General features: G+C 43.2%; 7 protein-coding genes across 10 annotated transcripts; 5 read left to right on the top strand and 2 right to left on the bottom strand.

Annotated features, from left to right (window-relative positions):
- The first annotated feature begins 1,295 nt into the window (after positions 1-1,295).
- On the top strand, positions 1,296-5,694 carry nkx3.3 (NK3 homeobox 3). Its single transcript, XM_071526611.1, has 2 exons — positions 1,296-1,801; positions 2,932-5,694. Exons 1-2 carry the CDS (start codon positions 1,495-1,497, stop codon positions 3,450-3,452), a joined length of 828 nt encoding a protein of 275 aa, XP_071382712.1. The 5' UTR covers positions 1,296-1,494; the 3' UTR covers positions 3,453-5,694.
- A 12,696-nt stretch (positions 5,695-18,390) lies between these two features.
- Positions 18,391-26,100, bottom strand: slc25a28 (solute carrier family 25 member 28). Of its 3 annotated transcripts, none has more exons than XM_071526594.1 (5): positions 25,622-26,100; positions 22,119-22,347; positions 21,121-21,177; positions 20,206-20,535; positions 18,391-20,157 (listed from the first exon to the last, which is right to left on the bottom strand). In XM_071526594.1, exons 1-5 carry the CDS (start codon positions 25,961-25,963, stop codon positions 19,943-19,945), a joined length of 1,173 nt encoding a protein of 390 aa, XP_071382695.1. In that variant the 5' UTR covers positions 25,964-26,100; the 3' UTR covers positions 18,391-19,942. The 3 variants fall into 3 exon arrangements, with proteins under 3 accessions (XP_071382695.1, XP_071382696.1, XP_071382694.1); XM_071526595.1 differs by having other exon boundaries at positions 18,391-20,162; positions 20,214-20,535; XM_071526593.1 differs by having other exon boundaries at positions 18,391-20,535.
- Positions 26,101-31,821: 5,721 nt separating this feature from the next.
- pyroxd2 (pyridine nucleotide-disulphide oxidoreductase domain 2) lies at positions 31,822-39,727 on the top strand. The gene is made up of 16 exons (XM_071526623.1): positions 31,822-31,939; positions 32,566-32,585; positions 32,745-32,838; positions 33,027-33,100; positions 33,269-33,424; positions 33,670-33,823; positions 33,967-34,028; positions 34,115-34,212; positions 34,312-34,453; positions 35,593-35,727; positions 35,813-35,885; positions 37,328-37,481; positions 37,585-37,736; positions 37,931-38,037; positions 38,474-38,594; positions 38,874-39,727. The coding sequence occupies exons 1-16, from the start codon at positions 31,822-31,824 to the stop codon at positions 38,942-38,944; spliced, it is 1,731 nt and encodes a 576-aa protein (XP_071382724.1). The 3' UTR covers positions 38,945-39,727.
- A 531-nt stretch (positions 39,728-40,258) lies between these two features.
- On the top strand, positions 40,259-51,242 carry LOC139650040 (uncharacterized). 2 transcript variants are annotated; one of them, XM_071526571.1, is made up of 16 exons: positions 40,259-40,422; positions 43,793-43,875; positions 43,975-44,055; positions 44,477-44,533; positions 44,647-44,847; positions 45,121-45,234; positions 45,918-45,963; positions 46,178-46,268; positions 46,362-46,503; positions 46,659-46,763; positions 46,960-47,053; positions 47,264-47,297; positions 47,505-47,579; positions 47,801-47,903; positions 48,001-48,122; positions 48,278-51,242. In XM_071526571.1, the coding sequence occupies exons 1-16, from the start codon at positions 40,365-40,367 to the stop codon at positions 48,411-48,413; spliced, it is 1,542 nt and encodes a 513-aa protein (XP_071382672.1). In that variant the 5' UTR covers positions 40,259-40,364; the 3' UTR covers positions 48,414-51,242. The 2 variants fall into 2 exon arrangements, with proteins under 2 accessions (XP_071382672.1, XP_071382671.1); XM_071526570.1 differs by having other exon boundaries at positions 47,502-47,579.
- A 2,733-nt stretch (positions 51,243-53,975) lies between these two features.
- Positions 53,976-77,730, top strand: loxl4 (lysyl oxidase-like 4). Its single transcript, XM_071526569.1, has 15 exons — positions 53,976-54,072; positions 55,344-55,680; positions 56,471-56,772; positions 56,896-57,110; positions 64,228-64,266; positions 64,419-64,632; positions 64,715-64,892; positions 69,020-69,174; positions 69,265-69,432; positions 69,996-70,158; positions 70,253-70,496; positions 71,613-71,728; positions 72,006-72,142; positions 74,570-74,681; positions 74,769-77,730. Exons 2-15 carry the CDS (start codon positions 55,365-55,367, stop codon positions 74,837-74,839), a joined length of 2,430 nt encoding a protein of 809 aa, XP_071382670.1. The 5' UTR covers positions 53,976-54,072; positions 55,344-55,364; the 3' UTR covers positions 74,840-77,730.
- Positions 77,731-94,029: 16,299 nt separating this feature from the next.
- On the top strand, positions 94,030-109,848 carry crtac1b (cartilage acidic protein 1b). Its single transcript, XM_071526622.1, has 14 exons — positions 94,030-94,214; positions 96,578-96,774; positions 97,234-97,370; positions 99,780-99,936; positions 102,073-102,207; positions 102,556-102,698; positions 105,635-105,771; positions 106,824-106,906; positions 107,233-107,333; positions 107,448-107,616; positions 108,766-108,911; positions 109,101-109,143; positions 109,283-109,426; positions 109,721-109,848. The coding sequence occupies exons 1-14, from the start codon at positions 94,030-94,032 to the stop codon at positions 109,846-109,848; spliced, it is 1,905 nt and encodes a 634-aa protein (XP_071382723.1).
- Positions 109,849-123,805: 13,957 nt separating this feature from the next.
- golga7bb (golgin A7 family, member Bb) lies at positions 123,806-136,436 on the bottom strand. Its single transcript, XM_071526624.1, has 5 exons — positions 136,425-136,436; positions 130,427-130,552; positions 129,131-129,283; positions 125,139-125,240; positions 123,806-123,892 (listed from the first exon to the last, which is right to left on the bottom strand). The coding sequence occupies exons 1-5, from the start codon at positions 136,434-136,436 to the stop codon at positions 123,806-123,808; spliced, it is 480 nt and encodes a 159-aa protein (XP_071382725.1).
- Between the last annotated feature and the right edge of the window lie 3,425 nt (positions 136,437-139,861).

Here is a 139,861-nt window from a genome sequence, read left to right as displayed (position 1 = left end):
GTGTGTGTGAGGGCAGAGAGAGAGAAACAGAGAGAGAAAAGACTGACTGAGAGAGAGAGAGAGAGGGAGAGAGAGAGAGAGAGAGAGAGAGAGAGAGAGAGGAGCCATCTTTCCTTACCACTTGTAACCTGACCATCATCATGACCACACGGTGGCGCTACTCACCTGTTTCAGCAACAAGTCTCACTGGCTCTAAGTGCTGATCTCACCGATACATCTCACCGATACATATGTTATATTTTTACACCTCTGTCACATTAAAATAATGCATATTGTGCGTAATGGGTCTTGATGACATTATGGTGTTATTGATATTATGGTTTCGACCATCTCATTATGTGCAACAGTTTACACTTCACAATAAGCGGACTAAAACTAAAACTATAAGCGAGGAAGAATAGGCTTATTGGGCTAAAATGCAACAATCACTTAAATTAAATTTAAGATTGATAATTTAAATACAATTTAGGAAAAAATAGGATCAAATCATGGTTTAGATCAAATTTAGAAATGTACATTCTAATTGTTTTCCCTTCGTCAGAGGAATCAAGTGGTCGCTGTAATATGTTATATTATACTTCATGTGTAATGGATAAATGACAAATGGCAATGGTGTGCAATATATACATTTGTAAAGTTCCCACACGTGAAAGTGAAAGTCTGTTCCCAATTGCGTTACGCACGCTTTAAGACACTTTACGCATTGGATTTTCTTACCGCAAACTACATGAAATGAATGCCAGAGACACAGAATGTGCGTTTTACTAAACACACAACGACGGAGACAGCACCATTTTTGCAAGACTTGTCAACAATATCGACTCTGGTGTATTTTCTGAATCATGATGAGTCTTGCTGTCTCGCTGCTGTTGGAGTCTCTTCATCTAACATCAGACAGTTGGAGATGGTCAGTGTTTATTTAACGAGCAGAACAGGGTCAAAATGAATCTCCCGGACTGCAGGTCGATTAACAAAATTAACTGGTACCCTTACTAAAAGTTATGTTTTACATACTAAAAGTCATATGCTATATGCTGTGACAAACTGCTTATATTGAGCTACATTTTATCTTTTTAAATCAATTCCTTACCGTTGCAACAGAGGTAAGTCAAAGTCACCTTACCTCGGTGAAGTAGCCTATCTGCAAAATCAATCTTCCTCGTCCTCAATTAAAGTGCAGCGCACAAAGACAAGCAGGGCGGTACGGAGGAGGGGCCAGAGAGAAGAGACAGCCTATCAAAGGTTTACTGGAGCTGCTGGACTGAGAATATTGTAATATGGACTTGACAGCTCCTGACACATAGGCTGTTGATTAGCAGGCTGGAGCTGCTTCACCACAATTAAATTACAGCAATTAGAACATTGGAGCAAAAGACAAGAGAGCGGTGGACAATTGAATCGACAACAAGGGCGTTTTTGTTTTCGGGTGGCTGATCTCTTGATGCCTGCACATAAATCATACGGTGAACAAATATCCCTGGTTTTATCTTAACCATGACATTAAGCTTTTCGTCCTTCTCCATCAACGACATCCTCACCACACGACCTGATGCCAGAGGGAAGCCGTCCAGTGCCGGGAAGACAGCGGACACCTGCGCCGGGCAAGGTGGGCACGGAGGAAGAGACGGCCAGGAGAAAGGTACGAGAGTCCCTGTTCTGTCTCATCAAGACGCGGATAGGAGCCGCATCCACCTGGAAACGTTTCCTCCTGAGCTCAGTCTGTCTGCCGGGAAATCCCGACCTGAGACCTGCAGTGAGGAATCTACAGGAGAGGAGACGGAGTACGCTGCGCACAGAGAAGGTGGGCAATTTCTCAATTTTCTCCTATCCCGAGACAAATGAGGAATCAGGAGGAGTAGTCAGAAGTTTGTGGATTTCCACCGCAAAATTCGCTTTCACTAATCTGCCAAATTTTGTTTGTTTCCTATGTATTTTCACCTGTTTGGAGATTTTTTTTTTGCAACAAAAGGCAATGTCTAGAAATTAGGCAGATCACTCCACTATCAACATAAAGTCTCTTGATTCAAGAAAATGACTCAAGGTAAATCTGCGTTGGAAACATGACAAATTATCTCACCTCAGTGGCAGATTTTTTTTCCGCCTGTTTTGAGAAAATTAAGATTTGAATAATCAATAGACTAAATGCCTTGTTAATATGGATCATTTTGAAAACGTTTAGAGAAGGAGTGACATTTCTTATTTTATCCAACTGGGAGATAGTAATTAATCCAAAGGAGCATTCATTGAGCTTGCGGGTCCAATCATCTTTAGGCCCTGCCACAGGCGCAGAGGGGCCTTTGAGTTATGACTTATGTCACATTTCATTAAGTGCTATTTAATTTCATTTTTACTACCATATAGGCCTACCACAAGGGAACAAAATATTTTTTCTATAACATAATAGATAAATACATAAAAACTTAGATTCATAAGATCACAGTCTGCTTGAGAAAGGTGATAATGCACATGGGACAGTGGAGGAGCCAGATTCCTAACAACTTCATGTAAATCAAAGTCTTGACGAGTCTATTGAACTGCTGTTGATGCGTTGAGTCATAAGTGCTTGGGGGGAAATCGCTTCCAGTAGCGTACTTGTTGTGGGACCTTAATGAGGATTTCTTTATGTAAAAATGGTCGCCTGTTTACCATTTCATATCAAGGCCTCACATCGGGATATATAGGCTACTACTGGGCAGGATGGCCTATAGTGGTCACCGGACACCGTGAACGAACGACCCGGAGTCAAGCCCCGTGTCCGTAAACATCAGCACCTTGCTGAAGTGCCCTTGAGCAAGTCAGTTAGTCCCTAGCAGCTGCTGGAGCGCTGCCTTTTTGTTGATCCTGCACTCTGATCTCCTTGACAGAGAAAAGACAATTTCCCAATAAGGAGATCAATAACGCATCACATTATTGTTATATTATCTTTCACAGACGGTGCAGACCAGTATTGTGTGAAGCAGAGTAAATGGCAGAGCAAGGGGGCAGAGGAAGAGGAGGAGGGAGACCGCGACAGGGAGACGGGCAGCTTCAGACCTGACGAGCAGCAGTCCAGGTCCGGCACCAAGAAGCGCTCCCGGGCGGCCTTCTCTCACGCGCAGGTCTACGAGCTGGAGCGCCGCTTCAACGCGCAGCGGTACCTTTCCGGGCCGGAACGGGCCGATCTGGCGGGGGCTCTGAAACTCACGGAGACCCAGGTGAAAATCTGGTTCCAGAACCGGAGATATAAAACCAAACGGCGTCAGATGGCGGCCGAGCTGTCGGCGTGCAGCTCACCAAGGAAAGTAGCAGTCAAAGTGCTGGTGAGGGACAATCAAAAGCAGTACCACCAGGCCGATGAGCTGCCCATCCCCGTGACTCTGCCGCTGTACCAGGCCTACCACTACTACCCCTACCTGTACTGCTGCTTCCAGCCCTGGAGCTCACACAGCACGGCATGTGGAGGGATGTACTGAGGCCAGCGCTTGATTTAAGTCTCTTAACCTCGGACAATAAAAGACTCTGTATTCATTGTGTTGCTTCCAAAGACAAGGGCCTATCTTTGTTTTCCCTCCCAGTGACAACAGCTTTACGGTCTAAGCAGGGGTAGGAGGGTAAACCCACCTCAACTCATCTTTTTATGTGGAATTAAGGTTACCCACTTTTTCAGTCTGACATCGTATCAAACTGACGGAAGTTATATGATTTTTTTTTCTGAAAATATATTTGATTTCTGATTATATTGGTGGTTGTTTGCCGTATCATTGCCTGGAGGTGATCTGATCCAACCTTTTACCGCATCACTGACAAGACAACAACTTGGCCTAAACCTTTGTGGTTCAATAATGACTGGCTCACAAAATGCAGATGTCACTCAAAGTGACTGTTGGCTGAGATTTTCTGTGAGTAATCATCCATGAAATTTCTAAAAGTAAACACTACATAAACTATCTATCTAATACATTTGTATTATTAAAGCCCTAAATTCGACTGAGACTAGGCTATTTTGGAATGATTAATTCGAGGAAAATAATAACAGGCTATATTCCCACTTTATGACTTTCGTGAGTTTGAATAAATTTGGAGTTGTTTAAATTTTATTCTGTGATACACATGGGGCAGAATTTCATTCAGGTTCATTTAGTAACATTTTGAAAAGGTGATTAGTAACGTCAAAATATTTCTTTAAGTAAACAGCCAGTTGAAATGGATTTTTTCCCCCAACTTTTTGGAAAGGAATTTTATACCATGTGACAAACACATTGATAATTTGAAAATTATTTTGATTAGAATGGACATTATTATTCTAAATGAATAGTTGGAATAATTGGTGAACGTCCCACACTTCAGACCCGCTGAAGTTGTTTCAATGTAGGCTACTCCAGATAGGCTACATATTTTAAAGTCATGCCGTGATTAAATTTTAGGTTAACAGCTTCCCCAAGCAAGACTGGGTGCTTGAGGAACTCCACATGTTTAGAAGATGATCTATATGTCAGTCTGTTTTTTTTATGATGGCCAATAATAATCTATTTTAAGCGTCCAGACAGAAGAGAAAGGAAGCCTGGATTTATACAAACCCTATGGGAGCAAGTAGCCTATCAAGACGCGCGAGAAGTCCGTCCGAGGCTCTGACGTTTTTAGTAGGTATTTATGTATTTATGAGACATCTTTATTGATCAGGTCCACCTGTGTAAGAGAACTAAACACCTACACGACATTCTTTTTATGCGAGGTTATAGGCTTAGTGAAACCAAAGAAATGTGGAGAATAATAGTCTGTTATGGTTTTGCCTATGGTTTATTTTAATAAAATACAAAATGAACAAAATTATTGACTCAGTCTTAAGCCTCATCAGTTATTGGCAGGCCTTGTCTAAACCCTCATATTCTGCACAGTGTTAATCAAATGTGCAATTTATAAGCTGGCATGGAGTTTTAATATGATTCATATCCAAAAGTGTCAGGTCTATAGGCAGTCTAGTCTTGAGGTCATTTACACATGAAATCCCTCAATAGTCTGATGAACAACATAACTGCATTTGTTGTATACTTCCTGATTATGTGATAACCATGATCTGAAACAATGACAAACCTCACTATCAACTTCAACTATTCATAACACCTGAAATCATGTGCATTTCATAGATCTAATATTTATCGGGTGAACATGTGCTGTTGTGTTTGAGCAGGTCTGGGGTTTTGTTGTGTGAAGAGTCATGGGTAGGCCTGCCTGGTCCTACTGTGTGCTGCATGAGTCAGAGAGGGTCAATAGACCGTGGAGATGTTGCACCATCCAGCCGGGCTGCACAAGACAGCACACATTAATCATGCCTTACTCAAAAGACTACACCCCCATCCCACAGGGATATACACAGCCACGATACTTGATAGGAAAATGAAAACAAACATAATTTTTAAATGAGGTTTATGCTCACCAGCCAATTGATGTTAACTGATAAATATGTGTGGTAAATGGAGCCTGCAGGCTACAGGGGAAGACTCTACTCTAGGTACAGAGATTAGAGTTTTCTTTGTGGCTAGAATTACATAGAAATTGCTAAAAGTAAAGGTTTATGTTTGTTAGTGTCATATCATTGCAGATGTACAGATATCAGCTGACTGTATAGGTAAGGGTATACATTATGTACGAAAATGTTTACAGTTGGGTTAGGTTCTGTTCATATGAGCTCAGCAAATACCACAACGACATTAAAGAGGCCGCTATACTTCAAAAGATCATGATGTAAAATGGATGCTTTAACTTCACTCTTCCCACAACAACCTGTTTGGCAGAGAGGATCACCTTGTGCCCAACACTGGCACCAGCCCAAACCTCATTTATCTCTCTTAGATCAGAGCACCACTTAAAGCTATCACAAGTGGCTGGCACCGAACACAACAGGTTTCTGGGAGGGAGTGAAAACATGTTTCTTTGTCCGTTCAACTGTGACTAACAAGGGCATCCGTCAACCTAACCATTAAGTCTAATTTTGCCCATTAACACAGGGTGTATCAGTGGAATTGGTAATTGGCCATTCAAGACAAAGATTATCGCTACAGAATTGAGTTTTCTCTGAGTTGTTACAGAAATGCGTTCCAACTCTGAGTTGTGCCAATTGTTATTGATTGTTCACATTGTGTTTGTGAATATTTTCATTGTTGTCTACCGTGACCAGATAATACCCCTAATCTGTGGTGCCACATGGATCTACATTTCCATAGATACTTAATTAGAGACACAACCCATGGTGATTTTTCTGGCAATCCATACACTACCAGTCAAAAGTTTGGACACACACATCAGAACTATGAAATAACACAAATGGAATTATGCATTGACCAAAAAAGTGTTAAACAAATATAAACAAATCAAAACTATTTTATTTTAGATTCTTTAAAGTAGCCGCCTTCATGGAAAGTCAAAGGCTTTGGAAAGAAATTCATACATAAGCATCAACATCACTATTTATATTTGTCTAAAAAACAAATTTCAAGCATTTAAGCATAAGCTTTTAGATTAGCTTTTTAGCTTTTAGAAAATGGTTTTAAGATAATGAAAAACATAGTACATTCAATCAGATGTGTCCAAACCTTTGACTGGTAGTGTAAGTAAAGTTCAGCACTTGTTTTGCAGTGCCGCTTGTCTTTTCCTCTGACAGAGGGAGCTCCCAGTAGCACCTCACCTTCAATTCAATGCACCAACCATGAAACTGGGTCAGTTGCCTCACACCACCTACCTATAGGAAACTTCAGCCCCCCCCCCTCCCCTTATTCTCTCTCCCAGGCTTTCCTCTCATCTGATCACTCTGAGGTCTAGTGAGTTCGCAGCCCTGCCATTTCTCTCACTGAATTTGCGGTGGGGAGCAGGGTTAGTCAGCCAACAAGCCTCTGTGTTTATGCATGAATATGTAATGCACAAGTATGTAAACATTTTCCTCTGAGAGGGAGTTTGTGTTTCGCCTTTGCTCTCCCTGCAGCCTGGCATGAATAGACTCATAAAGCAAAGAGAGAGAGAGAGAGAGCGAGAGAGAGAAAAAAAATGAGATGGGCCAGACAGTGGTGCTGAGGAATATTCTCCTTCGCCTCTTTAAACAATTATCTATACCAGCCTGCTCCCAGATCTTAACACAGCATTAAAGGGCATGAAAGGGGACTTATTGATGCCAGTGGAAACAGTTAATCTCCTGTTGTCTTTCATGTCTTTTGCTCTGGAAGCATATTTCTCAGATGAGTGGAATGAGTCGAGGGTGGGGCTGAGCTACAATGCATAGCGCATGAATGACAGTCCGCACCTCACCTATGCTTGACTGCTCTTTTAAAGACACAGACCTACTGACAAAGAGATCTCACCAGGCTCCCGAGGCGCAATTATACACATGCATTTCCTGCATGCCTATTGGAACAGTAATTATTTTCTCAAGGGCCCTGTTGATTTCAAGCGAGATCACCCCCACATAACGGCTGCTGGCACCGACACTGTATGAAAAGATTTCCACGGCAGAGCTCACGCGGCATCGAGACTGGGAGAGGCCGCCCCGTCACGATCCTGTCCACATAACTCAGATCCTGTTATCAGAAAGAGGCTAACAACTGTTAAATGATTTGGTTTGGGAAGAGGGGATGTACAAAGCAGCGGGGTGGTGTGTGTGTGTGTGTGTGTGTGTGTGTGTGTTTTGCTGGCGTTAATGCGTTGGCCCAGGGCAGACACAGGGCAGGACTCAGGAAGGAGAGGGGTCATGGTTAATACCTCTGTTTAAAGACAGATCTGCTTCCCTTTGACCCGGCCTCCTAGCTGTATTATCTCTCTCTCTCTCTCTCTCTCGCTCTCCCTCTGTCTCTCTCTCTCTCACACACACACACACACACACACATACAACACACACACACCGCAAATAATCCCACCCAGAGGACTCTTCAGGCCTGTTCCAGAAACTATTAGCAGATAGCATCAGTGCATGTAGGAATGTAAACATTTACAGTAAAGCTATAAGACATCAACTCCCCCTGGGGAAGACACATCCATCACACACCGACCACATCAAGCCTCACAAGCCCCCTTGCTTTCAAAAGGAATTAGACATCGCACCTTTGCACACAATTTGAGCTGATTCTGTACAGTGAATCCACATTGTTCTGTTGAGCCTGTCAGTAAGTTCACTGAAACAGTTGTGCATTCATACATCAACGTTTTCAGTGTTTGAACTACAGAATCAACTTGACTTTTTTTGTACCATTTTCTGTACCAAATTCAAATGATTATATGAGGACTGGATTACAATTCATATGTCTCTTGGCCAAAACATTAAATATTCTTGTCGTTTTAACTTTCAGGGGTTATTCCAGCTGAGCATATTGTAGCACCCAGCTGTAATACTGGCATGTAGTCATAGTATTGTGCGTGAAAAGACTGACAAATCCAGTAATCCCAGCTCTGTGTTGGTTAAAGCAGGAGCAGGGGTCATGGAGAGGATCAGAAAGGCCGGACAGATGAGCCCACCCAGAATCCATAGAGAAGAGGCTCATCTATAGGAAGTGGCACAGGTCTAGTCTACAGCGAGTGTGTGTGTGTGTGTGTGTGTGTGTGTGTGGGTGTGTGTTTGTGTGTGTGCATCCATTAGGAGTAGACTGAGCAGATACAGGATGTAGGAGGTTGAGAGTTTGAGTGTATTTGGAGGCAGATTTAAGAAAAAAGGCAAAAGCAGAGTCTGTGAGGGAGTAGAAAGGAGAAAGGAAGTAAAAAAACAAAATTACCTGACCACAAAATCTGTTGCCAGATTGTTGTGGTCTGTATTAGGCTACTTGATTACAATTTTGCACGCACGGTTTATAATTTGCTTTGCACCGTTTGGAAAAAATATGCCCACAAATTATGCATTTGTGAATATAAAATGAAAATGAAACTGCAAAGCTATTGAAAATGTGTGTATCAAATAATAACTTGGAAATACAGACCACAAAACTGTAGCAACTAATTCTGTGGACGGTTTATTTTTCCTACATCCTGGCACTTCGCCGGCTCTGCAGCACACTTACCCTTTTTTTCAAAGTCTAGCTCAGAAAAAAAATGACACAAGAGTGTAATTTATGTTAGAGAAAGTTGGATGCTGGATGTTCACTGATGTGTGTATGTGTATGTGTTTGTGTGTGTCTGTGGGAACAGAGTGTCTCTTGGTAGTTGAGGGTGAGTATTTGTTGAGCCCCTCTGTCCATAGATGGACAGCTAAATGGGCCGATGTCTTCTAACCTGCTACATTTCCCTCCTCCGACTGCTCCCCGCTCTCATCTCTCCCACACACACACACACACACACACACACACTCCTCCAGAGCAGGCCAAAGGAATCCAAATGTTTTAATTAGTGGTGATAAGCAGAGACAAGGAGAGCATTGAGCAGCTCTGACAAACAGAGAGACGTCTCCTATCAGTGGGCTGATAAAGGAACTACTCAGGCCCCACTTACGGCCTCTCACGACTGGCAAACTGCCCTCCTCCTCCTCCTCCTCTTCCTCCTCCTCCTCTTCCTGCTCTACTCTCTCCTCACCTCCACTGAGGGAGACTCTCATCCCTCCTCTGTGAAAGAGAGAGTATCCAAAGTATCCCTGTCTTTCAGTCTCTTAGGCCCACATTCTGCTCTCTAGACCACATCATTAAACCGAACAGCAACAGAATAATGCACAAGGCCACAGGGGCAGGACGGAGACTCAGAGCAAAATGAATGTCCTAGCCTTGAACCGACGCTCTGTCTCAGGAGGTCTGGCCACATACTGGCACACACACACACACACACACACAGGCCTGGATTTCACCTGACACATACTAAGGATACATTGTACATTGGAGAGCATATTATTAGTAAGTACTCCTCCCTGATGCTCTCAGAGAAGAGAAAGTTCATTTTAGGACATGAGTTGACAACAAGTTTACAATCTTCACCTGAATTAATCTTTCTTCAACTCTTCAGTCCTTTCTTCGACGAAAAAAAAAAAACATTCTACAAGAAGTTTAACATTCAATCTATTGCTAGAAAAGTGGAATGGCTTCAAAAACAAAGCATTGCTGATATACTAGTCATTACAGTTGTTTGAGACAAGTATGTAATGAAAAGTAATGAATTGAATGGAAGAATAATCAGATTCTGCATGGTTTTCACCACAGCAGTTTGTGTTGACTGGAGCTGGAAGGCATAGCAGCTAAGCTTATTTGACAGGAAGGAAAGACAGCTTTCTTTTCAAGATCAAGTTCAAAGGGCAGGAGGCCTGTTTCTTCCCCGGTGTCCCTGACTGCACCTGTGTTGCTCAGGCAGTCACACACACACACACACACACACTCACGCACACACGCACACACACACACACACAAAGAATCTTGTCCACATCACTTCCACACCACTGACAGACAACTTTAGTTTTGGTCTTTGGCAGCGTGTATGAATGTGTGTGTGTGTGTGTGTATGTGTGTGTGTGTGTGTGTGTGCGCGCAGACTTGCGTGTGAAAATGCGCTGGATGTGCACAGTGGGTGTGTGTTGCGTTGCGGTTGCTGTCTGAAGGGCTTGTCAGGAGATTTTATGACCTTGTTTAGCTTTTAAAGGAATTTGTCACAACATTGGAGACAGAGGGAAGGGCAGAGAAGAGAAAGTGCCGGACACCTGCGTTCACCCGTAACAATGCCGCAGTTCATCAGACCCTGCCAAGGCTTAACTCTCCAAGGCCCAAGGGATGAGAAGTGCGTGTGTGTGTGTGTGTGTGTGTGTGTGTGTGTGTATGTATGTGTGTTTTGCTTTGATCATGAAAGTACCGTGGCAGAGTGAGGTATTCATTTGGGGATCCCTCCCTAGGCAATGATGGTAATTGATATATGCACACTGTACTCTACACACGCAGAGTAAATATGTCCGCCAGTCTCTTTGGTTTCTTCCAGTATTCAAGTTCCCATAAAGCTGTCCCTGATGCTTACTTATCGCCCATTGACAGAGGTGTGACGAGGTCAACTTTGCTCGAGTCCCAAGTCAGTCTCAGGTCTCAAGTCAAGTCCCAAGTCTAAACGCAGAACACCAGTCAAGTCAGAACAAATCAAGAGTCCAGTATTAATTTAATGTCTTAAAGGAAACTAAATATCTAGGACTTTTCAATGCAATATGGTTTTAATAGGATAAAAACTTGGTAAGAGTATCATGAGTTTGATTTCTATAATCAGTTTCAACTTCAATCAATTCAATCATTCCATACAAAGTCAGAAAACAGAATTTAAAGTTGTCTGGAAGAACTAATCTCATCACTTTCAATCTAAATAATTCACACAAACATAAGATCTTTTGTCAAGACTTTAGACACCTTTTTGAGTCATCAAATTACAAGTCAAGTCCCAAGTCACCAGAATTCAAGTCAAGTCAAGTCTCAAGCAATTCAAATTGTGACTTGAGTCCAAGTCATGTGACTCAGGTTCCCACCTCTGCCCACTGATCTTATAGTTTCTTCATCATCGCCATTTGGCTTTGTCTGCCGTTGTCTGGGGATACTAATACATCAGTTTCCCCCTTCTCTCTCCCTCTCCCTGCACCATCATGGCGAGGCCCATTAGTAGTGGCGTTTCACTGTAAACACTTGGATTTATTGAGGGAAGCCGTCTATTCACTGCAAGCCTTGCATGATATTCTTTTATTGTATGCGAAGTGAGAAGGATCCTGTTTCAAATTCTCACATACACACATGCAAGCCGCACGCACGTTCTTTATGTTGTCTCGTGTCTCCTGCAGGCTTCACATCACACAGCCAAATACTCATATTTAAGGCAGCTGTCTTCTATTCCATTTCAGCTCTTTCCCACAAAGGGAATGGTGTGTGTGTGTGTGTGTGTGTGTGTGTGTGTGTGTGTGTGTGTGTGTGTGTGTGTGAATTTGTATGCTGCTATTTCTGTGTGTTAATGATCATCTTGTATCCTTGGTGGTGGTGGGAAGAATTTGTCCTCCCCAACTTGTTCTCTTAAGTGATGACAGGAACCGTATCTCCCCCGCATCCTAATTCTCCACAGCGCAGCACAATGGGAGACATTCAAGCCACAACTGGCACAGTAAGTTGTAATCACTCTGTAACCCTTCCTGTATTTTGGTAGCTTGGCACTCATCCTGAATTTACATTTCGCTATGCTTCATAATTCAGTCTGAAGCTGCCATTCTCGGAGTTGTCTTGGAGTCAAAGATGAATGAAGGGTATTATTCATATTGATTCAAATTGATAAAACCTGGCCGCTGAACATTCTTCACTTGTTCCTTAACTGATTATTGCGTAACAGAAGCTGACTGGTGATAGCAAGATTTCATTCTTGCTCTTCCCTCAGAAGACAGCATGGCCAGACCCTGAAATGTTTGATACAATTTCAAACGTGGGCATGGTTCGACCCTTGGGGGGCAGGGGGACACCAGGCTGAAATTCCAGTATCACTTAGGCAAAGGAAAAGCACACTTTTCTCAGAAACATCATTTATATCAGATTGCATGAATTCCATTATCCCTTTGCCTGCGGTCAATAATGGAAATGAAACATGATCAAAATCAGAGATAGCATCTTCATTCACACCTCTAATCCACTCACGGTTAGCTTGTCTGCAGATAGTTGCACACTACATGGGCTCATGTGCTTTGCAGAGTACCAGTGCAGAACAAAAGTCAAAGCCATTTACATCAGCCAAGAAAAGCCTAATGCAATCTCTTTTATTTACTGAATTTATGCAGTGACAGCTTGTTTGCCTTACACTACAACCTCACTCACCAGAGCTTCTCTGCTTTACGCCGTGGTCTATCCTCATCTCTTGGCTCCTCTCCTCTCCTCTCCTCCCCTCCCATCTGCTCTAGCTCCCTTGAGTGGGAGAGCCTGAAGCAGCCAAGGGGATTACAACAACAGCTCCTTTATCCAGCAGCACCCCCAAGGAGCGTGAGATCACAACCTGTATGTGTCTGTGTGTATCCCAGTGAGTTAGACAGAGAGCGTGTAATCACACCTCATCCATTAGCTGCTGGCAACCGTGGAATAAAATGGACATTATGGCGTAATCCTGTATCACTCTCTAATTCATGCTGAGTGGTCTAGTCATGATTTGGCTTAATATATGGAGAGAGATCTGACAAGAGAGGCAACAAAAGAGCCATAAATATGTAGAGAGGGAGAGGAGGCGAGCGAATGAGGGAGAGTTGTGGAGGACCAGAGCCCCTTCAGGCGTTCACATTCCTAAGTACCCTTGGAGTGTGTGTGTATGTGTGTGTGTGTGTGTGTGTGTGTGTGGGTGTCTGAAATAGACCCTTCCACAGGTGCTTGCTGTGAGGGGCTCTGACCTGAGGCTTGAGTTTCCAAAACATGGGCTTACATCAATACGCAGGGGAGTGTATGTGTGTGTGCCTGAGTCCTTCATCAGCATGTATGGGTCTTTTCCAGCAAAGACACGTGTACAATGTGTGTGTGTGTGTGTGTGTGTGTGTGTGTGTGTGTGCGTGTGAATACCGCTCACTTTGAATATCCAAATAAAGTCAGACATGATGGCCTTGAAACGGTGATAATATTCAGTAGAGGGAAAGACGGGAGAAAGTTTTCAAGATTTGTTTAGTTAGCAGCAAAACACTCTCTCTCTTTCACACACACACACACACACATACGGAAACGTAATGCATTCACTTGAGAAAAAAAAATTCTGCTCTGTTTTTCTGTATTAACGAGATAATTATCTCAGAATTCTGAGAAAAGTTTTCATGGAAAAAAAAAAATTCTGCTCTGTTTTTCTGAATTAATGAGATATCTCAAAATCCCAAGAGAAGCTCTCATTCCTAATTGAGAGCTCAATTTCATGGAAGCAAACATGTCCCGCCTGTTTAGTTTAATCCAGTTTTATTTTGCTTTTGGTTTGAAACATTGGGAGATACATAGATAGTATGTAGTATGTAGATAGTAATATAGATGGTATTGCAACCGTAGGCTACTCCATGCAGGTGAGAGCTTCTCCCAGGATTTTGAGGTATCTCATTAATTCAGAAAAACCGAGCAGAAATGTTTTTTTCCATGAAAACTTTTCTCAGAATTCTGAGATAATTATCTTGTTGATTCAGAAAAACAGGGCAATTTTTTTTTCTCAAGTGAATGCATTACGCTTCCATACACACACACACACACACGCATATATACACATGCCCACACATGGCGGTGAAGGTGTGCACACTCTGTAGCAACTCATAATGTGCACACACACCCACAGGGTAAATACCTCAGGGTAAATATGATTGACTGTCTAACCTGTGCCACTCTGGCACTGACAAATGCATCTCTCTCTCTCCCTCTCTCTCTCTCTCTCTCTCTATCTATCTATCTATTTATCTACCTGTAAGAATGATCATTTATTAGAGTAATTGTTTGCCAAGAGAGAGGGTAATTGCTGAGATACGATCATTACACATTATCGTAGTGACAGACAACTTACCATAATACCAGACTTCCATGAGTGTTGAAGGATGAATTGGTTGTCGTTTGATATTTAAATTAATCATCAAACACAGTTCTGCTTTTGTTTTGAGTGTCTAGTGACATCATGTGGTTATCCTCTTTGCTCACAAAACAGAAGAGAAGAGAAGAGAAGAGAAGAGAAGAGAAGAGAAGAGAAGAGAAGAGAAGAGAAGAGAAGAGAAGAGAAGAGAAGAGAAGAGAAGAGAAGAGAAGAGAAGAGAAGAGAAGAGAAGAGAAGAGCAACAGTTATACAAGTGATCAAAGGGAGTGACTTCAGACTATTGAGATGCACCCCGAGTATTTCTGTCCCTCATGACACTGTGTGCTTCCCACTCAGACCAATTACGGATAAATATAACACTTGCATGCTCTCTTTCTTTCTTTCTCTCTCTGTCACACACACACAACACACACACACACACACACACACACAGAGAGAGAGAGAGAGAGAGAGAGAGAGAGAGAGAGAGAAAGAAAAGGGCAAATGAGCTCAGGGCCAGACTAAATAGTTTACTCTACAGAGGCTGCTGAGATTTGGAGTGGGCAAGCTCAGTGACACACTCACACACAGATACTGTACTCAGACAGAATTAAAGCAGGAATAGCAGTGCAGTTGAAACTCACCTCTGTCCACTTTCTACTGTTTGAACTCATTCTCTCCATACTTTCTAGACTCTGAGCCATTTCTATCAATGGCACCAGTGAGTGTCCTACTAAGGCTAATCCAAACAGCAACCTACAGACCCTCCTGTGTTGATGACAGACACACACACACACACACACACACACACATACACACACACACACACACACACACACATAGACCCTTAACTTTCCCGCTCTTCTAAACCCTGTCAGTCAGTCATGAGCAGCATCACCAGAGGCACTGTGGGCAAGCTCTAGCTGGCTGAACAACAGTCAGAGGATCAGGAGAAACACACACGCACACACACATGCACATACAATATGCGAGAGAGTGAGAGTGAGAGAGAGAGAGAGAGAGAGAGAGAGAGAGAGAGAGAGGGAGAGAGAGAGAGAGAGAGAGAGAGAGACGGCTCATTAACACTCCCTGTTTGAACAGGTGTCTGGCTGAGAAGACATGGGTGCGACTGTGCATGTGTATAATTTTGTGTGTGTGGACATGCAGAGGCGGAGTGGGGGAGTTGTCACTCCTCACAGCGACCTATGGAAGCGTTAAACCTGCTTCTCCAAAACTGAACTGTTCGCTGATGCTCACTCTACCCAAAGGATTTTGTTGCTTATGCAGAGTCTAACATACAGTATATCCCCCACATGTGAACATTCAAAATGATGTCATCAATTATTCCAATCCATAACAAACCATTGGCCAGCCTTGTATACAGCTTAGTTAATTTACAGACAACACATCATTGCATGAGTTCTGTAATGTAAACATATGCACTGATCAAAATGAGCAAGAATAAAAAGCCACTGGAAATACTTGTTTTGTCCACAAGTAAGAAGATCAGTTTGCAGTTTTGGACTTTCTGGGATTTTTACTGCAAAATTGCAGGATTAGGTCAGTATAGTGCAGGAATTTGTAAAATGCCATATCAAAATGAAACTCAACGTCATACATTCATCATATTCTACAGTTGAGAACACTAAAATTGATTCCTGTATTACCTGTGTGCACAGTATTAGTCAAAGGTCGACTGGCAAAGTTGTTTTGACTGTTTCAAAGTCAAATTAAAATTAAAATCGACAAGGAAATTAAAATCAAATGGTGACTGGGGTTGTGGGAGGACATGGAAAACTCTGAAAATGGGCTTTATTTTAATTTATTAGTTCCATCTTAACATATGAATTATATATCAATGGGAATTAGTCGTCAAGACGCCTGTGCACAGCCACTTATGATCAGGTGCAGGTTGGTCGCAGGAATAAGACAGTCCATATAAAAAAAAAAAATCCAACCACACAACTTTGTTGTTAACTTACATCTTTATTTTCTTAAGATTAGGCTTGTTCGCTTCTCAAGCCTAATCTTAAGAAAATAAAGATGTAAGTTAACAACAAAGTCTAACAGTGTGCGGTTGGATAATTTCTTTATATAGAATTATATATATATGTATACGGGTGTTTTAATTCATTCCTATCTGTGTGATAGTCTATTGTAATGTTTGAACAGGTCTAAAGGGATACAGTGGCACACATCATCTAGTTGTATCTGGAAATGTTGATTTTTATCATTAATCCATTTCATCTTGGCCTCAGTGTACCTTTGTTATTGTTACTGTGTTATTGTTATCACTTTGATAGTCTGTTATGATTTCTGCTCTGATGAACAGTGAGGCAGTAGTGTCAGTTATCCCTTCTTCATGCTTGCTTAAGTTTGTTAAAGTTTGTTAAGAAAACAAGGTTTTGTCACGGGGACAGTTTGATGGATTCTGATCTATCATTAATTCATGACTCAACCTGATTTGTGAAGCTACTATTTTGCCAAAATTCTCAAACTCCATTTCTGCATGGAGAATATTTGTTTATATTATGTAACAAGAATTTCAGCATTTTATTTTTTTATTTGAATCAATGGTTTGCTTGCCATCTTTTTCTCAGAGTAGATCATGCCAATTCTGTCTCCCTAAATTTTGGGGTAAAAAATATCTGTTTGACACTAACTGCCTGTCCTCACCATAGTGCAAGTCTTGCCAGCCCTACTTGTGTGAGCTCACCTGGAGAGGTTTCACACTTGAATTCATGGGAATACATGTTTCCAATCAATGTACCTGGCAAAAGGCTTCAGTGTTTGAAGATGACAACTGCAGCGCCGACAGTTCTGACACAGGGCAAAGCTAACCTATCCACTAAAGAGGCAATGAGCACCTTGCAGATGAGACCTGCAAATGCTCTCTGCTGGGGTGTCATTTTTGGCAAATTCATGAGGTGTAGGGGCCATGCACAAAGTGTTTCTATCAAGATCACTGGTACTGATGGCACAGAGATGGTCTGTCCCATCTGAGACCTGCTGGCTTCAGACAGTCAGCACCAGGATCACAGCACAGACTGGATGGCAAGTCAGTACAGGTAGTTTTATCTCTATTTTGAATTGATGACTCATTTATTCTTCAAGGTACAGTATCCACACTCTAGCACACAGTAGCAACACTTAAAAGTTATTATCATTACTCTCATCATATAGTGGGATCGCTGAAAGAAATGTCATTATTACATAACTTAACTGAAACAAAATAATTACGTTACCTTATCCTTGTGGGCAATTGGCACTCCAAAGCTGTGTCAAATAATGCAAATAAAAACTGTACTACAAATTAAAAATTCTGCTACATTTCTAACCCTTTCAAACGCAAACACTCTTACAAGCTTTCTAAAGGTGTTTTTAAGTAAGCATGCAATCCATCTTTTTTTCTTTTCTACACCACCAATTAGATTTTGCTCTCCATGGTTGTCATAAAATTTTACTTAATCGTACATCATTTGCTCAGTCCCAAAGCTTCCTCCTCACTGAAGCTCTCAAGCAGCCATTCACAGACAGCCAAGCTGTTTGTATGCAAGTTATGTGTGTGTGCAAGTACAAACTGTGTTTTCAGTCTAGAGGGTCAAAGTTGACATCTGCACCTGTGTTTAAGCCTAAACAACTGTACCTGCCTCCAAGTGAAAATAAATACCTGAAAACAAACACAAACTCTCCATGTGTTTCTGGCCATACAGATGTGGCTCCGGGGATTGCCTCCTTTTCACCCAACCCGCTCCTTGATTTCTGATTAGCAGGGAAATTAACAAGAGAGTTCAAATCTTTTATAGTTTACCAGAATAGAATGGAAATGTGACCTTCTTTTAATGATTCGTCAATATGCATAAAACAAACATTCAATCAAGCATCTTCACATGGTTTGCAAAGCATGCACATTGTTCCTTGGAAAAAAAATCAAACAAAGGGGGTTCCAGCATTTATGAGCAGTAAGTGGAGGCTCACTGCTCAGTCTTTATTGAACAGCGAGTGTAATGCAGTGTCGGGAACAATCAGACATCAATCAATAAGAATGACAGCTTCCATTTATGTCAGTACCCTGATAGCAGGGGTAAAGAACAACCAATAGATCAATCAACCAAGTTCTTTGTTGAGCTATGCTCTGCCAAATTGAAACAGGAGACATAAATGTTGAGTAGTTGAATATTCTGAGGACTGATTAAACACAACAATGGAAACAAAGGAAAACTCAACAAATTTGTTGGAAATAAAATACCATTCTAGGAATCAAATAAAAAACAAAATAATAAATTAAATAAAATTAAACTTCAGATACCTCAGAGCAACTGAACATTTTCCTCTCTAGGTATATCATGGGGAACAATCATAAACTCACAAATGTAGTTTGGTGAAGGGCAATGAATTTATTAAATTATTAATATCCTGGTTTTATCTTCTTTCACCCTCTAACAGAAATCTATGGCCAAACCAAATAGAACTTCCCAAGCCTGACCCACGGTCTCTCTTGTTAATCTAAGAAAGACATAACAAGTCTGATTTCTCACATACAAAATTGCACAGTTCAGTTAATCAAGACATAAAATGCTCTTCACCTCTGCTCGCATTGATCAAAGTAGCCAGGTTGGCAGGGTTCCTAAGAATCATTTCCAAAATCTGTCAACAGAAACTACAGTAGAAGAACAGGTGTCCAAGTAGATCTAAGTCAGCAAATGCATGTGTGTAGGATTAACAACAAAACATTCTCAGCTGTAAGATGTTTGCCTTTGAATCAGAATGGCTGTAATAATTTAATCTTTGGCAAAAAAATGGGATCAAATCAATAAAATTGACATTTTTTTCCAAAAGAAATGAATCATTTCACATCTTAAGGAGACCCCTCCTTAGTGGCCCAAGCTGGACATAAGAATAAACTTATCTTTTAGTTTGATTAGTGTGAGGATATTCTGTTTTGAGATCTTCAATAAAGGCAAGTTCTACTTCCAGAAAGGGGTCGGATCTGGAGTCAGTTATGAGTTTTCACTCACACATTCAAGGTTCGGTTGGGTGGAAAATAAATCAGATCCTAGAACAGCAAGACCACTGAAAACCCCAGAACTACAAAAAAAAAAAAGTTAAAGTAATACTACTGCCCCCTGCTGACTATCTTTCCAACTCACAACTGCTGTGTTCTTCACGTTCACCCTCGGCTTGGATAAACTTAGTGGTCACTTGAATGGCTGACAAAAAACAAACAAACAGATAAACTAGTACTATAATACTGTGTAAAAAGCTTCTCCTTGTAGAGAGAAACAACAAAAACTCACACCACACCCAGTCTCCCAACAGTGTAGTAGAAATATAACTAACTGTACTGCCAAACAGTATATGAAGATGTCTTTCTTATTGGGTTTGTCTGATAGGGGTGAGACAACTGAGGTGGAGATTGGTTAGACTCTATGTGCGTATCGACTTTATCTCCCTACAGAGAGGGCAGAGCGACATGACGGGAGAACACACCAAGGAGACTCGTCTACATCTCAGCCTCCCTGTGCTGCGATCTCCTCTTGTTGTGCTGGTGCTTGGTGAGTCCGTACTTGAAGAACTCGTAGACTGACCAGCTGATGGCTGTGGAGGGCATCTGGTAGATCACCCTAGCCTGGACTCCCTTGAAGAAGCCCTGCAGGCCGCCCAGCCTGTACACTGTCCGAAAGGCGTGGGCCAGGCCTGAGATGCGTCTGTGGGCTCCTTGGCTCTGGCCCTGGCCCGGACCAGGGCCGGGACCTGGGCCTTGGCCGGGGGACAGGGAGCTGAGGGTTAGGGACTCCTGGGTGTTGAGCAGGGTCTTGCAGACGTCCAGAGGCGTGGTGGCTGCTGCTGCGATGGCCCCGGCCAAAGCTCCGGACACCATGTGGGACGAGGGATTGTATTGTCTGTGGGGGTTGAGCAGCTCCTGCAGGTACTCATAGGTCATGAAGTGGAGCGCCTGGAAGGGTATGTTCATGGTGAGCTGGGTGGTGTAGCTGCGGTAGAAAGCTGCAGCGCCTTCTTTCTGCCACACGGCGCGCACACAGTCCAGCACGCCGCGGTAGGGAGAGTTATACATCTGCATGCGCTGCTTCACAACTGGGGAGAGGTGGATAGATGTGTAGGTGGAAGAGAAGGCCGGCCAGGTGTGTACGCGTCATTGGGTACCGTGGTGATGAGAAAAAAATAGGAGGGAAAAGAAAGAAATTAGTGAGCTATTAGCAGCAGTAAAAACATCCTCCAACTACAGGAGCAGCTTCTAGTCAAATGAACAGGAGAGAGAAAGATGTAGTATGTCATCTTAATAGGAGCCTATCCTTAAGACAGCTGCATCCAACAGCTGCACACCATGACTGTGACCGGTGTCCTTCTACTGACATGCTAAGGCAGGTGGACTAGAGGCAGCTGTGAAAGTGTATATGTGAGACTGCACAGTTAAGGCCACCAAGTGCAGATGGTTGGCTCAGGAGTGGCACCTGCAAGTTTCTTCTTTGAAACTCCTCACAGGAGTTGGACAAAGCCAACTGTCATCATAAAAAAATCCTGCCTTGTCTCTAAAGACATTAACGCATACAAATATAAGCATAAAACACACACAAACCTCACTTCACTCTATTCTTGTCATATCCTCCTTTCAATATCTCCACTTTTCCACATTTCCTCAGTACAAAGTATTGCCCTTACCTTCAGCTGGGTTCATGGCTGCATCATGAAGCAGTGTGGCCACACACCCAGCTGCTCCTGAAAAACACACACTTCAAAAATGACCACACAAAATCAGAAAAGATAGATAAGGATCACAGAAGAGGAGGCAATAAAGAGGGAGAGAATGAGAATGCATAAAGCATTTTCAACTGCCATGGTAAGGACCCCTTTGCAGTGTTTAGAATGGACTCAAATTAATCTCTTTCACTGCCTTACCCCTGATAGGTGAGGACATTATGCCCAAAAGAATACCCCATGATAGCAGAATTGGTGAATACATTTAGCAGTTTAGCAACGATAGAAACTAGAGAGATCACTCCTGGTTGAGATCAGGAGGCTAAACCTGAGCATAGGGAGACACCTAGTGGACAAGGCAGTTCATTGCTCCATTGGGAGATCTTTACCAAGCCCATGAGCTAGAAAGACTGGACCAACAAAGGAGAGGAGATGAGACGGGAGAAAGACGACTTACCCAGCCTCCCACTAAACTGGAAAAGAGGGAAGAGAGAGAGTAGGGAGAACATGGAATAAGGAATAGCCTGACATTCAGAGCACGTTTTCCAAGTTGAATTTCTTCCTATTTTGTGGCTGAAGCCGCTTTGATAAAATTGACCCTAACACGACAGTCCATTGTTTAACTTTTCCCAAAGCCAGTGACAGATCTACAGTTGACGCTGGCACTTCCTCATGGCCTAACACTCTAGCTATGAAAAGGCTCTATCACATATGATGACCTGCCAAGGTTTTTAGAACTGGTCAGGCGGTGTCTGGTCTATATATGGATTAGGCTGAGTCAGCAGCTCCATAGAGATCATATTGAGGGGTGCATGGGATGGGGCTTGGCGTTGGTCAACTCAGGGCTACAGTTCTAGATATCAACCTACTGTCTAATGGGGATCTCATGGTTAAGATAGCCATACAGCAGCTGTACAACTGTATGACATTGTTTGCGTGTGTATATGCATGTTTTATGGTACCATTAGCCAAATGACTGTTAGCCCCTGGGTGAATGACATCACTTAGAGTCTTTTTGAGTTTCTCATAGCAGGCGAAATAGAGGGCATGGGCAGGTCCCGCCCCCACAGCTGTCGCATTCAGCCCTCTCATTGGCCGCCAGATGCCCTCGGTGGTTACGATTCGCCGGAGCGCATCCATCACGTTCCTGTAGCGGGCCGCGGGGTCGGGCTGGAGGCTCTGCATGCGTGTCTGGAAAAGGGGAAAGGTTGGAATGTAGAGAGCCAGTCTGATGTTCAAAGTCAACATTGTGCTTTCTTACCACCCGCTGAGGTCTGAAAAATCACATTAGGGCTAGGTTAATTGAACGTGGCCTGAATTCAGTATAAACATTAGAATCCAATGCATAGAACAGTCTGTTATTATGTCTATTACATATACTGAATAGACTAGACTGTGAATTTGGGGTTAAATAAAGGAAATGAGAGTGTTCAACATTGTGTGCATGTGTGTGTGTGTGTGTGTGTGTGTGTGTGTGTGTGTGTGTGTGTGTGTGTGTGTGTGTGAGCATAGTTGAATGGGAGGAAGTATGCAGTTACAATCTCCAAGGTCACAGAGGGACATAAGCTGACTTCCTGTAAGCCTCTTTTCCCACTGACCCTGAGGCACACCTTTCTCATCCTGACACATAAACACACACTGAGAAAAATTATAATATTATATTACATTAACATAAAGCACATGTGCTAGGGATCAGGGTTTCAGTTATCTGCTATTTGGTAAGGGCCGCCTTGGGTCTGGGTGAGGGGGTCTGTCCTCGGAGCAACTAGCCGCATAACATGAAACACCAAACTTCCAGCTGAATTGACAAACTTATAGCCCGCTGGGTGTGTGTAGTGGACTATCAAAGTGTAAACAGGACCTCAAGTCACTCTATACAACAGCTGTGGAATGAAGGGGCCGATGAGAACTAGCTTACACTTGTATATGGGTATTTGCTTCAAGTTACTTCACACTTCAGGGCCAGAGCTGCAGTTTTATGCCGCCAGACCAGCACACAAAACCATAGCACATCTCTGTGTAAGCTACCGAAGAAAAGCTTTTCAGCAAATTGCAATCTCACTACCGTACTCATTCATTCATGGCTGTCCCTAACTGCCCTGGAAGTGACCTGCCAAAAGGTTTTAATAATGTAGCCATGTAAAGCTAGTAGACCTTTTACCAGGTATGGATACGCTGCGTCTATGTTGTGTGTTTGCATACCCAGAAAGTGCCTCCTAACAAGGACCTTTGCACTGAATGTAAACACCACTTCCACCGATTTCCCCAGAAAACTATGAGGCAAAGGGTGCCACATTTGGCTTTTTTCCCAACTATTGGAAATTCCATTCCTGTGTTGTGCAGTGTACACTCTGACCTACTTACAAATGCAACATGCAATTTTTTTTTCTTTTTTTTTTTCAAGTTTTTCATTTTAAATCAACAATTACTGGGATTAACAATATGCAAGAGAGGCATGGAAGCCTGTACTAAACCCTCTTGACACAACAATCTCTCAAGTAAAAATGTTATATAGATACACTTTTGAGCACAGGAAGAAAAAGTCTGTATACAATAGAGGTAGCCTATTTAGAATCGCTCTAAATGGGGAAAAAGCACTGATGCAAGAAGAAAGGAGAGCAAGCAATATGCTGGACAGATGCATCTTGAATATTTCTCAATTTTCAGATTTTGTTCTTTTTACAAAATGTGCTGCACCTTATCTATCCATTTTCTGTCCAATGTCACGGCTATTTCTGTACATGAACGTGTCAAGTTGTGTGTTTGTGCACAGCTCTTGAGCACAGCACACTAGACTTCGTTTTGCTGAGTCACAACACTAACTGTTCCAAATCTCCCGAGGCTTGCACTGAGAAACCCTGAGACCCATTAGCTGTGTAACAGGCACGCTGATAGAACATGAGAAGGATCTGTAAATGTCGACCTGGTCCAGGTTCGGGGCCGGTCTATTCTACTTAAAGTTAACCCAGGCAGGTTGCAACAGAGGTAGACTGCAGGTGGAAGAGACACGGATGAAGCCTGGGTATCTCAATAGCTTTTCAGCCTGACATAGACAGCTGACTGCACTGAGCTCGCCGTCTCTCTCCATCTCGCTCTGGCCCTGTGTCTGCGTTATACAATGGCCACCACTGCACAGCCACAACTAGCTGACATCATATGGCAATAGAAAATGCCTTGTTACGTTTAAATTAATTTATTTAACAGGGACAATGGACAGTTAGTAAATGTCCCAGAATTAGCAAGAAAGCTAAATTTCATCTGCAGTCCCTGGGCAGGTGATACAAAGACAGGCAAGTTTTACAAAATACTTTACAACAAAAGTTAAAATTGCAGTGTCCAGTACATAAACATTATAAAATACAACACATAAAAAAGTGCACTGTGCTTGGTATCTTAAGGGAGCTAATGGTCACATGATTGGTTTGATTTCAGCCATGATTTTAGTTGTAATTTAAAACTGGTAAAATTGATCACAACACTACCAGGTTGGTGCTTACACCTGTAAGACCCATTTCCAGTGAAGGCACGCACCTGTATAGCTGGCATCATGTAGGCCAGGCTATCACTAGCATCAGAGACTACCTTATGAGTAACAGTGGGGGACCACATGATAACACTGGCCCCAGTCAAACGGCATGACTCCCATGTGATCAACAGACCATTACAAACAATCAGTTATGGACGTGTGTGCAGCCATAGGCCTACTACTCAGTAAAGGCAGTGCAGTCCTGCGATGACCTACTACACTTTCTTTTGCAGTATAAGGAAAGAAGCAACACCGTCATTAAGGACTGGATTGACCATGGCCAAATTGTCTCAAAACTGTGCTGTATCTCAGTTTATTTGGCTAGAAATAATATTGGCAACCAGGGTATAAACACGCGCTAATCCAAGAACATTCATTCAGCCCCTTGCTTTTTGTAAACAGAGTAGTTTCGCTCCACCACAATACTCCCAACTGTTAGCTGTAACTCTACACTGTGCCACTGATGCTGTTGGTGCAGTGGGGTTACCAACAGGTTTCTGTTATTATGTGTCTGACTTGACATGCATGTTCCTTTCCGCATTGCTTACACATTACATAACACTATGACCAGCGAGGCTTTGACAGCAGAGTCGGTCGATGATGGATGATGCGCAGGCTGACCGTAGGGCTCGGGTGGTTGACCAAGCTAAAGGTTATCTTAGCTAGACAGTAGCTAGTTGAGGTTAACTTGTAATAGCATGCTAGCTAGCTAGCAGGGAGTTGAGACGTTAGCCGAGCTGACTGACCTTGCCCTCACTGCCGCCAGGCTTGCAGCGTGACTAGCAAGCAAGCTAACCAGCTATGCTAACTAACAAATTGGCTACAAGAATTAGCCATAATAAAGCTAACGTCACAGCATAGGACCAGTCTCTGAAAGCACGGAGAACAAACATTAAAAGTTGTGGGTTAGCTAGCTGGATAGCCACTAAGCTATGCTACCTTGACACAGTCGATGGGGAACATAAGGCAATGCTCCATGATTCCAGCCACGGCTCCAGCCAACATGTGGGTGCTAGTTGAAGCTCCCTGTGGCAAACCCTCATAGTCTGGTTCAGAGTCCTCTGTCTGATCCTGTGCACCACGGATACAATGAACAGTCTGCAGTTCTGTCTCGCCTCCGATCCGGGGTGTCAGACTTCCCACGATACTTTCCGAAACTCCCCAAAATCTTCCCCCAATCCATCGAACTTCTGCCCCGGCAGAGGCACCAGCAACCCCGGGATCATTGCCTGGTGTCTCCGCTGTCATCCGACGCCTCCTCACAAAACCATCTGCTTCCATGAGAAACCAGGTAATATGTTAAGTCTTTGAGCACGCAGACACGGCGTCTTGTGGTCGATTTAAATTCCAAAGTTTTACATTCCCTTGAGTTGATTTCCAGCTGCTTGTTTGCTACACCATTCCCTCGCCCGCCTCTACCACTCCAAGCCAAGGCCAAGGCGGACAAACACACACACACCGAGCCACACCGCAGGCCGCAACGCAGGAAATGGACTCTGATTGGTTACGATGACAAGCCCCGCTCATGCGATTGGATAATAGACATGCCACTTTTCAATGCATTTTGGTCAAAACATGCAACCCGGACATCATGCAGCCAGGGGCTTCAGATTTTGGTAAAACGCAGTAATGGTGCCTTTGGTAAAGCTGTAAAATGACATAGAACATATTATATTAAAACGTGTTGAGAAAAATAAACAAACACGAATAGAGGCCCCTTGTATAAATATGGGTTTATTTGTATTTCTTCCACAGTAGTGCTGCCTTTCCATTCTTATTTGAAAATGAAAAGTGCTGTAGCCTGTCTGAAACACTCAAAATGGCTAACGCAACTTGCAGTGAACCACAAGCTCACACAGTTTTGAGAATATTATCATAATAACATAATCGTCCCACGGTCCAGATCAGTGTTCAGAAATTGGTGGGATGGACTCAAATAAGACCACTTTCATTTCTCCACCAAAAATACACACTTAATGTACCAAGTGTTTTATTTAGTATGTAGGCCCTATACTCTTAAAAAGCAGTGTCATTTATCACATCTGTGTGTCTCCTTTGGGACAAAATACCTCTGTGTTACAAACACAAGATATAGTATTAACAACGTTAAAATGTAAAATGAAAAGTAACACCAATATGTGTCCCAAGGAAGAAGACACACAGGCCACTCAAATCAGTTTGCTGTGCTTTGTTTGGGCATTCAGAAAACATGACACAATCAATCAATCAATCAATCAATCAATCAATCAATCAATCAAAGGCCAAATGAATCCTTCATTTTGTGCAGTTCATGACCTCCTACATTGGAGTCACTGTGTATCTCATTTCTTTGTCTTCCCTTTTCTTCTTCTTTATCTTCTTCTTTATCTTGTCTTGGTATGTTGTGGACAAAGGCTAAAATTACAATATGTCTTAGGACATCCCCAAGTGTTCATTCTGCATCATAACATCTTTTATGGACTGCTAGGAGAGAGAAGTTGGTGATTTGATAGGAATGCTGCTGTCTACAAGAGCCGTCAGATAAATGTCTCCAGGCCGAGCATCTTCACCACTGGACCTCTCTGCCTGGAGGGAAAGGAGCTGATTTCTCCAGAAAATGAGGTAATTGTGTTTTGGTCCGGAGCTGTTTTAACATAATTTAATTTTCTCCTTTATTGCCTGGGAGAGCCTTCAAGGGGTGCAGTGTTGAATTTCTGCCGACAAAGGGGAATGAAGTGTTAATTTCTGCTTACAAGAACAAAATCTCCTGCTTCTGATCTAGTTATGGTTGATTGGCTGTTGTCCGCAGACGTTCCTTAAAGGAAAACCAAGCAGACAGCATATCAGAGTCATTTCTCTTCCCTGAACCTAATGCTACTCTAATACACCAAGGGAGAGGCATGTTAGGTCTAGCAGGAAACCCTAGATCACAAATAACACCTCGCTTCATTCCCTCTCCTTAGAGAGTGCACAATCCATATAAGCCAGAGGAATTATTTTACACAGGCTAAGCAAAACATGGTTGAAAATTCACATTATACTGAGAGAAAATGAGAAGATAACCTGCTTATGTTCTGCTGTGTTTGGTTGTTTTCCTACAACTAGTTAACACCCTTCCTTCCTTAAACCCCAGGGGACAGCCTCCTGCCTGCTCTGTCTGCTCCCTGGACTGCTGCTTAGGCCCACAGCATGATCAATGGCCTCTTATCATATTAAAGCACAGTAACTGAACCACTTAGAATAGTGAGACATCTAATGAGACATCTTCAACAACAGCACTAGGAAAACATTTTGTGTTAAGAGCCCAACTTAAAACTCTTACGGTGGGCCCTTACTATGAGACAGCTTGTGCCCAACCCTACCCTACCCTGCCCTGACAAAGACAGAGTCAACTGTTGTTTTTGTTTATAGGCTATATATTTTCCATATCTGTGTGAAAATATATAAAAGTCACACATGAAACCCACATGTGAATTCAAAGCACATATGTGAACAATATGTTTTCATATGTGAACAGTTTTTTTCACATTGTGTTCTCACATTTTGTGACTTGTGTTTTTACTTCAGATGTGAAAATTTCAATTCACAGGTGAAAAGTGTTTTATCTCATGTTTTCACCTGCCACTATATATGACAATATTTGTTTCACATGAGAAAACCTCCCATGCAAAGAGACAGTTCACAGGTGAAAACATCAACATGTGTCCAAAAAGCGCATGTGCTTTGAATTCACATGTGGGTTTTCATGTGACTTTTTTGTAAGGGTAACACAGCTTTTCAATTTGAACCAATTTGCCCTTACAAAAAACATGACCAAATTGAACATGAACAAATTCCTGTCATAAATTAACTAAAAAAACATAAGGGAGACTCTCTGGAAATAAGAGAGTGTGGTCAGATAGGTTTTTACTTCTAAGTAATATCAACTAAATTACATGTCAACATCAGCACACTTCATAAACAATCTATATTTTATGTGACTCATGCACAAATAACTCAAATACTTACGTAACTCTCTGGATGTGATTTAGCCTATTGTGACTTTAGTAGGGCAACTTTGAAGTTGTAGTGTGAGCTGTCAGTCAGTGGAAAACCATGGCAGCCACAGTCAGGCCAATAGTCTGCTTAGGAACAGGTTTTAGTGGAACAACTATGCCACCAAGAGGAAAGCTGGATAATGGCAAGCATTGTAATTCTCATTTTAAATGTGTCATTAAAAGTGTTAGGCTGCTGGATGTGAGTTGATTTGATATGAATTGGAAAGTGCAACACAAATGCAATTCAGTGAACTACTCATTAACACTGAGATATGATTATTCAACTATTTTTTCTAAGTGATTTCATCATTTTTAGAGCTTTCTAACACAGTCTACCTATGATGTACTCTAAACACGATTGCTAGATTGGTTTCAGCTCCATGATAAGAAGGCCCTTTGGGAGGACGATTTAACTCATGACAACCTAGTAGTTATGTGGAGACCCACCACCCCCTTAATAGATTAAAACACACTGATTTAGAAGATGGCTAGCCTAGTCCTCAGTCCTCAGTTGAGAAATCAAATAGAGTCAGAGATGAAACAGTGACAGACTTCAGATCATGAAGATGCAGGGTCTTGTTTTTAAGTTTTTCTTTCTGAATAAAAGTGAGTCAATTAAACGATACTGGTAGTGTGAGGGTTTTGCTCTTATCAGTTTTTCAGCACAACATCGTCGTTTTGATTAACTTTTATGGGCTTGCATGAACTCAACTTTTGAGACTCAGTGACAATTTATTTTTGCCCTTGAGGTCAGGCCTAAAGCTCTTGCCTCATAACTAAAACTGTAACATCACTCTGTACAGTAAATGCTGGAAAAGTGTTGACATTTATAGGCCTCATGGCTTACATTTACTGGTCAAAGTATAGGATACACTCACATGTTAAGCATGCCATCAAGACACCCGGTGGGCCTATACCACATTTTAACATGACCACTGAATGACAAGTTAACACAGAGGGGTTAACTGTGGAGTTAAATGGATGCTAGCCTATTATTAAAGACTGTCACAACTGAGAAGTAACTGACTCTTTTTTTCCTCTCAGCTTTGAATTTTCAGAGTATGACATCCACTTTTCCAAGAGCTGAGGAATATACATGGGTGTTGTGGCCCACACACACACACACACACACACATTTCTAAGGCCTGTCTATTGTTTTGCCAGAACATGCAATGTATCTCTATAAAGAAAATAATTAAAGCCAAATATTAGCCTAAGCTGGGGCAAACCACAAGCAAACATTTATATGGATTTATAGGGATAATTAAGTAGTTGCTTGTATGTTTCTTTTGCTGCGTTGTTTGCACTGCATGACCTTTGAAGTGTCGCTCCATCATTTCACTCTCTCTCTCTAAGAGTAAACAGAAAAATGAAGACAAAGGATTTCTGCAGAGCTGCCTTTTTAAAAGCTGGAGGAGGCAGAGAGTAGGGAGCTAAAACATGCTCACAAAACTCAGCAACATGGGGAACAGAGTTAGAGATTGCACAAGAGTCTGGAGAATTTTGCAACAGGACATGCTCAGACAGCATGTATAATTTATTCTTCCAATATCCCAAACATTTCTCTTTCTTTCTTTCTTTTGCTATGGCCAAAAATTCTGACACATCCCAGACTTTTTAAAAGTAAAAATGCATTTCCAAACGAATTCCCCCATGTGAAAGAATATACAGAATGTGAAATCTGTGTTGTGATATGTGTGCTGAGATTATTCAATAAGAATACAATCATTGATATTAATAGCTATGGAAGGTAGTTTGGAGGTAGACATGCATTACTCCAAATATTCAAGGGATATTCACTAGCCAATCCAGTCCTTTGGTGTTTCTTTTAGCTGCATAACCTGATATAGGATTTGTTATTGACCACTTTTTAATTCCAATGGGTAGGAATTGGTTTGTTCAAAAACATTTGGCTGACATTTGTTTTTATTAACAAATATTTGCAAACTGGTTCTCTTGCTGTAGCATCTGTAGCATCTCCCTCTGAGGCTGCTGAGATTCTGACTCAGATCAGATTTGGCTAGCCATATACTGTACTGAATGGCAAGAAGGAGAAGTGGATTAATACCTAGTTGTTCAACTATGAAGAATGATGATGGCTGTAATCTCTGTTTAACCCATTTTTTTTTTACAGATTTGTGAAATTTAACAGTGTCAAAGATCACAAGTCAAATTGTAATGGGAGAGGAAAACAAGTCATGGCTGATTTGAGATTTGGCCCTTTGTGATGATGATGATGATTATGATGAGGATGATGAGGATGTTGATGATGGTCTTAAGGCATGTCTGTCACAGTCAAAACACTGAATTAAATAGTAGACTAACGTGTCAAAGGTCTATGTGACAGAGATTGAATGAGTTGCCAAGATGGCAATAAAATATAAATCTGTGAATTTGTATTATCTGCTCCTTGTTAATTTGCATTGTGGACAATGGACATACAGTAAGCTACAGTATCTATGCAAATGTGTGCCTTGCACAAAAATATTGTGTGCATAAAGACCCTGAGAGCTGCAAAGGGGCTGCATGGTTGAAGGAATAAAAAGTAATCCTCCTTGATTGTTTCTGGATTTCAATTTTCTTTCAAATTTATTTACATATTGGGTGAAAAAACATGCAAAAATATGTTATTGTTTTTTTTGGGTTTTTTTTACTTTTATTTCAAAGTTATTGTGCACTTGTGCATCACTATCTACATTTCAAACTCTTATCAAATTTCAGTTTCAAGTTTCAGCTTGCTGTGTCTCCTCAGGTGATGCCTCATCCTCTGAGCTCTCTAACTCTTCATCTCCTGTCAGAAAAGGGTCAGTGAATCCAGATGTAGAGTGTAGGCTACATTATTTTATAGTGTAAAAATGACTAGACTTCTCTGAAAACTGGATTGAAAAAAAAAAGAAAAATCATTTGACTGTTTCTCGGGTGCTCACATGCAACAAAAAACAACAGAATATGAAACTAAAAAAAACACCTAAATTAAATAATTATCAGAGTGACAATGGGTCAAATTTCCCGCGCCACTAATGCAGATTAGTGGAGAAAACCGGAACCAGGTCTGCGGGGCCCTAAAGGCAGGAGGGAAAATGGGAGGGATTGGCCTATGAGTTCTGCGTCAACACTTTCGCCATGGCCGCAGCGGTGTGGACGGAGCGCGGCCGGAGGGCAGTGACAGCTGTGGGCACGGTGACCAGAGCCAGCCACTCCGCTGTCAGAGCCCAGTACGACGCGCTGGTGATCGGAGGAGGTAGGAGGACTATGGGGAGTTTGGAGGAAAGCTGCAGAAAACACAAAGAGAGTCTGCTATACTTATGGCAGAACAACCCGCGCCACTTTGTTGTAATGTTATTGATACAACGTTGCAGTTTAGAGGGAGTTTGCAAACGGAATTATGAGGAATTTCTCCCTCATTTCTAAAAGCAGTTTCGTCTTTGTAGTAGAATTAAATAGTCTCTCTCTGTCCTGTATTTCCAGTGGCATGCAGGCTACAGTATTGTTAAACTTTGGACTCGTTCAACTTCAACTTGGACAACGTTCAACTTCAACCTGTAGAAGAGACTGCAGAATAGCTTGCACATAGTCTGTTATGTTATTGCACGGTTAAGAAACACTGATAAGAACATGCATTGCAGACATTTAGGAACGCACTTACAGAGCACCAAGTAGGCTAATGCATCCAAAAGTGGCAACAAACATTAAAATTCCCCTTTCAAGTCTCCTTTCCCTACAAAATCATGAGTATAATTATTCAAGTCGGAATTTGAATTATTAGAACAGGCTCAGTGACCTTGAATGTTAGGATTTAAACATATTTCTGTAGGACGCTCAAAGTTTTCTTGAAACATATCTGACTGACTATATATTTCATTGCAGGGCACAATGGACTGGTGGCGGTGAGTTCATGCATTTGTATCCTAACACATTTGTTGACTGAGGTTAGCCACAGGATAAAGGTTGTGTGTGTGTGTGTGTGTGTGTGTGTGTGTGTGTGTGTGTGTGTGTGTGTGTGTGTGTGTGTGTGTGTGTGTGTGTGTGTGTGTGTGTGTGTCCAGGCCGCCTATCTTCAGAGGGGAGGAGTGAAGACAGCAGTGCTGGAGCGCAGACATGTACTGGGAGGAGCAGCTGTTTCGGAGGAGATCTTCCCAGGTACAGTAGCCTCAAACACGGTCCTGATGGTGGAATAAACAGGATGAGTTTGAATATAGGCCTACCAGACTGCAAACAGGTGCTTAGGGAATGAATGAATGAATGAACACTTTGGGTGTGTAGTTTGGGTAATACATTCATTTTTCAGCATAATGTGAAAGTGAATACAACATGTTTTATATTCACAGGTTTCCACTTCTCCAGGTGTTCCTATTTACTCAGTTTGTTAAGACCCCACATATCCGCAGACTTGGAGCTCAAGGTAAAACACACCACACGCCATTACTAGCCTGCGCAATGCTTCCTTATGAAATGTAACATCACACAAATTCTTAATTCAACTGATGTACAGAAGGCTCGGTGTTTGTCTCACCTGTGGATGTGTGCGCACAACTGTACATTTTGGTTGTGCCTTTATTTACGTCTTCAGAAACATGGGCTGAAGGTGTACATGAGGGACCCCCATGCCTTCACCCCCATGCTGGAGGAGGGGGTGAGAGGTGCCCCACCAAGGTCTCTCACCCTGGGCTCAGATCTGGCCATGAACCTGCAGGAGATTGGAAAGTTCTCACAGAAGGATGCCAAGGTATTTCAGGCATTATCTACAGTCACAGAAGATTTTCAACTTTATTGCCCTTGATGCCCAATTTTACACCCTAGTGCGTATGCCTTTAAGCTCCTGTCCACCAGTATGAACTGAAAAAGCACTTTGATGCCTCTGCTTGACCTTTCCTTCCCACCAGTGTCTTATCCTGCCCCTTTTCTCACACAACTCCCCACCCCCTCAACCCCCACTCCCTTATCTTCACCCATTCTTTGACGCGCACCCAGGCGTTTCCAGAATTCGTTGCACACCTGGAGAAGCTAGCAGGGGCCATCCACCCTCTCCTGGATGCCCCGCCTGTAGATATCCCAGGTGTCACTGCAGGATCGCTGAGCAAGAGGCTGACTGCAGCCAAAACGCTGATGCCTATTGTCAGATGTGGTGTGTGTGCGCTTTGAAAATACATTTTGATGTACTGGCTATCAAACAAATTATTTACAAATGCACTCATGCACAAAGATAAACAGCATTTTGAATCCTGCAGTAACTTGAGTGATGATGAGAAATGTTATTTGTGTCGAAAGGTCTGAAACTGGGCAGGAACATTCCAGACTTCTATGAGATTATAACTGCACCGATAATGAAGGTTTGTTATGACTGACACATGGCTCAGCATTACTTGCTACTCAGTAATAACTCCATCAGGGCTAACTGGCTGTTGTGTGTCTTTAGATTCTCAATCGGTGGTTTGAGTCAGAGCCGCTGAGAGCAACGCTGGCTACTGATGCTGTGATAGGAGCTATGACCAGTCCCAGTAATCCTGGTAGTGGGTGAGACGCACACACATGCACACACACAGATTTGATTACACAGAACATTATGAGCACTCCAAATAATCTGATCAAGCGTTTTACGGTCTTGCCCTGAAGGTATGTGCTCCTGCATCATGTGATGGGGGAGCTGGAGAAGGAGAAGGGAGCCTGGGGCTATGTGGAGGGAGGCATGGGAGGCGTGTCTAAGGCTATCGCTAGCTCCGCCCGCTCCTACGGTGCTGACATTTTCACTGAAAAGGTAAGGTTTTGATTCATTATATTCACCTATGGATGATTACTATTTGAACTGATGCAATTCACCATTTTGCTAAGTTCCTTAGAAGTGGATAAGATCAATCATGTGCCATGGAGTGCCGAGTATGCAGGTTTTCATTCCATCCAAAGTCCACACCAGATGATTTCACTGATTAGCACACCTTCAACCTAACCTTCCCTGCGCTCAGCCCCGGACAAAACGTAGCAAAAAACGTTTATTTAAACGGAAACGGTGGTGCGTTGAACACCCTGTTGTGTTACGCAAGCATTGCAACTATGGCAGCTGAGAAGGCCATTCTTTGCGTTCTTTAAATATGTGTTTAATACTACAAAATACGCTCGATGTTACACTCACTGCCCCTGCCGTCCAGAATAGCAGAGAACATCCCAATTGAGTGAAGGGGTTTGTGGAAACTGTGGTTCCTAATTATAGTGATCCAACATTTGCCTCGCATTTCAGGATGAAATGGCAAACATTTCAGATGAAGGATAATCCACTTCTTACCTTCGAGACTGCGTTAAGATCTATATGAGCGAATTATTTTATTATGAGTATTAGGCCTATCATTATTGCTGATCACTGTTGTTGTGATATGATATTGTAATATTTACCATTATATATTTAGAGGAGTAGAGTGGAGTAGAAAAGTTTATGAAAGTGTCACTCCACAATGGTACATACAGCAAAAGATACAAACACGTCTTCTAATTAGTTCAATTGTTGCAGACACCAAGCTGCAGCGGACGCATTTGTAAAGGACTTTTGTTGGATCCATTGTGCGCACTGCCTTTTTAATATGGCGGGGTTTATATACACGTCGCTGCTGATCGGGTAACACCCCTGACACACCCACCAAACGAGAGACAACGTACCGCAAAGCCCGTTGCACACCGTTTTACACCGTTTCGAGGAAACATGACGTTTAACCCGGAAACCGTAGCAAAACGGTGCACACCGTTTTCAGATTGAACATGCCCCTGGTGTAGTCTTTGGTTGGAATGAAAACCTGCAGGCTCTCTGCCCTCCATGGCACACGGTCAGAGACTTGGTGTAGGCTAATGAAGACGGTGTTCTAGGGTCTGTACTTTGGTCTGTGTGTGTACAGTGTGTCTCTTTGGCAGGATGTGGAGCAGGTCCTGGTTGGCTCGGATGGTGCTGCCAAGGGAGTGGTGCTGAAGGACGGCACAGAGATCCACAGTAAAGTGGTTCTGTCCAATGCTACCCCATACGTCACCTTCAAGAACCTCACTCCACAGGTAATAAAGACAAGTAAAACACCACATGTAAACACAGTGACGGACAGCATGATTTATTCTCTGACTCCATGTTTTTTCATTGCAGGGTTCCCTATCTCCAGAGTTCATCAAAGCTGTAGATCAGATAGATTACACCTCTCCTGTCACCAAGATCAATGGTATACCACTTCACATTTCATTTTCCATTTACCTATGGCATAATTTACTTGTTCTATTCTATTCTATTCTATTCTATTCTATTCTATTCTATTCTATTCTATTCTATTCTATTCTATTCTATTCTATTCTATTATGCCTGATTATTATTTTATGTCATGATAATCCCAAACCATGATCTCATGCTAAATTTGCATTAGCTGGCAACTATCAGGTTTTGACTGTTAAAACTAAGGAAAGTCACGATCAAAAGCCCTCCAGAAATTCTGAGATCCAGACTGGCCGAATAACTAATAAGCTATAAGCTATAGTGAGATGCAGTCTTTTTCTGTAAAAAGTTGAATGATACTTTTCAATACTACGATACTGTTCAATGATACTTGAAAGAACCAGCATTTAAAATAAGCCGTTGAGCTCATTGTCTCATCTAGCATAGTTTCTCTCCTTATAAGCTTTAAAGGAAAAATCCACCCTAAAACACTTTTACACTGTTATAAAGCAACTATTGGCATTGTACCTTGCATTTCTGGGTCCATTTTGTGGTTTGGTGTGTTTGTCTTATTCCTGTGGATAGTTTGCTAAACACAGATAATGTGATGTCACATCAAGATATTTCCATTGTAGCTACAATGGAGTTTAATAGGAGAAAAATGTTCAACTATCTGAAGCATCAATGGTAAACGTCAGGTTTTGGTGTCAGTCCCTCAATCAAAAAGCAAGGGCTTCTTTCTCTTTTTTCTTTATTCTTTCTCATAAAATAACTCCTGGAATGCACTGAATGTCAGAGATTGATGATATATAACAGTGTAAAAGTATCTGAGGATGGAATTTTCCTTTAACTAGCACAACGTGTATAAATGAAACCGTAGCCACGGCCTAGGCTGAAAACACAAATTTCAAGGTTTTGAATATTACAAAACTGTAGAAAGCACACTTATCTGATGCTTAGAAGTTACAGTAACTTGTTGAAAGTTTCTCAACTTCCCTGCATTGCCCTTCATAGCTCCCTGCTTGCTAATTGGAATAAAGCCTGGGAGGGAAGGCTTTATTAGTCAGGGACTGCTTACTCCCAATTGATGACTTATTCATTTTTACAATAGCCTAGTTTTGTTTTTTAGAATTAATTTTTAATAGTCCAAACTTTGTTATTTCAAGCTAATGGAATTGCATACTGTTAAACATGTCATATTTGCATGCATGCTTTGATAACTATCCTAATTGGAATTGAAACTGGTAAACTGAAACTGAACCACTTTATTCGGCACTTTATTTGGCACTTTATTTGGCACATAATTTGGCACATAATTTGGCACATAATTTGGCACTTTGCCATACCAAATAAATACATAAATAATAAATATAATCCAAATAAGTAGTACATAATCCCAGTGCAAACACTGAATGTATCTTGTATGTTTTTCCTATGGTGACCCGTCTCTAACAGTGGCAGTGGACAAGCTGCCTAACTTCCTAGCATGTCCCACACCAGATGGGAAGCCGGGCCCCCACCACCAGTGCTCCATCCACCTCAACTGTGAGAGTGTGGAGGTACTGGAGACCGCATACAAAGACGCCATGAATGGACGTCCCTCAGCAAGGTACACACACATTTACGCACTTGTATCGGAGCACTGTTACACCACACACACACACACACTCCTCAACGCCATCATCACACATCATGTTCTTTTATCCCTGTAGGCCCATGCTGGAGATGACCATCCCCTCTGTATTGGACCCTACTCTGGCCCCCCCTGGGTGCCACGTAGTGTCACTGTTCACCCAGTTCACCCCCTACCATATAGAAGGCAGGGAGTGGACCGACCAGGACCGAGAAGCCTTCGCTGACCTCGGTTAGAATGACAAAATGGTCCAGAACTTTCCATAGGACAAAGAGTGGCAAAAGCTTGCTAATGCATGTTGCTCAGGCACAATCATCCTAGCAAGCTCTACTTCAAATTGATGTTGATGTTAGTTTTTCTTTTAGACGTTTACTGATTAACCTGTTACTATGATAAAGCATGCGTACGTTTGTCTATCTCTTTAGCATTTGACTGGGTGGAGCGCTACGCCCCCGGGTTCAAAAGGTCCGTAGTGGGCCGGGACGTCCTGGCTCCCCCTGACCTGGAGAGGATCTTCGGGCTTACTGGAGGGGTACGTACTGTACGTGTGGTAACGATGAGCAGGGATTTGAAGGTTGATGTAGAGCTGATTTGCTTACCGTCACACTCTCCTATTCTCTGGATAAGGAAGTAATTTGCGTCCTCGGCAGCCTTCCTTCTTTTGCCATCCACTCAGGAAACACATCCGTTGCGTAAGCAGTTAATGGTTACAGACACTTTAACTGCATCCCATCAGTCAGAATCAAAGTTCATATCAGCTATGCAAAGTGACTCAACTGGTTGTTATGTGGTCTTACTACTGCTTATTGCACAGGACTTTATGAACAACTGGCAGGCTACGTTTCTCACCGGCAAGATCAATGGGTCTCTATCAGTACTGCAAACACCAAAAAACAAATTATACCAGGAAAAGAGAAAAGAAAACACGTAAGCCTCGATTAAACAAGCTCATGTTCTCTCATCTACAGAATATCTTCCACGGATCAATGTCACTGGACCAGCTGTACCTGGCACGACCTTTGCCCTCTCTCTCTGACTACCGTTCACCAATTAAAGGGCTATATCTATGTGGCAGTGGCTGTCATCCAGGTTTGCCTTAATGCTTTACAACATATCCTCTGTAGTGAATGTAGTTGTGAGTGTGGCTGCTGGTTGGCTGTACGTATCTAGGTGAGTGTAATCGTATGTTACTAGTGTGCAGTTAGTGAACCTTTGGACCTTTCGGATTAGATTTTATCCTGATGACTGATGAGGAAATGAAGTCAGTGTGGTGATGTCATGTGACTGAGTAGAACAATTGCTCTACTTTTCATACTTGAACTAGAGTGGATGGATCCTCACCTGTTTGTGTGTTTAATGGTCTGTCAGGTGGTGGTGTGATGGGATCCTCTGGCTGGAACGCTGCCCTCACTGTCATGGCTGACCTGAAACGTAGCTGAGACATCAGACATCAATCGGTGTTCAGCCTCCTCTGTGTCAAATTTGTGGGAATTTGACTGGTGTAAGCAATGATATGTAACAATCACTCCAACTGTTCCTCTGGCCAGCTGTCTGTCCACCATATTATGTAAACCAATTTTATTTACAAAGATATCTGTCCAGGGCATAGAGGACAAGAGGTTGATTTAATAATGTGCCCGACACGGGATGAGACAGAGAGAGATAGTTAGAAAGCATGAAAAAGGAAACAACATCTCTGTGTGTCGAGTTTCAGGCTCCTTGTAATCCGTCCATACCAAAAGCTCATCAATGAAGCGTTGGCACTCCTGATATTAAACACAACTGGTGCATTAATGCTAAAATCCCTGTGTGACACCGGTGACACTACAGTCATAGTTCAGTCATAAACTGATTCGGCAGCAAATCAATTAAAATCATTATACGTCAACATCTATGTATCTATGCATTTTTTTAAGAATTGATACTTATCTCGATGTTTGAAATAAATAACATTTTGAAAGCTCTGGTCTATGAAGTACATGTAACACTCCAGTGAATTAAACTAAGCTACACTACACTAATACACTAAGGATGACCAAATCTTCATCTGTGTAGTTTATAGCTTAATGATGGAAATTATACATATTTGTACAACTTTTTTTTTAATTGATTAAATCCAGATGAAATTCTAAGCAGCTGTGTTGCATCTTCATTTTTAAACTTGAATAAATGCATGTTCTGTTGAAAGTTAAAACCATGAATTATGGTAATCTCCTGGCATGGATGTGAAATATTAGGATACCAGGGAGGAATCAATATTCTACATATTTATTACAGTTTTGTTGGATATAGACTACGTTTTTCCACAAATTCATGGCATGAACAGAAAACCTTCTGTTGATATTTCTTTATTGACATGTTTTGACTAAAGGATGACAGTAAAGTATATGACATTAAAGGCCTCAAAAAGTAAAAAAGCTTTAAAAATGTGTTTTTAGCAGTGATATAGTTTTTAGCCCATATGTACTTTGTATGATTTCTATATTCTAGTGTCTGTTAATTGTTGCAATATATATTAGGCCTACTATTACAAACTGGTATGATGATGATTATTATTATTATTAGCCGCGATAAGAGGTTTATACACGTGATCCAATTTCCTCCGATATTAGGGAAGTTCGTGAGCATATAAATACCTTATCGCGTAAGATAAGCGCCATTACCCGCAGGCGACTGAGTGCACTGCGCCTTTAAGACGCTGGACAGGGTGGTTCCAACGTCGACGTTTGACGCTCAGGAAGCGGACTAAACCACCAAGATTCCCGCAGATTCGATATCGATTGTCCCAATGTTACAAACGTGTTTGCACTAATCTAAACATTTTTTAATTTTGGGCGATATTTGAGACGATAATGCTGGATGGTTGCGCTCATGAAATTCACCAGGGATATATGCAGACTCTTGGGACTCGGGAGCGGTAAGAAACGTCCCACTTCTCGAAACTTTCAAAACTCACCCTAGTCCAAAGAAAGTTAAATTGATTCCGCAAGTGATAACGAAACTCGTGTAGCAATGTAAATGTGCGAAGCGTTTCACACAGGGGTTATCAGACGTTGTTCGTGACAATGTTTGAAGTTTCTCTTTGTCGTGAAGTTCAAAATGTATTCTTGGTGAAACAATGAAAGTTCCCTTCTTGCGAGTTACACCCTGTTTGCAGCACTTGGAAGTTTGCGCAGTTAGTGTAATGAGGTTGTTGTATTAGACTATCTGAAACACATTGTTCAGTTTTAAAAATGTATCAAACAAGTAGTAAAACAAGTGATTAGTCTATGTATGGCCTACTTTTCAGGAGATGTCCATAGCCCAACACTAATACATAAGAATGTTGTGGGCATGTTTAATGCATTCCCTGTTGCATGCTGGTATGAAAACAATGCCTCAGATAGGTGGCAAAAGCCTTTTCGTGCAGAATATACCCAGTGGTAAATTTGGGATTATTTAGAGAGTCCTCATGCCCATACTTGGTTCTCTCTTCATATTTGTTTAATTTCCGTGTGATAGAGATTGCAGAGCAGGTTAGGTCACTGACTCATATACAGTAAACCACATCAGTGTCAGCAGCTCAACACCTGTTGAAGCACCTCTGGTTTTAAATGTATCTTACTTGTATAGGAACTGTGTATCTTAATCTACTGCTATTTTTGTAGTTTTCTTTAATTTCCATATTTTCAGATTATTTTCTCTCTTTCTCTCTTGGCTGTCTTTCCTTCCGTGTGTGTCTCTCTCTCTCACTCCCACACACACACACACACACACACTTACCTCTCCCCTGCCAGATGTCTCCTTTTTCCATCTCCTTTTCTTTCCCTCTCCTTTCTTAATATTACTGTACTTCTAAATTCTGTACCTTTGTTGTTTTGTGTCTAACTGCCCTGTCTCCAACTTTTTGGCCAGGTTTCCCTTGAAAAAGAGATTTAAAATGTTTAGTGGGATCTACCTGGTTAAATATAATAATCTAAAAATGAAAATTACGCACATTAATGGGGTTATGCTTTTCCACAGCAGATAACAGATTGAAGTTTTGTGGTTCCTACTGGCAAAGAGCAGTCTTTCATGCTTCCCTCCACAAATTTGCCATGGCATGTCTAGTAGCTGTGTTTACAAGGCAACTCCTTGAGTCCTTGCTGTCCTTTGTAAAGACTGGAATCCATGCACAACAGTTGTGCCTTGCAGCCCCGTTCTGTGTTTTATGAAGAGTGATGATTCAGTGATTACCGCATGTATTAGACTATACAAATACAGATTTAATGCTGTTTCAATACCCGGCTGAATTTCAGCCAACATAATCACTTCAAACCACTGAAGTATTTTACTTGACTCAGATATTTATTACATGTTTTAATGACGAGGTAATGTTTTTCCAGAGCTGTGTTGAAGCATATTAGAGAAGAGGAGGTGTGGAGTAGTGTCATTGGTTAAAGTGCCAGTACATGATGATACGCTGTTGTATTTTGCATTCCTGTGGAAAGAGCTCACCTTTCAGCTCGGCGCTAATTTAGCCAGTCTCCTTCAAGGGGACCAACAGAGACTCTTTTGTTGCCTTTGTCCACAGATCTTGGATCATTTATTTGTTAAGAGCACATTCCATTATACTAAAGATTTAAGAAAAGGCCTGATTCAGCTAATGGGGATTGAGCTGTGCTTTAGGAGTGCTCTTGTCTTGACATTTGAGTAGTGAGCCAGACGCGGACAGCTGAAATTCCTTCCGCTGTCTATGTATGGTTGAAGACACTATCTTCTTGCCGAAGTGGAATGGTAGCCTCTTTACCGACGTCAAAGTCAATCGCAGTTCCCTATTTCCAGGCACAAATAATTACATTAGCGTGGGGGGAGGGCTACGTTGTGCAGCAGGGTAGGATAGTGACGATTGTTGATTTATGTAGCCATATGCTGGCACTTCTGTAGTGCATGTCATTTGTACAGTCCAAAATATCAACCAAAACCCCAATACCTTGTAGAGAGAGAGGGAGAAACAATAGGATGAGAAAGTGAGGAAGTGCAGAAGCTGATTGTGCTGTGATTTACGACAGGAAAAGTAATATGCAAGACACAGATCTTGCGCTCGTAGAGAGACTTCCCATTGGGCAGCGGCAGCAATCGCTGTCTCATGAGATGAGTCACAGTCAGAGTATGAATGTGTCATTGCTCAGGAAATCTTCGCTGAACAGATGGAAACCTGACACCACGCTGGTCCCTGCGTGGTCCAGTGTTGAGCTCCCTTTTGTTTTGTCATTTGTCTGCTGCCATCGGGCCTACATCAGCTGCAGGGTTTCAGATGCATCTCCAGCTCCCTGCCACAGACACCCCCCCCCCCAATTCAGGCCTGTGCCTGTTTGCTATGTCCATATTCAGCCATTGAAGTTTCTGAGAAAAGATACTGTGCTCTGATACAGCCATGCCTGAGAGAGAGAGTCAGGCTGCATGTAAGGCCTGCAGCAGTGGAAAACTCAGCAGAGTAAACATCCCATTTTAGACTAAATAAGCACAATTTGAATCAATCTCACCCACGCACTTTTCTGTGCTGTGTGCATGTTTGCCCTATGTTCAGCTTTTCTGATTGTGCTTTTACAAGGGACCATTACATCATCTTTTCCTGTCTCCACCCAAATTCATTGAGGATTTTGCCTTTCTGCTATCAGAGGTCATAGCACTTAAATGTGAATAGAGGAGGACCACGCTTATTTGCCATTAACCAGACAATCGATATTTCCTTTGTTTGCCATGTTCATCCTCTTATGAAGTTCATAGTCTACTTGCAAATGTACAGATGTTAAGATATATTGTCACTTCCGTCTGGTGCAGTGCAATTATTGAAAAGCATTAACTGTCAGACATGAAGCTCTGGGTTGAATTGCACAGTCTGTACTATGCTCCTAGTTACGCTCTCTTTTTCTTTTTGAGAGTCTTGTTGCCTTTCTTCTTCTTTTCTTCAGTTGATGGCCAGTGAACAATTTTGATTCATATGCGGAAGCAGAGAGAAGAGCCCAGTTCTGTCATCACATCAGTGATAATGATACCCATCTCATCTCATATTTCATACACACTGAGCATTATGCACTTTGCTTTCGAATCACAGGAACTAAGTTGGAGTTTGTTCCTCTTTGTGGGGATAAAAAACCCACTAGCTTTCTTGCATAATGTCTTACTGCCTTACTGAGATCTTTGTTTGTGTTGTTTTGACTGCTGGCATATTTGGTCTCCAAAAATGAACATGAATTGGGACACCAGAAGAAGGTGTAATTGGGTCCCACAAGGCTGATGGGTGCTGCTGTGTTTATTCCTAATAGGCCCCGCTGTCCAGCCACAGGAGGAGCAGATGGACTGTGGTGCCGCAACCCCTGACCCCACTGATGATGCCACTCTGTCACAGGTAAACAAATGGTGTCAGACTGACAGGGCATTCTCAGTACTGTAAGAGTGGAAGGTGCAATGTGCAACTCTGTGTGTGTGTGTGTGTGTGTATTTGTAGGACACATTAAATGGAGAGGAGGGTTTGAGTGAGGAGGAGAAGGTCAAACGGCGTGCAGAGCGACGCAGAGCCAAGAGGAAGGTGAGCACACATAATATATAAAGGGACAATAAGTAATCGATCTTGACTTTTATTGGCCTCTATCGGTGACCAAGGAATTGCAACAACATACAACATAAACAGGTCTCAGGTAAAGCTTGTGGTGGCCTGTAATTGAGACAAAGAGGAAAGAGGTAATATGACAATGCACAATACTGTAATAATGATACTGCTAATGATACATGCTCCATCTTTGAGCAGTTGAAAGTGTGTGTGTGTGACAGAATGGGCTGGAAAGTGAGTTTTAATAGCCAAAACTCTCCGCAACTGGCAAAGTAATCGTTGAGTCATTGGTATTAATCAACAACCCTATCAAACCCCTGCAAATATATTATGGTCATTTTGCTATGTGACAGTAAAAACCATGCATTTCCTGATGTGTGAAGTACTGAATCTGTTTCAGCGCCGTCGGAAACGTAAGAAACAGGAGCAGGTTAAGCAGAGTGAGGGTGCTGAACAGGTAACGCATGAAGTCATCAGACAACACGGCCTTTTGGGAACTTACATTGGTACTTTTCTCTGCATCTGGTTTTGCTCTGAACAGCTGAATGTTCATACGGTCTCGCACATTAGGATGATGAAGACGAGGATTGTGGTGCGGAGTCTGAATTGGATGAGAGCGAGTCAGACGCAGACGTTGGCGGTGAAGAGGAGCAAAAAGAGGAGAAAAAAGTGGAGAAAACAGCCATCTCTTGCAAGAACGGCACTGCTCCAGCCATGGGTCCTTCAGGAATTAAAGGGCTTCAGAAGACCCAAGCCAGACCCAGTGAGGAGGTATGTAATGAATGAACATGAAGAGAAAGTTATGTTTGTGTCAGTCTTTTTCAACCATGTCCTATTGAAGCTCAAGAGTATGCAGGTTGTCATTTCATCTTAACACTATAGCAGCTGATTTCACCGATTAATTGCGCCCTCTCTAGTTGAAGGTGTGCTACTCTGTGAAATCATCTGGTGTAGTGTTTGGTTGGAATGACAACCTGCGTACTTGTGGGCCTTGGTGGCACATGATTGCCAAACCACCAATGTCTGCCTTCCTGTCTCCCCCAGGAGCCGGAGTGGGATGTGAGCAGTGCCTTCTTTGCTAATGCTGCTAGCCATATCAAGCCCAAAGGCTCAAGTCGCAAGTCCAAAGAAAACAAGGAGAACGAGGCCAGGAGAGAGGTGAATGGATGCTCTTAGATGTTGTGAGATCAGAACCATCCACTGTTGTTTGTGTGGCAGCAGTGTTGGCTGACATGGCAGGTCCAAAGTCTGATATGAGAAAAAGTGGACTCTGGACCGTGAAAGCATTTAAAACAGTTGCTGGAATGCTTGTGCCTGTTGATCTACTTCAGCTCAGCTGTGCGGTGAAGCTTAGAGCCTGGTCACTTGTGTCTTTGATTACATAAGGCTAATGAATTCCTTTACTTTGGAAATATGTCAGATTGTCACTATTGTCATTATGTCATTTGTCACTAGCAAAAGCAAGTAGATCTTTACATAACCCAGAAACTTTTCAGCAGATGCTGGAAAATGCTACTCCCTTTGATGAATAAATTTGTATCGTCTAGTATCGTGTCATGATGTACGGATGTGTTTGTACGGATGTTGTATAAGTGGGTCTCAGGAGCAATAGGATCTTGTCTATGTATGACAGTCATAAACCCTCATATGGAAAGCACATGATGAACTCATGATAATCAATACATTCGAATAGTACATATTTTCTCTACACCCTGCTTTTAGCAAACCAAGTCAGTGGAAGCAACCAGAGCAACTAATATCGAGAATATTGAGAACTTGATGATCAAGTAAAGTATCATGGCTGTGAATATGAGTTGATGAAGATAATGATTTTCTTTCAGACAAACGGATCTGACACCATGACTAAGAAAAGTGCTTCACTGACAGGTAAAGTATGCAAATAGAATTGTAAGAGGGCACATAAAAAGGCATTTAATAAGTTATTCATTAAAATGGACACAAACCGCTCTAGAGGAATGATTGATTAATTAATTAATCTCCCATTCCTTTGTGCAAACATATCAGCAGACAATGTGGTCAGTTGAACCTTTTGCTACTTTCTCACTAGAGAAAATTATTTACAAGCATTTTTGTCCTGCAGAAAAAGGGATAAAGCTGGTGCAAGAGGGGCAGTACTCTCAAGCAGTCAGTATGTTTACAGAAGCCATCAAATGTGATCCCAAGGATTACAGGTACATCATCTGTGGTCATGATTTGTTTATGGCACAGGAGTATGGGCAGCTTTGACACCCAACTTTATGCATTTGTTTTATCCATTCATCTAGGTTCTTTGGGAATCGTTCCTATTGCTATATCTGCTTGGAGCAGTACCCTCAGGCCCTGGTGGATGCGGAGCGCTCTATTCAACTGGCCTCGGACTGGCCCAAAGGACACTTCCGCAAGGGCAGTGCTCTCATGGGCATGAAGGTGGGCACGGGCCACAAGGGTCATGGTATATACAACATAGCATGTAATGAAAGGAATACCCACTGGTGGATTGAATAACTTCACACTTCGGTCTCAGTGGTGAGTTATGTTAGTTATTTATGTGTTGTGTGTGTGTGTGTGTGTGTGTGTTGTAGAGGTACAGTGAAGCAGAGAAGGCTATGGAACAGGTGTTGAAGCTAGACAAAGACTGCGAGGAGGCTGTCAACGATCTCTTTACCTGCAAAGTGCTGCAGTTAATGGTAAACACACCTCACTCATAAAGCAAGTGCCAAAAAGGTTTCCTGTAAGGTGCACTTGACAGTAATTATAGCTTCCTCTCTTTTATATTCTTTCCTTTGTTACAAGCATGTTGTTGTTAAACTGGTTAGTTTGATTGTTAAGGCGTCATTCTGTTTTAATGACCGTTCATTTTTTGTCTCTCTGCACTTTCCTCAGGAGCTTGGTTTTGAAGAAGTGCAAAGTGTCCTACTTCTGGAGAAATATTCTACTATACAGGCTGTTCTGGCCTCTTATCCTGATGTTGCCAGGGGTAAGAATGTGTGTACATGTTTTATAAGGAGAGGGAAGGACCTGCATTTCCTCTTTGTAACACTGGGGAGCAGTAATGTATAGAACTGGCTATATTCCTAAAGAAATCACTCCATGGGAAGGAATTCATTTCTGCATATTTAACCAGTGGAGCTTTTTTGATTTGATTCTAATGTAATGTCATGCATATGCATGCTTTATCTCTTTGCAGTTGGGAGCCAAGATTCCTCAGTGGTGCAACCAGGGTAGGTGACCATATGTTTGTCCAATGAAAGTCAGGGTCAGGAGGGGTGGTGACCTCCCTCCTGACTGTAGTGATATTTGTTTACCTTAGTGTATGTTTGCGTCTTTATGGATGTCACACATGTACACTTCTTTGGAGAATAATTGACGAATTAGAGATTTGATGAGATTTGATTGTTTTTCATCTCTTTCTCTCTTTCCATTAGAAGCCCTTGCCCATCTCTGTGGGTGGGAAACGTGACAACTGAGCTGACTGAGAAACACCTATGGGACCTTTTTAAAATGTATGAGCCTATTCCAGTGAAATATTTGTGAATTCCAACCTAATTGAATGAAGCCAAATCGCAAATCCATATAAACAGCACTTTCCTAGAATTCACTAACTGTGTAGAGATTTCAGCAAGCAGTTGAGTTTTTTTACCCATATTTGAACAGAAACAAGGAAATCTTTAACCATGATGGTCATTGACTTGTCTATTGATAGGATGTTTGCTTTGTATTGCAGGTATGGCGAGATAGACAGTATCCGTGTGCTGCATGAGAAATTCTGTGCCTTTGTCAACTTCAAGAATGCAAACATGGCAGCTCGTGCCATGGAGAAACTAAATGTGAGCGCCTGTTTGGTTCTGCTCCCTCATTCTCACGCTGCTATTTTAAAGAGCGGGGTTACGGATTTACAATTGCACGTCTGTTTCCCCCTCACAGGGTTATAGTATTGAGAACACGCGTTTAGTGGTGCGCTATCCTGACCGTCGCACCCAGAGGGTCCTTCCCATTCCTCTGAAGACCTGCCTCCCTGTCACACAGCAGGCAGGGGCAGCTGCTGGGTAAGAAGCACTTTGACCTCGCTGTAGAAACTGCAGAAGCCACCAAGTCATACTGTAGGGCTGCAGTTTGTAGCTTTCTTTACTCATACCTCAGGGGGTAACATCTTTTTACTGTGTCTGTAGTCACTGTGCTTGAAATCTTCCTTTCTGCCTAGACCCAGACGGCGCGGCCCAGTGAATGGAGATGAGTGTTACTTCTGGAGAACCACCGGCTGCCATTTTGGGGAGAAGTGTCGCTACAAACACATTCCTGATCAGAAAGGCAAGGACAGGAAGCCCTGGCAGCCTTGAGCTCAGTTTCCTCTCTGCCTCAGGAGTGTGCAGGAAACTGGGATGCACAGACTGGACTGAGCCAAGGGAACCGGTACAGAATGGACCAGGTTCTCTGGGCTAAAAACATTTAGTCTGGAAGAATGGACCAGTATAGTCAAAGGACCAGAGCCAGCACTCAGGCTCTAAGGCAGGGAAAGGCAACCATGTGCCATGGAAGGCCGAGAGTGGTTGTTTTCATTCCAACCTGAGCCTATTCATTTTACAGATCACACATCAGTTCCTCTTCTGTGGTTGAAGGTGTGCTAATCAGTGAAATCACCTGGTATAGTCTTTGGTTGGAGTGAAAACCAGCATGCTCTCGGCCCTCCATGGCACACGGTTGCCTATCTCTGCTCTAAGGGATACAACCTAACCTCACAGGCCTACAGCCAGGGCCTTTTTCACTATTGGATTTCCCCTCCATCAAGGAGGAAGGGAAACTGACCTGGCCCATTGTTGAAACAGTTAAGGCTCTGTTTTGGACAGCAGTTACGAAAGAGCTTGATATGGATTTTCTAGGCCAAGGTTTTTCAGTGATAATCCTGCGGACCCTCTCTTTAGAAATTCTGACTCTAAAGTAAACACATACCTGTTTCAAAAGGAACTTGACCAATAGTTTAACTTATTGATTATGCTACCTGATTTGTCCCAGTTTAAGTTTATATTTACTTTTACTGGCTAACAAATCTATTGTGGGATTACAGTAAATATTTGAATTGAACAACTAGCCCCATCTACATTGGGTCCTTGGGATAGGATCTGTGAAGCCCTGGGCTAGGCTAAACCACAGCCAGCCACTACTCTCTTCGGTTTGTGGCTTAGACTGGGGCTCTCATCTCAGCCTACAACCCACTCTTTCTTCCTGTGCCAATTTCAGCAGATTGCCCACCAGACCAAAGACTTACTTGACATTTCAGTTCCTTCCAAATCCAGACGCGGTCTTGCATTCAGCCAACAGGCTACAGAGACCCAGACAGGTGTCTAGAGACTGTACTATGGAGCCTTTTGCATTAAATATGATCACACACAGACAAGAGGACAGTAAGAGCCGCACAATGGACTCGAGAGGGAACGCAAACCAGTTTTTTTTAAATGTATCAATGCATGGATTAAGTCTATTATTCAGTTTATTTACTTATTGGCTGCCCTTTTGTTGAGACATTGAATACACACACTCCATGTCTGTTCAGTGGTCATTCATTACACAGCGGATACGCCAGAAAAATATCTTTTGTGGCTTTCAGTGGTTGGAGTGCTGTTTAGATAACTTGATTTAAAAAAAAAAATGGGGAATCAGTTTCTTTCCTAACCATATCTACTTTCTTCTTCTTTGGTCTCTGTGGACTTCTGCTCCCTGTCCTGTGGTTTATAGGCGAGTTGGAAGGAACACTAATCTGTGTTATCTGATGCAGCAGAAGAGCCTTTTTATCATAATTTATTGTTATTATCATAGCATCAAAGCTAGCATTATGCGTTATTGGGATAACATGTGCATAGCAAAGCATCACAGTACTTTCTGTCAGTCCAAAACTATGTCAACTTGATTGTCAGTTCTGTATTATACACACACACACACACACACACATACACATACCTACCACCTCTTGGTGACATACTGTCTCTTTGAGTGTTGTCCCTGTCATCTGTGACCTGTCGTGCAGGCAGACATGCTGTCAATGGACTTTAAAGAGCTCTATTGATACGGCAGCTCATACTGCAGCACAGTGCCTTACAAAAATAAATGCTCAGTCATGTACACACACATGCTTGTGGTCATGTGTGTAACATGATTCACCTAGTGAACTTTTGTACTCTGAAAGCAGTATTTTTGACCGTTGGGCCTCCATTTCAGTATTTCACTGAACCAAAGAATGCTTCAACTAATGGCTCCTTATCTGCACTGAAAACAACCTTGTTCTTTCACATGGTTTTGAACACTAGACAGTGCATTAAAACCCATTGCTGAGGGTCTGTAGCTTCCACTAGAAAATAATGAGGGCTACGATGCCTGGTTGAAGTCCACACTACGTTCTTTCTGAAACTATGCACATCATAGTGAGGGTATTTATTTTCCTATTTATACTTTTTTTTTTACACAATGTACCTTGGAAGCTGTATTCCGCTTTTCACTTTACTTTTTTTTCACATTATGGTTGGTTAAAGGAGAGACCCCCTTAATTTCTACAAGGCCCCTCTCATCTTTCTTTCTGACTTGACAGACAGGCTCACCTAAGCGTTTTTGTGAGCAAGATCCTTTTGTTGTCTTAAGGATTTGGTGAAAGCACTGTCACATGCTGCACTTCTGCTTTTGTGTAGTTCATTTTCCTCTTTCTGTCTTGTGGCTAAAACCTGTGAAAAAGGAATTGAACACCAAACCTTAGGACAGCACTTAAAGAAAAAAACCTCTCAATGTGACTGGTGCTGGTGACGTTGGTAATGGTTGGTAATGTTCTACGGTGCATTACAATTCATAGACTATTCTGAAGACTTGCAAAATGTGTTGGATGTTTTTCTTTATTTACCAAAGCATCTTTTGATTTCATCTGGTACAGGTTTTCAAAATTGGACAAAAGATTTCTCTGGGTTTAATGTTGACTATTTGGCATGCGATTCTTAGTATTTCTTTCCCCTTTCAGCAACCTTCGATTTCAAGATAAATATGTTTTTAATTATAACGTACCCCTATCGGTTTAACTTGAGCACTGCAATCTTTTTTTTTTTTCTTAATCTACCAAATATTGTGTGTGTTCAGTTATCTATACTGCACTGCCAAAGAGTCTTTTATATTTAATAAATTTATTTGAATTATCCATCTCTCTTTGTCTCTCTGGCCACAAATGTGTACTGACAAGAATTTGGTCAAAAATATAAGACTGAAGCTTGCTGTTGTACACGAGTCCTCTGGCAAAGGTATGTGGTTGTCCTGCCTTCCACAAGGCGGCAGTGTTGTATCTAAAGTTTTCCATTGAAATATGGCAATAATTTGAAATGCCTATACAATGCATGTACATTCATCCATTTTGATCTCCAGAAAAAGCATTGAGAACTTGCTTTAAGTCATTCTTGATGCTCCTGACACTTGCTGATTGAAGAGGTTAGTCAAAGCAGGACTGGCTGATGCGGGGCATATGGTAACCCTATCATCACTAGTAGGAGACAGTTGTGTGGCCAGCAGTAGGGAATCTGTAACCACTCAAACCAGTGGGAAACGGAGATGTGACTGAAAGCACAGAGAATGTGTGGGAAAAGAAGCTATTCTGACCAAGGAGGCATTTTGAATAGAGGGAAAGGAAGACCCGGTGCCACCTGCAGATGTGAGTGTGCATGCACAGCCGTTCATGTGTGGGAGGCCAAGAGGCTGCAACGGTTCCAAAGACAGATTGCATGCCTGTCTGTTAGTGTTGGTGATCTTGAGAGAACTTATAATGAATGTCTTCTGACAACACGGAGACTAAGGCTTGCTTTTACGGAAGGCTATGGATTCCCAATCATAAAGAAGGCCCTGCTACTTGTACAGCATGTATACAGCAAATATATATGGGCCTATACATCTGCTAGGCTGTATGAAAGTGAGAGCATTGCGAAAGGAAAGGCTTAAAGCCCGGAGAGAAGGCAGTGGGGGTGAGAATGAGGAGGTGCTGTGATTTGAAAAGGCACTTGTTTATTGTTGGAGAGCATGTATTTATTTCATGCCTCCACAGATTGTGGGTAAGGGCAGAGCCGGCTCGGTCGGCGTAATTAGAGAGGTGGAGAGAGAGAGCGCTCTGCCACAGAGCCGCTTCGCTCGGGTACTCAGCCCTACGGGCCCTCGGAGAGCCCTCGAACGCACTCTCACTAGCACACACACCCACTGAGCTGTTAAGCATTGGCACACACGCATGGGACATCTGTCTTTCATATGGTTTAATTAATCTGATATGCACTGTAGCCACAGTTACAATGGAAAGGTGTCACTCAGCGTGTGGATCCATTGAAATACCAGGCAGCACTGATAGTGATATTTTTAACCATGGCACATTTCATCCCCCCCTTTGGTTTTCCTTTCTCTTTCTCCTCTCCCTGTCAGCCTTGGAGATCCCTCTGATTAGGCCCCTCTAATAGGGGGCCTGTTCTTCCTGTTAGGGTTTACCAGTCAGGGAGGGACCGCCATCCAGCCACACACATCCAGGCACACACAAACAACTCAATCATAGCTTCCAAGTTTACACATGTGCACTTACACACACACATTCTAAGGTCTTATTTTTTGGGAAAATCTGCAGATGAGTAAGCTCTTGGCAAGGTATTTGTGTTTTTACAGTAGTGGTTGATGTTTCTCTTCCCACCTCCCCTGTCATGATTGTAATTTTTCATGTCTATGAATAAACCTCGCTCCCTTAAAATGGTGCCCCCTGAGGTTTACTTTAAAACTGAAATACAGTTTATCAACACAACACCCCGAGGCCAAAAATTTCCATGCAGCTAATTTTGTCATAAACCCACCCAAAATTACTCAAAAATAAATAAACAGCTCCCAAACAAGGAGCAAGACCTTAGTGGACACCTGGAGGAAACCCAAATCTAATCAAGACCGAGCACTGAGCTGACCTGTGCCACAAGGCTGTAAACCTGAGGACATTTTCCTTCTGTTTATATCTGGAAAGGGTCTGAGTACATCTCTGCATCGATATGTTGAATCTGTATCCTTTCTATTGCTTCTATTATAGGTATGACCATAGTAACATGCTCCTGGGCAGGGGTGGGATGGCATGTTCCCAGTCACGTTTCCCCTTCTTTCACCGTGGCCATCGCTACTGTGAGGCTGGGCCTATTTTAGAGTGGTGGTTTGCGGCCATCTCAACAAGGAAATATCTACCCTGTGGTTTAGGGAGCTTCTTTCGGATACTTGGAACTTGACGTTTGAAACTATTCTGGAGCCAGGTCCTTCCTGTTGGTTGCATTTACACACGTTCCCCCCGCTGTTGTGCAACACTCTGTGGATGAGGTTTTATAAAGCCTCAGTAACCTATCAAAGAAGATATATGTAAGAGAATCAGAATCAGAAAAACAGCAGATTTGATAAAGTGAATCAGGGTCATTTGGATTTCCACAAAGGCTAATGTTTCAGTCATTTTCATTCGTCTAACTTACACATTACATCCTGAAATTGATGAGTCTGTCTTCATGTCTTTGCTCTGAGCAGCCAGAGCATTCAACAGTTTCAATGCTTAAAAATAGTCATTCATATTCAAATGTCACAAAAAAAAAGAAAAAAAAACAGTTAGGTTCAGTGGCAAATCCCTGGACAATAATTACAATGTGAGAGATTATTTTGAGCTTTTATACAAACAGTATTGGAAAACTGTACTGGCAATTCAATTTAAATGTAATGAATCAACTGCACATGTTTTTAAATAAATATTTAAAATAAAGTCAAATGCCTTCGTATGAGAGAAAGAGACGTACAGAGAGAGAGAGCGGAGGGAGGGAGGGAGGGAGAGAGAGAGGGAGAGAGGGAGGGAGGGAGGGAGGGATGGAGGGAGAAGGAGGGAAGAAGGGAGGATTGACTAAGGAGAACATCTAGTAGGCACACTCCTTCACTCAGTCACTCTCCCCCAGTCAGTCACGTCCAGGACTGCAAACCTTAGCTGCCTGCCAGGTGAGTGAACTTTCACCTTCTCCTTTTACCTTATTTTCTTGATAAAGGATCTTTATTTCATTTTATTTTATTTTATTTGACCAGTCAGGCCAATTAAGAACAAATTCATCAGGTTATGCTTTATTTGTTGTTTCTTATTTTTTATAATGCACATGTAACGTGAGCATAAGAGTACAAGTGTAACAGGTGTTTAAGGTTTGAAAATGTAAGTGCAGGTTGCTTTTCTGATCTCTGGTTCCTGGCTTTTTGGCTTCAGCTTGATGCCATGATTTTAAAAGTCACTTAGCTTTAATGAAACTAAATTTCAGACATTTGGAAGAGGTGCTTGTTCTGAGTTTCTTCAGTCTTGGAATTTGTCGGTGATAAATTGCATACATATTGGCATACCTAGCCTATACAACACATTTTACTCAGTGAGTGTGATTAGTGAGGTTGAATCTGCAAACTCTTTATTGCATTGTTTATTAATTTAATTAGTGAATTATTACAGTATACAAACAGATTTGATACTATGATTTTGCCAATTATGTGACCTTCTGGCCTCCAGTGGTGGTGGTTCAGTGTCTACAGCAGTGTCTAAAAATGATGCCTGGTGTGTTCTTGTTTGTCTGTGACACTTGTTAACCTCCAGTTACAACCTGCCTATCTTTCTGTCTGTGCAGAGGTGAAATATGGTCTGGTGGCCTTGAGGGATGTTTATTCACGTAATTTCAGCGCTGAAGTACACTTCTAATTATATGTCTATGTTTGACAAGAGTGAAAAGCATTCCTATCTTTATGCGTTTTGGCGATTGCATGGCTTTATTTGAGGCAGGTTTACAAAACAAGTTACTCCCTGGCTGTCTGAAAACAGTTAACCAACTGCCAGGATCATTGTCTTACCAAAATATCAATTTTTGACACCAGTTAAGAGCAACTCTGACCGTACTCTCTCGTTAAGTGAACATGGGTTGTTTTTGGCCACCTGTGCTGCTCTGGCCAGAGGATGTCACCGTTGGTCTGCACTACAACCAGCCTCTCTCTGCGACCGCAGCCTGTTAGTTCACTGTGCTGACTGCAGTTGCCCGGACAGCTGTGTTAGCACGGCTGAGGATAGAACTTTCTCATTATGGGGTAATCGGCTCTTAATTGCCCTGCCTGGTTAATTGACTTGACTGGTCAATTGAACATGAAATAAATGAAATAAAAATGCAGTGTAGTCTGCTATTCACGCATGACAGTGACAAATTGAATCAGTTTAGTCAAAGCTGTGTTTGTACTTCCACCCTCAGACCCCCCTCCTCTCAGACACGATGACCCGCGCCCTCGCCCTCTGCTTCAGCTCCCTCCTCCTCCTGCTGGCCCTCCCCTGCCCCGGCCACGCTGAACCCCGCCGGCCAGCGCCTTCCCAGCGCAGGTCAGCTCGCGCCCCGGCCGCCAAGGTGCGACTGGCCGGGAACTACGCACGAGACCCGAACGAGGGACGCGTGGAGGTGCTGCACAACAACACATGGGGGACCATCTGCGACGACGAGGTGGACATCAAACTAGCCAACGTGGTGTGCCGGGAGCTGGGTTTCCAGAGCGGCATTACATGGGCGCACAGCGCTAAGTATGGAGAAGGACAGGGTGAGAGCTGTTACAGTGCCACATTACACATATGCCATTATGGTAGCCAAAGCCACCAAGACTTATAAACGAGCGAGTTAAGTAAAGGTCAAATGACACAATTTTTCTTGTAGGCCTAAACCAAACTGACTGGATGTGAGTGATAAATCAAGCTTTGATTAGATTTAGAATGATTTAGACCTTGTTAGACAGCCATAGTTGGACCAGCCCTAGTGCTGTAGCCTGTCTGCTCCAAGGCTTCCATCCTGTAATGTGCTTGCCCAACAACACCCTAAGAGCAAGGCTTCATAAAAAGACCACCAATTAAGACATCCAAAATAACTAACCATCATAAAGGGACAAAGATAACTTGTTATGGGATTGGAGTCTACATCTCATTAAGGTCGCCTGGCAGGCTGGCAGAGCAAATATATGGGCCAAAAGGGGCATTTGTTTTAGAATAATGACAGCATTCGCTTGCCAGAGTTGTGCTACACTTGCTGTGGTTTATGGACATTCTTTATTGCTGCTTTTAAATCCAAATTAAAGAGAAGGTTGAGTGGATTCAAGGAGCAGGATCTACGGCACCCTGCCTTGGGACGCTGTTGTGAAATACTGTGTATCTACTCCTAAACACACCGCTAAGGTGCAACCCTAAATCAGCCTGCCAGTAAAAGTCAAGTGCTAGGTGTTTAGGAACTGTTTCGAGTCCTCGTGCGGATACGATGCCTAGTCTGTCTATTGTGCAATCAATGAAAATCACTGAGTCAAAACTATGAATGAAGTGATTAATAGTTTATCCTTTCACCAGGCCCAATATGGATGGACAACGTACGCTGCGATGGCTCTGAGAAGTCCTTGAAGGACTGCAAGCACAACGGATGGGGGGTGAATGACTGTAAACACTCGGAGGACCTCGGGGTTGTGTGCACCCCAGAGCGCAGGCAGGATCAGACGGGCAGGAGGGGCCACGCCATTGCCGTGAGGCCCAATGTCAGCCCCTCGCCCCAGTGGCAGAACATCCTGGCCAGCCGCAGGGCTCCAGGACAGGGTTACCATGGCAACGGACACCCCCAGGAGATCCCCAGGTTCCAAAGACAATACCAGTACCAGGTACAGCAGAATATGTAACTCAAATATGATAAGTGGTACCTGACAGGTATCTGAAGTTGTGTCTTATTCTTATACAGGTGTATGTTGTGTACAGTAGAGGCACTGATGTTCTTCTCCCCACAGGGTCACAGTAAGGTGCGCATCGAGGAGGTGCGTCTGCGGCCGATCCTCATGGCCACCAAGAGGAAGAACCTGATCACGGAGGGTGTGGTGGAAGTGAAGCATGCTGGGAGATGGAGGCAGGTGTGTGACCTGGGCTGGAGTCTCAACAGCAGCAGAGTGGTGTGTGGGATGCTTGGCTTTCCAGAGGCTACCCAGCACAATGCCAAAATGTACAAGTAAGTGCGACCCTCTCTCTCCTACCCCGCCTGAAAACATTCCAGTTGACCTTTATGAACTCAGGTTGTTAGATCGCAGACACTAGGCAATTGGCCGCAGTTCTGAAGGGCAACAAGCTAAAGCCATTCATCCCATTGTTAAATGAATAAACACACATCCTCAAGAAAAAAAAACAGTGGCATCCCGTTTAATGCAACTTTGAGTAAAGGCCTTTTGTCTGGCTTATCTTCCTCCCCCAGCCACTTCTCCCCCTTGCTCCCCCTCTCAGCCTCACGATGATGATAAAGGGATCTCTGTCCCTCTCTCTACTGCCCTTTCTTTACACCTCTCTCTAGGCAAATCACCTCTGCTCACCTCATTGCCTCTCTCTCTCTCTCTCTCTCTGTCTCTCTCTCTCTCTCTCTTTCTCTGTCCCTGTCTGTCTCTCTCTGATGCTATCTTCAGCTTGCAGCTCTCAGACAAACAGCCTCACTTTAACTTTTAGATTCCTGTGAGGAGGTGTAATATCACTGCTGATTGTTCTTTAACTGTCCCATCAATACTGCGGTGTGGGACAAAGACAGCTATTGGAGAGCAGGATGAGGCTCTTTGTGAAGCGACTCGTCTTATTGGCAGGGCTGCCTCTGCGGACTTAAGTCGGCCATTCATCTCCTCACTTTTTCATGCCATTCCAACAGCATGTTTGACATATTGCCAACGCGTGTGCGTGCGTGTGTGTGTGTACGTGCATGCGTGCACATATGTACACATACACGCTGTGCCTACGTATGCACACACTTGGCTGCATTGTGTCGATGTTGCCCTTTTGACACAGATCCACACTTCCTCTCCTCCCGTTGGAAAATGTCGACGGTGGTTTTGGGAAGGTTCTGCTCTGTGGTCCAGCCACAGGAGGACCACACATTAGCAGAGAATTACTCCAGTGCCATTATGGGAGTGAACGGCGCCTGACCATTTACTGTCCTGACTGTGGACAGGATGGGAGACCCAGTTGGATCTCGTTCCTAGAGAGCTGCCGGCTCTAGGTGATTCACAGTTTAGCTATTCCTTCCCTCTCTTGGCCCGGGTTAGTCTGAGGCAACTGGTAACAAACCACAACATCTGCTCCGTACTCTAGGTGCTAGATTCCACTTGCTGCTGAAAGCCTGCTACTGTTTGGGGGCAATTCATTTCTTTTATAGACTTTTCTAACTGGTTTATAGACTTTCCAAACTGCCCATATCGGAGTATGAATCACTCGCTGAAAGTATTTCTGCGTTGCCCTTGAATTAAGCTATCTCCGCTCAACTCTGGATTGCTATGTTAATGGGAACACGAAGCTATAACTGGATTCTATTGTTGGAGGAGGGCAGCATCAGGCGTCATAACTTAAATGATAAAAGGCCCTCAAGGATGCACAGTTAGCTGAACAGCATGGTCTGAACAGGATCGTTTATTAGAGCACAAATTCCCCGCATTGCAGGTGCAATGGTTTTCCTGCCTGTCTTTGATTTCCATCGCTGTACAGATTCGCCAGTTAATGCAAAGAATGGGAGATGAGAAGTACAAGAAATGGGAGAGTGAGGGCTGAGGAACTAGATGGTACGGATAGATCTGTACGGCTGAAACATAAGAGACTTGGCGGCGCACCAAGAAGAGAGGTATGACAGAGGAGGACGGGGCTGCTGTAGCTTGAAGGACTTGGAGTGAAGCCTACAGGCAAGCTGCTCGCTGGCTCTTCCAGGACGTTGTTTTTAAACCTCGCTGTAAGGTCAAGGCAAGGGAAGTTAAATAATAGCACCCGATGGGCTCTTTCAAGTCTCTGACCTAAGCCACAACAAAGTGGATAATGTATCCAACATATCTGCTCCTAAATGTACAGTGAAAAGCTGACGCAAACTCAAATTCAAACCGCCAGTTTCAGTCATTATGTTGATTTCTTTTGTGTGTGTGTGTGTGTAAATTACAAGGCTCTGGAATGGAAGCGGTCATGACTTGATTCGGTTTTGTCCATGTGTCCCGGGTATGACTTGGTGTTTTGCTGTAGCATCTGGCTGTATACCCCGTCTGAACCATGATGACTTGTTTGTTTCCAAATCTGTGCCTGTTGACTATATCCAGAGATAAAGAGATGCATTTATTTTCTCAATGTATGCTCTTAAAACGGATACAGTATTGTGGATAATAGCTCTTATCTTGTTTACTGTCTTATTTGGGATAAAAGCATTTTCATTTCTATCCATGCATACTGCATGGATATGCATGTCATATTTCCATGGAGCAAATTTAGGCATTTTTTACAGACTGCCATAATGGGTTAAGGTGTATACATGCCTCAGTATCCTAGCTAACGTGCAATATTACAATTATCTTATTTGGGTTTCTCATAATTAGAATAAAAGCTTATGTGGGTTATTGTAAATAGGATATGATGTTTATATACTACAGCCAAAAAAACAGAATACTTGGATATTGGTGAGAATTGAAATCCACTCAATCCTGCTTCAGCCTGCATTTATGGATAATTGTAAGAAGGTTGCAAACTCTGACGTTAATTGCCATTGCAATTATAATTGCATAATGTACACAGTCACCAAAAAACAAAGGTCCTCCCGTCGGTTTTGAAACAACATGAATGTTCAATTTTCATGTAACAACTCCACCTTTAATGTTTGCCAGAAAAGTTTGGGATTGTTTTGCATTGCCTCACCAAATTTAGCCAGTGACACTCCCCCTCTGTCTCACCACCTTGCGCTCAGTCTCTCTGGTCCATTCTTAGAAAGCCCAGACCATGCCATGTCTCCTGGCTGCCTGTGTCTCTTGGATGGGACTCTGAAGATGCTGTAATTACAGGTTGGGCAGGACTGAGGCTCTCCAGGGTTTCTGCTGAGAGTGAAAAAACACCCCCAATTATAGCTGTGAGAGAGAGTTGGAGAGAGTTGGAGAAGGAGGAGGAACAGAGAGAGAGGAAGAGAGGGAGACAGAGAGAAAGAACAAGAGCAGCACTAGCCAGGTTTCCGCTTGCTAGTGTGAAATATGTCCCAATTACAGCTGCAGCCTGCAGCGGGTCGCTGTGTCAGCAGCTGTCTGTCTTTCTCTGTCACTGCAGTGATTTGGGGACTTAACCAGCTTTTTATGTTTAATTATGTTTTTGCTGAATCTTTCTTAAGATGGGGGTATCATTTTCAGTCCTTTTGGGTGACATTTTATGTGACCAATTCTGGTTTGGTGTCTTAGGTTTATGTGATCTTCCTCAATGATCTTCTCTCTAATTTATATTCCCATCTTTTAATATCTATATGCATGCCGGCGGCGCTTTTTGTGGTTTGGAACAGATTGTGGAACCTGACTTTCCAAGCTAAGCTGAAACGCAGTGATTTTTAGCAGCTCAGTCTAATTAATTAGTTATTTATTAGTTATTTTAAAATCAAGATCCTTGACTAGGATGCCCAAAGTGGGGCAAAACCTGACCCTACAGAATATGTTGGCATCCCGCGCATGGTCTGGAAGAGTGATATTATGTTTTATTTTTGCCATATTTTGCAATTTAGTTATGTCTGAGTATTACTTTTAAGATAACTTTTTTAAGCATCTCAATGCTACCTGATGGGCTAAACAAGCATCGACTTCTTAGTGCAATTTTAAATTATCAATACCTAATACCATCTTGTGGCCCGTGGCTCACAAGCTTTAATGGCAAAACATTGTAGCATGTAGCACCTCTGGTATAGGGTATAAGCCAGAAGAAGAGAGTGTGAGGATGATGTAACCCAGACAAGTGGTGTGATGCTTGTCCTTTAACAGGCGGGTGGGACTCCCTATCATTAGCCTCTCTTCTCTTGGCTCTGCAGCGAGGGGTGGAATACCCTCTTTGGTTAAGCAGGCTGATGAATGCTGTGGAGGTAGAAAGCTCAACACTCGAACACTTCAAAACAAACTAACATTGAGCCAGTCACACACTGTGTGAGCACACAGCTGTGGGTTGATGCTCTCAGCTGGCTATTACTGCTCACACTGCCTGTTACAAGTGCAGCGTTCACATGGAGCCACTTGTGTCCCTCATAACCCTGAAAAGGACTTCATGTATTTGATTTTAGATTTGACAAAGTGTGTGAAATTTATGTGTGATACTCATATGGTTAGAAATACAACATCAACAAACAGTGCTGTAAGTCAGTCAAATGAAAGACCTGGGAGCATCATTTATAGTCTGTATAGTAGTCCTATTGGATCTTCATAGTCAGTGTGGGTTTCTGAGGAGGGAAAATGGTTGGCTGATTGGTCTGTGGTGAGGTCACAATCAAGTCACAGACGTGTTTGCCTCATGGGAAATTGTGTGTGTGTGTGTTGTGTCTATTCTCGATGACATGTTACTACAGAGCCACATGGTAGACACATTCAAGATATTTTACAAGTGTAATTCAAGAGACTGTTAAGGATAAGTGCTAAATTCTATACAGCGTGTCAGTCGCAATTTACGCCAGGTCTCGTGACATCACATATGGCTTTATTCATGTGTAATGCATTTGATTTTAGATGGGGCCTTGAAGGGACAAGGGTCTACCTCACTGAATCAAATGTTTGATGTAGGCTGGAAAAGTACCAAGTTATTTGTGAGACTATCCAAAAAAATCATGAGTTTCATTCAAAAAGAAAGGCAGGCCTACCATTTGCAAAGCACCTTCCCTTGCCAAATGATTTCTGAAATAAAGTAAAACTCAGTTTGGAAAAGTTCTTTTTTTATATTTCCCTGCCAAATGCTAATATTTTTGAGAAGGGAGTTGTTTATATTTTTGAACTATAGAGCGATGAAGTCTCTCCTGCCCATTGACCACTTACAGCTTCAGGAAACAAGTTATTTTGTGATTGAGGAAAACCATATAGAGCGCTTACACCCAGCAGCCCATGACTTCACTCAAACATCTACATAACGTCAGGTCAATGACAATGCTTCTCTTGATTCCAGCATCCTCAGTTTGTTTTTAAAGTTTGAGACTTAGCTCGACAGGAATGTTTGTAGTTTCATGTTGGAAATCCAAATATTTAACTGCCTGTGTTTTCATATGAATATCCTGAGACATGTTTGTTTCCTTAAAGGAGAATACTGCTGAATTTTCGCGTATGTAATTTGTATGCCCTAGGACCGTCACATCTGTATTAGTGAACATTTGCCACTGTGTCCAATAGCCAGAGACAAATGAGAAGAGTTTAAGCCTCTCACAATCTTTGATGTCATACTGATGCACAGCTCCATAGAGATTGAGATAGATGAGAAAGATGGAAAAGGTTGAAATGCTTGTTTATACTTACAAATACAGATTGACCTGCTCTGGGCCATAGCGATGTCATGAGTGAATTCCATGTTGGTATGAGTAACTTTGAAAGTTTGTGTGTGTGTGTTTTACTGTACAGTGTGTTTTACTGTAAACTGCACCTCAACAGCTCTTAATGTTTGCCCTGGTGCAGGCTAGTTTGATGAAAGCCAGCTGTATGTGCGTGTGTGTGTGTGTGTTTGAAGTCATTGATGTGAATGTCTGTGAGTGTGTGTGTACTTTGTGATGGTTTGAGGGCATCCTGGCATGGTCTGTGTGGGAATGCCAAGAGAACGGAAAGGCTCTCCTCTCCGCTGCCCCCCCCAGTCAGTCCAGCCTCTCGTTGTATAAATCTCTTTTTGGTTCTGCCATTTCTCGGACATGCAAACCAGCACAGTGCCAGAGTTCTGAGGATTTGTTTGTATATGCGTGCTTGGTCAAACCCTGTTTTCCCAGAAATGTTGCACGTTACTGTTACTGAATGTCAAGGTTTTTTTAGACTACATGTGGCTTGGGAGGTTAACTACATAGTTCAAAATGTCTTATGTTTTTATTTTTATCCTTTTATAGTTCTAACTAACATCCTGTAGTTATGTACAAGTCTGTGTTACAAGCAAGAATTTCAACACTCAACACCAGTGATGTGGTAGTAAAATAAAGTCCATCTCCATTTGACGATCACATTTTTTTCTTATACATAACAGCAACTAATATGAACACAAGACTATTGTTGTTGTTGTTTTTTTCAACAATAGTAAGACAATTAGACAAACACCAAGACAATATTGAAAAGCATAATTGACAAAACATTACTGTGGCCAGAACACAAGACTATATGCAGAATAGTATTGATTTAATTTATTGAATAGTCCAAACCATATCAGGTACTGTAAGAAAGATATTAACTGATGGTTACATGATTTTATACAGTACAATGTCATATATTCTAAGGATCTATATTAGTTTTAGGTAAACTTTGACTAATGAAAAGGTGGGTAAATGGGGTGAAATTACCCAGCACCACCTTCCCGTCGAACACTTACCCTAACGATGGTAACAGGGAGTATTGTTGCCTTATAAGTCTGGTACATATGATACACTGACCGCTTATTCGAAACATAAACACAGCCAACCAGCCTAGACATTCCAGATGGAAATATACTCGACTTATAAAGCAAGAAAGAGCGAGAGAGACAGTTGGTCAGAGAGAACAAGAACAATGCATTCTTCCTCAAACTATACCAGTCATATGCCTAACTTTACTCTCACCACAAAGCCACACATGCAGCTCATTCTGGTTTCAGTCAGCATATGAGTAGAAAACTATTTTAGGTACCCACCAAGAAGCCAAGCAAGCTTACCTTTTTTATAATAATGTAATGATGTCATACTTAATTGATCATTGGAGGGAAATTCTCTTTTTTGGGATCAGGATCAGCTACGGAACAGCGTTGCTGGAGCTGGTAGGGACTCTGTGTCTTTCTCAAGGTCTCTTCAGCAGGGTGGATGCTCGCCGACATGGGTGCTTATACCTGTGTCGCCCTACTCATTACGCCGCCCTGCTGCCCCGGCTTGAGATAATCACTGTGAATCATTGTGTCTACGTATGTGTATGTGTGTGTGCATGCGGGAGTAATCCCTCCTGTGTGGCCGGGCTATATATAAAACAAACAGCAGTATCTTACAGTAAGTAGTACTGTCTCTCTGCATGGGAAATTAGTCACCCAGTTCACCTCACGGGTTGATTGGCGTGTGTGTCAGTAACCTCAGTAAATATACAGAACAGGTAGAACTGACATCACTCTCTTGATTTGTTCTTTTATAGGAAAATATGGGACACCAAGGTCGTAGATCCTTCAACAAGGTAAGACAGAGACTACTATTAGTCACCCCTACTAACCATGCTTTCCTTTACTCAGTGAATGAATGATTCTGACAGTTACTGGCAAACAAACCATCTAATGAGTTACAATTTATGAAAGAATGTATCACTTAAACACTCATCTCCACTTCTAGACTGAGCATGATGGCAAAGAAGAAGGGATTCTGGGTAGAAAAGGTGCACTGCCTGGGCAATGAGAACAGCCTGTCAGAGTGCCACGCTCAGCTGTCAATCCCCCGTAGCCCCTCCCCCTGTAAGAACGGGAGACATGCGGTGGCCAAGTGCATCCCGGGACCCCAGTTTGCTCGCATTTCCTCAGGAAGACCCCAGGCCCCTTATCCAGTTGTGGTAAGATTAATAAACGCAGGTCTACTTTAGCACGACCATATGTGAATGCAAGCTAAGCTGTTCTGCTTGCTCCCATGTGCAGCCTGTGCGTCTGAAGGCCGGTCCCAGATTGGGCGAGGGCCGTGTGGAGGTGCTCAGAGAGGGCAAGTGGGGGACCATCGTGGACCACATGTGGGACAGAACCGCGGCCACCGTGGTGTGCAGGGAGCTGGGCTTTGGTACCGCCAAGGACGCCCTGATGGGAGCATTTATGGGACAAGGTGAGACAGACAAGGCAAAGGATTTCAGACCACTAAGGCTTTGGCTCTGGAACGTATTCTGAAGTGAACCTAGCCATTTGGAGTCTGCGATATGGGTGTGTGAGTGTGTTTAAAATGCGTCATGGCATTCCAGGGAAGACAGGGGAACTTTTCCAGTCTTGTGCTTATCTAAGACTGCACCCGTCTGCCACTGAGTGGTCGGAGAATGTTTGTGTGTGTGTGTGTGTGGGTGTGTGTGTTTGGGTGTGTGTGTCTGTGTACATTACCCTGTGAAGCTGCAAATGTGTTGATCCGTCAAATCTCCAGCTGTGATATGAGCCCTACATCAAGTCTACCAGCTGCCCAAACAGCATGCACGTGCGCGCACACACACACACACACACACACACACACACACACACACACACACACACACACAATGTAATACTATAAGCCATGGTGGTTTGACTCAAGTCACGGACATAATCTCACTAACGTCCAGCAAGCTTTTTCATCCACTAGCTAGTGCTGTGCCTTTTTCCCCCAGTTTTTTGAATTTCCAGCTCTGGCTAGCACACAGGCTCAGTCGGTCTCCAGCTGTGCCAGTGGTGTCCCCACCCTGACGTGAGAGACGTGAGAACGGCTTCCCCACGCCTGGGACCGGGGTGTAGTCTCTAATCACGCTGATCAAGATGAAATATGGGATGACAGTTTGCTGGTTTAGCTGTGCGGCTGATCATACAGAGGATATTTCTGTCTGCGTTGGATTAGACCCTTTTACCTTTTAACCCCTCAAATGGGGTTTTCTGCAGATGATGTCATTCACGCTACCTTGCTTTTTGATGGGTCTAACAGAACTAAAATCTGGTCTAGTTGGCTCATCTAAGGGGACTTTCAACACACTTCACACTCCTCGTCGTCTGGTCATAATCAGCAGCTTTAGTTGTCAGGTCAGGGTTCAGGTTTGTCGGCTGGTTCCAGCAGTCTGCAGCAGAGGTGTTGTAATTGTAAGGGAGGGGCCGGCAAGCTTTTAATTTTCTACCTAAAATAAGTTCAGTTTTCCCCTCGTCCACCCACAAGGTTGCGCATGTGTATGTGCGCATGAGCATGTGTGGGCATGTGCCAGCATGTATATTTTGTGTGTAAATCCAGTCTCAGAATTATAGCATTCTGATGTGGCTCTGCAGCTGTAGTCTGGTTTGACAAATGGCAGGTTTACTCTCTGCTTTTACCTCATATTACTCCTGTCTCCCTCCTGGAAATGCAGGTTTCCTATACTGCGTTTCCTGAGTTGGTGATTCACTCTCTCACTCTCTGTCTCTCTCTCTCTCTCTCTTTCTCTGTCTCTCACTCTCTCTCTCTCTCTCTCTCTCTCTCTTTCTCTCTCTCTCTCTCTCTCTCTCTCTCACACACACACACACACACACACACACACACACACACACACACACACACATACATTCACAATGGCTGCCCTACTGCAACCATAGCACATAGCAGGGTCAGTGGACATCAAAGTCGTCTCATGGCTTCCTCTCTATAACATGCTGCCTTTTAGACATTTTACTGTCACATATAATTTTCCATGTGCTCCCGAGGCCACATAAACACAGGCCTATATGGTGTTGGAAAAGGCCTAAATTAGACTTGCTGAGAAAGACAGACAGAAAGAATAAATGTAGTTTTTTACAAACGCTGAATGAGTTTATTTCAATTTAATTTCATTATATATCAAAAACCATCAACATTTTTGGACAGAAAGTAATATTACTACTCTCTGACTTTCTCTTTCATCTACCCATCTGACACGTTTGGTCATGGCCCATGATTGTTGTCTTATTGCCGCAGAAGTCTGTATCTACGCGACCTCACAGGAGAGGATTTGCATGTGTGTGGCGATCCCGTGTGATAGAGGTTGTGGTTGACTGGCTATCAGGACGGCTGAGGGAAGGAGAGGGTGGCAGACAGTCTGCCAGCCGGAGATCCTGGCTTTGAATACAAGCCCTCCCATCTCGCGTACACAGATTTGTTGAAGCGCTTGCCTGCACAAATGCACTTGCCTGGAAATGTGGTGTACATGCACAAACACACACACACACGCACACACACTCAAGCACAGAGTGTCCCACATGGCGATCAATAAAGTGTCATGTTATAACTAGTGCACAAGCCCCAAAAGCATGTTGAGTAAGGAAACATGACTATGATGCCAGTTGGCTTCTACCCCCTGAATGTCCACAGGCAGGCAAACCTATTTCCAAACTATATGATTTTACCACTTAGGCTTGGCTAAGTAACAGGACCCAACTGATGACAGAAAGTGGCTCACAGATTGGATTAAAGACATAGAAAGAGAAGTTCCACGGAAAGAAAAACACTACAAACACTACATTAATGTGCCTAAAACGGAGGCTAATTTCAGAGAGGAAAATGCCAGGGTTTCCCTTCTAACCACTAACCAACTATTTGTGCTATTCTCAACAAGTATGTGACCAAAGTCACCCAGTTTCCAACTCCTAAAGTCCATTTTCTAATCTGTCCAGTTGATATGCGGCATCTGCTGATTCTAATTATAAGATTGTCTATTACTCAACCTGCTTCTAGTAAATACTAATTTTAGGAGAACATGTTTATTATTATTATGCCTCATACTCTTGTAACTACATCTGCTGTCAGTATTAGAAATGTTATATTGTAGTTCCCGGTTCATTGGGAAATTGAAGTCAGTGAGAGGGAAAGTGAAGAACACAGTCTAAACTCGGTCCAGACTCCACCCCATCTGCCACCCTTCTAACTCCCATCATCATTACATTTATCATCACCATCAGTGAGGTAAATTATAGGGACAATGTCTCTGTTTCTATTTCCTCTCTTGACCAACGTTGGTATATTTCCGTTTCACTGTGTAACTTTAAACATGAGGTACATATATACAGTATATACATAAGACGTTAAAACACCCTGAATACTTGTGTGTATGTGTGTGAAGTGTGTGTGTGTGTGTGTAACCAGTTTCTTGGAATTCATTTCAGGCCCGCCTGGATTTCCCAAAACGGAGGTCTAAATACAGTATGTCACTGTTCATTTTGAGGATCCCTCAAGATGAACTCTGATAACTTAAACAGTGGGAGTTTAGATGTCGCTCGTGGCCTTTACCATGGAGATAGAGGCGGAAGTGGTTTCGTTGTGCCCTTTTCATATGAGTGAACATGAACCCACACATTGTGACCAGTATGGAACCAGGCCTGCAATCTACCAAAACCAACACAGACAGACCAAGTTAGGCTGCAATCTGTCCCCTACCATTTCAACCATCTTCCTTTCCTCCCTTCTTTCTCTGCTACTCTCTCTCTCTTTCTCTGTGTTTTTGTGGTTTATGTTGTGTTTATTCTGATGGTACCTCATTTCCAAGTTTACAATTTGCATCTTTGTTTTAAGAAAACACTGAAGCCGTATTTTTCCCTGTGTTTTCATATGCTGCCGTCATTATAGTATCAGCTGTTTGCTTTCACAACATCTTAAGTTTCTTTTTTTCACCAGCTTCTATTTTGTTTAGGGATTATATTGTTTTAAACGGCAAATGAATAACTAGTATAAGTCTTGTTGTTTTGTTGACATAGATTTGGCCTTAGTTTCTAGTGAGATTTACTTACTTTTCTGTTTTGCTCACCCAGGGTGATGGACTACCCACAAGGTTGTTGTTGTGCTGAAAGCAACAGAATGGTGGTAATGAGGTGTGACAGATGGCTGGAGTACAACAATGGTGGTACTGCTGCTTGGCTGGCAGGAAGCTTTTGCCCTGACTGATAGAAACCTTTTATTGTTGATTTGACGCTGAAGTAGAGAAAGCATGAAATCCTTGTTCACATGAAACACATTCGTTTATCTGCTATTCCCCAGAGGTTGTGTAGGTGTGTGTGTGTGTGTGCGCGCGCGCGCGTGTGTGTGTGTGTGTGTGTGTGTGTTCCCATGTGTGATAAATCTGTTGGCCGTGATTGCACCGTGATGCCATCAGATGACCCCACACAGGGCAGAATAAATACTACCCTGGAATTGTGTTGATGCTCTTTTTCTTTATGCTTTTTCCTTCTTTATTTCTCTCACACCACTTTCTAATCCTGCCTTCACACCTCCTTTTCCATCTCCAGGTACAGGACCTATCCATATGAACAATGTCCAGTGTTTGGGGACAGAACGCTCCATCCTAGACTGCTTCTTCCAGGAAGTCCCACTGTGGACGTTCAAACACAACCAGGATGCCTCAGTGCGCTGCAACGTCCCCAAGACTGGCATGGAGAACTCGGTATGAAAACAACACCATCAAGAGACATTTATATCCATTTCTGTTGATAATCTATCATCCATTCATCCACTGGATTTCATTGATTTCCAGGTGAGGTTGGCTGGTGGCAGAGTGCAGGGGGAGGGCCGTGTGGAGGTCTTGATGGACGTGGGGGGCCGCAAGCGCTGGGGCTCCGTCTGCAGTGAGAACTGGGGCATCAACGAGGCCATGGTGGTATGCAGACAGCTGGGCCTGGGCTTCGCTGCCAGCGCTCACCAGGTAACAATCTCAGGAACACTTATGGTCCATAACTGAGAAGGCAGCAGCAAACATTTTGTCTCCCACAGATGAGGCAGTCCCCTTTTGGGCCAATCAGTAACAAATATGCCACCTTGTTTTTAACTCTGATTTTAGCACCCACTTTTGAGCCAGTCAGTGTAATTTTGAAAATGCCACAACACAGTGGTGAGATGCAAAACTCCCCCAAGTGTTCTCAAAATTTGAGCAGCGGTGTCTGAGATGTTGGGCATGATACGCAGAACGAATAAACAAAGTCGCACCCACCCCCTCTGGGACAATTAGTGTAATTTTGAAAATGCCGCAATGCAGTGGTGAGACGCATCATTCCCCCAAGTTCTGTCAAAATCTGACCAGCGGCGTCTGAGTCATTGAATGAACAAACGAAGGAAACAATCAATCAAATGAGCGAACAAACAAATGAGACAGAGACCAATCCATAGTCCCAATTTCATTGTGGTGGACACTGAACTATGACATTACTCATTGAATAAAAACCTGACAAGCTCTCTATGCGCTATGCCCGCACCCCCACCCTTCTGCAGGAGACCTGGTACTGGGCTGGCGACCCTAATGCGGCTGAGGTGATTCTCAGTGGAACTCACTGCGTCGGCACAGAGCTGTCAATCCAGCAGTGTCGCCGTAACAACCATGTTCACTGCCCTCGAGGAGGTGGAACTAAGGCCGCTGGGGTCACCTGTTCAGACAGTAAGTCATGCCATCTTAACTCTCTACCTCCCCCTGTCTTGACTCTTTGGCTACTTGAATCCCAGCATGACCTCTCACCCCTGATCTGCTGCAGCGGCCCCTGACCTGGTTCTGGACGCCCAGCTGGTCCAGGAGACAGCCTATCTGGAAGACCGACCACTCCACCTGCTGACCTGCGCCAATGAGGAGAACTGTCTGTCCTCCTCTGCTGCCAGGATGAACTGGCCCTATGGACACCGCCGCCTGCTGCGCTTCTCCTCCCGCATCATGAACCTGGGCAAGTCCGATTTCAGACCCAAAGCCACCAGGGAGAGCTGGACATGGCACCAGTGTCACAGGTACAGCATACCACAGGGGTTTATGGAAGTTTTGCATTGCCTAGGTATATGGAGTGTTGGCAGTGGAACTGGTTATATACTTACAGTTGACTATATGTGGGATGTTCCACCAGTGCAAGGGTGTCGTGGTTGCAGTTGTGGTCATTCTAAGTGTTTTTGTGGGAAGCTGTGGTTTGGAGTGTCCCGGATACAGGTGAGCGGTTGTGTGGTTTGTAGAGGGGTGTGGGGCTGCCAAGAATAATCCGACGAACACCTGTGACTTGCACAAAACGTGATTGTTCCTGCATTAATGACATAATTGCCTCCATGTCGGATAATTCAAGTTATATTTAATTTAATTGAGTTGAATTACTGCCAGGTAAGAAAACATGTGGAAGTGTGATCTTTACACCAATGAATAAAGTACATGTGGTTTGACGCGGGGTCCGAGGGTAACGTTCAACACAGGCTTACACATAAGAGCCTTTGTCTGTCCATGGGCCTTAGCAGTATTTAGTCCGTTAGTCTGACATAGATGACATATTGTCCTCAGGTCTACTCTTAACACATTCCACTGCCTCTCAGAAACGCTCCCCTCAGGTCTGCTAGTTTCTTGTCAGATGACGAGAACACTTTCAGGCCTGTCGTCATGGGAGAAGAAGGAGCCATTTGAAGCCCACAGTGTCGGCTGTGTGAGATGTGTCCCAGTAAGTTACGGGTGGCCTGAAACAGTGTTGTCATCTCTCCAGATTCATTAGCCGCCTGCACCACGTGTCCGTGGAAATGACGGCCGAGCCGGTGCGGCCGCCACAGGCCGGGTGTTGTACAAAGGACAGGGTAGTCCCCGGTTAGGTCCGCCTCAGTTAATCTCTTACAACAACACATCAGAGCTATGGATGTGTGTGTTTCAAAGCCCTCCATTCACGCAGAATGGGTAAACAGCGCAACCTAGCCGGCACTAAAACAAGCTTCTGTGAGAGGTGTTACCGTGACACCCACACTCGTGTTCTAGAACTGAGGTCATTAGGCTACCAGCCATAGGGAGCCAGTGTTCCATTAGCGTAAATGCACACACACACACACACACACACACACACACGCTCTCTCTCACCTGGACTCTCTCCTGTGTTGTCCCAGGCACTACCACAGCATTGAGGTGTTCACGCATTACGACCTGCTGACTCTGAATGGCACCCGGGTGGCAGAGGGACACAAGGCCAGTTTCTGTCTGGAGGACACCTACTGCCCCGAGGGTAACGTTCACCACCATTCAGAAAACTCCGAAAACACACAAATTAATATCATTTTTTCAGCTATAACTTCTCAAACGTTTACTCTGTGGTTAATGTATTAGATCACCGCTGTAGTTTTTTGTTCACTCTCCATTTATTTGTTGTATCTTGGATCAAATTTTGTAATACGAAAAGAGTTGATAGACAGTACAGTGCAATTCAGGAAGCTAAAGGCTCTTAACAACAAGCATTTGAGCTTTGAGGATGTGATTGATGTTGCTGTGTGTGTTTGTGTTAGGTCTCCAGAAGCGTTTCTCCTGCTACAACATGGGGGACCAGGGCATCTCTGTGGGCTGCTGGGATACCTATCGCCACGACATCGACTGTCAGTGGATCGACGTGACAGATGTACGGCCAGGAGACTACATCTTCCAGGTCAGAGGTCATTTCATGTCTCTCAGTCCTCCCCTCCCTGCGGATACATTTGGAACAATAATTTCTTTCAAGTCACACATATATTTGATCAAACGTCAGTATATTTGTGCTTCAACAGTGAGACAGAGATTCACAGGCTCTCAAGTCGGAGTCCCTCTTGGCTGGTTGGGGTTCATGCGGCGTTTCATTGTCTCTCAATAAAACATCCAGACCTCCCTTAGTCACCGCAGTCCTGTTGGTCCACCTCACTCTTCTCTCTGTCTGTCATTACTGTGACCCAGGTCAATCAGTCGTGTCATTGTGGGCGCTAGAGTAGAACACATCAAGGACTCCATTTCCCATTATCCTCCATCTCCCATTCAGACTACTAATCCCAGCATGGTATGCAGCAGTTCTCAGATCTCAGCATGCTGCCAATTACCTCCCAGTCGAGGGAGAGGGGTTACAGTGTAACTGGCTGTCTGATAATTACTGCTGTTACCTAATCCTTCTGAGAGGTTACACTCAATCTGGCCCTTGGTAATTACACCTATTTATTGGAGACAGGTTTATTTAATTTACCCATAATAAGCATGACTGACACACATACACTCGCACACACTTGCACGCATATGCGGACTGGATGTATTTTAAGCATGTCGAGCGGGGCGTAATTATAAAGTGGCACCTTGCCACAGTTATGCACTGTGTGTAGGCGGGTAGAAGGAAAGAATGATGGGGGAGACGAGGGAGGAGGGTAAATGAGTAGAGAGAGATAGATGAGAGAGAGAGGGAGACATGGGAAGAACTATTGAAAGTCAAAAGTTCAGGGTCAGTTGAGGAGACCCAGACTAAGGAGACTTAACCAACTTTACTTGAGAAGAACAAGAGAGAAAACGAGACACAGATAGCCAAGCAGCAAGTTAGTCACCAAGGTTGCAGCAGTGGAAAACACAAACAGCTTTTATAGCGCTCTCTCTCTCTGCTGTGTTGTTACATTTATCTAGTAAAGTGGGGGATGATGCCCCGCTTTTCTCATCCTGGGCTTTACAGAAAGATCAAGAAAGCCTGCCCTTGAACCACCCAGAGCTAATGAAACACACCAATTACCCAAATTAACTATGGCCTCCCTTTAGTCAAACAGCAGCTAGTCCCCCCTTCCATTAGGAACGGCTAATTTGCCACCAAGGAGTTTCTCCTGCCCTGTTTTTATTTTTATAGCCACTTTCTCACTGAGTAACACATTCCGCCACTGCACCGGACCTCTGCAAAAAACTCATACACTTAAGTCCAACACTGTAATTTACCCTGAAAAATAAAGAGACAGTTTTTGTGCATTCACTAAGTTTTTAAAAGTTTTCCTTTTTTTTTGTAAGTGTAGTTTGCCGTGCTTCCCTCTGTAGCTGTTTGTAACCTGTACTTAAAGTGGGTGTAGCAGTTTACAGAGCAGCTATTAGAGTAAATGGCTTCTCAGTATTATCACCAGACCGGATTAAGAGAATGGTTGTATCAGCAGTTATGGAGCTGCTCTGCAAATAACACACTATTAGTACAATGTATGGCAGCACTCAGAGTAGGACCAATTTCAGACGCACAAACATGCTTATGCATAACTACACTATTGCAACACACTTAAATTTCAGGCCTTTTCAAGTCCTTATTATCACATACCTGTGTTGGTGCAAAGAGAGAGCGAATCTCTATATTTTAGAGCTGCAGGCTGCGCTGTGGTGTAGCTGCATTCATTGTACCCCAGCTATAAAATCGCCTCTGCAGCAAGTTATCATGTTCTGTGTGGGCGCCGATGTCTTTGTTACATTATTACACAAGTTTCCATACAAGTTATAAAATACTTTTACGATGGGCTTTCCTTAAAGATCTAGCAGTGTGTTTTGTGCTGTGCGCTGCCGTGGTAAAAGCAAATGTTTTACCACAGGATGTTATACAGTCCATATGCCCAGCTGCAGTCCAGTCCTACCAATTGAATATCATTCCGATGTTAAGTCCATGAGAAAGAATAGTGGAGTCTATAGTGTATTTATGTTTCCGAACAGAAATACTGTATGGAAAAGTCATCCAGCTTTTTATGGATGTGAATGGGATGGACTATAAAAACAATACCAGCCACGAGTGCCTTTTAATAACAGCCCCCCTAACAATTTTACATCCAACTGATCTTTATTTCAAATGGCTTTCTCAGTGTGTGGACAGAGGAGCACACAGTCTTACTCCTTGTTTCTCCATGCGCCCGGCCAGCTGGAGATATTGGATGGAGGGGAGAACAATGAAGTGATAAACTCCCCCTGTTTTCTAATAAACGTGTCTGTGGTGATGATGAAGCAAGCAGCTGCGAGTTAGAAGGTCACACACATCCACCATTGTGATAATGAACCATAAAGGGCGCTGCCTGTGTCAACAGAGGTCCTATATGATTGTGCTCCATTACAGGTGGAAGTTAACCCGGCGTTGGACATGGCTGAGTCCGACTTCATGAACAATGTCATGAGGTGTCGATGCAAGTATGATGGCCACAGAGCTTACATGTACGGATGTCACGCAGGTGAGGACAAGGAACTTTCTGTCCCCTTCCTCACTCTCTTTATTTATCCCTCCTGATATCTGACTTTGTTCTGTTTTTTCCTCAAAGGAGATGCATACAGTGCAGAGATTGAAGATCTGTTTGAGCACCAGAGGCAGATCACCAATAACTTTGTGTAGCCCACCCCGGGGCCCAGTGCGGAGGCCTCCCAGCGGGGCCCAGAGACTGCTCAGGGTGGGCTGAGGTCCCCGGCCCCAGGGCCTCAGGATCTCAGGAGCCACAGTACCAGAGAACACGCAAAATGGCACCTGTCCATCTCCTTGGCAGATGTGGATTACATAATGATCAGCGCATCACATCACAGAAGAGACCATCGCAGAGACTCCATTCTCATCTTGAACAGCCGTCGACAACAAGAGTGGAACAGGTGCCATATAGGCTCAACACATTTTTACTCCAGTTAAGAGGAAATTGGATTCAAACTATACTGTTTTCTGTGAATGTGGACTACTAGTAACTTTGCTATTCAAAATGTATATGTATGAATGACCTTAATGTCACTATAGCTAATCTGTCACAAAGACAAAGGGAAAACCTGATGATGTTGGGAAATCTCATTCCCACGCTACATATAGAGAAGACTAGAAGATATGAAAAGAAATATTGTGAGTTTAATTATATTCTGTAGCAAAACAACTTTAGTTGGTCTAATGCAAAAGTGGCTTAAGGTACTATAATTGGCTCTGTTCTTTGTTGGTATTATTCTACTCAGATTCTTTACCTATTGGATCGTGTATAGCTGTTGACTATTACATTATTTCACCATTGGTGCTCCTAAATGATACTGTATGTTTTTATATTAACCTCACTACATTTCAGGTGAACAGTGTTGTACAATGCATTTTCTGATAGTTTTTACAATTCATTAGGTATTTTATTAATGCTTCGGTGTTGTGTTAACAAAATCATTGCTTATAAAAAATTTAGTCAGCCTCCTTAGTTTTCTCCTTCTCATCTAGAATTGATGTTAGAAGAGGTCAAATGATTTTTATGGAACGAAGCACTTTATTTTTTGAACATCAGTATTCTAATATTTGCCCGCCTTCCCCTTTTTATTTTTTAATTAGCCAGCAAATTGACTTTCTAGGATATTATATTTCATCCACAAAAATGTAACTTTTATTGTGTTTTACACTTGAGCAGGTGAAATCTAAAGCTTGTGTCGTTCAGTTTTCATATGAAATGTACTATTTATACTGTAACTTTATTTATTCATGGGTTTCACACATACACAGCATGCTCAGTAAAGGGTTTGTTAGCTAGCTTTTAACTTCAAGTTACAATACTGAACATGCTTTGGCATATCTGTCTACCTTTTCTAAAATGAATTAACCTGGGAGAAAACATGATTTCATAGTTATCAGACATTTCAGAGTTATTAAAGCAACTGTAACTGTACAGTTTCTCTCTTCAGCCTTTCTGATGGGAGTGAAAGCAAGCCTGAAAAAAGCCACAGTATTGTGGTAGGCAGGCTGGGTTTCAGAGCATATAAAAAGCCTTTTAATTACGTCTGTTTGGGTTAGAGTTAGGGTTACGGTTAAGGTTAGGGCTATAGCATGAGCTGCTCCATAGAAACACTATGGAATTGTTACATATGGGATCACGGAAAGAGGGAGCATTGATATTTCTGTCTTTGCACAAGCAAAGTGAGAGATTAATAATTTCTGAGCAATTTAGAGAGGGAGAAAGTGACGGGAAGATAGAGAGATTGAGAAAGAAAGACAGAGCAAGTCAGATATAGGAAAGCAGAGAGAATGGAGAAACTTTGATGCAGACATACAGAGTTTTTACTACCGGAGACCACAAGCTGGCGTTTTCAGCTCCCAAAGAGAACAACATGTTTGTCTGGGAGAAAAAATAAACTGCTAGATTCACGCTTCGGCACAGTAAACAGTGGCCTTGTTTTCGTTTAGCCCCGGCCTGCTTGAGATGTAGTGTATCCTTCCACATCTTTGCTGAATCAGTAGCTTTTCTATACCAAACAATGATGTAACGGCATCTTCTTTACAGCATGGAACTACAAACTGTGCTCGTCTGAATCATGCTCTTTTGCTCCATTAGTGCCTTTGATGTGTTTGGCTTATTGTCCTTAGTGGTTAAACCTGTTAAGATGGTTTTCTAATGGACAGTTTCCAGGACACGTTGTTGCGGCCAAGTCACTCATAAAGACAGGAGTAGACTTAATGAATTCCTTTAGCAGATTCTCTTTCCTCCTTCCTGGGCCTTCATTTGGACTCCATTAAGGAGCCCAATAAACCAAGATTTTTTGGAATCAACATTTATAATCAAAGCACACCTACATTTCTTAGCATAAAACAGTGACATGTCCCATCAGCCCCATTACCATTTAAAGTTGCAGGTTTAAAGGAGTGTTTGATGACACTTTTCTATTGTTTTGTGCTTGTGTACAGTTGCTATTGACATACTAACATGGTCTGTTCTATGTGTTATTTAATTTTGTATGCCATTCCATAGCTTAAGTAACTCATATACTTTGGTTCATAATCACCACACTCATCATAATATCTAATTACTGTATGTGTATCCATGCTGTAGAAATATACAGCATGGGGATATGGTTGTACATGGCCAGTTAGACAGCCAGTTATCCTGTTATGCCTACATTGTATGTTTATTTAAGCTGAGAGTGTGAGCTACATGGTGCTTATCTACAATCATATTCATAAAAAAAAGCTGTGCTCTCAGGGACTTTGACCTCATCTAAAGAGTAAAAACAGAACTTCATGTGATGTGATTTGGCTTGCCTTTAGCTGTGATGCATACATGACACCGGATGAACTGTTTGTCAATAATCTTACTAAAATAATCTATATACATATGTTCTTGCTGATATAAAATTCTATGAACGTAACAAACTTTGTGACATTTTGCCTTGGGGATAACAAGGATAACTGTGGATAGACACTGGCTGAGTTGGAGGGAAATTTCAGTCGAAGAACAAATCGCAATCCATTCATTCATCATTACTGTGAATCAATAAAACTTCATCACACACAAAGCTGTCCTCTGCTTCCTGCCTCCTTTTTGTTCCAAATGCACGACCCTGCAGAATATGTTGGTGATAAAGTGGCTCAAATGAACCTCAAGCATGTTTTCTCTACACCAGGAAGGCAACAGAGGCTGTAGTATGTGTAGCTTTTTCCTTGCACCTGCTCCAATACATTTGAGACAAGCAATCTTGCGGGAAGTTCATATCTGCCCCAACTGGTCAGTCTGGCGCTCAGGGAATTGGGTCTTTAGAGGTGTAGAGACTTGTGGAATACTGGCACTTTATTTTAGGAGGTTTCTTCTAAAATGACCAGGTTGTCCAAAGAAAACCCTTTCAAGTTGTTAGCTTTTCTGTGACTTAATCATAAGCAAATAATGCCCCCATGGGAAGTGAGAAATTGCCAAACTATTTCAGTAACGAAAATACACAAAAGTGTCCAGGAATTAATGACTAAATCCAAGCATATCAAATCTGGTAGAAGTGGGTGGGGTAATCAGCTATGTCTGGAAAGAAAATTTACTCTTAACAAAAGTCTGATTTGATCAGAGCTGACAAGTCCACCCAGTAAGAAAACAGCTGAGCTGTGAAGTGGTCACTCAGAAGAAAACACAAGTCAATACTGAGATGAAACAGCTGCTGGGCAAACAGGAAAGGAATACTTGAAAGCAGAGCACCTGGGTCCGAGGAGTGGACTCAGACATACACACACACACACACTCAACATCCTTTCATGCCCTGGCACACATCCACAAATATCAGCATACTGTATTCCTGTAAACACACATGCAAGCACACACACATGTAAGTACTGTATGTACTGCAAAAATGTCCAACTCGACAAGTTATTCAGTCTCATATTCAGTATTAAAATCAAATTTTCACTTGTTTGAGAAGTATCAGCATCTCAAAAAAGGCAAAAAGAGGCAGATCACTCCACTGGTACCAAGATAACACTTGATTGAAGAAAATATTGAAACAAGACGATTTGCTTAGGAAATTGGATTCTTTTATTTGCTTTAAGGAAAATCCGATTTTAAGACTAAACCACTTGTTGAGATGGATCTTTACTGTAGTGTGTGGACAAACAGGCACAACGCAACCCAAGCAAATTGACACCGCTGTGGGAAGCTTATCAAGATAAATCAGAAGAGGAGAGGGAAAACGATTTGACAAAAAGCGAGTTGAGGAAAAAATAAGCGAGCTGCATTCATAAACACTCAGCCACCCTGTTCTCATTTTATCCTTACAGACCCACTTCCTGTTTGCAGCACGTGTTTTTATTCGGGAGGCCCCATGCCGCCCCACCCTGACCCAATGGGGACCACAGACAGCTCCACAATGGAGACTGTGTGTGCTCTCTGAATGACAGACCTGTCCCTACAAGCTACAAGGAACCCCCACCCTGTCACACGCACACACACACACACACACACACACACACACACACACACACAACTGGATAACAGGTTTTGCGTCATCTCTTTTGGAAGCAGCGTTCCATGGTTTATTATGTAGACAACGATGAGGAGGGATTATTGCGATCACACTCCAGATTATTGAGCAAGAATGTCTGCGCTGGAAGCCACATAGCAGCGATGATAACAGGCTCTCGCTGCTTTTTTGTGCTGCCTTTATGATAAGTCGCTTTTTATCACACGCAGGATCCTGAGGAGGTCTGCTTAGCTATATAGTGAAAAGCCGATGAGAAAGCTCATTTGCATTCCCTTTCATCCTTCAGTGATTTACCTGTTTTCAGTATTTTGTGTGTGTGTGTGTGTGTGTGCATATATGTGTGTGTTTCCATGTGTTCACGGTAAATAGGCAGACTACCTGACATATGGATAAATCAGGTCCTAACTCATCACCTGGGACTCTTAATGTTCACTGATGAGGAGACACTCCGCTAAATAATGACTGTGTTTGCATAATTTTCCCATCCTGTTGAGAGAAAAACACATTATGAGACGCATTCAATTTCCATCTCAGGAACCACTGAAAGAGTAAATCATTATATGATATAATGACTCGCGTGTTAATAGAGAACCAATGAAAATTCAAATGAATAGTAGCCTTTCTGCATATATTACTTACTTGTTTGTATAATTTTATCTACTTAATCTCTAAGTGCATCTAATGTGCTGTGTGCACGTACGTGTGTGTGTACGTGTGTGTGTGTGTGTGTGTGTGTGTGTGTGTGTGTGTGTATTTGCAGTGTGTTGGAGGGGCCAGCCTGCTCTCCTCTCCTCTATGAGATTTACTGCAAACAGCCCTGTGAGAGAGTACACATGCTCTGCCCAGTCTCAGCACTGCACCCTGACAATTACTGCTATATATACCACTCCAAATGAGAGCCATGAACCGGCGTGATTATAGGGTGGAGCAGTAGCAAGGAAGAGGGAGAGATGGGGAAAACGAAGAGGCGAGCTGAGAGGGAAGGGGAGAGAGAGAACGAGAGAGGGAGAGAGAGAGAGAGAGAGAGAGGGAACACTGGGGGATATACTGTATAAGGGTTAGTGATGGAGGAGCTACTGTACGGTTACTGTATATTGTTCCATTCACATTCTTCATAGATCATATTTTATACGACAGGCTTAATTTTAGACTGAATAGCATCAATTTCAAATAGTGAACAGGGGGAGATGGGATTAGAGGGATGAGAGGCAGAGCAGGAGATGAGCAGCATCATCTTGACCTTTTTCTGTGTGAAAAAAAAAGAAGAAGATGACCTCTGTCTGTTTGCACTCAGAAGAGATTGAGACAACCCTCCTCCCTCCTCTCTTTCAGTTTTCTACAAATTACATAGCAGCAAAGCTATAAATGTAAGAATATTGCACATGGTTTGTGGTGCAATAGAATTTAGTAAAGAAATGCTGCCCTCTTCTGGGAGTGAGGGGAACAATACGGATGGTAAATGGATGGAGGCAAAGTGAGAGCATTTTCAGCAATGAAGAGAAGAGTGAGACGGATAGCAGTTCCTCACCAAAAGTGCAGTCTAAGATTTATAAGCTAGTGTACAGATCTCCTTCATGTAGGCTATAGATTGTCCACAGTTGTATTAGAGGAGAGGAAGTTGCAATAATAGAGTGAGCAGAGAGAGACGGGTGACAGTTCGTCATAGTGGGATAGAGAAAGCTGAAGGCCTGACATGGACGCAGGCATTGGAAAAGAGAATTATGTTTGACACAAACATCACTCACGGTAGATGAAGAGACTGAGGCTATCTGCAAAGTGCGCTCTCTCAGCCCCCATGCCTCTTTCCTTCACTCGTCTCTCACTTTCCCAATGGCTGTGTAACACTGGGCCTGTCACTTCAGCTGAGTCACAGCCTGCTGTCAGTCAGCGGGCCGCCCTCGCTGTGCGGTCACCTCATCCCGGCTGCCTGGTCAGAGCCGAATCCGCCTAAAGAGAGGCAGCGCACAGCCAAAGAAAGATTGATAACATAGGGACTAGATGTCGGTGTGAAAATCCCTATATACATACTGTATGATGTATTGAACTGTAGGATATAATGGATACGGGATGTTACAGAGCTGAGACCCTGGTGACAACCTTTCCACTAAACAGATCAGTCTGCCTTTTGGGTCACAGAGCCTGTGGCAGACGAGGCAAACTGGGAAGCATATAGTGGAGAAATGGCTGTTCTTTTTACTCTCCCCCATGTGTGAAAGCCATCCCTGTGGGGGGAAAGCAGCAGGATCACATTAACTATGGACCAGTTTTCATCGTACAGAAACCCACGCTCCGCCTCACTCCAGCGGCTCGCATAATTGGAAGCATCTTGGCATGAAGATAGAGTCAAGGTGGCATATCAATGGGCGCGTACTCCAAGGGCATGCAGATAAGAAAAGGCTGCTTCTCTTAACAGGTCGTGTCCATGATAGGGTCACTGGCCCCACCTAAAGAGACAGCAGGCTGGGTGTTGACTCACATACAAATAGCTATAGCGGATCAGTGGTGTGCAGCCTTGTAATGCGATTCACTCCCAGTGGCACTCATCCCTAACACCAACAAGCAAACAGTTTTGTTACCGAGACAGGTTTCATTCTGTATGCATGTATAGCAGCGGGATGGTCTTTTGTGAATTCCTGCTGCTTGGATTAAAAAAACATGACCCAGCACTGTCTGCAGGCAACGTGACTGAGAATCCACTTATGTATGTATCAGTTTTGCCCTGTCTTTTCAAGAGGCAATTGTATTGCTCTTTATTGTTGCATGACACCAACATTACAGTTGATTCTGCCGCCAACCCACCCCCTCCTCTCTCTCTAGTGCAGAGGGATATATGTAATATTCAGTCCTGCACAGTATAATTTCTCATATGAGTTCCAGAGACCACAATAAAAATGGTCAGTTCCTCACTCTCCCACCCACTCCTCCTGTCTGGGCCAAGCATCCTCCATCTCCCCACTTCTCCCCATCCTGCAACAGTATCTACTCTGCTGTACGCCACTCCAGAGGGGAGAGGAAAGAAGGACTTCTCCGCCTCCGCACAAATAAAACTGTGTGCCAAGCCGCATTAACCCTGCATCCTTATCGCCTTTTTGACTTGCGACATTTTATGAGCGGGAGCTGTCAGCCCCCTCAGACTCCAACAAGAAGAGGAGGTCTGCTTTATGCCCTGCTGCATCGCTGGCACCACTGTTTACTAGACACCATTACTATTTAACTGCATGTACGGTAAGAAAGGTCACATTTAGGACTTTTCAGTTTATCGAATCTCATTATATGACAGATATAATGTAGCTCTAATGCAGTCTAATGCAGTCAGGGGGTAAGTAAAGCTGAGCGAGGCTGTGGTGAGGATACACACCACATATACACGTACACAAAGCTGGGTTGTATAAACACCTGGTTGGGGCAGGATCTGGCCTCTGCCAGCCTAAACCAGCTCATTGGATTCTGCTGGAGGTTCTGCCTACACAAACACTGGTCTGGACCGGCCCTCGCTGTCTCTGACTGGCTGAATAACTGAAATAGGCCAAGTGTTTATACTTACTGTAGAGGAGAAAATTGCTCAACTCCAGGCCAAGAATGTGACACTGCATATTTCCATAAATATCTAATAAAAGCTCTAAAATAGTGTGAAAACATCTGATTTTAAAACCAAATAGCCGGTGGCATGTTGTAAATTGGTCAGTATACTCTACCAGGGCAAACTTATTTCATGCTGCGAAATTTACAGTATAAATATTTGGTCCAATAATTTTTGCTTTTCAGTATTCATATAGCGTTGCCTCAACTCTAGATATATTTATTTAGCAATAATATTGCTCGAGCTCACCCTCCACTACAGCATTAGGGTATGCAAAACCTCATAACCATGTTGTGGCTTTGGCCCCTTGTGAGTTCAATAGCAGTAACTTTATTCTGCTTCACTAATCATATTAATTACAGATATTACAGTAGCCTTACTAATTACTGTAGTGCAGTAGCTCTATCCTTTAATGGATGCTTAAACAAACAGATTTCAGATAAGTTTGGAAAGAAAACTAATTTATGGCTGCTGAGGGGAGATCAATCAGGTGAGGGGGTGGGGGGCGGCAGGGTGTCGCAGGGTGGGGCTCGGTAATTAATACAGAATGCAGTAAGAGATGGAACCAGGCTCTTCCTCTTTTCAATTCTCCTTCCCTTTCATCCCAACACCCCTCCTTCTCTCCCTGCCTTTGCCACATTATTTATCTGTGCTGTCACACTGTTGTTGTGATTATGGATGTCATACAGCCATAAAGCGCTCTACGATCAATAGGCCTGAAATTAAACCAAAAAATGAATTTCCGCAGTGCCGGCCACATGCACTCGTGAGCAGGAATTACCTAGCTGGAGAATGGCTGATTACCCCACTGAGGAGACAGAGACCGAAACACAGGAGGAGAGAGGAGCTGCATGACTGGAGCTGGCAGAACAGGACTGAGGCAGAGTGCTTGATTGGTAGTTGGTGCAATGAAAAGCAGTGTTTCTGCTTTTCTGCAGCTATACACTCGGGGGACACAGATCGAGCCAACTGTTTAACCAAGCACTCAACCAACAATTCAAGTTTAACCAAAGTTAATGTCTCCTGTTAGGTGACATTTCATATAACCATGAAACTGATAACAAGAAACTGATCTGTGCATTGAAAGACATTTCAGGTTATTAGCTCCTGCTGCTATTTTACAGCATCCATCCCACATGAGATGTTTTGTGTAGGATGCATTGCTAAATGAGTGTAATGTAATGCAACAGTCTGGCCGTATGACACAGGCCAACTAAGAAGATGATGTAGCAATTTCTCCCAGGCGGGGGATCAATACACTATTAGGCATGATGAGATGAAACAGTGTTCATTATTCCTATCGTGAGGTCAGATGGAGAAGCCTATAGCTACACTGGGAGACCTTGGTCAAATGGCAAGACCTCCGCTGATGCACAGCTTTAGTTTAATTAAAAGAAGATGTAAAGTTGAGGAGAAAGCTCATAAGAGTGCTGTAGAGAGGAGAACAGGACAGGTTTGTTAGAAGGGTGGATTTAAGGTGTAGAGTTTTGTTACTGATGCGTCCTTGATAGAACTGGATCCTGTGTTCTGTGACTATGAAATGTCAGTTTCACGCTTCAAACTGCTTAACAATCACAGCCTGTTTGGAAAGCCACAGGCGCAATATTAACCTCTGCAGCCCTTTCTGTTCTTGGATTATGCCTTACCAAGTGTATTTCCTTATTGTTGCCCACCTCCAGGTATGCTGATATTGACATGTGTTGTTTATACTACAGATAAAGCGGGAAAGGGATGATTGCTGAGATCTGCTCATCTTAAAGTCCACCTATAGTTCTCACCGACCTTCCAGCATCTGCCTCCGCCTGCTTCCCCTCTGCGCATCCCTCCACCGGAGATGGACACGTCCCGTTGTTTCTCGCTGTTTCCCCTCTCCCACATTTAGAATCGATTTCCTATTAATGCGAGAGCGTCAGAGAGGGAGGGTGACAGGGGCTGAGGTGGCTGCGGCTGCTTGACAGGCTTCTTCATCTCCTAACAGGAAGTTTGGTTTACATCAGCCACGGGGCGGGAACTGTCACCGGGGGAGCTGAGGGATAATGGGCCAGATTGATGCTTTCCTCCCCTCCTCTCCGCATGGACCAAGTTTGAAGAAGTTGACCGCTGATCTCAGGTCTTTTTTCAGCTTGTTCCCTGTATGGGTCATGACTAGGGTTTGGAGACACAAAGCTGATACAAGATCTGTGCTCCGGGGGAATTTAAGTATATCGTCTGTCCATAAGATGAGCAGTGAAACCTGAGCATGAATTCAAACACAACCATTGTTCCATTTACTGTTTAGCATTTATATAACATGATCAAGTATGGCACTTTGTAAAAAATTATTTCTTAAACTTTCCTTTCCCCTAACTGCTCTGTCAAGACAACTTTCATTTATCACAATTCCTCCAAAGAGCCTGGTGCTGGGCAATAACCACAGTTTGATTTCACATCAATTTGACAAATCCTCTGGGAATTTTAAAACAGTCTTCGAGCGAATAATGGCCTGACACATTCGATTTGCCGTTTAGACATGACTCAAGTCTGACGTCTGATAAAATGGGTTAGAGCTTCTGGGTTTGAAAAGGAACGTCATGTTCTCTGTCACTTATGTCACTGCGGTAAGGTGCCAATAAAAGGTTAGCGTTTTGAACACAGTAAGGGCAGAGGTATCCAGAAGCGAATTGTGTGTTACAACACATTCAGCAGGACTGTCTCTGCCTTCAGCTCTGACCCAGCTACAACAAAAAGTCATAAAAACATCATGTGATTCATGTTTCGCAGTTCTACTCAAAGGATACAAAAGAGAAAAGTTCCTTCCAATGATTCACACATCTGTAGAGCTGAATTAAACAGATTTCTGGGAAAGTACACCTCACATTTAACAGCATTCATATCATGGATCTGTTTAAGCTTTGTGGTAACTGTGCCCATCAACAGTACTTTCTGTTATAAGCCATCACACTTTTAGTCTGCTTTCCTACTTTCCTTCCTTTCTGTTTCTTTTTCTATTGCTCTCCATCCCTCTTTTCCCTTCTCACTCCCATCTGTGTGCGCATCTCAGTGACTGAACTCATTCTCAACTATTTATTTGCTTTATTTCCTGAGATCAGCTATAAAGAACAAACACTATTAAGCCAGCCAATCAATAAGGGAACATCAACGCTGTTAGGCCCCCCCTCTCCACAAAATAGATTTATACCCTGAGCCTGGGCAACATAAATCACATATTCATACATTAAATTAAAAATGTGATTGATAGCGATGCAGAGAGTGTGTACAAAACCTCATGATGTAAAAAAAGATTAAATATTAGTTGGGGACTGTGGAGGGTGAACAGAAAGCAAACATCGTTTTTCAAGTGTAATTCTTCCCAGTGCTGTGAGGATGTCCTAGTCTAGGGGATGAGTGGTTGCTTTAGGAAAGCTGATGCTTGATTCAACTGTAGCTACAGCTGCAGACCATCATGGTGATAATTATCAGGGTCTAAAGCCATAGATTCAATGTTACTAAAAGGTTTTCACGGTAGGAGCACCACAATGAGATTCTTGCTGTGAGGACGGCTGAATGGACAAGTCTGGGTCCAAGAAAGATTCATTTGGACCTGAAGGAGCTGGTCAACTTCCAGCCTCTATCCTCCTCCTCCTCCACATGTCATTCTGTGAGGTGAACTGAGTGTGGAGAAACAGGTTCGTTCACAAAGTGACACTTAATGGGATATATACAGATTGTGTCATGCATTACAGGGCCCAATGGTTATGGGAGCATTCCAGGGAGCGAGGCAGAGAAATATGGGAGCATCCATCAGGAGCTTGGCCAGAGTCGAATAGGTACAGGGAAAAGAGAAAGGTGTGTGTGTGTGTGTGTGTGTGTGTGTGGAGGGGTGTGGGGCTGTTGGGGGGTCTCTCTGCCAAGGACATTTAAGAGAGCTGTCAGGAGAGGGTGATCTATGAAGGACCCCATCGGCTAAACCTATGTGCCAGCATGTGTGTGTGTGTGTGTGTGTGTGTGTGTGTGTGTGTGTTGGGGAGGAGCATAAGCGCAGTCACACTAACACATGCTGCAACACATGCACTCACACCCTGGAGGCAGAAGTGCAGTAGACCTGTCACATTGCACAGTTCAAAGATCAGTGCCCTTGCTCATCCACAGAGAAAATCAAATGTATTTATTTTGAGCATGAGATACAAAGCAAGAGGGTACACATTAACAGATGAAGAGTTCTACTACATGTATTCATTTTGGAAAAAAATTCAATTCAATTCAATTCAATATTTCTTAAATATAGAGGATCATGTCTGTACAAATTTTGTCATTTTGTCAGCCAAGAACTTAAGCTGCCTACTATCATTTATAAAGTACCATATTTTTTGTTACCAACCATTTTCTAAGAGTGAGTGTCCCTCTTTTTCAAATGGTGGAGATCTCATTTTGCATCACTAATCTTCAGACACCCTGTGCCTCTCCAGCAGCACTCTCTGTCTCCAGTGTCCCATGCAGGTTGTAGTCAAGTCTAATAACATTAATCCAGGGAGCAGTGTAGTACTCAAGTCCAACTCAAGTCCCAATTGATGAACTGTGACTCAACTCTGACTTAAATATTGATGACTTGGACTCAGACTTGAGGACTTGGACTGAGGATTTGGGTCAGTCACCTCAAACATGGTCTGGTTGGTTAGCAATAGGCCTACATGTAGACAATTTACCTACAGCACAACCACTGATAGGATGATGTAACATATCAGTGAGTGTGTGGCGCCTGAGAGTGAGAACGTCGCTAGTCATGTGACAGATGAAGATTGCTCCACCAGGTATTTTGAGCTTCGCTTACATGGATTTTACATTAACTGGTTTGAAAAGTAGTGCCAAATGTAAAATATGTATATAGGACAATCAAGGAAAAGACTGTTCTAGCATGGATTACTTGAACTCAAACCAGGACTGTACTGAGGAGTACTGAGGACTTGAGACCTTGGTGACTCAGACTGAGATTTAAACACTGAGGGCTTGGGACTCGACTTTGAATGGATTGTCTTCAAATTCTTCAAAAGCCATCATTTTTTTGTGTGGGGATTAAAGAAATTAGAATGAATCTCATTAACCAATAAATAGTGGTTTCACTTAACATCTTAAATTTCTTGCAGTCGAAGCAAATTGACCCCAACTCTGCTCCAGGAACTCAACTGTTCCTCAGCTGTGCTGTACGTATCTTCCTGAGGCCGCCCAGCAGCAGCAGCAGCAGCAGTGACAGTGGAGCAGTGACAGTCAGGCCCTGTAGATAGCCAGCAGGCCTGTTAGCCAAAGGAGTGAGAGGCAGGCAACACCCTGCCAGGTGGACGCAGCGCGGGGACCATTACTAAAGCTTAATGATATGAGAAGTGTTCTCCCATCCACCGTGGCGGGGATTCATCATGATGCTGTAGCGCTATACATCTTTCAGCAGCGCTTAAAGAGGAAAGGGGACATTTCTTCATGGCGTAGTAAAACCAGGGATCCCCTCCTCCTCCTCCTCCTTCCCCTTTCTTCCCTTGAGCTTTATACATTCTTCATCTCCGGTTAAAGAAGCTCTATTTTAAGATTATTGCGTCTGCCGAGGGAGGGGGCACGACCTTGGCGATGAGTGAGGGTGAAGTAAGGTGGCGAGAAGCGTGCAAGTGCATGAGTGTGTGTGTATGTGTGTGTGTGTGTGTGTGTGCGTACAGCAAATTCCCATAGCTGCTGGAGCCGCAGACAGTCACAAACCACAACGTCGTGTCTGAGATTTGTCCCAGTGTGCCCCAGGGGAAGGAATACAATTCACTCTCCGGCTCAAAGTCACTCTATACACTGTCATTGGCTTCAGCTGAGTGCCGATAGATGTCTCTTTGCCCCCTCATAAATAAAAACACTCGGGTCTCAGCTGCTGGATACGGTAGATCAGCGAGTAAATAGCCGGAGGTATCATGCCCTGCAGCATGTCAAGCTTTGGCACATTTTCCCTTTCTCTAATCATTCACATTTTGTGACAGTGTCAGAGAGCGCCGCAACCTGTAAATCAAATGGGGCAGATAAACTGCAACAGATGGACAATCAAATAAGTGAAGGGAGCGGGTGACTTCATATGTTTTTCTTAATTTTATAGCCTGGAGCCAATATGCAATAATCGTAACTGTTTGTTAAACACGGATGGAAAAGCTTGCTATTTCTATCCTATTATTTGCATTGTTTGACTCCCTGCCACCTGCCTGGGGATTTACAGCAGTAGATCACAGACAATAACAGTAAAGACAGAAGTGCACTGGTTTATGACTTCAGCACTTTCTGTTTGAAGTGTTCCAGCACCAGTGAGTTTAAATTATGGTGGGAGACGTCCTTGGGATGTGAACATCTCATTTCACCAAGCTGTGTGCACACGCGCACACACAAACGCTTGGGCACACACTCACACACGCACACACACATACACACACATGCGCGTGCGCACACACACACACACACACACACACACACACACACACCACACACATCTCATTTCATTGGGGGTCTCAGGGAGGCTAGGGTCAGTGGAGCATGACAAAGGAATTATACATCTGGCAGCAGAAAACCTGCACACACACACACACACACACACACACACACACACACACACAGACTTGTGACTGCTATCAGACAGAATGCTAACTTTTTATGCATCACTCTGAAGAAGAATTATTTAATTATTTTGAGGATGACTGTCATTGATGCTAACTCTTGCCGCTAGTTTATCCCTTACTGACAGCTAAAACAACCACTCCTAAAATTACAGATAATGTAATAAAGGCAATTTTAATAGCTCCCACATTCACTTATAAGTGTGTGTTTAATTACTTTAAATACTTTATTTTGACAATTTAATGTATGTTGACGCTTCAGTCAAATTATTGATACATCAAAATCTCATTATCACCATAAATTCTTGGCCAGAATATAGATACTTATGTGCAACTGATAAATAGAGATAGGGTGTGACTCCACAACCATTATTGATTATTTAAAACAACACTCTAAACGAGAGGTTTCCAACCTTTTTCATGTCAAAGACCCTCCAAGAAGAGATAGACCACACACCTCCATTTGGTAAAGGTTTTGTGTTTTTTTTGAGGAGTTTTTTGTTTTAGGTGGGGAGATAACATTGTGGAGCCTGAAACCTCTGATGAGAATAATCATTCTTATACATTCTCTCCCTGTGTTAACTTCTTCTCTGTTAACTGATAGGGAAATGAATCTATTCCTAATTTTGTTATTAACCTCCCTTGAAACCACTCAAGGACCTCTGGGAGTCCCTGGGCCCCCTGGCTGTAGCTCTAAACTACATAAGATAAACACAAATCATATTAAAAACAACAACAACACATGGCATATTTCCATTTTGGAAGCATGTGGATGGGACTGGAGTCAGAGCATCCCAGCTGAACCGAGAAAGCACCGCATCCTCATCCCAGCTGCACCCCAATGCAATATTATAATCGGCACCTGGGGACACGCCCACCCCCGGCTTCCCACCTCTGCCATTGGCTACCTGTTTAAATATTCAGTAAGGTGTCGGGCGATTGGCTCTAATCTTACACAAGTGATTTCATAAAGCAAATCTTTTGGAAGTTGTGTAAAGGGAATAAGTGGGAAAAACCCCTGAGATAACTGCTGCCTACCGCTGCACAATTAGTAGCTGACTCTCTCTCCCTCTCTCTCCCTCTCGCGCTCTCTCTCTTTCTCATCCGCTGGAGGATTTGGACTTTCCGAGCGTCTCTTTATCTGTGAGTACCTGAGTTTGTTTGATGCTGCGCTCCTGTGGGTTTGGGATAACTATAGCGCTGCGCTGGGATCTGCCAAAAAAATAAAAAAAAAGAGCCGATAGAAAGTTGCTCTCCATCCTCTTTTGAACGCAACTCTCCCGTCCGAGCAAGTCCCAGGTCCCGACTAAGAGGCTTGGTTATCAGTTTTCAATCAGATAGCTCATAACAGGCTACTCTACTTTCCGCGCCTAGAATAAACTGCCACGGATGAAGTGCTACTTCACACAGAAAGTGGATTTCCAAAGTCAAATTGCTGATGCGCATCTAGTGAAAGAGGAGATGACTGCAGTATTTTTCTGTTTTTCTTTCTAAAAATATTATTATTTGTACAATTTTTCTGGTAGTTTTCACTGCTGTTCTTCATTGTTTTTCATTGATTGTTTTTAAAAAAAAATCTTTATTCAGATTTTTGGATTTAATTTCTCTTTGGAGGGATGTAAAGATCTAAATTAAATAGGTTAATATGAAATCATTAAAAAGTAATTAATATATAGTTAATCTAATTATCATTAATTGGAAAGGCTAAGATTCAATATACAGGTGATGTACCGTTTGGATGATAGTGGAAGGTGACCTGTCCAAGTTTCCACAATAAAACCTTTTACTTTCAAAATGGTTTTCATCATGTAATGTGAAATCCTATAAACTGTGATGAGGCAATCTGCAGTAATGGTTTGATCAGTGCTGTGCTGAGAAGCAGATGAGGCATTATAGCCAGTAGTTGTGTGATATATCTCTGCTGGGATGAGGTGTTGCATTGTGTTCAGTGTCATGGCAAATGATTGATGAATTAAGCCCAGCATTAGTGGGAATTGTTGTTGATTGCTTAGAGTTACTGCTAAGTGGAACTCACTGGGACTGCTACAGTACTTCTACTGCATGTGTGTATAGAGATATATGTATGTTTCTGTGTGTGTGTGTGTGTGTGTGTGTGTGTGCGTGTGTGCGTGTGTGCGTGTGCGTGTTCCGCAGTGAGGGTGTCCTTCACAGGGAAGGGGCTCTAGAAGCGTGTTTTGAAACTGAAGATGCTGCTGTTACTGGGTCTTTGTCGCAGTCTTATCAAGATCAGAGCTGGGCATGAACGCTCCAGAAAGCACATGCTGATGTTGCACGCTGTGGTAATGGCCTCTTTATGCCAACATAAATAACCAAATCGAAAACATCTCTCAGCTTCGCACAACATTTTTCCAGGCCCATTTCATGGTGTCTGACTGTTTTATAATAGCATATCGAAAGAGGCAGACCTCCATCTTACAACAAAGTGAGCACAGCTTTCACTACAAATTTCTTTATTTAATGCTTTCCTATTCTTAGCGGGGCTGGTGCTTTGCCCCGTGAATGTTACACATTAAAACCCCAATGACTGCATCAAATTCTTTGGGAATTCTTGCTCCAGGAAAAGTCACATTGTAACTTTCATTGCCTTCTGAAGTGGGGTGTCTTGGTTTTAGTGTTTTACTGCAGTGAATGCGGGGCATGACTATGTCCTTGAGTGGATAATGTACTACCCCACCATTTTATCAGGCCAATCCCCAACGGTTTCAAGCACTCATCTATCCTTTTCTTGCTTCCCTCTTTCATCTAGTTATTACTTTGTACGGCTGAATTACTGGGGTCCTTTTACCTCCTCTGTTTTCACACTGGTGTTGAAAGAGGAGAGAGCAGAAGGAGAAGCAGTGGTATAATAGTGAGATAAGCCTGCTGTCTTGGTGCAATACCACGGGGTAAAAGCCCTGTCCTGTGTTTTATCATCAAAACTTTGCAGGGTGAGTGATCTTTACAGTTCAGCTGCTCACCTGTGAGGTTGGAAGTAGAAACTGTATCCACCTTTCACATAACAGTATTTGTTTTTATCCTCTAATTTTCTGTCCGGGTACATCCTCAAAACAAAACATATTCGAAAGATTTTATCTCTTTCCAACACACTTTTCTTTGTACTTTTCTCATTTCAAGTTTTACCACTTTCCTCTCTCAGCCTCCTCTGTTTAATTTATAGCTTGCAGCCCCTATCTAACAAGGAGTATATTAGCAAGTGTGTAAAACTGCCTTCTGCGGTCTGGAATTGTTCTGCTCATTTGTCATCACATCCTGTTCTAATGGGAAGAAACGGCCTCATCCTCAGCTCTCGGTGTTGTTAATTAACCCTCCTTGGTAACAGACACAGACTACATCACTACCAGCTCTCCAACCAGCGTTATCACCGTGCTGCCTGCTGGTAGAGCTAGCATTAGCCCGGCCATATTTCTGCAGGTGTCAGAAGAGGTGATCCACCGTGCTTCCTCTCTCCCTGCCGATGTGCTTTTGAGAGTATTACTCCAACAGCAATGCGGCTTTATCTCAAATTGAATTGTTGAGGGAGATGTTAAGGAGCCATACATCACCTGGACACACGATGCAGGCGGAGGGAATCCACAGCAGTATGGAGGCAGAAATGAGAATGGCTCAGTGGTATTACAGATGGAATGGGTACTATGACGGAGACTGTGTTTTATAAATCCACTGGCTTGGCAAATCATATTGTCAGCTTGTAAAAGCCATCTAGTGTGTGTGTGTGTTGTGTGTGTAAAAGTTTTGCAGTTCTGTGTGTGTGTGTATGTGCATGTGGTGGTTTAGCCTCAAAGAGGTGACCTTCCTCTTCCCTTCTTCTCTCTCAGTATGTGTTGAAGTGTCTCTTGTCTCCTTGCAGCCTGAGCAAGCCATCAGAAACCCACACCCACCTGCCTGCACTTCACCAGTCGATTGGATCAATTCCTCTATGTTCACCTTTTATCTGCTGACCACTAAGAAGACACTTACCTATACCCCCACTCTCCCCTCCTACAGCCCTCTTGTCCAAAAAGCTTTCCTAAATTAGAGTTGGTCACATTCCCAGAGGCAAGAGAGCCTACGGTCTGTTATATTGGGTCGTATTGGTTTCCTCTGTACTCACTTGGCCTGCTGCTAATGCCCTGCTCCACGTATGGATTTTCTGCCCTGTGATTTCTCAGCCTGTCCGCGCGTGATGGGCTGTTCAGATCTAACCCTGCAGATTGGCGCTGATTGCGGCTGTATATCTTCATCTTTATGTCCGAGGATAGCAGAAAGCTCTGCCAAGGATTTGCTAGATGTTTGGTTCACAATGGATTTGGAGAAGTAGCAACAAGGGCATGTGTTGAAGTTTGCAAATGTATGACTCAATGTTTTCATTTGATTTGCATTTGCCTCAACTGCTGGGACAAATTTCTTCTGAAGAGGTGTGTGTGTGTGTGTGTGCATTGTGTGTATGTGTTGGGCTGCATATATTTATGATGGACTGGAGTGAATTGTGCTGTACTGTGTGTGTGATGTACCTCTGTATGAGCATGCGTGTTTTCACAGATGTACTGTAGCATCATAGCAGTAGCCGCAGCAGCCTTTGCAGTACTAATGCAAGAAAGATACAAGCTAGAAATATGATGGGAGACTTCTTCAGACAAAGTGTGTTTTCACCTCTAGGTAAGGATGTTGCTGTGGCTGGTTGTGCTCCTGCCTGCTCTGTCCTTGGCTCAGCGATCAGAGCCCATGTTCTCAGCCGTAACCCAGACCGTCCTTCCTCCTGACTACGAGAACAACCCCACCCAGCTCAACTACGGCGTGGCCGTCACTGACGTGGACGGAGACGGAGACCTGGAGATTTTTGTGGCTGGGTGAGAGAGGGAGGGAAGGAGAGGGGGAGAGGGGAGGGTGGGGTGTATCCTTGTGTTAAAGTTTTAAAGATTCATCCCAGCTTCATGAAGAACTCCACTAAATCCTTAAAGGAATAGTTGACCCAAAAATGAAAATTTGTCATTATCTACTCACCCCCATGTCAGGTGAAACACTGGTGAAGTTCTAATGTCAATATAACACACAGCGAGTTTGCTAGCACTGCTCCATAGCAGCTTTCTCCAAAACAACTGCATGGAAACTGTTTCTTTAGAGTTCCAAAAAGGGCAAAAAATGACCATAAAATTACTCCAAACAGCACAATCCAAGTGTTCTGGAGCCAAACAATTACACTTTGGTTCCAAAAATTCTATATTTACCTTGACACGTCGCCAACCGTCGCAACAGTAGCAAGCAGATGCTGCCTTCAAATGCTGTCTGAAATATTGTAATTACAGGTAGTGTGCTTGAACGTCCCAATAAGTCAAATTTCACATGATACCCGAGATGCCAAGATATGAAATTCTAACTCCTTGTTTAACTTTTAGGTGCCATGCATAAGAACTATCAGCCAATAAATGTGAATATTCTCCTCTTCATTCTGCCATTGTAGCACAAAGTAGCTCTGTACCACTTGGTGTAAAACTCGGAAGTGCGAGCTTACGAGGAGCACATGAAGGCAGCAAGACTCTTCCACCAGATTGCTGTGGGGGCGATCAGAGCTTTGTGAGTGGGGAAAATCCAGGAGATAATGAGGTATATATTGGATTTTTGGACCCACAGTGCAACCGTTTGGCTTCAGAACACTTGGATTAATTTTATGGTCATTTTTTGCCCTTTTTGGAACTCTAAAGAAACAGTCTCCATTCACTCAAGTGTTGTTACAGAGTGGTGCTAGCAAACTCGCTGTGTGTTATATTGACATACCAACACCAGTGTTTCAGATGACATGAGGGTGAGTAGATAATGACAAAATTTTCATTTTTGGGTGAACTATTCCTTTAACATCTCCTTGCTCTTCTTATAGTATTATAAGCACACCTTCATTTTTCTGACCTTGTACACATTAGAGCAATTCATTAACTGGAGAATGATCTTCGTACTAACCCTAACATAAGGGAAAAAAATGGAAGTGCAGTGTCGTTTCCTGAGCTAAAGGTTGAATACAAAGACAAAGACTATAAGAGAAGAGATGGTAAGGTTGCCCCGAGGCTCACTCAGCTGATGAAAATGGATGTGATTGGATAGAGCGCCATTGATGGGAGCAGTTTGGCAAGCCTGCAGGACGAGTCTGTCCAATGAAGCAGGAATGAATTTCACAATGCTTAACAGAATATAGATTGAAGAAAATGACCCTCCTTAATAAATGTCATTTAGCCAAGACGTCCTATTCAGCAGGTATCCTGGATAGGGAAGCAGGCCATCACAAGACCTCATACAATCTGCTCTTGATTTGAATGGACGTTTCAGTGGGGGGTGGGAAGCTTCTCTACAGTGAAGATGGAGTGTTTTAGTTTTTAGTTCTCATTGGCATTGTTGCTCTCTGGTCTAGTGAAGTGTGGCGTGGTGAAATGGAAATTCATGCATCCCCCTTAGACTATATCCAAATGTCCAACATATACTAAAGTGGAAGGAAATGACTGTGGTCCCACTTTGTTGGTGGGAATGACAGTTTCATTCATAATTAGATTGTATGACCTGGCTAGCGGTCATAAGAGAGAGAAGTGTTAATGAATGACAGGTTTTCTTGTCCTCCGTGTGGCCTCTTCTCTGTCTCACTCCCAGCATGATCGGACCAGCAACAATATCCCCTGGAGCTGAGTTACAAAATACTTTGTATAACCAAACTTGTGCAACACTCAAGTGACTTATGTAACTTTAATATTCAGACAGAAATTAAATCTCTTCTTCTTAAAATGCCTCTTTGCTAAGCGGAAAATGTAGACTTGTCCACCCTCCCACTGTACTAACATTATCTAGCCTTGGTTATATTAAAAGCTTGGATGAACATCCAGAATCATTAGTCATGCTCAGGCTAGCTAAGCCGATTTTTAAAGTTTTGCCTAATAGTACGTAGGTTGAACTATTAAAGCAGCACTCCTGATCGCTACACGAATTAGATTCTCTGATTAGGGAAGATCACTGTTGCCCTACATTGCCCCATATGGCGTTTCATTTTAACAATGAAGCAAAGTGAAAAGTAATTTCAGGTTTTTCAGGCTGCTTCATTAGTTGCTAATTATGAGATCTTGACTGTGAGGAAGGAGGAAGTGGCATTGCCTGATTTAGGCTTCAAAAATCCTGCAGACAGAGAGAGACTCATGTAGCAGAATTGTAACAGCTTGTTATTGGTCCCTGGTGACAGCTACAATGGCCCCAACCTGGTACTGAAGTATGACAAGCAGAGGAAGAGGCTTGTCAACATAGCTGTTGACAACCGCAGCTCCCCGTTCTATGCCCTGAGAGACCGTCAAGGCAACGCCATCGGAGTGACAGCTTGTGACATCGACGGGGATGGTCGGGAGGAGATTTATGTCCTTAACACCAATAATGCCTTCTCTGGTACAGTACATGAGCATGCCATGACACAGACACAAACACACACACTTATGCATGCAAACACATAGACACACGTGTATGTGTGTGCACACAGTCACATGCACACACACACACACACACACACACACACACAGAGGGGTTATGCCTCTTTTTCAGGTACAGAGACAAAGCAGAAGGAGAATCAATATGCAGATATAAAGCTTATCTCATCTGAGTCTTCATCAGATAACAGACAGGCTTTGTGCTGCTATTAATCAATCGGAGAGGTGTAGAGTGCACACTGCCAAAACTGCAATACCTCAGCTCTATCACTTTCACAAAAACACATCTATTACATTTCTCACTTTCAGCTATAGTAACCTGCTGTTCTGTTTTCAGTCACCCACCGTTGTTGGATTGCATAATCCCTCTCCTCTCCCTGCTCACTCTTTCCCTCTCCTGAACTCTGTCACTCTGTTCAAGGTCGGGCGACATATTCTGACAAGCTGTTTAAGTTCCGTAATGGACGCTTTGAAGATCTGCTGAACGATGAGATTAACGAGCACAGAGATGTAGCCAACCGTATGGCCGGGCGCTCAGTGGCCTGTGTGGACAGGAAGGTACTGCACACACACACACACACACCCACACACACACACACACACATATACTGTATATATATAATCACATACACACTGCAAATGCAACTCCCTAGAGTGTCTTCTGTGTACATGCATGAGTGCATTTGTGCGCTTCTGTTTGTTTACCAGTGATAACTCATGCCCTGCCTACGCCGCCCTTCTCAGCATGTGCTATGACAGTTCATTTGGGGGAATGGTGTGCCATTTTGTCTCTCTTCTGTCCATCGCACCAGTGTAATTACAGAAGCCAGGGCTCGTTTGTTTTATAGAACATCGTACGAGGGGAGGAGTGATGACTGCACACTGCTGCCTTCTCCCTCTTACTCTCTCACTCTCTTTCTATCTCTTTCTTCTGTCTTTTTCTCTCTCCTCACTGACTCTCTCCCACTCACTTTCTTTCTTTCTTTCTTTCTTTCTTTCTTTCTTTCTTTCTTTCTTTCTTTCTTTCTTTCTTTCTTTCTTTCTTTCTTTCATTCTCACACATGCACACCATTCTCACTTCCAATCAGGATAAGGCATAAAGCCAGTAATAGTGGGGAGAGGACAGTAGGGATCAGAATAGAGTTTTTTAACCACAGTCCCATCCCACTGAGCACTGATAGGCTGTATGGCTGCCAAACTGATTGGAAAGATATCTACTTTGAAAGGCATCGCGCTTTTATAGAATGAGGCAAAACCTGCTTGTCTGTGGTTCTGTGTTAGTTCCAGCAGACTGGTGGAGAGAGAATACATTTTCTTAATGCTGACTAAGCTTCTTCTTCTTCTTCTTCTTCTTCTACTTCTTCTTCCTTGTTTTCTTTGTCTTTGTTCTCTTCTTCATCTTCTCCTTAATATTCTTCCTCTTCCTGTTCACACACTCTTCTTAAGTGACCCTGTAACTTTCCAGTCCCTCTAAACACAGGACCACAGACAGTCATCGGTGAAGACAGTGTGAATTTGACTCATATAGTAGGACTTTGTCATCAGTATTGGAGCAACAGCACAAGGTTACAGAATCCAATACTGGACCAGCCATGTTATGTAGTCAGCTAGGTAACTAATGTGTTGGGTTTTGTTTACCTATAAATAGAATGCTATCAGTCAGAGAGAGAGAGGGATAATTACTCATCCAGACCACTTCATCTCTCACAGTCTCCTTGAAAGTGAAGTCCCATCATTAGTCTCATACAAACTGATGAAGGTGACATATTGAGAGGTCTCACATTGAACTGATGGATTGGTTCACTTATTGCTGGTAGGCAGCAAGGAGCTTTGAGCTTCAGTTTTCTGAAATAAGTGCAATTTAGAAGCCTGACTGAAAGGCCTTTGAAAAAACAGCATTTAGACTGTATGATACAATTTTCCTTTGAAAACAATACAGATTAAATTCTACCGTGGGGGTGGTAGCTTCTCTCGGCAGCAGGACCCTTCCTGCCTGCTCAATGATACGGGGAAACACTGGTGCAAAGGGCATACATTACTGTATTCCTGCACGAACGTGCACTTCGCAGGCATGCGTATCACACTACTCACGATCACGATGGCAATTCCAGTGACAGAAATTAGCCTTGGGTGAAGACTTATTGAAAAATCATTGACTTTTAACTCTGTTAAGTAACTGCCAGTGGCCTTCAAGCCTTTCATTCTAGTTCATTCTAATTTTCTCCAAGTTTGTTAAGTGTGTGTATGTTTGTGTGTGTGTGTGTGTGTGTGTGTGTGTGTGTGTGTGTGTGTGCACACGCACATGTGCACACGCACAGCACTCCTCTCACCTCAGTTGGCCATGGTGGGAGGCTAAGTGTAACGCTTCTTGACATTTACATCAACTAGACTCATTTACCTTTCTGTCCTGTGGAAATATGGCGATGTTTACACGAATGCTCAGAGTGTGTGTGTGTGTGTGTGTGTGTGTGTGTGTATGTGTGTATGTGTGTGTGTGTGTGTGTGTGTGTGTGTGTGTTTGTATTGATTGAAATGTGTTAGCCCTGGTGGGGAAGCTCATTGGAATAGAGTGTGCAGTCTATTAGTGTGGTTCCGTCTGTGAGTTTGTGTCTGCAGGGACTCTGACTGATAATGGAGTGTGAAATTAATCTCTAACGGGAGGCAGAGAAAAGAGGGTAGGGGGAGAACAGGAGAAAGTGGGGGGGAAAGGGTGGGAAATGGGGAGATAGGGGAGATAAAGGGGAAAGAAAGTGTTTGATTGGGAAAAGGTGAAGGGTGAGATGTGTAGTATGTTCAGTGGGATTGCGAGAGAAAAGACAAGTCAAAAGATAAAGCGGATAGGGGGCTACTTGATCAGTAAAAGTTAATCAATTAATTAACCAGTAATTGCCCATGCAATTACTGGCTTCTTATGGTATGCTTTGAAGTTTGGTAACAAAAGTAAGTCATGTTTGCTTTTTTTTCCAGGGTACAGGCCGCTATGCTATCTACATAGCCAACTATGCCAGTGGCAACGTGGGTCCACATGCCCTCATAGAGATGGACGAGGCTGCCAGTGACCTTTCGCAGGGCGTCGTCGCCCTCTCCAACGTGGCAGAGCAGGCTGGAGTCAACAAGTTCACTGGTAGGTGTGTGCGGGTGCATTTCTCTAGATATGTGTGTGTTTGTATGTGTCTTCACATTACTGCGCTTGTCACGAGAAAGAACAAATGACTGTGTGAGTGCGTGTGTGATGCAGACCATGGCTTTATGGCCACCCAGCACAGCAACTACCGGACTCTCAGTCTGATTTATACAGACACCTGCAGAGGAACATGTGCTCACTGTACCCAGAGAGTCTGAAATATAGGGCCCGAGTAGAGAGAGGTGGGTGTTCGTATAGGAAGGTGAGTGAGGCAGAGTTGGAGTGGTACAAGGGGCATAAAAGAGGAAGAGAGAGAAAGCAATAGAACACGATGAGTGGTGGAGTGCGGGCAGCGAGAGAGGGCTGGAGAGAGGGAGAGAGGCGTTAGTGGGCTCTTTTGGCCCTGTCAGCTGTTTACTCCAGTCAAAGTCACAGGGAAGCGAAAGGGAAGGGCGACGCACCCATAGATCAGCCTGGACCAGCTCAATGGCCCAGAGATGGCATCTATCACTGCCTAGTGTGGCTCCCCAGGCAGCATGCCCTGGGCCTCCTGCTAGGGCCTGGGGCTGGAATTTAAGTATGTGGATGTCTTTCTTTGTGACTGTCTCAGTCACAGTCAAGTCTGGTCAAAGTGTTACTATATGTGGCCAGAGACTGGAAAATCAAGACCAGTGTTACAAGAATCAGTGAAGCAGAGTTGACGCCATCAAGGCAAATTAGCTTTTTTGTTTTTACGTCATGAGACAGGGTTCCCACAGCCTTTAAAATCCTGGGAAGCTTGTGGATTTGAGAAAAGTAAAATGAGGCCTTAAAAGTTTTGAAAATGAATGGATGGCCTTGAAAGTGCTTGTTTTTAAAAAAAATAAAATATAGCACCCAAATTCATCAATATGCCTCAGCTCTCTGGGCCTCTCTCTGTCCCAGGATCAACACTTCACATCCCGAGGAAAAACCCTGCGATGGAGATTTGCTTTGACATAGCAGCAGTTTTAAAATTAATGATTTCACCATGATTTCTTGACTTGACAAGATCATGAGTAAAAAATGAGGCCTCTATGATGTCTAAGTGTGACCAGTGTCAGTTTGAGTACTCGAATTTCACCAAACAAGACCTTGAAAGTCATTGAAAAGTCCTTGAATTTGATGTTCAAGTGAGTGTGGGAACCCTTCTAAGAATAATTTTGGTCCTGATAGGAGACCGGTGATAGGAGTTAACTATGCTTTGTTCAGTGAAAATATGCTGTCTATATTTTAGCATAATATATGCTAAACAAAGAGAATCATTTCGATTTTTCTACATGTAGTTTGTCATGTTAGCCACCAGGGGGCAGAGTCAGCCAGCACAGATTGGCTGTGAATGATTAACTGTAGATGCCTTTGTCATCAAACTGTCGTTAATCAGTGCAGAGGGACAGTCGGTGCAGTTGTATATCTAATGGTTACATGTCTCTAGAGAGACATTAGTGGTTTATGGCCGTAGGGGGCTGGTGATATTTGTCTGGGCTGATAGAGCGGGTCAGTAAATCAGGGGATAGTCCTGACGCACAGCACTGACTCTGCATACTGGAAGGGCAATCAAAACCTTCTCAACTCCATAATTAGACTCCACCAGTTTCAGATGAGATACTCTGTCGAAACACTTTATTTTATAGAATGTCATTGGAAAATCCTAGGGTGATATTGAGTGTGTATCGAACAGGCACAGCATTGAGGAAAGAGGAAGATTTTTTCAAATTATTGTAAGACTTTGGTTAATGCAAGAGATTCTCAGTGTGCGGCGTGCCTGTGTGTGCATGTGTTTTATTTGTGCAGGTACAGGTGTATTTGTCTGTGTGTTTGTGAATGTGTGTATGTGTGTATCCCATCATAATCAGTGTCTGTGTCAGCAGAAAGACCTGCCCTGCTTAGAGGAAATGGCCTGGAAAGACAGTAATGATCTCTCTCTGATCACTTCTGTTATGGAGCCTGATCTCTCTCCCTCTATTCTGTTCTCTCTCGCTCTTCATTTTTTCCTCTCCTCATTTTTTTTGCCCTCTCTTCCGCTTACCGTCTCTTTAACCACCTCATTTTCTCTTCACCTCTGGGTCTCATCTCTGCTCTTCGCTCACTTTCCTTCCTCTCTCTGTCTCTGCGCAGGAGGGCGAGGTGTGGTGGTGGGGCCCATTGTAAGTCAAACCCTGTCTGATGTGTTTTGTGACAACGAGTACGGACCCAACTTCCTCTTCAGGAACAACGGAGATGGAACTTTCACTGATGTGGCACAGCAGGCCGGTGAGAGGAACGAGGAGGAATAAAAATATACTGTTGTTATTATTTCCAGAAATAATGTGAATCTAGTGCAAAAACCACAATACACATGGTAAACTGTTTTAGAGAGTATTAACACATGCACTATGCTATACTTTATGTAAAAACTGACGCAAACTAGGCTGGTTTCACTGCTCATCCACTCAGTGTAGCTTGGGTCAGAAACAAGACAAACAGAGACAATGGTCCCAGTTCATACACTTACACTTATCTGGTTTCTTTAACAGCAGGGGTTTACAGAGGGAATTCTGAACACTTTAGTTTTCCCCATTTAACTAGATCATGTGTCTGTGGTGTAACATGCAATCCTAGGTGTTGAGGACCCCATGCAGCATGGCAGAGGGGTCGCTCTGGCAGACTTCAACCGCGATGGTAAGACAGACATCGTCTACGGCAACTGGAACGGGCCACATCGCCTGTACATGCAGCTGAACAACCGCAAACAGAGGTTCAAGGTAGGAGTGCCAATGATCGTCACTGCAAAACATCCTCCTATTATATCCAGATCTGCCCTGCACTGTAATAAATTAGCATTTACTCTATTTCTTTATTGAGCGCTGCATTGATCATTGGTAATCTTCATTCTTTGTGTCTAATGATCCCCTCCCACAAATGATCAAATGCAGCTGCTGAGACTTTGAGAGAGAGGACTTGGCTTTCTCTTCTCCTCCCTCTGTCCAGAATCAATGGCTAATGAACAATCGGCACAAAGACAGCAAAGCTCACCTATTAGCACTGTGAATCGCGGGATTATCAATGCTAATGGATGGCTAGTGAGAGCACTAGTCAATGCTCGCTCACTTTGGGATTTAGTGAGATTTAAAAAGATGGACGGGCCCTGATTTACTCAACTCAATGATCGCACCGACATCTGCTGTGAGATGGCCGACAGTGTGTGTGTAGTATAGAGCGGCAGAGACAGAGACAGGCTCAGCTGTGTGTAAATCTGCAGAGGTTTTACGCTCAGTGATCTATCTGTCAGCACCTGTGACCGCATCCTTTACCGTAGAGATAAACGTCAGAGGAGACATCTTTATGGGGGTCAAATAAGGGGTTAATGTGTGATGTTTGGCCCAGAGACAGTTCCATCAGTGTGACACGTACACAAACACACACTCTAAATACACACACACACACACACACACACACACACACACACACAGAAGACAAATTCAATTAGCCATCTGATGTTTTTTTTTTTTTTACAGCAAGATGGGTAAATCACAAACCCACAACACGTTTAAGACCCACTCCACACACAAGCTGACACTCCCACTACCCGTGTTGACCTTTGGCATCCATAATGAAGCTGTTGTATCACTCCAGTAAACCGCTAATTAAATTGGGCTGAAACAGCAGCTTGTCTGGGTGGTGGAAAGTGCAGATTAGGCCTGTTTGTGCTTTAATTAAAATCTATTGCAGAGGTTTTCCTTGCAGTAGGTCTTAAACACACACACACACAAACACACACACACACACGTATTTTTTGATGGAAAAGGTCCCAAGTAGAAGTATTGCTTCTTCAGTTAAACTGTACTCAAGTCAGTAGAGTGCTTTTACTCAAGTAAAACTCGAGTTGAAGTCCAGAAGAACTGTGACTGCTATATCATTATATCCACTACTCTAATTTCTAAAGATAAAACTTACTCCAGTTAAAGTAGAGTAAATTACTCAAGTAGAAGTAAAAGTACAGACTTTTAAAAATACCAATGCCCATTAGCAAAAAATCTATTCAAGTGCAGTAATAAGTTGTAAATATCGACATATGCTGCATATCAAATCATAGATCAAATTTATTTCTACTCAACATTAACAACTTTTCTCAAAAACTTTGGCTCCTCATTCCATGCAGACTGAATCCCATGATCCCATGCTCCAGATTTTATCCTGTGTTTACTCAGGGGAATTCTTTGCCCTGCCCTTTGACCTCATGACACATCCATTCATCCACCTACTGTATATGTGGACCCTTCCCTCCCTCCCTCCCTCCCTCCCTCCCTCCCTCCGTCAGCCTCATGGCCTCAGTTGGCCATCCCCTCTCCTTCACCTGAGAAGCAGAAGGTCACTCTGGGCAGCCCTCCCTGCGACTTTATGAGCCTTATAATTAAAACAGGGAGTAAATACTGGAGGGAGTGAAGGGCTGCTCTATAACTCTTCCTCGACTTATCACCGCGTCACTGAAGCGAGGAGATATCCGTTACTTTCCCATGCAAAAACTTCCTTGCCGCAGAGGTTCCCGGGGCATGAGGGCTGCGGCAGCTTCCCCCAGCCCAGTGGATGGGAGAAGGCCTTTGTTCTTATCTTTTAGGCATACAGCTCACACTCCTATCCAGAGTGATTTACAGTGAGCCGATGGGGGGTTCAGAGTCTTGCTCAAGGACACTTTGACAGAACACATGACTGTTGATGGACATGTTGTATGTTGTGGAGATTGAACCTGTGACCTTCTGGTTATGGGGGGGTCTATCTAGCCACTTCACCAGCCTTTCATCCTTGCTTAGGATGGAGTGACAGGAGATGTGATGTGATACTGGGTTGTCTCAGCTCGCACTACGCCAGAGCAAAAGACTGCACCATCTGTCCACATGTTGAAATATTTGCACTTTAGTCTACAGGCTAGGCCTATAATAACAATAAACCCCTAATAAATAAAATAAAATCCTCAAAATCCTTTTTTTTTTAAATTTTGGTGACATCTGTGGTGATAAGTGGTCAGTGTTGTTGTGTTTTTGCGTTGCACTTTGAAATCACTTTACAATCACACTATGATGTCTTTTTTCCTTGGATTTTCTGTCTGAGTTTCTGTAGGTATCAGTCTTTTCTGTTCAGCCATGGCGGCTTTCAGTGCTCATGCTAACTACCCAGTTCATCTTATATTTATTCCAAACAAACTGCTGTTTCTGCTGCCAGAAATGTTAAAAGCATCACTTCCTGTACGCAGCACCTCTTTCCTGTAAAAGACCTACCCAACACCAGGTGTTGAGAATAGCAAATGTAAATGCTTTCATGAACTTGGTATAGGTTGAATAGCTATTGTGTTATATCACCTGACAATAGAGAGTAGCCAAACGAACATTTATTTAAATGTTGCTGATTATGACTTTAATTTATATGTAATATTTCCAAACAGTGTTAGAAAGTACGATACAAACAATAATAAAATTGTAAATTAAAATAAATAATACAATACCATTAATGAATAAAAAACAGGATTACATAAGGCCAGCAGGCTGTTGTCACCATGTTAGCCTATATGCAATGCCTACGTTCAATGTAAATCTGCATTGATTTTCAAGTATAACTTCTTGTCTGTTGATTTGGGTGTTTATAAATGTATGTGATACAGTGTGTGTGTGTTTCACTGCTGTCCTGGTGTGTTCCCTCTGCACAGGACATAGCATCCCAGAAGTTCTCCATGCCATCCCCGGTGCGCACCGTTATTGCTGCAGACTTTGACAATGACAACGAGCTGGAGGTCTTCTTCAATAACATTGCCTACAGGGGCTCCTCTGCCAACAGGCTCTTTAGGTACACACTCACAGATGACACTCATACAGGACACACACACACACACACACACACACACACACACACACACACACACAGTACTATAATAGCAGGTTTTAATAGCAGTTTGATGATGAGCTTAATGGACTAGTCTTGTGCCTTGATTTAGTATTCTAAAACTGAGCTGAGAAGCTGAGAAGAATTTAAAATTCCCAGCCAAGGATACTTATCTAGTCTGGCACCCCGCCTCCTCCTCCACACATGAATGAATCTTTCATTAAGACAGTTTTAGGTCTCTTTTTGGCTCTCGGTTTGGCTTCCTCCCTTGATAATATTAATGAATACAGTTCTCAAAATGCAATACATGATACTCCTACACATCAGTTATTAGAACTTAACACTAGAATAAACCCATCCTGTTGAAATGAAAATCTGATCTGGCATATTTTTCTGAACAGGATGTAGCAGTCATGATAAATGTTGTTATGAGCTGGTGGATCAATTCATGCTGGATGTCAATAATCAGATTGAGCCCCAGAGAGTTCCTGGATGAGAATATTCCCAAATGGTAGTTTATTGGAGGACAATCTGTCTTCCTGGACAGGATGCTGGTCTGATGAGGGCCACTGGTCCAGAGCCCATGGCGGTATCACTGTCTAGTATTAAAATGAATCAGCTAAATTAACTCTTCTGGCAGTGGAACACCAAGCTCAAACTATTGTGCTCAAGCTAATTAATTCAATACAACCAATCAATGTTTAGCTGAGTTTGGGGTTTAATAGCAAAGATCAGCACCTAACTTACTGCACTGTGAAATGAAATTATAAGTTAAGGAAAGTTTGATATAGAAATGCTTTGTCACTGAAGATACAGTGCTAGCCAGTATAGACGTCGCCCCAACCTGCATCTGTCCTGCATCAGTACTGCAGGAGTTGTCTCTTGGGGGTGCAGCAACAGCAGTGCAGCTTGTAAAAAGTGAGGCTTTATAATGACTGCATGTGTATTTCACCATACAGTTCTACATATTTATAACGACTCTGTACTGACTAACTGCTGTGTTGTTGCTGTGGTAGGGTGACCAGGAGAGAGCATGGAGACCCCCAGATAGAGGAGCTGAATGTTGGGGAGGCAGCGGAGCCAGAGGGGCGAGGAACTGGTGAGTGTGACCGAACACACAGCTGTCTGACAACAAAACATGAAGGATTATAAGCAAGGCAAGACTGCCCCACAAGCCTCACATCACGTCTGAAGAGACCTGCTTGGAATAAATCTGCTATGCCTGCATGCTACCATCAGATGGCATCAGAGCTCCACTAGGGATCTGGGGTTCCCATGGGTTAGGCAAGAAGGCTGCTTTCACAGAATTAGATCAGTGACTACTCAAAAATTATGCAAAGGATAAGTATAAAAGTGACAAATAAGTGATCTTATAGTCTGTTTTCTGAAGAGATTAGTTGCATCATGTGTGTTATGGATCTCCAGGAGCTGTAGCAACAGACTTTGATGGAGATGGGCGTCTGGACCTGCTAGTGTCTCATGGTGAGAGTGCAGCGCAGCCACTCGCCATCTACAGAGTCAACCAGGTGAGTGTGTGTGAGTGCATCAATATTTTGGAAACTTTAATGTGGGTCTGGCATTCAGTGGGTGGTGTAATCCTAATCTCCCCCTTGTCTTTCCTCCTTCTATCTGTCTGTCAGGGCATCACTAACTCGTGGCTGCGTGTGATCCCCCGGACCCAGTTTGGCGCCTTTGCCAGAGGGGCGAAGGTGGTGGTGTACACCAAGAGGAGCGGCCCACACACACGCATCATCGACGGCGGCTCTGGGTACCTGTGTGAGATGGAGCCCGTCGCCCACTTTGGCCTTGGTAGGTCTGCTACCTATGGGGGCATTTTGAGAGGCCAGGTTAGACATTTTTCTGTGTGTGTGGTGTGTGTGTGTGATCCAATGTACAATGTAGGCATTTCCAGTGAGTTACAATGAGTGAGCAGGTAATGGTTCACTGTCTTGACACTTTGGCAGAACACATGGCTGTTGCAGGGATCAAACAGCTGTGTGTGAGATAGATAGATAGATAGATAGATAGATAGATAGATAGATAGATAGATAGATAGATAGATAGATAGATAGATAGATAGGGACAGAATAAGCAATACAGTGAGAAGTAAAGTGAAAGCTCCATGTGGAAAGCATTGCTTTAATACCTCCTGCCTGATTGGAGGCCCATGGGAGAGCGAGCTGTCTGTGGGAGGGAGCTGAGCCGGAGAGAGGGGGAGAGATGGTGGACAGGTGCTGTAGTTGGAAGCTGGCCGGGCTTGTTAGGAACCAGCTCCCTGTCTAAGACCCCCCGGGCCAGTCAGCTGGTGGCCATCCAGCCCTGGCAGCCCACCCACCACTGCTCCCTGGCCCTGCTTACTGGGCCTGCTCTGCATCAGGAAGGTCCAACACAGATCAGCTCTGTAGACACTCAATTGCAATGCCTGATTACTCATTACATGCTGTAAGGAGCAAACTGTTTCCACACCATTGTGGCCTCAGAACAGACCTCCAAGCAGACAGAGAGCATCACTACTGGTAGACATGTGAGACACGCACTCCACCACTCACTGAGAGGGTGTCATATGGGTGCTGAACAGGTGAAATGTCCTTTGGCTCTTCAGAGACACACCTGCTGAGTAGAGCGCTGTCTGGCAAGGTAACTCAAGATCTGTTTACATTAGAAATGCCACTTTAATTAAAGGGCCTGAGAGGCCCCCTAGAGAGGGTCTTTTTCTATGCCTGATTAAAATAGTTAATGGAGGGAGAAGAGGAGAGAGCTACTTTGTGTGCATATGTGTGTGTGTGTGTGTCAGAGAGAAAGAGAGAGAAAGAAAGAGAGGAAGGAGAAATCTTCATCAGGCAAACTTATGACAACCTATGAATGAACCATCTGTGCAATAATCAATAAAGGAACCGTTAATACAAATTATTCCCTAAATATACGAAGCCTCTCCTGTGTGTCTGTCTGTCTGACCAGGTAAGGATGTGGCCACCAATGTGGAGGTGTACTGGCCAGATGGTCGTTCAATAGCCAGACCGCTGGAGCCTTCAGAGATCAACTCCGTGCTGGAGATCTCCTATCCAAGAGATGAGGAGGAAGCCACTCCTACTGTGGAAATAGAGGTACAGTACTGTATGTCAGCCTTGAATTCTCCTCATTCAAAACATTACGATCATGTATAAAATTAGTTTAAATGCTGTTTTAAAGTATAATTTCTTAATTTAAAATATCAATAACTGTTTCTAATGAGATTGGCTTTCAAAATGTATTTTATATGTTGTCTATATATGTTTTTTTTCTGTCTCTTGCAGTGTGGCCATGGGTTCGCCATGAATGAGAATGGCAGATGCACTGGTAAGTTCTTCCATAAGTTCCTCCATACCTGTCTGTTGACCTCTCTATGCCTGTTTCCTCATGTTTGACAATCTTAAGAACAGTGTCTTTCCTTCTTTCCCCTCCCTCTCCCTTTCCTCCCTTATTTCCTCCCCCCTAGATAAAGATGAGTGTACCCAGTTCCCCTCTGTGTGCCCCCTGGACCGTCCCGTCTGCACCAATACCTATGGCAGCTATAAGTGCCGCGCCAACAAGAGATGCAACCAAGGCTTTGAGCCCAACGATGATGGGTCAGCCTGTGTGGGTGAGTGGTCCTGGCAGACTCAGGGTAGACTTAGCTGGATTACCAAGATCAGGAGAACAAAGCAAGTACTGCTGGAGAATGAGATGCCCTAAGCTCCCTTAATTAATCTGGTTTTGAGTAAAGGCTTAGAGGTGCTAACATTCCTCTGACTGTGTCCCCTCTCTGCACCCCCACTGTCTGCATGACTGACCTCCCCATGTGAGCGAGCTCTCTTTCAGCCATGCAGAGGCAGACGTACAGTAGGCTGTCCCTAACCTTTCCCTGTCCCCTCTCTCTCTCTCTCTCTCTCTGCAGCCCAGGTGGCATACTTTGGGGGGACGCGGTCTTCCGGGGCGCGAAAGTGGTCTGGCCTTTCTCTCTGGCCTCTCTCTGTCTCTGTGCTACCTCTCCTCTCTACCCACCTCCAGACCGGACTGCTGTAGCTGCCGCTCTCCTCTCCACAAAGAGAATCTCCTCTGCTTCCCCAACTCTTCTCCTCCTCTACCGCTGTCCCGGTCACTCACTCCTCCGAGGGTGAACGGGAATGTACAGAAACTCTCGGGGGCAAAACTTTTCACGGAAATCTCTACTCCTCCTCCTTCTTCTTCTTCTTCCGCATCTTCTTCTTCTTCTTCTTCATATTAGAAAAAACTCCCTGCGGACCTCTCCTCTCTTTTTTCGTCAGTTGTTCATGGTCTTGCCCCCCTCACCCCCCACCCCTCCCTGCTGCTATGTGTCACCTCTTGGCTCCCGGCCCCCTGTGGACTCTAGAGAAACCCGCGCAGGGAGCATGCCTGCTGGGAGCTAAGGGGTTCAGAACTAACTGTGTCACACCCGCAGAGCCCTCACGTCATCACCTGGCACTTATCTTAGTGGGACCTGAACTGAGGCCAAGTCATTAAGTGGAGCTACAGTGTATAAACCACTGTACACACAGCAGACGGATCTACTGGCTCTACAGACTACATTCATTAGAGACACGCTGAGGCCCCATCTGTATCTCCACCATGGCGCTATGTTAATCCTCACAATGTCACTCTCATTCTTATTATGGGCTTATTGGGATGCTGAGGAACACCAGGTCGCCAAGCTTTAGGTTTTGTGTGTGCGCGTGCGTATGTGTGTGTGTGTGTGTGCGTATGTGTGTGTGCTGTGTCCAAAGAAGCAGTCGGGTAGAGGAACATATGCCAGACCATCTGTCTCAGACGCTAGGTTACATTCTGTTACCTATGAATAATACAACAGTGCAGTGTAAACACACATGTACGTGTGTGCTTACACAGAAATAGACAGGCACAAATTTTTAAGATATCTGTACAGTAGGTGGAAGGTGGAACTGAATGCACTATGATTTGCTAAACAATATTCAAATCACTACCACGTTTACCATATAAAGTATAACTCTTGTTAGATCTGTATGATGGATATATCAAAAAATTAACATCAGCTTACAGTATTTACTATTTAATGTTAGCATCAATTGTAAATTAGTATTTACTATTGCTTGTTTTCCAGTTTAAATGAAATAAAGGTAATGATGACAGGAAGTTAGCAGGAAAGAGGTGTGGATTTTAGCTTGGGTAATTTTCCCAAAGTAAACTAAGGTAAAACTAAACCAAACCCCACTAATCTGTCTAATAATGCCCTGGTGATAGAGTCTTTCCCATGTTTTACACTGTGCTCATGTTAAAGGCCTCACTATACAGTAAAATGTCTAAAGCACTTCTTTTTTTCCCAATGCAAAAAGCTTCATTTTTGTCTTATCGCCGCATGTTTGTTCAAACTCATTAGAGTTGATGAAATATTTTGGCACACAAGATGACTAAAAAGAGAAAACATGTTCCTCCTGCAAGATGTTGACAGCATGTTGAGCGACAGATCTTTACTGCAGGTGAATATCCGCTCTCCTCCCAGGACTCCCAGTGCAGCAACCAACAAACACAGCAACGCAGCTCCTATTCTCATCCATTTTTAGACTAAGATCACTGTCACAACAAGGGATGCATTCCTCATCTTGCATTGGCCAGAACTCCTGCACAGTCCTCCAGAGCAGTGTGTGTGTGTGTGTGTGTGTGTGTGTGTGTCTGTGTGTGTGTGATTTGTGGATTTCTCCCTATTCCCTTGCTGAGGCAAGTGTTATATATTTTGGAAATTTTTAGCTAAACACCTCACACATTCCATTTAGGATACCGCTCCAAACTCGGCCCCTGACAGCAGTCCCCAAGCCTGCTAATGAGTTGGACCCAAACCACAGATGCCACCTGTAAATACCAAACACTTCAACTGAGATTCAAAGACTGCAGTTATTCCTCTCTCAGACATTGTTAATGAAAAATAACAAGAGGAATCAGAGCATGAAAAACCAATAAACAAATGATGAGGGATGTGTTAAAATTACTCAGCACGGATGTCTGTTGGATCCACACTCACAGTGTTGTCATGCTGTCTGTGTTCAGTAATCCTGCAATGATTTTGTGGAGAGGCCTAATGATGTACAAGAGTTACCAGTGGTTTACCGAGATCATGCCCACTGAAGTCAGACAGTTTAATATGTATTTGTTGAGACATTTTCATCAACAAATATGTCAAAGCAATGCTGCTGAAGTTGCTCTGAAGATGTTATTGAGGGGATAGAATTGAGAGTTTTTACTGTCCTTGACTGTAGTTTGAATCCCACTTGGGCCAGGCTTGTATCGCTAAGGACTGATGTCAGAATGTTAAGAGTTGATGCAAGTACACAGTTTGCATGGACATTAAGATCCATAGGTGTTTATTGAAACTGCACGTTTTAAAGGGACATACTGGTGTTATTCAGTGACATTTTTTACCTCATATTGCTCAGCTACTCCTACTCAACATTCTCCGTAACTCCTACTAACCATGATGTAGCTATTATATAGTGGGAGACATAGTTGTGTAGTTTGTAACAGCAACTTTTCCTGTGGGTGTGTTGAAATGGCTTGTGACTCACAGTCATCAGAGGACATCAAAGCTTAGTGAGACAAGTTTGAAAACAGAATAAGGATGATATGACATTTGCTACTGTAGGATGTTAGTTAATTCAAGCCACTTTTGTAAACTATGTACATGCAACTCCACATTCTACATATTGAAATACTCTGCCCACTCATCCACACAGCGGGGGGTCTCTGAGTTCACAGGTTATTATACAAAGGCTCAACTCAGACATTAAACTTCTCTCTGTCCAGTGAAGCTGTGATTTATTAAAAGTATGAAGTCATGTTGAAGAAAATAAGCAACAACATAATGTTCACAGTGATGGATTACCTCGCTCAACCACTTTGGACGTCCCTGGAAGTTGAATTTCACAGTCTCTGGAGCAGAATGGAAATACATGACTTCAGAAAGGTAGTGAAATGATACATGATATCAGTAACTACAATACCAGAATGCAGACACCACCAAGAATTAAAGCAAAGAGAGAGGCAAGCTAGAAAAACAAAACACCTGTATGATCCTTTAACTGTGTAATGTACCTGAACACTGTTGTCGAGTGATGTCCAACCTCCTGTTCTCTGCTATCAGGAGGCTGAGCGTGTGTGTGTGTGTGTGTGTGTGTGTGTGTGTGTGTATGTGTCTGGCATGGTCACTGCCACTGCATTGTTCATGTCCCTCTGCTGACAGAGGCTCCAGCTGTGTTTCTCTCTGCTGAAATGAACTGCTAGTGGAGATGTCCCTATGCGAAATAAAACCTGGAACACAACGCTTGGTCTGTGTGTGTGTGTGTGTGTGTCAGGAGAGCTGCTTTGGAACTGTGTGTGTGTGTGTGTGTGTGTGTGTGTGTGTGTGTGTGTGTGTGTGTGTGTGTGTGTGTGTGTGTGTGCGGCATGTTTGTGTGATGGCATGTGTTCCATGTGGAAAAATACTCTAAATGCCTTTTTTGTACTTCAGACCACCGACCACAAAATGTCCCACAAACAGCAATCACACAATGTACACAACCCACATGTTGTGTTCAGGGAAAATGAGAAGAGATCAGATATGGAAAGATATGTTTGTACTGTAGGGAAATGACCAAAGGTGAACATGTCGAAAAACACAGGAGGGGAAGCAGAAAGAGAAGAAAGAGTGATAGAAGTGTGGATGTTTACATCGCAGTGGTCTATCCTTTTGATCTGCAGCTACACTGTATGGAAGTTTGTTTCCTCTGTAACATTAGTTTTCTGAGAATGAGCTCGTCTTTGAAGCAGGCTTTTGGGAAATTGGCGAGTGGAGTAGTGTTGTGTGCAAACTCTTCTCCCTTCTGTCCTCGGGCCAGTGTGGGCCCGGTTCCACCAGGGTGCATGAGGGTGCATTACAGCCCCAGGTGAAATTAATGCATCATCAGTTTTAAATCCCTGTTTTTCCTCCATCCCGGCCCACAGTTGCTTGAGCGCATTCCAAACCATTTGATTTCAATTTGTTTGACTAATTTCTCTGTGCCTATTTTAGCATTCAACAAAAAAGCAAGTCTTTCATATGATAGAGACTAATCTGCTTCATCAACCAAATCGGCATGAAGTTGGCTTGAATGACATCACTCACAACCATTGGCTGTTAAGCTAGAATGTCATCCTGGAGCCAGTATATGCAGTGTTGTATTGAGCAAAACAATAGTCACTTAATAGTCACTGATTTTATTCATTTATGACTTGCAGCATTACAGCTATTTTACCAAACCACTTTGTTCAAAGTGCTGATAACTGCAGACAAAAGGTAATAAAATAAGTGAATATGGCTTATCAAAAAACCTTTCATCCTTGTCTTTACTTGCTGAATCCTTTTCAAGGTCACTGAGCTTATCCCAACATAAACTGAGCGGAAGGCAGGGAAACTCCCCGGACAGTTCTCCAGTCCATCACAGGGCTAAAACAGGTAGACAATCACTCACACTCACGTTCATATACGGGCAAGTTAGAGCCTCCAATGCACCTGGCTTGCTGGTTTTTGGAAGCAAACCCACGCGAACAGGGGGAGAAGGACATAGAAACTCCACATAGAAAGTGCTGGAAAGCGAACGTGGGTCCGTGCTGCCACAGTGTTCACTGAATCACTGTATGAGCCACTGATGCTGTTTTTGTACTTCATTTTATTCCAAGCTAAAAGATACTTGCCTTGAGATGAAAAGATTTTAGTTTGAGGGCCAGTTATGGTGCAGTTATTCCAAATTTAGATGCACCACTCCCTCAGGCTAGATTGGCAGTAGTCAAAACTGTTAAAATGCACACAGGTGCGAACTACAGAGGCATACTGCGCATGATTCAATTGATGGAAAATGTGTGCCCCTGTTTAAAGTCAGATGCTGCCTCAGTGGTTTTGTTCTGCAGTCGGGTCTGAGCCAGTGGACAGGAAACCAGGTTCTCACACCACTGATGTACCTGTTTATCTATGTGCTGAGTTTGCCTTTATTGTCTCACTGCTTCCAAAAGCCACAGCTGCTTTCAGACATACTGTGTCATATACAGACATACTGTGTCTGTCTCTGGACACTACAGAGTCACACTGTGGGAATGCATACACATTATACATACACATACACATACACACACATACACACATGATAAACCCATAAACCATCTGGCTCTTTCTGGCATTGGAGGGGGATGGACAGTTGTGAAAGTGGAGTCTTTCTGCCACTCATCCAAACCTCACATCACATGTCAATCATAAACAGAAGCTGTCACAATGGAAATGTATGACTTCTCAGTTTGATTGCCCCATATATCAGTCTCAGTGGACCTTCATCATCTATGATGTGTATTCAGTAATCTCTGTTTCTCTTTTTCCTCTATAATACTCTCTCTCTCTCTCTCTCTCTCTCTCTCTCTCTCTCTCTCTCTCTCTCTCTCTGTTTTTCTGTGTGTGTGGCCTGGTGTTTGTTGTTGGATGTAGAATAGAGAGACAACGGTTCAAAGCCCTTCCCTCTGTCAACCATTATCCCTGTTTCACCCCTGGACTCTGCAGGAACCCATCTCTACTCCTGTTCAGGCAGTCAGGACAGCAATGACGGACACGGCACCATTTATTTGACTACAGCAATTGATCTAAGAAGAACAACACACAATGACCTCTGCCTCACAATTAACCGAGGTGATCAGAAGTGACATTTTAACTGGAACCACACGTTTCCAGCCTCTGATGCTTAACATTGTGTTTTTATGTAGCATTCTGGGCTGCACTTGGGTGAGGTCCAGCGGCGGACACAACACAAGGGCTGTCAATCACACTGAGGTTAAATAAACCAAGCTGGTGTCCATGCCAAAGCCAACAGGCAGGGCAGCGGTGGAGAGGGGGAAAAATCGATTTAGAGGACAGCCTCCAAGACTGGGCTAAGCACAATAAATCAAGTGTGGCCAAAACACAGACATACAAAGACAAGTCATGTAGTTTCCAGCATGCTCTCTCTCTCTCTCTCTCTCTCTCTCTCTCCCTGTCTCTCCCTCTGTCTTCAAAGAGCCTCTCAGCACTGCGGCTGCCCAGTCGTGCACATGGAATTTCATGTGTGATAAATATTCAAAACAAATGTTGGAAATCAGAAGGAATATCCATACCCATTTTCTAACAACAACAAACCAAAACGAGTGTGTGTGTGTGTGTGTGTGTGTGTGTGTGTGTGTGTGTGTGTGTGTGTACAGTATGCGTGTGCCTTTGTCTATGTGTGTTTTGAAGGGATCACTAGCATTGGTTCCTTTTAGACTATAAAACAACACATGTAACATGGAAAAAAAATAACGTTTGTTACATCAGCCAGGATTTGGTTTAACACACAATCAGAACTTGCTGTGCTCTTGGATTTGGCTAGATGCGGATGAGTGTTCGTTGGGACTGGATGAGTGCAGCCAGGTGTGTGTCAACACAGAGGGATCCTTCTCCTGTGCCTGTGTGCGGGGCTATGAAATGGATGGCAGTCAACAGTGTGTGGGTAAGGGGCTTTTCAGGAAACTCTTTGTAGTGTTTGAAGGAATGGAAACACAGGAGTCGTGTTGCATGACCACCTGTTTGAGTTCATGCTGCTGCTGTGATCAGTGAATGTATAATCATTGGCTAATGCTCTAAATTGAAGGACTCTGATTGGTTCTGGGCAAAAGAAAATGTGCTATGTGATACCTAATGAGAGTCTGTGTGCGACTGTCAGAGTTGAATAAACTATTTTCTTTGAGTGAATTAATTTTGCTTTGTCATTTTTCACCTCAAAAGCAGTTTTGACCTTTTGTTGGGGTACAACACTCCCTGACATTCCCTGACAGCATGCTTTCTGTTAACTGTGGGGATATTGATAATCACCCATTAGTGTAATTTGCGTGCGTGTGTGTGTGTGTGTGTGTGTGTGATTCCAGACATAGATGAGTGTCAAGAGCAGAACGGAGGATGTGAACACGTCTGCCAAAACGACAGCGGCTCCTCTCACTGTCACTGCAGGCCAGGCTTCAGTCTGGGGCCAGACGGAAAGAGCTGCTCCGACGGGCTCCATGTTTGATGCATTACATGCAAACACACAATTGTAAACTTCCCTATAATGGCTGCACTGATCTTTCGCTGTGGTTGGCAAGCGCCGCTGCCAGTCAAAATATTGTTGGAACGCTGAGGCGGCGGCGGTATACTGATTTTCTGTCATTTGTAGGAATAAACATTTTAACCAATCAATACCAGAAAGAGATTTTTTTCTGCCTGTCAGTGAGTCTGACAGAAAAGAAATTGTGGAAAGGTAAAGCAGAACACTTTTTTTCTGTTTAGAGAACATGGAATGAAAGACAGGAAGGGTGTGGAGGAAGTATAACACAACGGAAAGAGAGAGAGCTGTGCAGCCAAAGAATGAGGAATTTAGAGACTTGGAAAGGCAAAACAATTGCAGAAACAAGCTTCCAGCAGGAGGTAGAGAAAGATAGATGGATTTGGTGGAAGAAAGGAAGCATGTGCTGGACAGGGAGATAACGTGGGGGCAGAGAGGGAGAGAGAGATAGAGAGAGAAGCAAAGCAGCGAAGGAGAGAGCAGCTTGTTAGTGCGGGTGTGACCTTTCTCCACAGGTGCTGAAGTGTTTTCTTCACTCCTCTGCCGTGTCTTTGAGAAAATATTAGTTCACTCTTTCCACTCCTCCTGCCTGTGATCTTAACTAAGCCTCAATACCTGCCAGAACCTTATCGCTAGCTAGAACTGAGGGCCTTATGAGCAGGCTATGATGGATTTACTGTACACCTCTTATACCCACACACACTCACACACACAGACACACACACACACACACACACACATACACACACATACACACCTACAGACACACACATACAGTAAACAGCCTGGACTGTCAACACTGTAAAAAGTGTACTGAATCTTAAAATCTTGTTTTCCTTAGGGTGAGATAATTTTACATGCAATAGTTTCAGCTGTTTTGAGAATTTTCAACAGTATGTTTGAATAAGGCAGATCATTCCACTAGTATTGAGGTAATCTTGAAAAAAATAAAACTAAATAAACAAGTTGATTTACATTGGAAACAAGTGAAAAATATAGCTGCCAATGGCGATGCTGAGGTCCAAGCCATGTGAGCAAGTGAAATATTTGTATGACAAAAATTGTGACATGTAAACAGAAAATGTTCAACGATCAGAATTTGACACTCACAGGAGGTTTCTTAGTAACAGAATATACATTGACTGATATTGTCAGTGACAGTTCTATTGTTACATCATATTGTAATAGTATTGATAATGTGAATGGTGAAACAGTACTGCTAATTGGTCAGTCATGTTGAATGAAGTTTGGTGTGGCTATTCCAAATAAAGTTGGAAGAAGTACATCCAGTTTCATAGTAATTGTTTGCACTCTGTTTAACTGTGAGTTTGATGTTATGGAGCATGCCTACATACGCCAAGGGCACTTTGGCAATTTGAGAAATGGCATATAAATCGCCGTCATCATTATAATAATGCATTAAAACCATGGGGTTTCAGCTGTACAGAGAACAAGTACGCAAGTTTCTCTTAGGAATACGTTTCCAGTTTCCTTTTGAATATAGTGGGTTAGGGTTAGGTGTTTTGTATAGAAGCTAGACGAGAAAATTAAATGTCTTTTCAAAGACCTTTTTTTTTAACATAATAAAATGTGCGGTTTCTACTGTTTGGCATCCATCAGTGTAACATTACTGTGAATGGTGACACACACCAAATGTGGCATTTGGCCCCTTTGTGTGGATTTGCACAGAATTTGGAGGGACCATTCCATGTAAAGGTTGATATATGGACACTGAGTCTCATATTGATTATGTGCCACAAAGAGTTACAAGTTGTTATGTGATGAATCTACACCCAAATGTGTAAATCTCATGCCAACATGAACCCAATCCCCCCAAAAAAGTTTTTACTAATACTTCACCCTGGTCAATTTTGTGCAAGGCACACCCTTCATAATGTTCATTGGTTAATGATGGACATATCTGACTGGGCCTGTTTATGGGATATTTGTGTTAGTGGTTCCCCTAAAGCTATGTACCAAATTTGGTGTGGATAGGTTATAAATTGAAAAAGCCTTATAGGGAAAAGATTGTACCCAAATATGGCCCAAATTGCATGTCTCTATCATGTACCATCTTACAGTAAATTGCCCAATAATAATAATAATAATAATAATAATCAGAAGGAGATGACGAAGAAGAAATATAATAATAAATCCTACAGACATGATCCCCTCTTTACTGGCAGATTTTTTTTCTTGCTTTAGGAAAAGTAAGATTTTAAAAGTCAATACTACATTAAATGACGTGGATATATTTGCAGCAAAATCATTTTGCATCGCTGCATAGAACATTCAACATTCATTTGTGTATCTTCCAGTACTGGCCTTCTCCTGGAGGTCCTGTCCTTAGGTGGCGTTATTTGGCCTCAGTCTGGATTTCCCTTTCCTGGAGAGAGAGTGTGTGTGTTGTGTGAGAGAGAGAGAGAGAGAGAGAGAGAGAGAGAGAGAGAGAAGGATCCCAATCTCTACCTCAGATGAGTTCACATTATGTTTTCCAGGAGAGCAGAGGCACAGCATGGATCCAATTACTAAACAACAAACCAAATGTCTAGCTGAGGGACGCGGAGGCCGGAGATATTCCCACGGCTCGAGCCTAGCTGGATACCAACAACACCCTGCTGTCACAATAAATCCATCTCTTTCAGTCGTCTTCACACAATATTTTATTCATCTCCTGGAGACAGCTCAAACTCTTTCTCCCCAGGCTTAGAACAATAATCAGCTTTGAGAAAAAAGTCAAATACATGAATTCAATTTATTAAATATGTAAATAATGTTATGTAAACACATAAATAGCATCGAGATAAGTTATAAATTCCTCTTTCTCTCAGCAGCAGGACTGAGGGACTGACTTTGGCGATCAGAGATTTAACTTTTGGCCATCTGCTACTCGCTTTGTTTATCCATACAACATGCAGCATCCAACATACATTGCAGTCTCAGTCTCCCCGAGGCAGTTCGGAGCACAAAGCACAAAGAGGCTGGTACCAAGACTGTACACAACATCATTTACATCGTAGGAAGACATCATATTGCACCATGAATAATTTCCCACTTAACAACAGCAGAATATACACATCTGGGCTTAGTGATAACGCCACATGTCAGGAAGGACTTGCTGCACACTCAAATACAGTACAGAGATATAGAGAATATATGGCATGTGAGAATTTACATACTAAAATGGACTGTACATCATCACTTGGCACACACAGCAAATTTGATATTTCCCTTTCTTTTCCTTCCAGAGAAATGTTTCAGCATAGAGGTTATCTTGATAGTGAGCATCTTGAGCATGATAGTGGTTTATGGACTCGAAATCTGACCTGTTTCATAATAATGCATTTATATCTCAATGCCCATTATTTTATGAAAAATACATTTAGCATAGTCTTCGCTCCCTTGGTTGTCTTCATTAATAAAATAAGTACTTCCTGAATGAACATGCTACATAACATAATAATGCCATATATGGTGGCACACAGTGCTTCTGTTTAGTCTTAAGAACTTTAGCCTATGAATTTGGTACACTCTGGACTTTCCCCTGAGGATCATTGCATCATCATCATCATCACCATCATCATCATCATCATTGTCATCATCGTCACTACCTCATCATTTACCTCAACTATAATAATTGACATCATTATTATCACTAACAACATCATCAGCTACATTATCAACACTTCAGACACTATTTTGGACAACTCATTCACAAAATTATCTTTTTCACTCATCTTACAAACAGCTCACAGCTGTACAGAGGGTATGCTTTATGACTGCTCTGTCACTTGATCCAATTTAGAGAGGATATTCAATATTATCAACATAATAAAAATGGGGGACTGAAATAAACAAAGCTTTTGGAGTGACGTTCTGGAATTCAAAAGCATCAGAGCTTTTCCATCCAGTTCAGTTCCATTCCAGTATGGAAAAACAGTGACAAGCATGTTTCAGTTCTTCTCCTGTACAGTATATAGTACATGTCCACTCATTGTTTTTTTTTAATACATTGTCCAATGAGCTCCTTTATTTGCTTATTGGCAGTGATGAGTCATTTTATATTGGTCAGTCCATCAGCCCCAGGTTGGGTATCCATTCCACTGGGATGAAACATGAAGGCATCAAAAGCGCAGGAGGCTGAACACAAGCACAACTGAACTCAACTGCTGTGGTGAAAAGTGCACAAGGCTGGCTGCCTGGCGGGGGCAGAGGATCTAAGGTTCTGCTCTGGGCTAGCTGTGTGGCTGAAATGGAAGAAAAGGGCCAGACTACCGGAGTTAGCTGAGAGATCATGTTAGGAGGTGTGTGTAAAAACATACAACACTGAAAATGGAGGAAAAAATAAAGAAAGAAAAGAGTGTGGCAACAGAAATAAAATATATAGACACTAAAACACAGTTTTTAAAGAAGCACAGCCTTTGATGGACATTTGTGTGGGTGTGTTGTCTACTGGCAGCTACATTTTTCCTATAGGTACCTTCTGAGCATCTTTTGGCTTAACAACCTCCATACACACAAATTGCTCAGCTAGGATAAGCTAATTCCCACTAAGAGAGAGAGAGAATTATGCACCTCGAGCTGCATTTTCTTGTGTGTAGGAAGCACTGCAGCACAGTGAAGGAGGAGCTTCATTTACACCTTTTGTTCAATATAAAATTTTATAAATGTTTCAACGCTTAGAATCTTTAAACAAATGTAATTATTAAAAGTCATTTGAGTGACATTCAGAAGTTGAAGTTGCCTGTCCTCTGCCTGACCCTAGAGGGTGCTACAACTGTGTTTCACTGACAAAAAGAGAACGGCACATAAAACCATGATCAATTTTCTGATAACATGGAAAACTGAAAAATGAAGGATGGCAATGATGAAGAAGTCATTTGACAATGCATACATTTTAAATTTTAGATCTTAGACCATATGTATCAAAGTCTCTGTAAATTACTCTTGTTTTGTGGGGTATGCATGTCAAATACAGTACACCAAGTAAAACTCTTTAATTTACTGAGTGTTTTGCATTTTGTACAATAAACAACATAATCAGCATCTACTCTGCATTTCCATCTCTGTCCTACAGAAGCACTTAGTTACAGGCAGACTGAGAAAGGAGCAATTATGGCACTTTGAGTGGGCTGATTCTCCAACACACCAAAACTCACACACACACACACCCACACACACATACACACAAACACACACAAGGCCGTCATTAACACTCATACAGGCTTACAGACCTTCATTAAACAGCTGTAGTGTTAACAACACTCTCTGTGTCAGTTTTCTCTGAACCAAATCAGTCTGAGTAAACTTTATGCAGGCCTCATTTAGGGCAGTCTTAGAATGGTCTCCATAACAATTAGCAAACCACCTTTCATCTAATACTGGGTAAGACTGGGACACACACACACACATGCACATACACACACAGGCACAGATCCACGCACCACACACCAGATACACACAAACAGAGCAACCAGCATGGTCTTACAGGGCCTGGGTTTGCTTGCGTTCCCAATGAGCTGAGACCACAGAGAATATTGTCTGGCTAGGTCAGCTCCACGTCTGCCAGAATCTGTGTGTATGTGTGTGTTGTGTGTTATGTGGTGTGTGTGTGTGTGTGTGTGTGTGTGTGTGTGTGTGTGTGTGTGCACAGGAATGCATGGCCAGTGGCCACAGGTGTGTGTATATTGGGGTGTGCATGTGTGTGCATGTACTCTCTGTGTGTTTATGTGTGTTTGTGTACTAGTGTGTGCGTGCGTCTCTATGCATGCTTGTGAATGTGTGTGTGTGTGTGTGCGTGCATGAGAGAGAGAGAGAGAGAGAGAGAGAGAGAGAGAGGGAGAGTGAGTGAGTGTCTCTGTGTGTGTGTGTGTGTGTGCATGAGAGCATGAGAGAGAGAGAGATAGAGAGAGCGAGAGTGAGAGTGTCTCTGTGTGTGTGTGTGTGTGCGTGTGTCTGTGTGTGTGTGTGTGTGTGTGTGTGTGTGTGTGTGTGTGTGCGTATGTGTGCATATGTGTATGTGTGTGTGTGTGTGTATGTGTGTGTGTAGGGCTGTGACCTACAGCTGTGATGTGGATCACCAGTATCCAGTGCTGTGAATGAGAAGGATAAATAATCCAAGGTGCTCTCTGTTCGCTGTTTGATATTGAAGCCAAATGCATGTGAACAGAGCATAGAACCAAGCAGTCCCACAGCAGGCCCAATTTGCCAGCATTCAAAGCGGCTTGACCCCAACCGCCCGACATGAATGCAATCATTCAGCAAGACTTGAGAACACTGGATCTCCCAGGAGGCCGGTAGTTTTCCTCCCTCCAGATTTCAAAGCTGCCTCACAGGCCTGGGACTACATGCAGCATGGCCAGCATGTCAGCAGATAGACATAGTGACAGTGACCCCCCCAAAAACAATCAAGTGTTGAAGTCCAGTCTAATCAGGGGGTAAGCCTGCTGAATCAGCTGCAACACAGAGAGTGTCTGACTCATGGAAACAGACATTGAGATGGAATGAGAGAATAGGTGAATGGAAAAATTGGAACAAAAGAAATTATGATGATTATTTTGGTTTGGGTAACTCTGGAAGAGTGAAGGATATTCACTCACGGACACTCTGGACGCTGGCTTGTATACGTGACTTACTGCCTAAATGTGGGTTCTGTTGCATTTGCGTTTGTTCTGTTGTGTATCCGGTGTGTTTGTGTATGCCAGCTCCTGTTCTCGAGGTGGTACGTCACAGGCCTCAGCAGGGAGAGTGTTAAGATGCTGTGGATCTCTTCGCCTCTCTCTCCGCTTGTCTTAGAACCTGGTGCTCTCATGTTTCAGCATGCGGATGTTGGTGAGCGTCCCGCTGCCCCGGTGGTGGTGGTACCCGTAGCCCTGGCGCTGCCCCTCCAGTCACCGGGCGCTGCTGCCCGCCGACGACACGCTGCTGCTGGGACTGGAGCTGCCCGAGCCCCGGTCCTCAAACACACTGATCTCTATCTGAGGACAGGAAGGACGTCAAGGATCGTCAATAATAATGATGGAGAGATTAGTACGATATAGGGATAAAGTGATCATCCTATAATTAAGAGGTTGCAGTTTCATTCCCTGCAACTGCCAACATTGTGTCCATCAACAGCCATGTGTCCTGATGTGACCGAACCCCCAACCTGCTCTCTCATTGTTAGTTGCACCCAAAATGGCCATATAAGTCTGATGTGTCCCAACATGATAAGTGTCATACCATATTTTAGCAAACCTGGGTCCCAAAGAAAGACTTAATTTGGTCCAAAGGATAAATAAAGTAAGAAGCTCAGGCTTAGAGATCATGCAAACATCAAAACAAAACAAAATGATACAAGTGGGTCACATTCTAAGCTGCCATGAGAATGCGGTCTCTAGCTGGTCTTCGCTCTATCTCAAACAGAGGCCATATTGTATAGGAGTGTATTGACTAATAAGTGTAGGTAATAAGTTGGCCCTGTGTGTTGGAGCCTGTTCCTTCAGCCAGTCTGAGCCAGCTACAGAAAGCCAGGCCTGTGTGATGGTCTAGTGGACACATTCTCTCTCTCTCCTCCTGCCTTTTAACTGCACAAGGAACTGTACTGGGATTACTCCGATTGACAGAGAGAGACGTGCCTCTGGCCACTTCTGAAAACACTGTAACACAAACATAAGATGGGGCGCCTCAGTAGGTTCCAACCTTGTGATTTTTGAAGATTATTTTGGAGCATTTCTGCTTTATAGCAGCAAGAGGGAAGATGGAAGCTAAAGAATAGATGACTTGAGATGTCCACATGAGCAACTCACAACTGTGAACTCACAACATCGCAAGCACATACAGTATGCGCCTTAGGCTGCCGATTCACCAGATTTTACATTTCTTTATCTATAGGGAAAGTTGACTGAGCATGCATGCTTTTTTTCAGCACTGCCCTGCTTCACATCCATGCCTGGAAGCTTCCCAGTACAACCATAGTTGGCCACTGAGCAGCTCATCTGCAGTAGTTGGGGGTTAAGTGTCTTGTTCAATTGCACCTCAATGGTATTTTATGAGGATTTAATGAGGAAGAGGAGAGTGTTTCTAATTCATATTTCCAACTCAGATTTTGTTAGCTGTTCCAGGGATACAAACTGGTGAACTTCAACAGACTTCTGACTGTCTCTGCCCAAGCCTTTACCCTCTACCTACTGTACATGTTGAACAATAGGACAGATCGAACAGCAGCAGATGAGTGGAGGATACAACCCTCATGCCTCGCTCTATGGGGTCTGTGAGGAGCAGGCCTCTGGGAGCGTAGATCTTCTCATTCTGCTCCTGGATGTAGCCCGATATCTTCTTCAGCACCTGGAACAGAACAGGGAGACAGAGAGGGGTTAGGGAGGGACAGAGGAATAATCCAGATTTGATTAGAACCATCAGAGGCATAATGAAAACCTAAAAAATGAACAGAATCTGTTGTGTATATGGTCTAGCAGCAACATAAGCTGAACAGACATTCCAACTGGATATCCATAACTGGCATATTACTTTTGAAAGAGCACTCTGTATTGCATGCAATAACCATATACTGTATCTAAAGAAAGGCGAAACCAGGACATGGCTGAAGCAACCTTAACCCCCTCCTGTCCTGTCTTGGGTGGAAGAAATGAAAAATGGAAGAAATGAGTTTGCAGTCCTTCTGTGCATAGTTAGCATACGGCATATGATACTGAATCTCCCGAGTCATTGCCTGTCTTTATTTTTCCTGAACATTATAATCTAAACTCAAAGTAATTCCATTATGCTCTAAGTACGGCAGTTATTTTTATACACGGTTCCAAGCTACTCATGTCAAGCAAGGCTGTATGAATTGAATTACTGAAATTGACGACTATGAGCTTTTCTCTGTTTGAAGTTTTCCATTTGGAAGCTTTAGTTCCTAATTCCAAAGATGGCTCTCTCAGGCTAAATGTCATGGCTTGGTTAACTGTCGGGGCAATTTGGAAACACTCTAAAACGTGAGGCGGACAGTTTATTTAGATTGCACTGGCGCTATGCTTTTTCTCAATTTTGCAAGTGAGTATTGCATCAGCTGTGCAATAACCACAGAGCAGCAGTGGAGTGAAGCTAAGCGCTAAGTTAACTCCACGCCTTGGCACACGAATGCAAACATGCAGGCCTCTATGCGTTCACGTACGCATTACAAGTACACACACACACACACACACACACACACACATACAGTTTGCACATGCACACAGAGAACAGCAGAGTATGAGCGAGAGATGAGAAAACCTAAACACTTTTAAGTAGTCCCAGGTTGCTGCTGATAACAACCAAATGACTGCTGACGGATGGCCAGTCACGCTAAAAGGACAGCTATTAGCTAGAGTTGCATCATTAGTGGAGCTTATTCAGGCTTGGCTATGCATCCATGGACACCAACAATGCTGATGTGCCATGCCTCTCCTCAACTCTGCCTATCAATGTCAATCAACTGAGCCACGCTCCGTTGGACCTCATGTACACTCAGAAAGTTGTCAGCACTCTTCAAAAGAAGGTGTCACTTTCAACACATCTGTGTGTCTACGCTAAGACAGCAAACATTTGTGTTATTTTTCAACAGAACGTACACTATGTCACTATATCTTGTGCCAATATGTGTTTTTATTAACCTATGTTGTGTTGAAACCTAGCACGGATGGGTTTTGTCCCAAACTAGACAGAAATGTGTTAAAAATGACACATCCTTTTTGTGAGGTAACTAAAGGTCACGACAGTACTCAGGCTTGCGAGATTAAAACAATAGAGCACTGAGCAACACACTGAGCAACGCTCCTTTGGGATGTCCGAGGCCTGCTACAGCTGCAGGCACAGCTGCTAATGTAGTGACCCTGTTATTGGAGTGCTAAACCACAGAACAGTTACTAATACTTCTCTCTGTCTTCCCATTTGAAGAAGAGATTTTTTTGGCAGTGAAATGTCTGGAAAATGTTATCATGAATGGGGAGCAAACAAGAAAAGACATTCCTCTGTGAAAAGCCAAAGAGCAAGTAATCAAAAGGCAGCACTTTGCCCTGCTACGCTGCTTTAAATCTGTGTTTTTGTCTGTGCCAGAGAAACGTTTGAAACACAACAATATGTCACCTTGGGAGACACTGCTAAATGTAGTGGTGTATCTTGTGTGCGCTTAGTTTGTTCAGGCAGAAGGCGATCAATATTTGGCTAGGAACAATGCCGCAGACAATATGCCCACGACTTTCTTACAAACATACAAACTGTGTCTTTTGCCATAAACTCCATCAAAGCTTTACAGAATAAGCAGGGAGAGATGCAGAGAGAAGCCCTGACCAATAGGTTTATGGTGTCCCAGAAAAAAGGACAACAGAAGAAGCCAATCCTTTTACTGCTAGGGAGCTCTCAGGGCCACTCAATCCTCTTGAGCGTAACAATGTGACAGAGTCAAGACTCCAAGCTGTGTCTCTGTTGTACTGCCGTGTGTGTGACACCCCCTCTGGGAAAAGCTTTCTGAGCGTGTGTATATCCGCTAAGAAGCAAAGGTGTCACAGCCTGTTTCACATGTGTGCCATGAGTGTGTGTTCTTCTGCCATGTTGTTACATCCCCATGTATAAGTGCACAATTATGTGTTTGTGCATGTGTCTGTATATGCCCCATAAGTACAGATGAATGCACAGCCACATTTTCGTGAATAATGGAGGGAGAAAGAGGAAGAGACAGAGCGGGAGAGGGCACAGATTGTGAGTGAGGGACAGGTTTTTGAGTGCTTCTTGTGTGCACATGTATCTGTTCTGACATGCTGGGAGTAATCAGCGTCCTTTGATAGAGTGAGATGTGAGCATCAAGGGCCGTGGGTACTCCAGGGAATCTGCACACTGATCCATGCTCACTGGTGTGTGGCCTCTTATCAGCTGGAGCAGCACTCTTGCACATCCACATGTACACACACACACACACACACACCGTCAACTTGGGTGGGTATATTTGATCATCCACAGTCAAACCGTCATTCAGCCAGGATGATTTAGTAAATTGGGTAAATAAACAACTCTCCTTTGGGGCCGATAGCATCGCAGCATCTCCATGGAGCGGCACCCAGCTGACAGGGAGATGAAAGGAGCCCCGACTTGGCCATTTCTGCATGGCTTCAATACGCCAATGAGTCCTTTTGTGCTTCTTGGTCAGTTCCCAGTACCTCTGTATCGCTTTGATAAAGAAATGTTTACAAAGAGCAACAAGACTATGGAGATGAATGTTGTGGGTGACAGAGATCAGAGCAGAGGGGCATGCCGGGACTTCACGCCACTCTAGTTTCATCTGAAAAACCGGCAGATACACACATACAGATTAATCAAACGTACTGTGTGTGTCTGTGTGTGCATCTGTGTGTCCTTGTTCCGTCTCAGCGAGTGACAAGCAGCAACACAGCTGAGGAGAGGTTTAATCACCTGCCCTCTTCTCAAGATGTCCGGCTTGGCTGCGCTGAAGGTAAACGCCATGTTATTGTTGGCGTGCCGTGCCTTGCCCACCGGCACACAGGTGCAGGCTTTACAGCAGGCAGTCAGCAGGCAGAGGACGGACAGCTGAGGGGAACATTGTGTGAGCGCAGCACAGAGAGAGCGAACCAGATCGTATCTCATGTCTTTTTGGCTCTGCCGCTCTGTCTGAGTGTGTGTGAACGAGATTTGAACTGAATTTGTGTTTGCGTGTGTGAGAGAGTTGGGTTCCATCAAAATGGACAAATAAGGCAATAAATTTAAGTCTTGTTGATGGGCACTGGAGTCTGTAATATCCAGCTGCTTATGAATAAAAGTTTAACCATAGGGTGTAGATGAGCATCGCACAGTGGTGTTTTTCTAAAATGTTGGTTAGAATAAATATATTTATTCCTACAAAGATGCAATTTTCTGCACCCTGACAGGCTTCAGATCCATTCTATTACTTTAGTATCTTTAATAGTTAATATTTGTAGAAAACAGTGAGTTTCAGAGTTTAATGAAATACTATTGTGGGACTATAAAAAGCCTAGTTCACCTGCAGGAACAGCAGAATACTGAAGAATCATAAAAACACTTCAATATCTTTAATATTAGAGATATGGAAGCAATGGAAGCTTCTTGGTGTGCAGCAGAATACTTTCATCTGTGTACAGATAAACCATTACCTATGTCCGGTGCTGAGGTATATGGCCACGCTGTGTGTTAGCATTTACTGCAGGTGTGTCCAGGTTCATTACCTTCTCATAGCGCGTCTCCATGCAGAGGAAGACGATGTAAGCTGTGGCACAAGCCAGACATCCCTCCAGGTACGACTGGCCTCCGATCTTCTCTGCCTCCGCATAATAAGAGTTCAGGGTCTTCACTGTCTCCTCAAACAAGGTCCGCTCGATCTACTTACATACACAAACAAACATACAGATACAGATACGGAGGCATGCACGCACCATAAGGACTGCGACAGTGAAGAAGTGTTTTAACAACACTGTGGGAGCAAGCTGTTCAGCTATGAAATGGCCTGCCAGATATACCCCCCACCACCAGCTGCATTCTGTTCACCCAACATACTCTTGCTTTTTAAACCATTTAGAGACACAATTGCAGAATTTGAGGCTAATGTGGAAAAAAAAGACTCAGAGTTTTGACAGTAAAGACAAGTGGTTGGAGCATCTGACAGAGAACATTTACAGTGAAGTGATGCAGATTTACAAAATGTCTGCTAATGGTCACCTTACACTGTCTCCTGCGTTTCTCTCTGTGTCTATGTTTCTCTATCTCTCTCTCTCTCTCACACACACACACACACACACACTCTCTCTCTCTCTCTCTCTCTCTCTCTCTCTTTGGACTGTCTGCTTCAGACGCTAATTATGAGACAGGTCTAAAATAATACCTCCCCTTCACACTATTCACAGATGCTAATGCCCATGTGCACCACCAATACACAGAACACCATCTTGTCTCTGATGTAAGCGAAGCGTGAAAAAAAAACTATAAGGCTGCAGCACTTCTTCCTAAGCTGTGCCTTTCCTCTGAGTTTTAATATGAGCTGTGACCCTCTCTATTCTACTTCTGTCCGTTGATCTGGAACTGCAGGATATTAGAGGCCGTGCTGCAAAGCTCTGTATCCATCTCTAGAGGGTGGGAAGGACATCTTGCAATGTCATCATACTTTATCATTATGTCTGATGTTCTTTTGGATTCCAGACTTCTAATCTATGATATTAGTGATTAAAATGACTGGATTGGTTACTAGGCTCAACTCAGAAGTTCACTCTATCTCCCCCACACCCTGATTTTGTGTTCGCACATGTGCATGTATGTGTATGTGTCTGTATTGGTTTTTGTGTGTGTGTATGTGAGTGCACGACTGTGTGTACGCGCACGTGCGTGTGCACCACGCGAGTGAGATGCATGAGCCTATATCCATCATTCAACTGTGTGCTGTCAGCCAGCCTGCACCTACTTAGTGACCTTATCAAGCCCATCACTCTTCCTGTGTGTGTGTGTGTGTGTGTGTGTGTGTGTGCTCTCACCCTGCTGTCCAGCTCTGAGGGGAACTTGGTCTGGAAGCGGCAGACGGTTCCTTCACTGTAGTCTCTCTGTACGAACACCTTAGTGGCTAGAGATGCGCTGTGCCTCAGCTCCTGGAGGTTATGGAACTACACACACACACAATGGGGGAGAGAAAAAAACACTATCTCAACTATCTCAAAGTCAAGCTCTCTACTTTGAAGTCCTACCCACTTGTTCACAGCAGCCAACTTAAACAAGGACCGTAGTTATATAAAGATATCTAATATTTCCCGCCAGCTCCGTGTGGTATTTTCTAGTAGACAACACAGGTGCAAGTGGGCTGGACAGAGAGTAGAGTACTACATTACTCTGTCAACAACAGTGCAAGCTCTCACTGCATTCCTCCTGCATCAATAGGCCCAATTGCAGTAATAGCCAACACTTTGAAAGGCTCCCCTTTACAGCACATTTGTGCTGAGTGGTGTGTTTTACACCCAAACAGTCATCCCCTTGAGAAGCATACAGTAGTGGGCAAGTGGGCCAGTGTAAACTTGTTCCCTGCTGATCTGAATTACTCCCCTCAAGAGGACGGTAATTAGAGATACAGTAGGAGCAGGAGGGAGGGAGAGAGGGAGGAAGGAAAGGGGGGGGGGGGGTAAAAGGATAGAGTGAGAGAGACTGACATATGAGGTTTATATTGATTTTAGGGCCTCTAAAATCTTTATATGATGACTATATTTCACAAGAATGTGTTAAACATGATCCTCAGATTGTTTTCTCACTCTGATTTTTCTTTAAGTGCAAATGTTGGCTTTTAAATGCAATATTTACTAAGTATTATTCAACGGATATCACAAAGTCTGGCCAGCGGCTAAAGTGTAGCTATTATTGAAAGTAAGCAGGGTAATAGAGGCAGTATTTATGAGGTTACTTGCACATATGAACCCCACAGTTTCCATGTAAGCAGTCATAGAACAGTGCCAGCTTTTCAGCTCTATATAGCTTATATCACTCACAACCAAGAATAGCATCCAAGCTGCTATTTTCATCTGCAAACACGCCAAAATCATCCCACAGCCACTAGATCTTTCTGTCTAGCTAGAGCTTTTAATATCGTCCTTTCTGCCTTCTCTGTCTTTCTAGCCCTCCCTCCCTCTGTCCCTTCCTTCTCCCATCTCTCTCTCTCTCTCTCTATCTTCAGGCCATCATGATGAACAACAAGTCACTCTATTAATAGAAGCAATTATCAGCACAAGATTGAGCATAATTTATCAAAGCAAGATTCATTTGGCCCAGCATCAGCTTCATTAAGATAACACAGGCCCTCTGTTTGTGTCTGTTTGTGTGCGTGCATATGTGCATGAATGTAGGAGTGTGTGTGTGTGTGTGTGTGTGTGTGTGTGTGTGTGTGTGTCCATATTAAACCCAGCCAGACAGTCCTATGGCCTCTGGCTCTTGTACTGTGTATCGCATCGCCGTGCTTTTCATGGGAAGAGGAATCGGAGCATTACGTCCAACTATGGCTCTGAATGACAAAACCCTGCCTACAACCTGATGACTTGTGTACAATACACAGCTGATGCCAACGCTTTAGCTGACTGAGGTTCTGGGAGCAATCTAGAGGCATCTGAATGAAATTGGCTGACTCGCCTTGCACTGTTAGATTCAGGCCAGTGGAACTTCAAAGCGTGTTTTGGCCTTTAATTGGCCCACTGACCTCTGCCTTACATCTCTGTGCGAGTTCACACACTAGTGTGGTGAGTTTGCTGTGGGAGAGAAGCTGTTTCTATCTCAATGCAGCTGAGCCAAGCAGGCAGAAGGCAGAGACACATGCTTGGAGGGATGATGCATCGTTGCATTGTGCTGCGAGTAAAAAAAAATTACACTGATTGGCCTAATGGAGATGCTGAGATAAAAGGTCAAAACTCAAACATGATAACTCAGGCACCAGGATTCCAATGTTAGCCTGATGGGGGGAAGGGGGGGGGGGGGGATTAAAGCTCAAAATTTCTATCTCTGAAAGGCCATAACAGCTACACCACTGGCACTATATTGACAAAATCTGGAGACACGATGCATCTTGTTACTGATTGACCCAAGGAGCGCCTGGATCATTGGTGGAGAACTACGTTTCACTTGTTTATCTAAGTCAGATACAGTCACACAGCCACATACACACACAGACACACAAACTCAAGCAAGCATGTACCTACCAAATCAAACACACACTCACATGTGTGCATGCAGCACGCACACACTTGTGCGCAAACTCATTCACATTTGCAGATGCCGTTAAGAATATAAATGCTGATTTTAACATCCTTTTCACTGCTCCTTGCCAGAGGGAGGAGTGAACACACTTGTTGTACTCACTCCCATCAGATATCTATTGCTCTGCAGTTTAACATCCATTCTTCTTTCCTCTCCCTTCACACTGTGGTTATCTCTTCAGCACCGTGGATCTTTCCCCAACTGCACCCTGATAAAACCAGAGACTTGTTCATGTTATAGTAACTATTGTCAAAGTCCTCCAACTGTCTATTCTGCATTACTGCAAAACTGATTTCTCTGGTGAGTTGGTGTACCGGTGCAGACAGAGAGTGTAGCATGCATATGAAAAGTGGTACTTCAATGAAGACTACGTCTGCGTGGCCCTGTCTGTGACCATGTAAGCCTGAATATCCCTCTTGAACAAAAAGGGTCCTCAGTTGACTTACTGCTAGATGTTTACTTTCCTGTGTGGGAGATCAGGGTTCAAATCCAGTCTATTCTTGTGTCTAAATATAGAACACAAGCAGACAGCAATGTTAAAGTGTCACACTAAACATACAGGGCTTTATTAAGAGCCTCTGCATTGTGCTGCACTGTCTGACTTACCCTTCCTCCCACACTTCTTTGCACATTGATTAAACCCTGAAGTGAAGTGATATAAACACAGTGGAAGTAAAATACAATGATAAACAGATGGAAGACAGAAAAAGTACTGATTTGTGCAAGTGAGATAAAACAAGGCAAAGTAAATAACAAAACAAAAACAAAAAAATGGTGGGAAATGGTAGAACAAGATGCCCAAAATGGCAAGTTAGAGTAATAATCAGCAATATTTTCATATAAATAAATGTCAGTTTTTGCTGCTCTCTATAACCAATTAGTTCATAAAAGCCTTTATATTTTCTTTTCTATACACTCGGTGTTGAGTAGGTCTTTCCTGGGTAAAATACTCTGGTGCACAGGAAGTGATGCGCTTTACGGCAACAGCAACAGCGGTTTGTTTGGAATAAGAAGCAGAACTGGGTTAGCATGAGCAGCGATAGTCACCTTGGCTGAACAAAGAATGAATGCCACCTGCAGAAACTCAAACAGACTGCAAAAACACAACAGCAATGACCGCTTAGCACCAAGGATGTTGCTAAAATAGAAAAATATGAGGATCTTACTGATTGGCACTTTAAACTCTTGTGCCCTCTCCATCGTCCCCCTCCAGCCCCCTCCCCCTCTCTGTGTTTTTTCCCAGCTTGGGTCTGTTGGTTTGTGTGGCTCTCATTGCAGTGACATGTTTCCTAGTTTAGTCACTCCAACTTGAGGAACGCTCAGCGACAGCATGGGTGAGCGCTGCCAGTGGGCAGACAGTACAAAGGGCACACACAAACAGAAATACACACACACACACACACACACACACACAGTGAGAGTTAGACTTCTCTCTCCCTTCTGATAGCTCCTTCAACGTTTTCCTCCTCCTTGCTTTCAGCTCTTTTCATCCCTTCATGATTTAACTGGTTTCCTGCAGTCGAGAGCAGAATTGTTCCTGTTTAGTGCCAAGCTGGGCGAGCCTGAGGTCTATAAATCATTGAAGTTTAGACAGTGACGACAAAACAGTAAAATTTCCTTGACAACTAGGTGGAGGATTGCTGACTGCGGGACCAAAGCTGGGAGCAGAGCTCGTTTTCGAAGAAGGTGGGACGTTGTTTCAGTAGAAGCCTGGTCCTGTGCCAGCCTGAGAGATGATTACTGTACTTCAACAAATTGTTCCTTAACATTGTAATTCTCAAGCCAGGGCTTGCCTACAGAGTGGGAGCTGGATCTGGCAGTAGTGGCCTTGGTGGGTCCAGAGACTATCCATGCAGCACAGTCTGTAATATACACACTATGTGTTGATGGAACTCACTCACTTAACCTGGTGATTTACTGGCTTGGCATGCAGTATATCTCACAGTAGAGTTCTGGATAAGAAGTGAAGAGAGAGACAGACAGATAAAGACTGGAAGAGAGAGGGAGAGGGAGAGAGAGAGACAGAGAGAGACTATGAGGTAAACGGCGCTGTTCATCTGAGACTCCAATCACTGATGGTTACAAACTGCAGCAGCCTGTTCACATTAAATATGTCATGGATAATTGATGGGACTTGGACACAAAATCTGTCCTGGTTGTACGTATGTGTTCGTGAGTGTGTGCGTGCATGCATGTATACACGCGTTGTGTATGTACGTGTGTGTATATGTGCATCCCTGTGTGTGTGTGTGTGTGTGTGTGTGTGTGTGTGTGTGTGTGTGTGTGTGTGTAATTGATGGGCTTGGACAGGGATACTGGCGGACCACCAGAGGAAATCAGTGCCGCTCTGCCATCGTCTTGCAGGCCCAGAAAAACACAACCATCAATCCTGACAGCAGAGGGATTACTGTGCACTGCGTCTTCACCTGCAGCATCATCATGCTTGAATTACAGGTTCACCGACTCATAAATGACATAAAGGTTTCAGGTGTATTCAAACACCCAAATGCACATGGACACACACACTTAGACACACACACACACACAGGCACACACTGCATAGCAAGAGTGCAGGCTGTTCTCAGCTGAAGGCTATTATCAGTCCCAAAGTTACACTAAAGTAATGGCTGTCTTCGCTAGCGTGGCCATTATTATGATAACCAAGGCAGCCATCTCTTCAACATTATGGTGACATCACCAAGGACAGAGAGAGAGAGAGAGAGAGAGAGAGAGAGGAAGAATGTGCTGCTGGCCTCAGCGCTACCAGGCATTACAGAGGCTAAAAATACATCGGCAAGGGCTGTTGATGCTGTTAGGGATGACTAGTTGTTATAGTTGACATAGCCTGTTACTTCCTATCAAAACTGTTTCTGTCACTGGCCCTCTGTGGCATCTGGTATGAGCTGCTGATCATGCCAGCCACATTTGTTTATTAGAGGCATGAAGGGAGCAAGACACTGGAGGGAACCGTGGGGAGGGAAGTGTCAATATCTGGCACATTTAAAATGCAAGCAAAAATGACATTGGGTCTAATGAACCCTTGTCGAGCCAAGACATTGCCAAATATGACAATATAAGAGAGAGAGAGAGAGAGACAGTGTGTGTGTGTGTGTGTGCGTGTGTGTGTGTGTGTGTGTGTGTGTGAGAGAGAGAGAGAGAGAGAGAGAGAGAGAGAGAGAGAGAGAGACTCTGTCCCTGTCCATGGTGCTGACTGCTCCATCACCACATCACGACTTTCACCAACCTCCTGCGGGCTCTGCGCCTACTGTGAGCTCTACCGGAATCAGCTGGGTTTCAGTTACAAAAAATAAATGGATTCCCCCAAAAAAAAAAAAAAAAAAAGAACGAGCTTTATCAGTTCATTTATTCTCTGAGGCTTTCTTTGTGGTATTAGAGAATTAATAAAAACAACAGTGATGGAAATGAGTGAAACAGGAGCTCTTCAATGCGCTGTCTGCTCTAAAATATCTGGGTGTGTGAGGATAACGCTACGTGGTTCTCGACTTTATACGTATAATTAGCCAGGTGTCTATTATTAAGGCAATTTTCTAGTCGGTTGATTTGATCTAAGGCAAGATTCACCCGCGCCGCGACAAGCAAGACAACAAGCAAGCAAGACAATCTGCAAGGCTGTATCTTTCAACCTGCATCTCTTATAAATGTAAATCCAAACGGAGAGACAGAATTGTTTCTCGGGTATTGTTCAAAGAAGGCTGGGAAAGGTGGTGGAAGAGTCTAATTTCTTACCTCTGTCGCCATATTGCAGTAAGACGCTGCAGGATCTGTCCCGTGCTGAAAACGGTGAAGGAATCGTTTGCCTGTGTTGTGTGGGACAACGCGACTGGAGCTTCGCAGGAGGGCGGTACGCACCAGCGTGTGTGTGTGTGTGTGTGTGTGTGTGTGTGTGTGTGTGTGCGTGCGTGCGTGCGTGTGTGTGTGTGTGTGAGAGAGAGAGAGAGAGAGAGAGAGAGAGGAGGGGGAAGAGATATGCTAATTACAGAAGAATTTCTAATAATGCATAAATCGAGAATAATTTGCTCTCAGCTTCATTCCACAAGGTCAGTCTTTTAAAAAGACGTTATTAAATACGTGTATTTGGGTTAGTGTTTCTTTTTATGCCTAGTTTTTAGAGGGTTATTAATAATTTCATTGATTATCAATAATTCAAATAAAGTGCCTTAGTTCCCCCCCTCTCAATCTGCAGTCAACAACAACAAGGCACATCTTCCTCGTTTGCCCTGAAAACTCAGCCAGGCAAACACACTGCATCAGGATGGGCGACTAGAAGGAGAGATCAGTGGACTAACACAGCTCAACCTATTAAGGTCCTATAAGCAAGCAGAAATAATGAAATATTATGATCAAATACATGTTAATGTCCAATCCTTTACAACAACGAACCATATTAATGATATAAGTTTTAGAAAGGCAGTAATAAACTACTGTCTATACAATGCAATATTCTATACTATAGAATTATTATAGTGATACTATAGGAGATAAAAAAAATACCATGAAGTACAATGAGGTCATTTTAAACTCACTATAGAGATACATACACTCTCCATAAGAATATTACAGTGTTTTTTGTGTTAGGGATGCATCGCTGGCTGCTGCCTGTGTTTCTGAGGCTCTACTAAAATTACAGTTGTTGTTTAAATTGAAGCCTGTTGTCATAATTATATAGTGAGTCACTGAGTGGCTACTGCAGCCAGCGCAGCTACAGTACAATAGCCGTCCTACTGAGGCAGAGTGGGTCAGGAGTGGACATGCTGGGTTGAGTCATAGCCCATATGTTTAATTCACTACCATTACCATTAGAAAGCGCTTGCATTAAACATTCATCAGATTACTTCAGAGCTGCTTGAATGTAGGATATGGCCACTTTTATTCCTTTCATGGGCAGCGAATTCCTCCAGTTCACAAATAGATGAAGGTCTGATTTTTACAACACTATGGTGGTTTGAGTTTTTTAGAAGAAACACAGTGTGACAGGAAGATTAAAGCTAATGTTTTTTTTTTCTGTTCTTGACACTTGCAAGGAGGCACAGGAAGTTTGTTCTTTGTTGTTTTAAAAAAAGACACCTAAAGAACAGGAGGTGAAACCACTTTGATGATACTATTTTGGGTAAAAAACTAATTTGCTTTTTTCTCATCTGACATCGTGAGTCATGGCATGTGCTGAAATTAGGCATTTACTCACTTATCACTACGCTATCCACTCCCCGAGGTATGCTTAGATCAGCCTCCTGGCAAAGACGCACACACACACACACGCGCGCGCGCGCACGCACACACACATACAAACGAATCCACAAAGACACATATATTTCCAATCAGCAGCATCCAACTATTATGAATGGAAACAGAATCCAAAAATAGAATGAAAGAGCATCAACAAAATGAGAACTATGCAGAACTAACGTTATTTGCCAGGATCCTGCTGCTTCCTCCAGATTGCCTGAAAAGATGCGTATCTAATCACACTCTGGCACACATTCCTTTGGGGTGTGTGTGTGTGTGTGTGTGTGTGTGTGTGTGTGTGTGTGTGTGTATGTGAGTGTGTGGACCGGCCCTCCAGCATCCTCCAGCATATTTTCTCCTCGTGCATGGGCATTCACTCACACACACACACTGCAGTGCTACTTACTGTAGGTGACATTGCATCACATAGGCACAGGTATGGGCATCACACAGGCCCATATTGTGTTTTGTTAAGGGAGAAACCTAAACCTACTATTACAAGTCATGTGATTAAGATTCATTACATACAGTATGTGTACAGAATGTGTAGTAAGTGGAAACCAGCTGAAACAGGAGGTGAAATATAGAGCAGCAGTGTGACAAAGGAGCAAGGCAAGGCAGCCTGAGGTTTGTGGTTGTGCTTTAGCGCATCAAGGACACCAAATGTAGCACACATTATGGCCATGGACCTCCATTTGATGAGATTTTGTGTCTTGGACCCAAATCTGAGAATATTTTTATTGTTAGATATGATTTTGTCCAGAATTCTATGACTATCTGCATTTAGGTAGAGAGATAACAGTGAAACTATGATCAAAATAGTTATTCTTCTACATTCTCTAATTGTGTTAACTTCTTGTAAATGAAAAAATGGCAAAGTGTAACATTTCATCTTTTTGCTGGGGACCCCTGGACCCAAGGACCCCTGGTCGTCCCCGGTCCCCAGGTTGAGAACCACTGCTATAGCCCACAGTTCTGTGTTAGCAGGAAATACTCCTCTTATTAATGACAAGCAAATGAAAGGCCTTCGGAGGCTTGGAGGCACAGTTCTTGCTAGGGACTGACACAGAAAACACTGTGTGTGTGTGTGTGTGTGTGTGTGTGTGTGTGTGTGTGTGTGTGTGTGGAGGGGTGTGGAGGGGTGTAAGGGTATTCGTACGGTACAGATTGACACAGATGTGTTATTTTTACATTTGGTCACAGTTTGAGTGAGATTGGAAAGATATTGGATATTAGGTTTTGGTTTTGGATTGATTGTCTTTTGGGTTACCAGCGGATGTGAGCGCACTGAAGAAAATTGCTAGGTTGTTACGGTCAAATTTCCATCATGGTTGAATGTATGCATTCCCGTTCATATTGAGGATGTAACGCAAGATGATGCATTCAGAAAACATCTCATTCTGGTCTACAAATGTGTCCGAATCTGCACTTCAGCAGAAAATAATAACCTCGCCGCAGTCCTAAATTATCATAATAAAACACATGCTTGTACACACACACACACACACACACACACACAGAGAGAGAGAGAGACACACACAAATATTGCCTTATTTCACATCTCATAGTTCATGAAATATTTATCTCAGCAAAATATTCATGGTTTCCGCTTCACTCCCAAAATGCCAGTTTCTATTTGAAGCTGGTGCTGTGAAATGTTAAAGATGGTGATATTGACTCAGCGATGAAAAGAAAAAAAAGACTAGCTATGACTGCGGTTTCTTTGCTCTTGTGTCCTTAAGACTTCAAATGTTACATTATTGTTAAGTATTTTCTCAGTGTTTCTCGGTTAATGTGGTTTTGACTTTGCAGTTAAATCGAATCATCACCTGTGCTGTGGAAGAGTGTGCAGCTTAGAGTCAATGAGCTTCATTTAGTAACTCTGAATTTATACTTTCTTCCATCGTTCAGTAATTTCAGAAATTTCAAAGAAGATGGAA

The sequence above is a fragment of the Centroberyx affinis genome, unplaced genomic scaffold, assembly GCF_046629955.1.
Source record: "Centroberyx affinis isolate AG114_WGS23_722 - 3 ecotype Tasmania unplaced genomic scaffold, CSIRO-AGI_Caff_v1 ptg001434l_1, whole genome shotgun sequence".
NCBI lineage: Eukaryota > Metazoa > Chordata > Actinopteri > Beryciformes > Berycidae > Centroberyx > Centroberyx affinis.
This window is presented reverse-complemented; position numbering and strand designations above follow the sequence as displayed.

Bases quoted from the DNA above. Each gene is read 5' to 3' on its own strand.
- nkx3.3 (XM_071526611.1), top strand. From the start codon at position 1,495: ATGACATTAAGCTTTTCGTCCTTCTCCATCAACGACATCCTCACCACA. The intron at 1,802-2,931 runs GTGGGCAATTTC...TATCTTTCACAG, and splicing joins GTACGCTGCGCACAGAGAAG to ACGGTGCAGACCAGTATTGT.
- slc25a28 (XM_071526593.1), bottom strand. From the start codon at position 25,963: ATGGAAGCAGATGGTTTTGTGAGGAGGCGTCGGATGACAGCGGAGACA. The intron at 22,348-25,621 runs GTAGCATAGCTT...CCCCTTTTCCAG, and splicing joins TCCCCATCGACTGTGTCAAG to ACACGCATGCAGAGCCTCCA. The intron at 21,178-22,118 runs GTACCATAAAAC...TGTGTTTTTCAG, and splicing joins TAACAGTCATTTGGCTAATG to GAGCAGCTGGGTGTGTGGCC.
- pyroxd2 (XM_071526623.1), top strand. From the start codon at position 31,822: ATGGCCGCAGCGGTGTGGACGGAGCGCGGCCGGAGGGCAGTGACAGCT. The intron at 38,038-38,473 runs GTACGTACTGTA...TCTCATCTACAG, and splicing joins TCTTCGGGCTTACTGGAGGG to AATATCTTCCACGGATCAAT. The intron at 38,595-38,873 runs GTTTGCCTTAAT...ATGGTCTGTCAG, and splicing joins TGGCAGTGGCTGTCATCCAG to GTGGTGGTGTGATGGGATCC.
- LOC139650040 (XM_071526570.1), top strand. From the start codon at position 40,365: ATGGTTGCGCTCATGAAATTCACCAGGGATATATGCAGACTCTTGGGA. The intron at 43,876-43,974 runs GTAAACAAATGG...GTGTATTTGTAG, and splicing joins ATGATGCCACTCTGTCACAG to GACACATTAAATGGAGAGGA. The intron at 47,904-48,000 runs GTGAGCGCCTGT...TCCCCCTCACAG, and splicing joins GTGCCATGGAGAAACTAAAT to GGTTATAGTATTGAGAACAC.
- loxl4 (XM_071526569.1), top strand. From the start codon at position 55,365: ATGACCCGCGCCCTCGCCCTCTGCTTCAGCTCCCTCCTCCTCCTGCTG. The intron at 55,681-56,470 runs GTGAGAGCTGTT...TCCTTTCACCAG, and splicing joins TAAGTATGGAGAAGGACAGG to GCCCAATATGGATGGACAAC. The intron at 70,497-71,612 runs GTACAGCATACC...GTGTTGTCCCAG, and splicing joins ACATGGCACCAGTGTCACAG to GCACTACCACAGCATTGAGG.
- crtac1b (XM_071526622.1), top strand. From the start codon at position 94,030: ATGTTGCTGTGGCTGGTTGTGCTCCTGCCTGCTCTGTCCTTGGCTCAG. The intron at 97,371-99,779 runs GTACTGCACACA...TTTTTTTTCCAG, and splicing joins TGGCCTGTGTGGACAGGAAG to GGTACAGGCCGCTATGCTAT. The intron at 109,144-109,282 runs GTAAGTTCTTCC...CCTCCCCCCTAG, and splicing joins TGAGAATGGCAGATGCACTG to ATAAAGATGAGTGTACCCAG.
- golga7bb (XM_071526624.1), bottom strand. The intron at 129,284-130,426 runs GTGAGAGCACAC...GTATGTAAGTAG, and splicing joins CCTCAGAGCTGGACAGCAGG to ATCGAGCGGACCTTGTTTGA. The intron at 125,241-129,130 runs GTAATGAACCTG...GTTCTGTTCCAG, and splicing joins TGGAGACGCGCTATGAGAAG to GTGCTGAAGAAGATATCGGG.